Raw genomic sequence first — 125,000 nt, forward strand, 5'->3', positions numbered from 1 at the left:
CGTCTTCCAAAATTTGATCAATGATGTGCTCAGGGACTTCCTCAATGTTTTTGTTTTTGTTTATCTTGACGATATCCTCATTTTTTCTCGTTCCGCAGAGGAGCACCGGCAACACGTCCGACGGGTCCTGGCGCGGCTCCTGCAAAACCGGCTCTATGTGAAGGCAGAGAAGTGTGAGTTCCATGTCCGCTCTCTGTCCTTCCTAGGGTTCATCGTGGAGCGGGGGCAGCTCAGGGCCGACCCTACTAAAACCAAAGCGGTGGTGGAATGGCCGATCCCAAAGACGCGGAAACAGCTTCAGCGATTTTTGGGGTTTGCCAACTTCTACCGCCGTTTCATACGCGGGTATAGTCAGAAGGCACTCCCCCTCACTAACCTCACGTCCACCAAGATTCCCTTCAGGTGGACGCCCGATGCTGAGGGGGCATTCAATCGCCTCCGTCTAGCCTTCACCAATCCCCCTGTTCTGCGTCATCCCGACCCGGATCTCCCGTTCACGGTCGAGGTTGACGCATCCGAGTCCGGAGTAGGGGCCGTCCTTTCCCAGCGCTCTCCCACAGACCAGAAGCTACGCCCATGCGCCTTCTTCTCCCGCCGGCTCAGCCCCGCTGAGGCCAACTACGACGTCGGCAACCGGGAACTGCTGGCGGTCGTCCTGGCCCTGCAGGAATGGAGACACTGGCTTGAGGGAGCGAAACACCCCTTCACCGTCTTCACTGACCATAAGAACCTGGCGGCCATCCGGTCGGCCAAGAGACTGAACTCCCGTCAGGCCCGATGGTCACTCTTCCTCACCCGTTTTAACTTTTCTCTCACCTACTGCCCAGGGTCACAGAACACCAAGCCCGATGCCCTATCCCGCATCCATGAGCCGGCAGAAAAGGAGGAGACCACCACCAACATTCTGCCGGCCCAGCGCATAGTGGGTGCCCTGAGGTGGGAGGTTGAGAGAAAAGTCCAGCAAGCCCAGGGGACGACCCCCATCCCCAGGGGCTGTCCGAAGGATCGCCTGTTCGTCCCCCCCACTCTTCGCACGGAGGTGCTCGTCTGGGGGCACACCTCCAGGATTGCCTGTCACCCGGGGGTCAACAGGACGATCCAACTCATCGCCCAACGATTCTGGTGGCCGGGGTTCCGGAGGGACATCACCCTCTTCGTGAAGGCCTGCCCGACCTGTGCCTGTGGGAAAGCCTCCCATCAGCCCCCGGCAGGACTCCTCCGGCCGCTACCGGTACCGTCTAGACCCTGGTCCCACATCTCCGTCGACTTCGTGACAGGCCTCCCCCCCTCCCGTGGCAAGACGGTCGTCCTTACTGTTGTGGACCGATTCTCCAAGTCGGCCCACTTCGTCCCGTTAACCAGGTTGCCGTCCGCCATCGAGACGGCTCAACTCCTGGTTAACCACGTCGTCCGTCTCCACGGGATTCCGACGGACATCGTGTCGGATCGGGGACCGCAGTTCGTGTCCAAGGTATGGAAACGTTTCTGTCGGTCCCTAGGGGCATCGGCGAGCCTGTCGTCTGGATACCATCCCCAGACCAACGGACAGACGGAGAGGAAGAACCAGGACCTGGAGGCGGCCCTCCGGTGCGTGTGCCTCCACAACCCGGCGTCGTGGGCCCTGCACCTACCCTGGGTGGAGTACGCCCACAACTCCCTGGTCTCCGCAGCCACAGGTCGGTCCCCATTTATGTCCGCCTGTGGCTATCAGCCGCCCTTGTTTCCCACTCAGGAGGGCCAGGTGGAGGTCCCGTCTATTGAACATCACCTCAGACGGGCCCACCGAGTCTGGAAGGAGACCAGGGACGCCCTGACACGCACCGCATCCCGGAACCAGCGGGTGGCGGACCGTCACCGGAGACAGGCACCCAACTACCAGGTCGGGCAGGAGGTGTGGCTGTCGACGAGGGACCTTAGGCTGGCAGGGTCTTCAGCCAAGCTGGGCCCACGCTTCACGGGTCCCTTCCCCATCGAGGCCATCCTCAGCCCTGTCTCGGTGAGGCTCCGGCTGCCACCCACCATGAGGATCCACCCCGTTTTTCATGTTTCCCTCCTCAAGCCAGTGGAGACCAGCCCCTTAGCCCCCACGCCCGCCCCCCCACCTCCCCCCCGGATATTGGACGACGGACCAGTCTACACCGTGCGGGAGATACTGGACTCCAGGCGCAGGGGCAGAGGAGTGCAGTACCTGGTCGACTGGGAGGGCTATGGACCTGAGGAACGTCAATGGGTCCCACGTTCCTGGATCCTCGACCCATCCCTCACCCGGGCCTTCCATGCGGCTCACCCATCCAAACCTGGGGGGCCGCCGAGAGGCGTCCCTTGAGGGGGGGGCACTGTCACATCTCGCTGCCATCCGGGGCGCGCCCCGCCCCTCCTGTCACCTCCTCCGACATTCTTGGGAGACGGCCCCTCCAATCATCATTCACCTGGGTTCCCACAGCTGATTGTCATTCACTGATTGTGCCTTCTGCCTATATCTGTCTGCCGCTCACTACCGTCTTCTGTCGGAGTATTTTTGGACATTGCCTTTTCCACTTCCGTGTTGCCAGGTCTGCTGTCTTTTAGTTATCTTCCTCCACTCTTCCCTGTTTGTTATTTTTTCATGCGTGCCTCAGTAAAGACTTTTGTATCAGAGTATCTGTCTCGCCGTGTATTTTGGATCCGCACTCCCCGCTGTCCTTTCGTCACTCGAGCCCAGCCCTCGAGCCTCGAGTGACGTGACACATGGCAGGCAAATTGACCACTCCAAATTGTCCCTAGGTGTGAGTGACTGTTGTATGTCTTTGTGTGCCCTGCGATTGGCTGGCAACCAATTCAGGGTGTCCCCCGCCTCGTGCCCGAAGACAGCTGAGATAGGCTCCAGCACCCCCCGCGACCCTAATGAGGAATAAGCGGTACGGAAAATGAGATGAGATGAGATGAGATGAGATTGAGATTATTATTATTATTATTATTATTATTATTATTATTATTATTATTATTATTATTATTATTATTATTATTATTATTACTATTACTTCACTCAGTTTCCGAATCGCCACATCCTACTAGGTCGCTGGAGTTGCGCAAGCTTATACCAGTTGTGTTCTGGGAATAGCTGGGCGACACTTTGAACCAGTTGCAAGCCAATCACAGAATAATGATAATCATCATAATAATGATTTTGATTATGATGCTTACTGTGTTATCATTATTTATTTTTTTTTATCAAAAACAAAAACACGTGGTGGTCACATGGATTTGTTTAAGTATATCAGTATATGGTCTGTAAAGATTGTCATCAGTTAAATGTGTGCGTTAACTTATTTCAAGTCCAAATTCCGCCCTCCTTTTTTACGTCCGATGGCTTTACGTATTTCCACTGGGTGCTAGTTAAATCTATTGTACTTTGAAATGTCGACCAGAAGTCTTATAAATCCACTTCCGGAATGGCTTGACAGCTATCTCGGGGATTCGGTTGTTATCGGCTGTTGGCGGCTTTTGGCGTGTTCATCAAACTTTCAGCGCCGCTCGACGTATCAATGTAAGTTTTGCTCGGTTGTGTTCCGTTTTATGGGTTGCTGTGTTTCACAAATATGAAGTACAGTACGGTGCGGTTATGTTCGTGACTCGCTCATCGCTCGGTGATGCAACAAGTGGTGCACCTGCCGATTTAAACTTGGTAAAAACTTGAAATTAGCTGCGGTTGCACGTCTCGCTGAAGAGTAGTTTTAATAAGTAGACTTTGGCGTAGCATGTATGAATTAAGGCACAACCACAACACGTGTAACCTTGTGCTATTTTTTTCTTGATGTAAAATAAATTCAAATGTAAGTAGGGTTGTTAACATCGAATTTGACAATATAAATAAGCATAAGCAAAATAGTTTTACTATGTTTATTGAAAATAGCAATATAAACATTTTGACGCAACGTTGACTGTTGTGGATATCTTTTGGCTGCATCTGTACCAAATGTTGTGTCCCGTAGGTAAACGTGATACTGCTGCAAGCCAATGACATACATTATTCTATTGCCATTCAGTGATAAAATTAAGCATGGACAAAGCGGTAGCACGGAGGAAAGTGGCGACCTTGTCTGCGTCGCAGTTATGTGGCTCGGAGTTTGAATTTTAGTTGATACTCCAACTTGGTCTCCACGTTGCCAAAGCATGCATTTTCTACTCAATCGTCCAAGTGTCTCACCCTCGATTCTGATGAAGTCAAAGTGCTGTGGTTGGTTCTTCAGTTCTCTTTAACTTGTATTCCCTTCAACATACCTATTCTATTTCCAATATGTTATTAGTACACTGCCAAGACAAACCGCATCTCGATATGTCGTGTGCACTCAAATTTAGAACAGGAAATTAATTTGTTTCCATCATAAAACAGTGGTCCCGCAGTTCCTGTATTTACCTCTTTCATGATTATTTCACATTTCTCCTCAACTATTGACCCTTCTATATCATTGTTGTGAATGGTTCAAAGTATAGATTCATCTCATTATTGGATTGGTCAAATGAACTATTAACTGTAATATTAAAAAGTGTTATATGAATTATGATACATATTTACAATGCTGCCATGCTGTTTTTGGTTTGTATTGCACTAGTTGTTTCCCCTACCTTTGGAACAAATTGATATAACTGACATGTATATTGAGATTGTTGGTTGGTTTGTTAATAACCATTAATTCTTCAACCTGCAGACGTTCTATTCACCTGAGCATGTGTTGGTTATTGTTGACTAGATTCACTGGCTACTCTGTTACATACATTCTTAGCCACGAGTGGACTCATTTGAGTTTTCAGTTGCAAATCCTTGCTTGAGGAACTCAAGTGGGATCTTACATTTTCAGTGAGGTAATACAGAGTTCCAAGGAACCTTAAAAAGCACAATTGTCTTGCAAAAGAGGCACAGTACAGTACATGTATATTTTGGCATGAGTCTTACAGTATGTGTGTTTTCTGATTCTGATTCAGACTTAAGACCAGTTTTTCCCTTTGAAATTTACTAAACTATTCTCATAACGTTTCAACGCACACTCACACACAGATGAATTGTACACTCACTGTTGGAGCATTTAATAGAATGTTTGGGTGCAAATTAGACTTGATATTGTGAAGCTTCACTTTTGTGTTGTGCTTGCAATCATTTGTCGGTCCTCAACAATTATCTTTTATGTTTTGTTATTCCCTCCCCTTTTCTCCCTCTCCTTGTCTTCACATGCCACCCACAATCACCACGCTTGTCTGCCCCTCTCTTCTCAACTCTGCCATTTGGGAATGGTGTTGGAGCAATCATGTGGCTTTTTGTCTGAAAACAGTTGCTTATGTTTGCTATTGGATGATTTCTTTGAAAGAGCATCGGTCGCATAGGCAACGGGGAATGGCGGCACCACTTCACTTAGCTCTGAAACTACCCCCCCCCCCCCTTCCGCACTGCTGTAAGCATGTCTGTGTCTGTCTCTCCCCTCTCCCACAGGCAGTGGTGGATCAGGTAGCACGCAAACTGTCAGTCGCAGGCTTGTCTCACTCTTCCTTCCCTTCTCCATTTTCTCCATTCAGACATTCACAGGGACAGACTGCAAGAGGTGAGTGATGAAAATGACCACATTGTGTCCATTACTCTAAAACATTGTTACTGGGAAGAAAGTTCAGGGTTGTGTTATTTTATTTATTTATTCTCTTCATTTTCATTCAATTGTGTATGTATCCTGTACATTGAGGTTGCATTATGGAATTGATTAAGAGAAAAAAACGCATTGGTGTCGTGTTCATAAACGGATAATGCCGTTTAAAAATGTAAAACAAATATGCAAATTATGATGACAACCATTTTTATCCCGAGGGTGTGGAGGTGTTAAATTTAGAAATGTACCTAGTTTTTTTGTTTGGGACAAATTCATTTGTTATGCTAAGGCACTTGAACTTCATCTGATTGAAGTAAAAAACCATTAAGAGATGTCTGTGATAATACTTTTTTGCGGTCTCTGTCCTTCATATTGGCATCCATAAATTCTGTGTTAGTAATTGAGAATATGCAGATCGATTTTTATCTTTGCATGGTAACCAACCTCAAGCAGTACACTCTGTTGTCCCCTTCTTGGGTCCAACCAACCAGGTGGTTCCATCTGTATTGGGTTTCTATGGAAACGCTAGACGCACACTACCTTCCCCTCCCTCAATGAGCACTCTAACCGATGACCCAAAGGACCTTCTGCTATTCACATACTCAGCTGTGTTTAGGAACACTCCTCCCTTTCATCAAAGGCATATATTGATAAGAGAGTTTTTTTACTGTCAGAAGTCAAACATTTCTGTGCAAATAATGTAGCGTGTCATATAGGGCTGGACATTGTTTGATTTTAGATTCTGATTCCGCTTGAATGAATTCATCAGTTTCACAGTTCATCAAACTCGATTATTCTAAATTTAAAATTTGGTAAGATAACCAGTTTTTTCGGCATGAATTAGTTTGAACTTTTTTTTTAATGGTATTAACATTTTACATTTCGTCTGAATTTCTCAAAGGGTTGCTCTTATCCAGTATGTCAGATATATACACCTGAAATTTTCACATGAGGGTATTATTTTTGAGAACATCAAGAAAATACAGTAATGTAACAGGGACTTAATGCATGCTGCTGAGCAAAACATACAACAAATACAAAAGTACATTTATTGGATTGGGATGCGTGAAAAATGTGTCCAAACATTCGATGGAAAAAGTTTGCTTGATGTGTGTATGAATAGGTAATGTATGCAAAGATAAATATTAGCTGTCCGACAATGTTTGGCACAATTTATCCGAAATAAATGTGTGTGATTTAAAAAAAAAAACTCCCACTGTCTCAAATTGGAGAGACAAAATGTGACCATTTAAGGTGAGTCAGGAGGTCTGGCGAAGTTACCTAGCATTAGATGTTAGTTTTTCATAAAATTACATCACCTGATCATCGTGGGGGGAGTTGTGTCTCTGATGAACATAGGAGCTAGATTTTCTTGGTCTTGATGGCACTTGCTGGCACATAGATGCACATAGATGCTATACATAAGATCCTTTGTGATGACTACTATAAATGGACCCTTGCCCAAATGCATGTCACCGGGACTCCCATCTTGTGATGAGGCTCATTGGCATGTGCTTTGTGGCCAGGCATGCACCCACTGAGCCCGACTGCACTGCTTGAAAAAAACAAAAAAACAATGTAGGACCCTTTTCCCGACTTCTGGAAGGGGTCAATGGGGTTGGGTATCCGGTGAACCGTGCAGCGGCCGAAAGCGGGACCCTTGGCAGTGATTGGGAGGAATTGCCCTATCAATGAACATCTCAATGGTGTACCGTGACTGCGTTTATTTGTTCTTCCCAATTGTCCATTGCAAAGGCCATGCTCAAACATAATGTTTATATGTGCACGAGGCATTGGGACACCCAAGACTGCAGTTCAATGATAAACTTTGCCATCTCATCATCAGATTTACTACACTCGCTTCAAGAGAAACATTACCTGTGTTGGTAATCTCATTCAAATCACTTGATTAGAGTAATTGTCTGAGAAGTTGGTGCTATAAAATAATAAGGGTACCCAAATGTTTGTATAGGCCTGTTTCATAACGTTGTTTTTTTCAAAAATAATGAATAGCAATTCAAACCCAGTCTGATTTTCATTTGTTACATTTTGGTTAATTATTAAAATTTTAGTATTCATTCATACTTTCGGCACATTCAAGTTCCTGCTTTTTTTCCTTTCATCAACAATGGGGTCAAACAATTTTGTCCATGTGTGCAGGTAACATCTTTCCAAAATAATCCTTATTTAGATTTTATAATATATATAATCCACATTTCCAGGCAGTGTCATGATATAACATTCACTTCATTAACAATTACCCAATTAGCATGCGAATGTGGGTTATCGAGGCAGAGCCTGTTTTCCTTTGGCTGATGTAACTGGGGAAAACCAGTAGCAATTGCAATTCTAACATTTTATGTGTGATATATAGCCACGACATTTGACAAAGCAGCACAAACCTCACAAATGGCCATTGTCGGAGCACTGATCAGTAATCTAGCATAACTGCTGAAACTAATTGAAAAAGCTGAAAACTAATTGAAAACTGAAAAAGCTTGATGGGACTATTTGAAATTCAACTGGTCTTTTTACTTGTCGTTGTGGTGCATCTGTTTTGCATATGTTCGCTGCTTTAAAATGTAGGATCTAATCTTGTCTGATTAGAAAATCATATTTTGCACTCTTGCCATCAGGTCTGTGCATGTGGGGATACGAGAGGAAGAAGTGACTTATTTTTATCCCCTATTTGTACCTAATGGATGATTCAAGCTACAAGGTTTTTCAAACTGGAACACAACTATTTAAGCTTGGCTTTGATCCGGAAAACCACTGAGGGAAAAGCCTGACGTGTCAGTGAAAGCTTTTAAATGCTGTTGTTCCTGTAGGTGTTTGGATATTTCTTTTCCTCAGATGCCCAGTGGCAGCCATTTTATAAACATTGTTTGGAGGAAATGGACAGACCACTGATCTGTTGATGGACCACAAATTGAATGACCCTTTTGACTTGACAAATTGCAATACCTCAAAGTCAAACTGATGGACTAAAGTGTGTAGGGTGAGGTAAATGGACACCGAGTGAAAATGCCTGGTGGTCTTTGGATTGATCTGTGTGGGTCTTATGAAGTTTGTGCTCACCTCTGTCCCCTGACCTGTTACCACCTGACAGCTCCCATGCCACCAACTTACATTTCCTTTTTGGCTTTTGTTTTTGTTAAGAACTTTGTGAAACGACCCAGCCAATATTTGAGTCAGTTTGCTATTTCATTGTACTTAAGTTCAGTACAGTAATTGAACAACCCAACCTCCTGCTACTCCTACCGGTTGATGTTTATTTCTCTTTCGGTTATCTTTCTTTTGTTTGATGAAAATACAGTCCAATCTTCTTTCTTCCTGGTCAGTGTTTTCACTTCTAATAAATCAGGCACAAATTCAATTAGATTGTGAACCCCTCTTAGCTAAAAGTAATTGAAGATGATGAATTGGACTACGATACAACAATGAAGAATATGAGCAGTTATTTACCCATATATTCTTTCATCCTCCGTGATGATAATGGTGATGATGAAAATTGTGGTTATTAAACATTACTTTGAGGAAGCCTCTCAGAAACTCAACACAGCATTATTTGGAAGGCACACCTATTTTTAGCAGTTGTAAAATTGGTCTGAACACATTGAGAGAAGAAAAACTGGAAAAATGGTGATGAAGGGAATGCCAAAGTCATTAGCCTGCCCTATATATATATATATATATATATATATATATATATATATATATATATATATATATATATATATATATATATATATATATATATATATATATATATACAGTAAAGTCTCGATATATCGATATCGGATATATCGATAGTCCCGGTTATATCGATACTATTTCTATGCACGCACGGAGAAAATTACATGCAAACAGGGTCGGATATATCGATAGTCCCGGTTATATCGATATTTTTTCGGACTCCCTTGAATATCGATATAACGAGACTTTACTGTATGGATATATATATATATATATGTAACGGAGTTGTGCGCTTAGATTATTAAGTGATGAAGGAAGTGACGCAACGGCGCACAGTGTGGCACTATGTCCCGCCCATAGTTTCCAGAACAATCTCGAGGAGATTCAGGGTGAGTCGCAATTTTCTGTTGGTCTTGATTAACGCGCATTTTCATGACAATATCTTATTTTGTTTCCCCTTTTGTACTGTCTAGTGTTATCTAATTAGTTCCCTTATTCATTTCGAGTCCAGATTACTTTTTGTGTCATTATTTACTTCACGTTTTGTCGAGTGGAACTTTGGAGCACATGTGCTTTTCTATTGCGCAGTTAATCACAAGACGAAACCCATGCGACTTCACCCATCCCTTCTGCCATACTGTGTTGCAGGTAATAATTGTTTCATTTTGTTTTTATTGAACAATATTTAGTATCTTGTGTCGTGTTTCATTTGCCCGTGAGTGTCCGTGGCGGGTTGAACTGTGCGCCAGCCATTACAAGCGCACCGCGTTTTCTGCCGAGTCTCCGCCCATGATGCGTTCAGGGACATCTTGTAAATAACAGTGAACTTGTGTTGTATCCTCTTTTTCTGTAAATAACCACTATACGATCACACGTTAATTCTGTTTTGTTATCCACAATGTTTTGCATTTGAGAACAATCTCGAGGAGATTCAGGTTAATCACAAGACGAAACCCATGCGACTTCACCCATCCCTTCTGCCATACTGTGTTGCAGAAATAAAAGAAATAAAAAGACACATCCACGCGTCTCGTCTTCATTAAGACGGCAGCATCGTGGAGATGAAGACAGTCACTGTTGTGACACCCGTCACATATATATATATATATATATATATATATATATATATATATATATATATATATATATATATATATATATATGTGACGGCAAGCAGACCACGGCAAGCAGACCACGGATGTTAAGACCCGAAAACTCCTCACCATGCACGGAGGGTTCCATCCCAAGTCCAGCACCCTGAGACTGTACACAAGCCGTAAGGAAGGAGGCCGGGGACTAGTGAGTGTGAGAGCCACTGTCCAGGATGAAACATCCAAGCTCCATGAATACATCAAAGAGAAGGCTCCAACGGATGATGTACTCAGAGAATGTCTCAGTCAATGGGGAACAGAGGATGAGGTGCTGGAAGAGGGACAATCATGGGAGGAAAAGCCCCTACACGGGATGTACCACCGAACCATAGCAGAAGTGGCTGATCTCAAGAAGTCCTATCAGTGGCTAGAAAGGGCTGGCCTAAAGGACAGCACAGAGGCACTCATCCTGGCTGCCCAAGAGCAGGCCCTGAACACCAGAGCCATAGAGGCAGGGATATACCACACCAGACAAGACCCAAGGTGTAGGTTGTGCAAAGAGGCACCTGAGACAATCCAACACGTAACAGCAGGGTGTAAGATGCTGGCAGGGAAAGCCTACATGGAGCGCCATAACCAGGTGGCTGGCATAGTCTACCGAAACATCTGTGCGGAGTATGGACTGGAAACCCCAAGGTCAAAATGGGAAACACCTCCCAAGGTGGTGGAGAATGACCGAGCAAAAATCCTGTGGGACTTCCAGATACAGACTGACAAGATGGTAATGGCCAACCAACCAGATATCGTGGTCATAGATAAAGGGGAAAGGAAAGCCGTTGTCGTGGATGTAGCGGTCCCGAGTGATGGGAACATCAGAAAGAAGGAACATGAGAAAATCGAGAAATACCAAGGGCTCAGAGAGGAGCTGGAGAGAGCCTGGAAGGTAAAGGTGACAGTCGTGCCTGTGGTGGTCGGAGCACTCGGGGCAGTGACCCCCAAACTCGACGAGTGGTTGCAACAGATCCCGGGAACAACATCGGATATCTCGGTCCAGAAAAGCGCAGTGCTGGGAACAGCACGGATACTGCGCAGAACCCTCAAGCTTCCTGGCCTCTGGTAGAGGACCCGAGCTGAAATGGGGACAGACACCACCCATGGTGGGTGAGACGAGGATTTTTTTTTTTATATATATATATATATATATATAAATCGCGACACTTCAATTTAATTTCATTTCAACGAGTCACTGTCACCTCACCAGTGACATGATTACGACGGAAGTGCATCGCTATTTCTTGTGCTCCAAAAGTTTGCTTTGCACGAGTCGATTGTTAGACGCGAGTGTGCCATTTTATTCGCCCCGACCGCCTTCCTTTGTCACGTTTTATTCCGCGTCCTTGGAATCATCGGACTCGCGCCTTTTGTTGTCATAAAATCTCCAGCACCTACGGGAATCGAAGTGAATGCAGATGACATCGAGGAGCTTGTTGCTGACCATAATGAGGTCATCAACACAGGGAATTTGATTTGCCTTCAAGAGGACAAGCAGAAGCAGGCCATTCAACAGTTGATGTGCAGGCTTTTATTGAACAGTTCCATTCAGAAAAGGCTATAAGAATCATCAACATGATGAATGATAATGTGATGCCTCAGTTTCGTAAGACCTTACAAGTCAGAAAGCAACAGGTGTCAATTAAGAGCCATCAATGACCATCACAAATGTAAATAAAGTGACTTTATTATACAGTGCAGTGTATTTCTTTCATTACAATACAATAGCACATTTATTATACATAGGATAAGGTGTATATATATATATATATATATATATATATATATATATATATATATATATATATATATATATATATATATATATACAGTAAAGTCTCGTTATATCGATATTCAAGGGAGTCCGAAAAAATATCGATATAACCGGGACTATCGATATATCCGACCCTGTTTGCATGTAATTTTCTCCGTGCGTGCATAGAAATAGTATCGATATAACCGGGACTATCGATATATCCGATATCGATATAACGAGACTTTACTGTATATATATATATATATATATATATATATATATATATATATTCCATTTTCATTGTGGAATGCGCTGAATTTAAACCCGCCCCCCTATAATTGCCCTCTTCAACGCAAGTAATCATGAGACAAGGAATAACTACACAGGCAAAGCAATAGTCATGGCTCAACTATAATTAGACGGTCATACTACCGTGCTGTGGCAAAGTATTTGCCTCTTTCCTAATATCTGATTTTTTTTTTGCATATTTATCATACACACATTATTCGGTTTGTCAATTTTAATATCACACGGAGACAACCCAAGAAAATCTAAAATTTAGTGTCTAAATGGCCAATTTATTTATGGCACATAAAACCTAAAATAAAATAGAAATTTATCAGAGGTTTCACCATGGACGATTGGGAAAAAGGCACGGCCTATTTCGACCTTTATGCTATTCATTCATGGTGCATAATGGCCAACAAAGACCAAATCAGCATGCATTCCCTTCCCTTCTGCCTCCAACTACTCTGAACCTTTTTAACCCCTGGCAAATCTAACCAGTTTGTTGCCATTATAGGTTTGTTCTCAGGTCAGAATACAGTACAATAATAATAATAATAATAATGATAATAATAACATGATAATAATAATATAATAATAATAATAATAATAATAATAATTATTATTATTATTATTATTATTATTATTATTACCTATTGCATGTTTGCAGGTATTGTGTTGAAATTATTGTAATGAATAATGCAAAATCAAGAATGGAATGTTACGTAAGCTAAATGTTTTTAAGGGTTGCTCATTGTCTGTTTTGTTTTTATTTTCTGTTGAATGAAGAGGGGCAGGCAAGTGGGAGCAAGGAAAGGTGTGTTGCAAGAATCTTTGAGTCACACAGGAAATGAGGGATGGTGTGTGTGAGGAGGGTGGACTAAGGAAGGCACAGCAGTAGGAGGTGCCCAAAGGAATCCCTGTAAGGTGTCATGAAACTGTGAGGCTAAGGACCGCCAATCCTCTCCGTAACCCTCAGCAGCCCTGTTGTGTTTCTCTCGTCGGCTCTCCAAACCATTGACTCAGGATTTTAGGAGACGACCAAAAATGTCCTTGAAATAAATCTATGGAGATTTTCTGATTGACAGACAAATCACACTCTTAAGATTTAGAACCTGTCCGCAGTTAAATGTGCTTCCTTCAAAATATCACCCTTCGGTGGAACTTCAACTTTTTCTCACTTAGGACTTTAGTAAAGTAATTCCTCAGGAGACCTTTACTCTTGACTGTTCTTTAAGTGATTTTTCTGATAGTACAACTTAGACGTGAAAAAAGCGTTGCTTGACAAATATAGCCCTCAGAAGTGAAAAAAATTCCCCATGGGGCCAGCCTGACTAAAAAGTGTTGGTGTGCACGTGTGTGTGCGTGTGTGTGTGTGTCCCCGTGTGTGTCCGTCTGTGTCCGTCTATGTCTGCGTTGGGGTATTTGTATTATGTAACTTACTGCAATTTATCATATGCAAACATTTTAAATAATAGAAGAGATTCATAGAAGGTTCATATTTATCTGTTTGCAACAATGGTGCAAAATTAAACCCTGAAGCAGGGTTTGATTTGCCTTATATTTGAAAAAACTTCACTTCAACACTTTGCATCTGATTTAAAAAGGAAGTTTTGGAAAATTTTGCAATAAAAAATAAATAAAGAAATTGTCTCCAGGAAACATTTGTCCTCAGTTTACACAAAGCAGCACATTTTAATACCCTTGCAAGAGCACGCATGTACACACACAATATCCAGCCAGGTTTCTGATTCTGATTCAGACTTAAGACCAATGTTTTTTCCTATAGATACAGTAAAGTCTCGTTATATCGATATCGGATATATCGATAGTCCCGGTTATATCGATACTATTTCTATGCACGCACGGAGAAAATTACATGCAAACAGGGTCGGATATATCGATAGTCCCGGTTATATCGATATTTTTTCGGACTCCCTTGAATATCGATATAACGAGACTTTACTGTATATAGAAATATACTAAACTATTCTGATAACGTTTCAACACACGCACACATATACAATGAAACGGAATGCTGATTTTATGTAATAATCAACTCATCTCTGTTTTTTGATTAATTGTTGAATCATATTTATATTCAATTCCATCCCTGTATACCAGGGGCCACTGTCCTGCATGTTTTCCATGTTTCCCTGTTGCAAAACACCTGATTCAAACAATCAGATAATCAGCAAGCTCCACGGAACCCTGATATTGAACCTGTTCTTTTAAATCAGGTGTGTTGCAAAAGAGCTAGACACCATGCAAGAAAGTGGACCTTCAAGGCCCGAGTTTGACACCTGTGCATACAAACGTTGGCCATTATTTGAAATTGACAGTGCAGAAAATGCATAAACATATTTTGGTTCAGTGACTGTTTTGTCTGGAACCTGTCAGAGCAAGAAAAATTGTTGAATACGTTTCTTAGTTTGTTTTTTTTGAGTGGGGGGGGGGGTTGCCGCACCCATACACAGTTATAGAAATGGGGAGAGGATGTTACATCCACACAGGCTAGTCTCACATTGGCTCCAGGGTTCACTAGTTCAATAGAAGTTAGTCGTTGTTTTTTTTGTGTGTGTGATTAACATAGAAAGACTGTAATCGACATGCCAATCCCGTACCTTTTTCCCAGGAATCATCCAATCACGATCAATGACCAATCACAATCGGTGGCCAATTGTTTGGAGCGCCACTTGCAAGCAATAATATCATGAGTTAATTACAGTGAAATGCTTTTCTAAGTCATAACTGCCTTCAATAGTGTCCTTGACAGTTTTGAAAGGCGCTTATAAATTAAATTTATTATTATTATTATTATTATTATTATTATTATTATTATTATTATCAAAAGGAAACTGCAGTGATACTTCAGCTTGCAAACTTTTTAATCATATATATATATTATATATATACAGTGATACATCTGCTTATGACCTTAATTGGTTCCCAGAAAGTGTGTGTAAGGTGAAAAGTTCATCTTCTAAACATTTATTTCCCATGAGAAATCATTAAAATGAGAATAATCCGTTTCCAGGTCCCCATAAAACATAATTTTTGACAAAATAAACCTTAATACTACACAAAATATACATTATTTTGTGTATAATAAATGTGATATTGTATTGTATTCTTCTTTTCCTTTCGGCTTTTCCCTTCAAGGTGTCGCCACAGCAAATCAGTGTCCTCCATCTTTAGAGGTTTGATCCGCAAATGTGCTATTGTATTGTAATTAAATAAAAAAAACCTATTGTATCATAAAGTCATTTTATTTACTTTTGTGATGGTAGTTGTCAATGGATGACAAACTTCCAGTTTCGCCTATTCATGATATCCGAGTGAAGTTGCCGTGCTTTCTCTGTGATAATACCTTCACTCACACCGTCCCCCTGCTAGCTGCTTTTCATTAATCCAAATCAACAGAAGTTTGTCAACCTTTTCTATTGCCTGAGACCATTGCTTCGACAACACAGAAACACCCTTAGCCACACATGCACCGTTCATAGCTTCCTTGTTCTTAAGGATGGTAGCAATGGTCGACTTAGCGTAATGGTAATGGGAAGCTAAGTCACACAAACGCACACCTCATTCGTGTTTTTCGATGATCTTCTTCTGCTCGACCGTAATTTTCTTTTGTGTCCTCTTCGGCTTAACACTAGGCTGTAGTGGGGTCTTTTTCGGTCCCATAATGGCAAAAGTATCCTTGATAACAAACCACATCCGCACTCAAAGAAAGGAGGTGAGTAAAACTAGTCCTCCAGCCACCTGTTGTTGCTGCTGTTTGACCGTGTGGTTTGGTGTTCGTCCGCCGAAAGCTGGTCCGCCAGCCACCGTGGCGCTCTGTGGTTTGGTTCGTCCGCCGAAAACTAATTTGTCAGCCAAGACTATGCTCGCAAATGTAATATTTGTGAGGCGAAAAGTTCGTGAGCTGGAGTGTTCGTATGCGGAGGTATCACTGTATAAGCAACGGACATGGAGTCCATTAAGTTTTTTAAATGACTGGAGTGCATGTGTCCCTAAAATACAATAAGCCAAATGTCATAATTTCATTTACGGGGTAAATGAAATTATGACATTTGGCTCACTTTATTCTTCCTCAAAGAAAACTAACCAGACAAAAGCATCAGAACTTGAAGTAATTATGTGGAGTAGACATGATAATTTTGTGGTGTTCAAGGTGTTCATTTAAACCAAAACCGTTTTTTTCTAATTTAAATTGTTTTTTGGTCCAACTCAACAGTATTTGGATTAGAATGAGAAATACTTTTTCCACAGAAAATCTTAATGGTATCAGGTTCAATATCAATCACCAAAAGCAGTAAGAGTACACCAACATTGGTATCGCACCTACTCACCGTACAGTGACATCATTCTGGAGAAACGGAAGTATGAAACACATTTGTGCGATCCACTGCTCATTTCACACAAGGTTGGGGTTGGATATTTTAATACCTCGGGTAAAAGATTGTTCAAACAGATTAAGCTGTGCACCAGCTGTTTTTTGGTATGTTTATCAGATACAAAACTAGGAGACAATATGAGGAAATGGATACAGAGAGAACATGACGCTGTAAACACCTGAAAAAGGAGGAGGTATATGATCTGTCAGCACAGCAGGAAAGGGTGGGGAGAAAGAGTGACTGACTGAGGGTGTGCTTCTCTTTGGGTGAAAGAGGAGGAGGGGTGTAGTCAGCCAGAGAGTTGAGAGAGAGAGAGAGAGAGAGAGAGAGAGAGAGAGAGAGAGCAAGAGCGAGAGACAGCAAAACTCTTCCAGGCTCTCAGATCTTGACTGTGGTGGAGGCACCCAGGAGCAGTGCATTCCTGAGGCAGGCAGGCAGGCAGCAAGACTGAGGAAAGGGGAGTCACATTGTTGATATCGCTTTGTCACCACGTCCAATGCCTCTGATCTCATCTTAGTGACTGTCATTGTCCTCCACATCGTACACACACGCATACACACACAGACAGGCATACACTTCACATCCATGCACACAAACGCCTGGCACCCCGGACAGATTCTTTTACTATATCAATGTTAAAAGACTTTGCCACCCAAGCAGAGACAAGGAATAAAGGGACTAAAGGGAGTGAAACTATATTCTTCCTGGTAAGTGGAATTTTTGGGGGGTTTCTTTTGAATTTGTCCTTGCTTGTTTGAATATCAGTGCATGAAAGTCTCTCTAAAGTAAGCTGTTTTCTGTGTAGCTAACACTGTAGCCTTTGTACAGAATATGGAATGTTGGCACACTATAGTATTGACCATATATTTTGAAGCAGTTAAATCACAAGACTTTTGCGATAGTTCAGCTATTTATCAACGAGGACACATTTCCAGGTGTCTTGACAACAAACTTGCTGTGTGAAGGAGTCAAACCTGTTTGGCGAAACTTCTCACTTAGTACTCATGATTTTTTTTTCTCCATGTGCTTTTCGTTTTAATTTACTCCAAGTGTTCATGTTTTCTTTTCCCCTAAAGAGATCATTGAATGTTCGAACTACAAAACAAGTGCACAGTACTTGTCGGTCACACACTGGCTACTGCTTTTATCACCAGAGGATTAAAGATTAATTCATTGGAGACTCGGGCAGAGTTCAGTGCTGCATGCCCCAACCTCAATGATGTGTGATTGTGCTACACATCTCAAAGAATAAACTCGTGCAATACAAGTTAGCACCAAAAGCTATTTCAACATTGAGTCATTGTCATGAATATCAAGCTTGTTGGTTATGATTACCAGCATGGTATAGACCAGGAAAAAACTTCTGATGTCGTGCACCATCACTTTGCTGCTGTGAAATGTAAATTTCTTCACTGCGAGACTAATAAAGGAAACTCCAATCCAATCCAACCGTCCATATTATATTGGATTTCTTGTTTTCTTCAAATACTGTCCTACTTGAGATGAGCTTCAGAAATTTAAAAACAAAATGACAACCATAGCATTTTATTGCCAATATTTTAGTGTTATTAATTCATTTTGCTGAGTGGTCACCATATATTTATTGCCCCCACAAAATGTCACTGTCATCTAACAACATGACATTGAGTTGTCATTGGTTACTGGGACTATTTGTCAGAAATCAGTCAAAAAAAGTTGACTTTTGCAATATTGAAAAGATTATTGCTTTCGAAGAGAAATTTCCAAACAATTACTGTCAAAAGTGTGAACAGTTTTATATCCTGACTTGTACCTTGTACAATACCACTATGACCCAGATTTAATATGAGCGCTGTAATACCGCCCCCTCAGAAAAAAGTGGAAGCCGCCGCAAAAGGGAGAACCAACGTATGTTCTTACATTTTTCGTTCCTTAAAGGACAACGGACACCATTTTTTTATTTCCTAATTGACATCAGAAAAATATTCTATAGCATCTAAAATACCCAAAACATGCAGGGTGATATTTATAGTCAAATTCAAAACACCAATAAAAATGAGTTAGTGTCCCAAAACTACGTCTGTGTAAGCTCTCAGTCGTACAGGAGTGGTCCATCGATGAGAAGGTTTCTTCAGCCGTCATCTGTACTTTTTTTCACTTACTCGTGAGGACATTAAAAGAGAACCAACTAGCCTTCTTGGATTGTAAAGTAATTATAAAAGGACAGAGCGCTAAAAACAGAAGTCTTTAGAAAGGCTACGCACACTGACCAATACTTACTTTTTGACTCTAACCACCCTTTACAACACAAACTAGGAGTTATCAGAACCCTCCAGCATAGGGCTAAACTAATACCAACTAGCATTTAAGGTAGAGAAAAGGAGTCAAAACATATCAGGAGAGCACTCACTAACTCTGGGTACCCTCAGTGGTCATTCAACAAATGTCAGAAATAAAGAATAGGGAATGCAACCAAAAATTCTCAAGATACAAAAAGGAGAGGAGTAGCAGTACCTTACATTGCAGGAGTTTCTGAAAAATTACAAATATTCCTTTGGCAACACAAAATTCCTACTTATTTCAAACCGATAAACACGTTAAGCTAAAAATTAGTGTATCCAAAAGATAGGCTACCAAATGAAAACAAAGTAATGTAGTTTATTCAATACATTGTAAGAATGAAAATTGTAAAGAGCAGTACATTGGGGAGACTCAACAAATTCTCAAAAAAAGACTTCATCAACATCGCAGGGATAATACTAGTGGGCCTCAATTGGCAGTACATTTGCACCTAAGCGAGCAACCACTCATTACACGACAATGAGGTTAAAATCTTAGCGAAAGAACATAGATGGTTTGAAAGGGGGGTAAAAGAAGCGATTCTCATAAAACAACTGAATCCTTCATTAAACCGGTCTGGTGGGGTGAGGTTCAATTTGGATCGTTCATACAATAGCCTGCTTAAGCAACACAGGTTAGGCAACATTCGTAATGCTGATGAGGTGATACCGGTGGGAGTGGGGCAAATAGGCCAGTCGTTAGTCAGGAATGTAGGAACAATCAGTGGGGCCACAGGCAGTGATCCTCTGCTGCCCCCAACCTGAGAGTAGGGACCTATCATAGCTGTGTCCGGCGCCGCCATGTCTGGACATTAGGGATATATAAATAGGGCCGATACGACCAGTCAGTCTTTAGTTCGCTGACGAAGCCTCTTGGATAGGAGGCGAAACATCCGACACCTTCAAAAAAGTACAGATGACGGCTGAAGAAACCTTCTCATCGATGTCCCAAAACTACTTCAAAATGACCCCGGAGATGCAGAGTTTCAGAAGGTCCCGCCCCCTTGTTTGTGACGTCACGCCAGTACGTCTTGCCTTGCTCAAGAATCAAAACAATGGCTTCAGATTCGGCGAAGATCCTTTCTTGTTACTCATCCAGAATGAGTATGAATATGATTCAAATAGTTCTGAAGAGGAAAGCATACATGTTTGCAATCGATTACAAAAGTCCTCCCGTATCAATTCGAGCCGTCAGGACTCCAATGTAGCGTCCCAGGAAAATGCACAATATGGCGCCCAGGCTCCGTTGGAAATGGGCTGATTTGTCTGCTGGAAATTTGTATCAACTAGTATCAAATAGTAGTCTTGGTGCAACACACAACGATTCATCATCGTGTTATTTTTGTGTTTTCCTTCTAATTTTGCCATCAAAACAGATCAACACGAAGTTTTCAGACCAAACAAAGTACCCAAAATGGATTGTGTGTCGCTTTCTCTGTGACGTCACATTAGGCATCGTCATCAACTCGAAAACAAGACCTCCTGAATATTCAGCGCGAGTCTTAAAACGTAAAATATAGCTATAAATTGTCCTGAGGACAACCGACGCCTCCGGCCAAGTTCTGTCCATAATATGTAAAATCACTTCAAATGACTTCTACTCAGCGTATTTTACAAAAATTCCACGGCATGTAGCTATATTTTACGTTTTAAGACTCGCGCTGAATATTCAGGACGTTTTGTTTTTGAGTTGGTGACGATACCTACCGTGACGTCACGATAGGTATTGTCACTGACCGAGAAAGCGACACACAATGCATTTTTGGGTACTTTGTTTGGTCTGAAAACTTAGTGTTGATCCGTGTTGATGGCGATATTAGAAGGAAAACACATAAATAACCCGATGGTGAATTGTTGTGTGTTGCACCAAGACTTGATATTCGCTGACAAGACTTGATATTCCCAGCAGACAAATCAGCCCATTTCCAACGGAGCTTGGGCTCCATCTTGTGCATTTTCTGGGATGCTACAATTTAGTCCAGATGCCTCAAAATGACACGGAACAACTTCTTTAATCGATTGCAACCATTTATGCTTTCCTCTTCAGAACTATTTGAATCATATTCATAACTGGATGAGTAACAAGAAAGCATCTTCTCTGAATCTGAAGCCATTGTTTTCATTCTAAAGCAAGGACGTTTTGGCGTGACGTCACGAACAAGGGGGCGGGACCTTCTGAAACTGGCCATTTCCGTTTTCATTTTGAAGTAGTTTTTGGACACTGTCATTTTTATTGGTGTTTTTCATTTGACTGAAAATATCAGCCTGCGTATTTTGGGTATTTTAGATGCTATGAAACATTTTTCTGATGTCAGTTAGTAAACAAAAAAATGGTGTCGGTTATCCTTTAAAGCATAACAATGAAATTGACAAGTATCTCTGCTCTTATATTGCATGTTTGCTGCAATTTTATACACATATCTAATGTTTATATCTTCTCTCCGACTTATTGTAGAGCTGCCTCACTGCTTCGACTTTTCTTGTCCTTGAATGAGCCCATTTTAGGATGGTGAGAGCTGAGCCTCCTCTGAGAGTCTTTTTCTCAACTCCCTTATTTGACTTCTTTTTCCACCCCTTTTTCACATGGATCCATCAACTTGTGAAGGGTAGTCTGTCACTTCTGTCAAAGCACCTGTCTGTCATTTTGCTCCCGTGAAAAGGAAAACGTTCTTGGCCATGCACAGCACGATATCTTAATGGAGTCTTGATGGAAAATTTTCATGCTGTGAAGTGACTTCATTTCTCCGGTCCTTATCAGACATGTTCACTGGCTCCCGCAGATGCACTTTGGGCTGGAGGTCATTGGATGACGCTTGGACATGAAATAATACGTCTGCATAGTTTTGGCCTATGATTATTTTGGGAATGCGGTTCAAACCAACTTTTTTTGTTTCTGTCCATGTATTTTTTTTCTTAAGAGCAGCTCTGTCAAACTCTCACACTCCTTGTTTCACGTGTGCTCCCTCTGCATGTGCAATGGGACGGAAGACTGCGCTGTGGTCATGTCAGATCCATTAGGGAAGAAAGTACACTGCACTGATAAAAGATTGATCCAGTCTTCCTTGCGTCACATTCTCATCTCACACCCACCAGCTCCATCATCCTCCCTCACACCAATTTCCAATCTAAATGCCATCCAGTTTGCGATTTGTCGCGATATTCTACTCATTCCAAAACATTTCCTAGGGATTAATGAACAAGGAACACTGTTTGTGTGTATGATCCCACCTGTTTAAAATGACACAAGCTGGCAGATACAGTAGACCGTGACAGTATTTCCACCTCAATATTTTGGGAGGGCGGAAAGGGAGGCATCATGTTTCTCAGGTGTCTCTGTGGACTTTTGATGGGTAAACTAAACTTGGCTCACACAACAAATGAAAAAAAAGGGGCTTACAGTCCAGAAAGCCCCACTCCACCTGTTGTATCCAAAGAGGCAAAGGCAAGCACAGCAGATCTATGCTTTGTCAGTTCGCAGACTATAATTACTGAGAGGAAGGAGCGGATTTGGGAAAGGAATTTGCCTTTTACATTTTGTTTTTGTTTGCAAATGTACTTTTGCAAACTTATTGCTGTTGGAAACCAGCACTCCCATTTCGTTACTGATGTCTTGTTTGCATCTGCAAGATATTTTGCATGCATGTTTTATGCATTTATCTGGGGTGAACACACAAGCTATAGGGTATTCTGATCAGGTTTTTATGCAACCAATTCCGCTGCGATCAACCAAGATAAGTGAGGTCCGCCGAAACCACTTCTGTAACTGAATACATTAGATTAGATTCATATGTTTCAATTGTAGAACTGCTCACACACACACACACACACACACACACACACACACACACACACACACACACACACACACACACACACACACACACACACACACACACATATATATTTTTAATTCCGTTTTTAAATTAGATGCCTTGTCTGCCAATATGAAGAATGAGTCGAAAATCACAGAGGAAAATGTGCACCTCTGTCGGCACTAATCAAGTGTTTGAATTTCCATCCAGTACCGCTTAATCCTAACTCGGGTCATATATATATATATATATATATATATATATATATATATATATATATATATATATATATATATATATATATATATATATATATATATAGTTAGGATTAAGCGGTACTGGATGGAAATTCAAACACTTGATTAGTGCCGACAGAGGTGCACATTTTCCTCTGTGATTTTCGACTCATTCTTCATATTGGCAGACAAGGCATCTAATTTAAAAACGGAATTAAAAAAAAATTCATACCTCCAGGAGTTTAAACTTTTTTTATGCTTCCAGTCGATAACAATAAATGGACAATTCTGTTGAAAAGCATTCAGCAGATGCACTTGCTGAACAAAGTTAGTACATAAAATAAAGGCTCTTTGAGCTCACAACTCATCCCTTTTCAGTGAAATGACATACTGTATGCCGCTTTGTGGTTGAATTACATCAATGATTCTCAGGATGAACTTTCAGAGCTTTGTCCACCTCAGGTCATGTTCCCAAGTTAGTTCAGCTGACCGTAAAGTTCCACTTTAATAATGCTGCCAACGACTGTCACGGGAAACTTTTCATTCTCTAAATGGGTTCATGGTTCTTCGGTCCATCATGTCACGTCACCAACCTGTGACAGCTTTTCTACTCTTATAATTTCTCGATAGGAGACACAGGATATAGTAGTTGAAGGGCATATGGGCGTCTTAGTCTCTTTGCCTCCCTGTCCTTAGGGATTGTCGTGTACTAACCATTTCTGCCTCCCACCCCGGGATGGCCACGTAGCGAGTGCGTGTGTGCGCGTGTGTGTGTGCGCATGTGTTTGGGCGAGCAGGAGCAGGTTGCTCCCATGCTCAACCAGCCTTGCTATTTTGACTTTGTGTGCACACAATTCTCTTGGCAGTAAACAAAAGGAGGCCTCAGCCAAAATGCCCGGTCACTGTGGGGATAGAAGGCGAGGGGGTTGGGGGTTCGAGGCACCCAGAAGAAAGAGAAAGATGTGCCTTGGGACTTAAAAGTACTAAAGCAACCAAGCAGACAAGGGCAGGCAAGTGCACTTGACAGACTTGTCCCCCATTTTACAAAAACATGGTCACATTTGTAACATAGACCTACCTCAATTAGCAGTCTAACTTGTTTCTGAAAGTTTGAAACATCATGGGATTCATTGTGTGTTTGTGTATTCAGCTACATAAACACACAATGGGTGATGGGAAACTGGACCCTGAGGTGCAGTTGAGTTTTTAATTTTCTTGGACTCCAAAATTTTGTCAATGATTCATACATCCATACACTCATCATCCATACATTTTCCTCAACCTTCTCTTGACATGGTTGCTTGCACACACATGTATGTGCACCCACACAAAACTCGACTCATGCATCATTGGCTGGCTCAATGCCTCCTCTTAGAGTAATGACAGGGCACTCAGTTGAGTTGTGGATGAGTCATCCTTATCAAATTATCCAAACTACAAATTTGGGCCCAACTTAACCACTTGAGATCCTCACGCTACACGCCATGCGTTGGTTTCTGTGAATGTAGTAACTGGTTAGAGTTCAGAATCCGGCATAATCTACACTTTTGGCAAGGCAGAACACATTTCAAATTTGAACATTACATGACATATCTTGTTGGCATAAAATCTGTTTTCTAAATAAAAACTGGCATATTTTTTTCCAGAATTTCAAATGTATCAAATTTAATTAAAAAAAGTGTTTCGTCCAAACAGCTTTGAAAGTTTAAAATCACTATTTTTAATATTTAGTTGTAAGCCTCAGTTTCTTTATAATTGCATTATTATTTTCTTTTTTGTGCTGACAACTGGAATCTTCATTCATTCTTTAATTTTCCGATGCTGTTTATACTCACAAGCCTTGCGGCGGGCAGCGCGCGTGGGGACAGTCTAAACAGGTTGTTCAGCCAATCGCAGGGCACATAGAAACCCAACGTATTGGGGCAATTTGGAGTGTGCCATGCATGTTTTGGGAATGTGGGAGGAAACCGGAGGACCCGGAAAAAAACCTACGCAAGCACGGGGAGAACATGAAAACTCCACACGGGAAGGCCAGAGCTAGAATTGAATCCGGTACCTCTGCACTGTGAAGTCGACGTGCTCACCTCTCGACTACCAAGACCCTGTACTGGAATCCAACATTTTTAATTGTATTGGTAAATGCAATATCTATAGACAAAGGCCAGTGAAAATAAATACTTCTAAGGACTGTCGAAATGAGTACTTCTAAATAGAAGATTAGAGGCAGGTTTCACTCTGGTTTGTTCCTTTGAAAGCATACATATGACCAAAGGCTGCTTTAAAAAAATCCACCAACGTCCTGTGGTCCTTAAATTACAACTGAATGAATAAGCGGTACGGAAAATGGATGGATGGGTAGATGATCATAGAATGTGTTTTAATAAAGCTGAAATACAACTGCTTATACGCACACACACAGATGTAGCTCCATTTTGAATTCTATCAATGCTTACGTATAAAAAAAATGACCTCTCATTCTATGGTGTCAAATAATGCAATAAACACAAACATTTTTTTAATGTTATATATAATTAAAATATAAGTTAAAAAATAACTCAACTAACTATCTACTGTTATCAAGCAAGTTCGCCTCCAATGCAGGTTTTGTATGTTCAGTTACTTTTCATCGCTGTTTGGACAATTCCACATCGTCATTGACTGTACTATACACCGAAGCATTTAACTGATTCTCTTCCGCTACTCTACATGTCACATCAGTTTAGCGTTGGATTCTCCATCTTATGTTGTCTCTTTTTGCTTGGTTGCTTACATACTTAGCTAGTCCTCGTGCGACTTGAATGATAACAATAATTGATAAGACTTTTATTTGCTGCCACAAGGATAGTGTGGAAAAAAAATCACGATTTTGATCACATGGCCTGAAGATCCAACACAGTAATTTCATAACTCTGTTTACCTAATATTTCTCTCCAGGGGACACGTGTATTGGAACTCCCAAGGTAAATATTATATCTGTGTGAGTGAAGACATGTTATACCTAAGGCTTGCTCCCCTTGGCCATTAAGTAACATTTTAGACTTGAGCACCTGTACTTTTTGCCGAATTTGTTTGAGGTGTTCAAATACTGCCGCAGTTCAGTCTAGTCAAATCCAGCAGTGACTTAGTGTCTCTGGCCATTTTCGTTTTTAAACATCCCTTAGATGTAGTGGGAAGAAACGTGTGGAATTCTTGCTTTCATCCTGAAAACCAAAGAATCAGCATACAGGTCAGTTTTTTTATGAAATCACTTATTTTGCAGGAAAGCAGAATATGCACAATTAGCACAATATGCGCCTGCTGTGTCCTAAGGTGAAACCTGTCCCAAGACTGAACTTAAGACTGATGATCTGTAAAATGTGCTTACCTGGCAATATGAATTTTGTCAATTTTTGTTACTTTCAGTAGGCATTTTTATTTTTATGGCCCCCATTCGTACATCAAACAAATTGTTTTCAAAAATTGAAATCAATTATGATTGGTCAGTGTTGGGGTATGTCTAACACCCTCTTCTCCCCGTAAATCAGAATAATAATGCAAGAATGTATTGTGACATCTCAGCGATATTTAAAGTCTTTGAAGTCTTTGAAAAGCCACTCAACGTCTTTTGCGTTCTGTATTTGCCATTGCTCCCATGCCGCTCTCAACTTCACTGAGGCAATTTATGCGCATTACCATTGCAACCAATGAATATTAGCATATTTGACAATAAAGCTGACTTTGACTTTGACAACAGTAAAAGAAGACTTGTCGTGCCCCGTTGTGCATGTTGCTTCCATGCTGGTTCCCTTCTCTCCTGTTCGGTTCACCGGGAGGTTGAAAGTGAGTGGCACCATGTTAATGTTGTGATTGGGCTGGATGTGTTTGTCGGCAATCATTCCTTTGTGTTTCGAATGCCAAGTATTATTGTCCTTAATTGCTGGCCGCAGCCCAAGCGGGTATGTAGGAATGTGTGGATTGGTTGAGAGAACAGTGAGGAACAGAGGTCAAATGAGATTGAAACGTTCTCGCAGAAGATGGCCAGGTTTTCCTTGAATCAGCCAGATGTTGCTGTGACACTCTTGTTCTTGCCTGATAAGTAGTTTTATAAAATAAATGCACTGAGCACCAAGAATATGTTGATCTTGAATTCTGTGGCAGTCGATAAATTCCCGCGATCCACCGTGTAACTAATCACTTGCAGTGATCAATTGCACCAGTGCTTCTTAAAGGACAACCAACATCACTTTTTTGTTTCCTAACTGACATCAGAAAAACGTTGTATAGCATCTAAAATACCCAAAACACGCAGTATGATATTTTTAGTCAAATGCAAAACACCAATAAAAATAACTTAAAGTGTCCAAAATCTGCAAAAAAATGAACCTGGAAGTGGCCAGTTTCAGAAGGTCCCGCCCCCTTGTTCGTGGCATCACCCCAAGACGTCTTGCCTTGCTAGAGAATCAAAACAATGGCTTCAGATTCCGCGAATATGCTTTGTTGTTACTCATCCAGTTATGAATATGATTCAAATAGTTCTGAAGAGGAAACCACTCCTGTACGGCTGAGAGCTTACACAGACGTCTGAAGAGGAAAGCATACATGTTTGCAATCGATTAAAGAATTTATTCCGTGCCATTTTGAGGCAATAGCGGGGGTGGGATGTCGCACTAAAAAGAGGCAGAAAATGGCGACAAAGCTCCGCCTAAGGAATTAATCAGCCCGTTTCCACAGGCTGATTAATTCCTTACACAGAGCTTTGTCGCCCTCTTCTGCCTCTTTTTGGTGCTACACGAAGTTTTCAGACCAAACAAGTACAGAAAAATGCATTTACGTGATGGAAGGACTGCTACGATGTGTCCTTTTTCGGTCAGGGGCGTTCCTTCAGTGACGTAGGGTGAGGACTTGTCACCAACTCAAAAACAAGACTTCCGGAATATTCAGCGCGAGTCTTAAAATGTAAAATATAGCTATATGTGGTGGAATATTTGTAAAATACGCTCAGTAGAAGTCATTTGAAGCCATTTTACAAATTATGGACACAACTTGTCCGGAGACATCGGTTGTCCTTTAAGCTTGTCTGTAGATTTTTGGGGTGTTGTTTTGCACAATGCACGTATTATCCTATACCCTCCTACCCTTCTAGGGGTGTACCTTTCCCACTTTCATGACCACATTCTTTTCTCAGTTAGGTCTGTCTTTCCTCTATGGAAGCAGCGTGCGGGCACATCAGTCAGTCAAGCGGACCACCCATCGAAGTCACACAAAACCATTTATGGATTTTGCAAGTCTGTGTATACACACAAATCGATAGTATTCAGTGCCGTCCTGTTCGAGAACATTTTAAATTTGAGTGTGCCTTTTGGTTGTGAAAATATGTAAGTCATTGTCTTATGTCCCAATTGCAAACCAAGTGATATTTGCATCTAAAATAACTCAAAACCCAAGAAGTCTCTGTCAGAGATATGACAGTCAGACACCGTGGACAGAGACTCAGAACCAGAAAGATTGTCCCCACTGCCGGCAGGAGACGCAGTCATCAGATGACATACGTCTGAATTCTGCGCCCCTCTGCCAAGCTATTTATTGAGAGTATATGTAAATTACAGTGATATATTAGTAAACATAGTTTTCTTGATTATAATGCCACGCCTCTGGGCGTTCTGAGCACCAACAGCTGCAAGCAGTAAAACATAAGACATTTTAATTGGTTGTCTTTTCCAAGAACTGATAAGTTTGTAATCTGACGCTTGTGCAGGATGTTTAAGCCGTAAATAACTTTGGTGAAAAAGGAGTATCTAAAGCCCTAAATTCTGTGCAAGGCCGGACCTTCTAGAATCTAGATGGAGACGACAGTTCACCTTGCCGTGTCTGTTTCAATCAGATTTACTGTGGCCATCTGCGCTTTGACTGTAGGCCCATTGTTTAGTTGGTCAGCAAAGCACGGCACTTTTAAACATGATAAATTATTATTCTCCATCAGTCTCCCATAAAAAAGTGGCCTTGGAGGGTAAAAAACATGTGACTCAACATGTTTATGACATGTTATGACAGACTTGTCTGTCACTCGCTGCAAATGATCACATGGTATTGCTTGTCCAATCAGTGTTGTGGGAAATTTGTCTGTGACTGTCGTGATAGAACGTTGTACAAAAAAAAAACAAAAAAACACAACACTTCTTTCTGTTTTTAATAAATGTGTTATTTGTAATATATATATATATATAATATATATATATATATATATATACAGTAAAGTCTCGTTATATCGATATCGGATATAGCGATAGTCCCGGTTATATTGATACTATTTCTATGCACGCACGGAGAAAATTACATGCAAACAGGGTCGGATATATCGATAGTCCCGGTTATATCGATATTTTTTCGGACTCCCTTGAATATCGATATAACGAGACTTTACTGTATATATATATATATATATATATATATATATATATATATATATATATATATATATATATATATATACTGCATTTTATCATAAAGTCACTTTATTTACATTTGTGATGGTCATTGATGGCTTGATGGAATGGCGTTGGAGGTCCGAGGTCAAAGGGAATTGCTGTTTGGAAAGAGTCACATTCCATAAGGACTGTAATTAAAGAAATAAACTGTGCTATAAAATAAAGTTGTTTTATTTACCTTTGTGATGGTCATTGATGCTTGATGGATTGGTGTTGAAGGTCGAAGGTCAAAGGGAATTGCTGTTTGGAAAGAGATTGGATTGGATTGGATTTGCCTTTATTAGTCTCACAGTGGAGAAATTTACATTTCACAGCAGCAAAGTGATGAAAGGAATGAAAGTAGAAAAACAAAATACATGAGCTGCTGGAAAGGCAGCCACATGCCACATGCACATTACATGAGGACTGTAATTAAAGAAATAAACTGCTCTCAAATAAAGTTGTATTTACCTTTTTGATGGTCGTTGATGGCTTATGGAAGGAGAGTCACCTTCCATAAGGACTGTTGGTAACTTAACCTCTGGTGTGGCTTGTCTTCTTTTTTCTTTGGAGACTCCTCATCATTTTTGCTGATTAAAAACCTCTTAATTGTCACCTGTTGCTTTCTGACTTGTAAGGTGTTACGAAGCTGAGGCATCACATTATTGTTCATCATGTTGATGATTGTCATAGCCACAGTCTTTTCTGAATGGAACTGTTCAGTAAAAGTCTGCACATCATTCCACTTTGCCAACATTGCCTTTATGAGCTCACTTGATGCTGTCGCCGGATAGCTGCTTTTCGTTAATCAAAATTAACAAGTTTTTCAACTTTTTCCATTGCCCGAGACCGTCGCTTTGAGAGCACGGAAACACCTTTTGCAACAGACACACCTTTGATGGCTTTTCTGTTCCGAAAAATGGTAGCAATGGTTGTCTTAGCGTAGCCGTGCTCGGCCCCTAAATCACACAAACGCACACCTCGTTCGTGTTTTTCAATTATCTCCTTCTTCTCAGCGATGGTGATTTTATTTTGTGTCTTGGGCTGAACACGAGCCTGTGGTGTTTTTTTTCAGTCCCATCATAGTAAAATTATCAGCAAAAAGCTCCAAGTAGGCGATCGATGTGTGCATTCAATGAGAGGGGGTGTGGAAAGTAGCGCCGGCTGCAGCGCTGTTCAGTCGTGTGCCTCCGCCGAAGATCACTCCGCCAGATCAAAAGGTCGTATGCTTGATGGACCAGCCGTGGTGGTATTATGAAAATAGTGCTTATGATTTTTAATTTTATAAAGTTTTAATTTTCATAAATTTGACGTTGGTAAGATGAAAAGTTCGTAATATAAGGTGTTCGTAAGTTAAGGTCTCACTGTATATTCAATTCTTTTCCTTTCGTCTTTTCCCTTCAGAGGTCACCACAGCAAATCAGTGTCCTCCATCTATCACCCTGTCTTGTGCATCCTCTTCTCTCACACCAGCTACCTCCATGTCCTCTTTGATTACATCCATAAATCTCTTCTTTGGTCTTCCTCTCGGTCTCCTGCCTGGCAGTTCAAGATTCAGCATCCTTCTCCCGATACAGTCACTCTCTCTCCTCTGATCCCTCTCATTCACACACATATATTCCGTCTTGCTGCGGCTAATCTTCATTCCTCTCTTTTCCAGGGCATATCTCCACATCTCTAGTTTCTCCGCCACCTGTTCCCCGTTCTGGCTACAGATCACAATGTCATCTGCAAACATCATGGTCCAAGGACATTCTTATCTAACATTGTCTGTCAGCCTGTCCATCACCATAGCAAATAAGAAGGGGCTCAGAGCTGACCCCTGGTGGAGTCCCACCCCCACCTTGAATTCCTCCGTCACACCAACAGCACACCTCACAACTGTTTTACAGTCATGATACATGTCTTGCACCGCTCTGACATACTTTTCTGTCACTCCAGACTTCCTCATGCAATACCACAGCTCTTCTCCGGGCACCTTGTCATACGCTTTCTCCAGATCTATTCAATTGTCAAACTTAATACTTCATCGGATTCTGAGTCTTCATGTAGTATTTTAAAATTCGTCTCAGTGTTCACCTGAGCTGGTCATTGAAACTCGCTGCATTTTTCTCATAAAGGCATTGTTAATGAATGTATTCCTTCACTCACTTCTACTAAACGCCGTTCCAATGTATTCACCAACCAGGTGTCTGCTGATTTAGAGCTTGACTTTTTAAAGTACTTTTAGTTGCCCATGCAATATAAATCCAAATGCAAAAACGAGTATGTCTTTTCTCCCCTGCCATACATAATTTGAGCTAACCATTTTTTTAAGATAGTAAAACAAATATTTCGTTCATAATATTAAAAATGGGTTTTAAAAAAATCTAAAGAAAGTTGTTAAATGAAAAAAAACCGTGGTAAATAATTCATATAAGAAGACACGGTGGAATGTTATAAATTACCAATGAGTTGGAACTTCAAACCTGTGACACTGGACGCTGTGGTAGATGTGAATCCCTTGTGGCAGATTCAAGCATGCATATGGGAAAGGACTGGTACACGTGCTTGTACACCTACAAAAAAAGTTCATATTTTGAGAGATTTAAAGATACTAATACCTCTTCACAAGTTTGGTTGCCAATCGAACATTGATAACAATTATGTAATTTCATGTTTGGCTTTCTATTACACATTTACACTGTATGGTTGTCAGTTTGTGTATTTGCGCTTCATTGGGAAAGGAGCTTGTCCTCATTCCCTTGCAAGCATTGCTGACTCAGATCGGTGGTGTATAATTACACATGGGTGCCCATCAGCAGTCTGAGAACCTTCTTCTTTCGCTCATTCGAAATTATAAAGGAATGCTATGCCTGTGGTTGGCCAACCCACTCATCCTAAACCCAGATCTCTGTGGAGTTTGGCGCTGCCTGTGCAATCTGCCGTTATCATTCCCACTTTTTGCTGATGTGTGTGTGTGTGTGTGTGTGTGTGTGCGCGTGTGTGTGTGTGTGTGTGTGTGTGTGTGTGTGTGTGTGTGTGTGTGTGTGTGTGTGCGTGTGTGCGTGTGTGTGTGTGTGTGTGTGTGTGTGTGTGTGTGTGTGTGTGTGTGTGTGTGTGTGTGTGTGTGTGTGTGTGTGTGTGTGTGTGTGTGCTCAGTTTCCCAGCTGATGCAAAGTTAGCAGTTGTCATGATCTGGTTGGCGACCAACGGGGGGCGCTGTCGGCCCCACCTACACCTGCACAGGTGCTGGTCGTCCCGATCAGATTGGCGACCAGCGGGTAGCGACGTCAGCCTTGCCTGCAACCTCGCAGGTGCTGGTCGTTTAATCATTGACACTTAAAAGGACACCCGGCGCGACCATCAGGTGCCGGTTAGTTGTTTGTTTGCTGCTTGGTTGCTGCATGCATTGTGTACGTGTTTGTTTAACCTTGGCGGACTTTTACTTTTGGTCTTCTTTTGCTACTTTGTATTTTTTCCATTCAGATGATTTTGATGTTTTACATTTTGTTCCTGCTGACTTTATTTTAATACAATTTCTCAAATACAACCTCCTGCTCCCTCTTGCCTGCTTTTTGGGATCCGCACCCGTCATCACCACCGTGCAAACCGTGACAGAATTACCCGACCTTCAAGCACTGTCATGATCTGGTTGGTGACCAACTGGTGGCGCTGTCGGCCCCGCCTGCACCTGCACAGGTGCCGGTCGTTTCCAATCAGTCACACTCAAAAGAAAACCAAGATTAAAAGTCCGCCAAGATTAAACAAACACATGCACTGCACACAATGCATACAATTGCATCCAACAGCATACAATGTGTTCAACAGCATTCAATGACATATAACAATTACCCGACACCGAATGGTCATGCCAGGTGTCCTTTTGAGTGTGACTGATTGGAAACGACCGGCACCTGTGCAGGTGCAGGCGGGGCCGACAGCGCCACCAGTTGGTCACCAACCAGATCATGACAGCAGTAAGTCCATTGGACGGATAAATTATGCAGATGTATTGACGTGACAACTGCATTGTGTTTTTGGCCACGTGGTCTATATCGTCTAATAGTCAAAGTCAAAGTCAGCGTTATTGTCAAATATGCTAATATGCATGATAGAACAGAAAGTGTCATTTTTCAATGATAAAACTATCCATTTCACCTTATCTTTTACTTTGTTCCTGTTCAGGCCAGTTGGGAAAATGGCTGGTGACAATTTATGTTGACTGACACTGCTCAGAGGTGTTTTCCACAGTTCGTCTTGGCTCAGTAACACCTGACAGACTCTTAATGACTGGGTCAAGTTCTGCTTTAGATCATTGACATCAGCTACAAATCACGTGGTCCGTTTAATTTTTACCAGATGTTGACAGACCCTACAATTTTTGTAGCAGTGAATACGTTTAAATTTATTGGAGCAACGGTATGCAATCTATTCTATAGCTGTGTATTTGTGACTCGGGATGGCTATGTTCATCAATTATTTTTTCAGAATTTGGCTATGTTGAACTGTAATACAGTAAAGGAATCTTGTTTTTTTGCATGATTAGCCATTTAATTGTGACGTAATTTTCATTTTTTTGGAAATCCGATTGTTCTGTTGAAGAACTGGTACATATAGTATAGCCACGCTATAGTGTGGTTACTGGAGAGACCATCTGCATTGCTTTGCTTGTCTCTACCCACATTCTATGCTGTATTTTTTTTATTTTAAAGAAGAGAAGCCTTAATTTTCTTAACAACTTTTGGTCACACCACTTCTTGGACACCAGCGAGGATTTTCGGCTGCTCAGCTTTCCGACAGCCTTCACTCCCAAACCTGTAGTGAAATAAAGCCAAGTATGAACTTGTATAACACTTAGACCCTTGTTCTCTCGAGACATTGTACGTCAAATGAAGCAAAATAATTTGATAATGGCTACTACACACTGGATAAGGTAGGTTGTAGCTAACCGACTTGCCTAGTTATCATGAGACCTAATATGTATTCTAATCGCAGTAAAAGCAGATTATACCTCTTAGCTAATTCATTACACTGTGGTCTACTACACTGTAGTTATAACTCACTCAATCAGCTCCATCAGCATCACCGTCTACCCAAGTGCTGTTGCGAGCAGGATAAAAATGTATAGTGCTTGATACTTGGCATCTATGCATGACTTAAGATCATTGTGCTGTATTTGATTAATTTCCAACCCAGTAAAAAGGGAGCTTCAAGAAGACCGAACATTTTTAAAGCATGTGTAGGTCTTAAGCACATTTTTCTAACAAACATTTTCCCAATCAATGTCTGCTGTGAGAAAAATGTTTTTTTTTTCTCGTGTCTTAACAGTGAGCTGATCATAATTGGTATTTTAGGAAAACCACATCTCAGTTCTAAGGATTAAATCTTAAAATATACAACTTTTAATGTGCATGTACTATTGTTTGTGTGCATATCGCATCGCCCCATGAAGCACAAACAAAAACCCATGTGACCCAGTTTTATTTCCCAAACCGCTTTTATAGTTGTACCGCTTGTATTTTAATGTCACGTTCTTGCTCAACGTTCTGCTGTTATTTCCCCAGCAATTATTTCTATGGCTTACACTTTAAACCTCAGCGATTGAAAAAATTAGTAATATGAACCTTCAGCTCCCTGGTTTACCTTTCTGTCTGTGTTCCACTCATTGCTGTCTGACCAACACACCTGAACCCAGTTGTTGATGTGTTTGTGAAACCTTGGGCAATTTGGAAGCCAGGCGTCACTCTGCTCTCACACTTGTTCAAACCATCGCAAATCTGGAATGCACCTATATTTACACGTATATTATTGACTGAACTAATCCATTACATTTTTATTAAAATGTAAAAACCGCAATGGATAAAGGAAAAAATTAACCGGCCTCCCATCCTTTTGAAAGCAAATTCCATATTCCTATTCCTCTGTTCTGAATGTCTTGCATGTATAATTCTTAGAGAAACCAAACAAAATCGAACTGAATCGAATGGTCTTAAGGAAATGTTTGCATGATGCACCGAATTAAAAAATAAATACAACAATAAACAAAGAAAAGAATAAATAAAACAAATACATAAATAAATGCATACCACATTCATCTAGGTATTCTCTCCCAATACTGCATGACTTGTACTCTAAAATGATATGCGAAAGCAGGCGATAATCATAGAAAGTATCTCTCATCTCATCTCATTTTCCGTACCGCTTATTCCTCACTAGGGTCGCGGGGGTTGCTGGAGCCTATCTCAGCTGTCTTCGGGCACGAGGCGGGAGACACCCTGAATTGGTTGCCAGCCAATCGCAGGGCACACAAAGACATACAACAGTCACTCTCACACTCACACCTAGGGACAATTTGGAGTGGTCAATCTGCCTGCCATGCATGTTTTTGGAGTGTGGGAGGAAACCGGAGGACCCGGAGAAAACCCACGCGGGTCCGGGGAGAACATGCAAACTCCACACAGGGAGGCCGGACCGGGACGCGAACCGGCGACCTCTGCACTGTGAAGCCGGTGTGCTAACCACTCGACTACCGGGCCGCCCATAGAAAGTATATAGGAGTTAAATAAGATATGGGGAGTCTTTTCCCCAATGCTGCTACCCAACCAAAATGGTTTCGTGGATGATAATTACCACGACTGTTGACGAACGACAGGTTGCGGACTTGAACTGTTTGCTTTTGATCTCGTGAGTATTTGAATGCAACAGCTGCATTCTCCCAGCAAACTAAAACTTTGGATGTCATCGAAGGATGGCCAGAATAAAGAGTGGAAATCAGGTAGCAGGGAAACACAAGCAATAACTTTATTAGTTTTATCAGTTATAACATGTGGATGAGGCAGAATGGCCGCAGTAATTGGCACTGCACACCAACCCAGTGACACCAGAGGCAAAAGAAGCAACTGCCTGCTTAGAGTGAAATGACAACAAGAGAGTGTCTGCAGTTGTGATGAGAGCAGGCTGCTCAGTGCCAGCGTGACAAGGTCCTTGAATGTACCAAGCTCGAGCAGAGCAGCACATGGGTTCTTCCACCACTGTTCATTGTCATCAAGCAACAATGTTAAACCTATGCATGCTTTTTAACCCTCGTTTTCTGCTCTTACTCATTGTAATTTTGAACAAATGTAAGTGCTGTGCTTGTGCATCGACAATGCTCCCTTGTGTGGTCTGAATGAGTTCCTATCTGTGGTTACGCTCATATGTGCAGGTGTGATCTGCAACACAGTGCATTGCTTCTTGACCTCCTGTGGCCGCAGCAATAGCACTCTTGAAGCTGTACGTGCATGCCTACCCAACTTGTGACCAACGCACTGACATAGCACACCTCTCTGAACCCCAGGCTAGAGTTGTTGAAAAGCTGCAGAATATCCAGTCTTGCATACTTTTTCAGGCATTGTTGATTTGTTTTTTATCTTTTTATTAAATGAACATTTCTTAAAATACGGGATGAACACTCACAGCTTGCCAAAGTTGAATTCAAATATTCACGTTGTGATTGAGTCCGGTTAAGTAATGTGTAAAACGAGATGGTGATGTTAAATTTAGTTGTACAGTGTTCCTGATGTATTAATATTTGTGTAAATGAAGCATATCCACAGAACAAAAATATAAATACAAGACATTGGCCCTCATTTTTCATGAGCTGAACTCAAAGCTCTAAAACGTTTTGTACTATCACTTTTTTTACAGTGTTCATGGTTTTTTTTTGTTTGTGTTGAGTTTGCATTGTCCATAAATTTGTTGAAAACCTTGTGAGTGATCACTTCTACCATGCACCTCATAGTTGTGCCATTTCAAGATGCTGATAAGATAGCATGATTATTGCACAATTTAGGTTGTCCACAATATTGCACAGGTGTGCCTTCGGCTCCCCATAATAAAATGCCTCTTCTAAATCTATTTGCAGTTTCACTGTACTGGGGCAAAGTGGAGATGCTTAGGAGCACAGATTTTGCCTGCTCTGTGAGCAATGTTTGAGGGAAATTGTACTTTTGCGTACACTTTTGAGTTTACCTCGTGAAAAAATGGGAGCAAAAACAAACATGTTGCCTTGATATTTTTGTTGAGTTTCCTGTATATGTTCAAGTGACTGTGTGATTTAATGGAAAAACATAGAATTTGTACAACTACCACTGTTCCCCCAACTCAAGTGGCACACAACTCTCCAATGTATACGTAGGGCTGGGATGTGGAATTCACTGTGGAACCGCCAGCCTGTTTTTGAAGAGCGACAGAAAGAGACACAGACGGGGTGATAAAAGGGGCGGTGTGGTTTTGCTCAATGGCTGATGAGAGGGGGGAAGAATAGAGAGCACATGGCTCCCATCATCGCTGTTTTCTTAGTCGCTCTTCCTCGTCCTTTATATTTTCCTCATGTATCTCCCCAAACGCCTGGTTCACTTGGTCATTGTCTAAGCCCATGTAGTTGTGAATGTTTGAGGTTGCTGATAAGTCTCAGTGAGAACATTTTCTTCATTCCTTGCACTGAGTCAACATGCGGCATGCGTGTAGGACCAGGTTTTGTGTGAAACTAGGTGTTAGGATGTTTTGCTGCGTTTGTTCAATTTTGGGTGAAAGGTTGTGACCGGTCACACATGGTGGAACTGTCAAAAAGCAGATGTGTTGAGAGTTGATCCGACACTAGCTCCATGAATAATCAGCGATGTGAGCCACTTCAGTACCAATGACAGACATTCAACCCAGGAACAGCGTCATGCCATTGTCTGGTTCTCAGTCACGTTGCCTGCGATAGCGGGAATAGATCGCAACTTGAAATTCACAAGCCTGTTTGATTCTAGTTGGTGATGGTTATCATGTTTCACTAACCAGGAAGAGCTAGACCTAAATAACATAGGTGAGTGCACCTCATCTGTGGCTGTGGAAGTACTTTGAACTCTGTTCAGCTGAGGCAGTTGACTGTGACGTGTCTTGCAAAGTGTCATTCCACTGCTCAAGATTTGAAATGTAGCTTCCTGTTTATCAGATAAAAAAAGAGACAAAAGCCTCTCTGGCAAAGCAGATGATTGTCTGACTACTCACTTTGTGACTCTCCCTGTCAGGTTTAATTACGTACAGTATTGCAACACCGTTTGCCATTCTGAAGAAAAATCATGACATTAGTGTAATGCCATTTATTTTGCAGTGTTTGATCTTTTTTTTGGGGGAGGCGGTGTCAAGACTCAATTACCTAAATTATATTACAATGTATACCATGCATACGATCTACCACGGATGATTATTTGCAACACGTTCACTCTTGTAGCAGTGACATCACACTTTGTGTGTATGATGTCATATTGGGCTAAAGCGTAACATGTTGCCATATCAATGTGTTTGCCCTCTAAACAAGCAGATAAATAACGGTGGTGCAGTGTTGAGGTCACCAGGGGCGGGCTGTGCAGGGCTGTACTTGTTTCAAGAAAGTCTGAATTCTTCCGCTGGTTGATGAAGTCAATGCATTCCTTGGAGGCAGCTCCCTATTGGCAGCCAACAGAGCACGGCTAGGCACTGATAGATGACCAAGATAAGGTGTGTGTGGGGAGAGGGGGAGGGGTTGCCGCGAGTGCAAACACATGCCACTAAGATTAGAAGTCAGATGGAAAGAGAACGACATGTGTCCGGGTGTGTTTTTTACCCACAGATGACATGGTTTCCTTTTTTTTTCGTGAGGCTTTTCACTTTTCATTTTTCATGAGCCCTGCAGTATTTTATTATCTTGTTTTGAAGCTTGGCTATAAAAGTACGAGCTGACAGGCAACATAGTTATATTAATTTAGAATCAGACCTTCCGCCTCGAAAGAGTGTGTTGATTTACCCACTCAAGTCACTTTTGGTCCTGATGAATGAGATCAAATTAGTCGGACACATACAACACACGTGACTCTCTTTTTTGTCATTGCTTCCTCTCGCCACCAAATGCATACAAGCTTGACTTGCTCCACTTTTCCTGTCCATTCCCGTTGGCAGTAAGCTATTATAACGCCTTTGAAGAGGGGTAGCAGAGCGTTTAATTGGGTTACAGATTGGCATTTATGCTCCTAGCTCCACTAGATCTTACCTTAGCTCTTAACAGACCTCTGGGATTGCTACGAAACATGATGTCTTCTGGTGTGGTCATAAATGGTGGAGCAGCATTGCTGCTTCTTGATGTCAGTATGAATTTTGAATTACAGTAAAGTCTCGTTATATCGATATCGGATATATCGATAGTCCCGGTTATATCGATACTATTTCTATGCACGCACGGAGAAAATTACATGCAAACAGGGTCGGATATATCGATAGTCCCGGTTATATCGATATTTTTTCGGACTCCCTTGAATATCGATATAACGAGACTTTACTGTATATGATGCAGAATATGGAACTGTCAATAAACTGTCTTGTGTGTAAGATGGACAAAACTGCCTCCAAATGTTAATACTTGTGCTTCTTGATGGTCTGTCCCATACAGATTTGGGGCCATGCAAAGCTGGGCTGAGGAAGACTGAACAATTGTGATCGGTTTGGAAGACCATCTTACCAATCAAATTGCTTCGTTCAGTCGCAGATGGAGCTCAAAGTGTGGGTGGACGGAGTGGTGCGGGTGGTATGTGGACTCTCAGAAGAGACATCTTGCCAGGATGTGGTCATCGCTCTGGCCCAGGCAATAGGTAATTATCACCATCTCCTGATGTGAGAGTGTCACATGATACGGTGCTGGCAGCAAGCTGCGTCTTGAAGTGCATTTCATGGTTTGACTTAACCAAGCAGTACTGAACCACTCCTTATCCCTTTTATATAAAAAGTATAACATAATGAGAGGAACACAACATATCAAAGGCCAATGTCAATATATTAAGACTCCACCATAAAACCTTTATTTTCATTAAAAATAAATCAAGTAAAAATAGTTCACCACGGGAGGCCCGGTAGTCGAGTGGTTAGCACGTACATGTTTTTTTTCTGCTTACTCTGGTGTCCTCCCACATTTCCAAAATCGTGTGTGGGAGGCTGATTGAAAACTCCAGATTGTCCCTAGGTGTAAGTTTGAGGACAGATGGCTGTTAGATGTGTGCCCTGTGATTGGTTGGCAACCAATTCAGGGTGTCCACCGCCTGGTGCCGAAGACCTGGGATCAGCTCCGACACATCCCGCGACCCTAATGAAGATAAAGCAATTAAAAAATGATTAATATGATTGTTTTCCTGTTAACAATGACTCCACTCCAAATTGCCAAATTTATAATAAAAAACAATCACTTTGACAAAATCAATCAATCCCATTATTTAAGAAGTTGCAACTAACATTACTTTTTGATCTTTTCAACTTTCTTCCTAGTGTAAAAAGAACAACATCACTATTTATTTAGTGGTTCACTGTGCTAACTATTACGATGGAGAGAGAATAGTTTGTCTTTGTTTCTCATTTGTAACTACTATGGCATCCCATTAATCATGAAGCTTTGCGGACGCAACGGAAACCGTACTGCGGTGATCCCAAAGGAACACATTTGCTTTGTGAAAACATGGCTGTATTAAAATAAATAAATAAATAAATAAATAAATAAATAAATAACACCATGCTCGCAAAACAAAAAGCATAATGCTTAATCCTGAAGTTGACGCTTTGAACAACATTAAGAGCTTTTCTGTATTGTCAAGAGGTCATTTTGGATTTGAGCCTGCCCATGTATCCTATGGCTTTATTCAAGCCATACGCTGCAGCAGCATTTAGCATCATAAGACCAGATTTAGCACTCTCTTCCTTCGACAAGTGAGATGCTTGCCGAGCCATAAGGGAGGGATTGTCCTAATTTCAAGGTCCTTGAGGAAACTTTAGTTTCCATTTTATGAAAGTTGATCACTCTTTATTCTCAGAGGCAAATATTTAGAGGTATTGTCATGCATTTGATGTAATTCGTTCATTTAGTCTTCCTCACACAAGGGAGTGAGTTGAAGAGAAATCCGCTGCTTTAATGACTTTGAAGAAACAAAGGTGTTTAGACATATGTATTTTCTTAGAACCATTTTGTGTTTTACATTTGTGATGCTAGATGCTAGTAATTTTGGAAAGTGCTGATAGTTTGGTAAAAGAGTAAGTATATTCACTTTGTTTCCTTTGTTCCCAGGTCAGACAGGACGCTATGTTCTGATCCAACGTCTGCGCGACACTGAAAGACAGTTACTGGCCACAGAAAGACCACTTGAGTCTCTTGCCAAGTTAGGCCAACACGGCAGTGAGGTTCAGTTCTACCTGCGTCGCACCGGCCCGAGCAGCAGTGATGGGCCTGGCTCAAAACAAGACAAACTGGGTCCTCTACCACTGCCCAAGTTTTCTGAGCTAGACCTTTTAAAGCGCAGTCAACCCAAGAAATCACTCACATTCAACCTTGGCCCATCAACTTCTCCCAGAGCCAAGCAGTTTCAGAGGTCTCCTCGGGACTCCCCAAACCAAAGAGCCTCACCTTTAACTTCCTCTTCTCCCACCCCTGCATCTCCTCACGCGCCATCTCCCTCGCCCACAAAAGGCCCATCCAAAGAGGAGGTCTTTAAAGCAGTTCTCCAGGAACAAGAGAGACTAAGGGCTATCGAAGCGCAACTCGAAACCCTAGAAAGGGAGTCCGATTCTTGGGAGCACCATCACCCAGCTCTGTCTCCTTCACCGATCCCTGATGCTCGCTTCCAAGAGGAGCTGGACACCCTCGAGCAAACGATGCGGATGAATGAGGCTGAGCTCGCCCATGAGCAGTACTGGGAGGAGGAGTTCCAAGCTGAGACGGAGCGGGAGCGAGGAATGAGAATGAAGCTAGGGGACCTTCACGCTAAGCTAGATGACTGCGGGAGGCGGCTAGATGAGTTCTCGGTACGCTCCGCTCAGCTAGAGCAAGAGATCCAACGAGAAAGTCATGCGGAAGCCAAAAACAAAGGGCCAGACAAGTCCCTTGATGCCGTGAGAGCAGAGCTCCGGAGCCAGGTGAACCATGGGACCGAGTTAGAGGAGCACCTCTCTGAGACTGATAAAGCTCTGGGGAAGACAGAGTCCCTGCTGCAGGTAAGGAGAGAGGCTATAGTCCTGGAAAAGGGACTGTGATGCTATTGTTGATCAACCCCCTTTTTTTGTTTGTTTTACCTGACAGTGTAGAATAGAACCTTTTCAACTGAGACTGTGAAATGTACCATACCCCTCTCTTTCATCTACACTGCACTAGACCATACAAACATCCATCCATTTTCCGTACCGCTTATTCCTCATTAGGGTCGCGGGGGGGCACATTTACCAAATATGAAGTGTTAACAAATGAAATTTGAACTCTGAATTTATCTTTATATATTGAACTAACAACATGTTCACAACAAGTTTTATATACTCAAAATCTAACCCATGATGATTATATGACAGATGACCTCGGTCTCACTATTCTTGTACTGTATAAAAATGAGATTAAAGAGACTTGTTTTGTCACACAAGAGCTTCACTTTCTTGGATCAACTGAGACTTCTCTGAATGTACAATAGTTATTTATTTAGTGACGAATGTTGTCTTGGGTGTGGCTTTGTCAATATAAGCTTAGCCCAGTTTAAACTTTTTTTCCCTCATAGTCCACATGAAACCAGAGACTCTGGTGTCTGTGTAACTGAGCTCATATATTTGAGGTCACGTCATTTGAAATGTTCCGCTTGGAGGGGCCAAAGTACAGGGACAACTTCAAGTCAGGTGATTTGATGGCAAACAGTGGACTACAAGTCATAGCTCAGTGGTTCCAAAACTGATTAAAGAATAATGATGAGCTCGTTTACCTTTCCGCAAGTCATTCCTTTGGAGGACCTCTGATTAATATTCTGTGACTGGCTTTTTGCCAGAGTCATCAGTGCAACACACAGTATGTTGTATGCCAAACATACATATTTGGCTTATGTTTTTTTTGTACATGCAGGTTTATATTTTAATGTAGATTATGCACCTGCCTAGTCTCAAATACATGCACACACATTTCAATTATTTCAATACACATTTTCAATTACTAGACCACTTCTTGCATTTTCCCTGTGAATTTCGGAAGATAAATCAATGCATTAAACTGACTCCCTGGCCTCAGACCAGTTAAAATAGCCAGCAATTGCGTTTAGCCGTGCATGTTATGATGAAACCTAATGAATGATTGTAACGTTGCTGAAAAATTCACTGCAAATGGATGTACAAATGGTTATCGGTGGCTGATGATGTCCCAATGGCTAACACTACAGGCTCACTAGCCTTTCTAATTTCTATCTGATGCCCCTTATGGAAGGAAATATCACTTGCACCATTATAAGATAAGTTCGATTCTTGTACATTCATTCAATCACATGTCCGATGCTGGGAAATAACAGTAGTTTTTGCCCCTGTCCTGAATTCTGTGCTCTGTGCATGTGTATTAAATACAAAGGTTTCAGTTCATCAAACCAATTTTAAGGAAATAAAAACATTTTTCTAAATGCAAATTTAATTTCTTAAGGCATGGAGAAAAATGACATGACCTTATTTGAAAAAGGAATAACACGCCTTGTTCAATCACCCAAAAAAAGGAGAAGGAGAACATACAATCAGTTGGCGCCCTCAAACTCAACCACTCTTGGAAAATGCCGCATCAGAACAACAATCCGAAACACCCCAGAAAATTCACCTTTGAGTTGAAAAAAAACAACCACAACAAAGTGAAGGTTTTGAAGTGCGCGAGTTAAACTCCAGATATGAATCCAATTGAGATGCTGGGGTGTGACCTTAAATGGGCAGTACATGCCCTGAAAACCCTCTAACATGGCGGAGTTTAACCAATTCTGCAAAGAAGAGTGGGTCAAAATTCCCTGACAGCAACGTTAAAGACCACTCGTCAATTATTGAAAAAGCTTGATTTCAGTGATTGATACCAAGGGTGGCACAACTCCTTATTCAGGGTACAATTACTTTCTCATGCAGGAACAGGTAAGTTTAGATTTGCGTGCGTGCGTGCGTGCGTGCGTGCGTGCGTGCGTGTGTGTGTGTGTGTGTGTGCGCGTGTGTGGCGCGCGCGTGTGTGCGTGTGCACGCGCGTGTGTGTAGATAAATTAAATCTGCTTTTACGAACAGTATTTTGTATTTTCTGTTATCTGTTTAATATTCACATTGTTTTGATGAACTAAAATATTGGTGTGTATGATAAATATCCAAAGAACAGAAAAATTAGGAAATGGGTTGAAACCTCTTTGCGGCACTGTAATTTAACATTTCTTATTCAATTAATAAATCTGATACACTCTAAAACATTTTTCATTTGCCGTGTTCATGTGCTATATTTGCTTATTTTGCAGTATATATATATATATATATATATATATTTTTTCCTTTTTTTATTCATCTCAGGCCAAACAGGATGAGCTGGAGGAGTTGAACAAGGAGTTGCGGCAGTGTAACCTGCAGCAATTTATTCAACAAGCCGGCGTCCTGCCCGCACATAGCCACTCACGCACAGACCTCCAAGAGCAACTGGAGCAGTTAGAATTGACACATCTTTTCCAAGAAGAATACAGCAATGGCAGTAAGGGCAGAGGTGAGAAATATTAAAACAGACTTTCCTGTAGATTAAGCATGTATACATTTTTTTCTCCTTGTAACTAGTGGAATCACCACCTCGTCCTACTGCGAAGCAGTTCCTGGGACACCCACGCAACCTACAGAACCCGCTTGTATCCAGCCTCAACCCTGAGGGTGTGTATGTGTGAGACTCTGCCCCCTTCTACGTCCATCCCGCTCTGCCCCTCTCCTGCCCTGCCGGCACCCTCCTGGTCCCTAGGACTATTGCCCTCCCCCATACTTTTCTCCATCCCTGCCCTGTTTTTGGTTTGAGGCTGCTCTTTTCGATGTTGGGTTGTGGAAGCATCTGTAAGGTGGAGGTACTTGCAACTTCACAACTTCCTTCCTTGTCCTCTTTTTTTCATAGCCTGCACAGAACAAGCCTCTCTTTGTTTTAGTCTGGACTAACTGCTTTCCCGTCTTGTTTTACTTGTGCGTATCGGCACACTTAACACCAATATTTAGAGCCCAAAAATTGTTTTACCATGGCCAACTTTTCAATAATAGTGAATGAAAATGAGACAATAACCCCAACACTTGTGATAGGAGGTAATGATAAGAAAACCTTCCTACATATATTTTCTGTACTGCTTGACAGAATTATGGGCATGGGTGAGCAGGAAGCTATCCAAGGTGACTTTGACTGAGAAGACTTTAAAAAATATAGATCACATGCATAAATAAACAATTTGCAAGTTATCTAATTGTTTTCAGGCCAGAAAATGTTTCGACTTAAAACAAAGAAATTAAAAAACAGCAACTTGAAAATGTTGGCCAGGGTATTAATACTTTGGAGCTTTACAATATGTGTATCTTCTTTCAGGACAACATTCCTACCATTTCAACAATTCTCATTATCTCCAAACAGCTGCCTTTTCCACTGTATTGATACACCGATTATGCATAATGTTTTTTTATGATCTGGAAAGATGTGATTCAGTTTTTGTATGAATTAAATGTAAGGGTGATAACTCTCCACCCCAATGCCTTGTACTTTGGTGACCATCAACACCCAAAGAGCAAGAGTCCGCCAAAGAGGGCTCTGCATGTTTTGCACTTTCCATTACTCTCCCCGTGTAAAACATTGGCCTATTTACACATCAGAAGAAATGTATTTCTCTTGTGCATGTCAACGTCATTTCACACGTTTCAGTTTGGAAGGTCCACACTAAAACAAGTGAATACATTGTGAAGGTGTGCAAAGAGGCCAACGGTTAAAATGCTCCATTTTTTTTCCCTGTTTGTTATTAATGTGACTGGTTGTTTGCTGCCGTCATTCTTAACATTTGTCCTGACATAACTTACAGTTCCTCGATGTAATGAAACTTTAGGCTGTGTTTATATCAAGTCAACAAGACTTTGAAATTTCCCAAGCCAGTTTTGATTGTATGCTACTAATTTTGTGGTGACATGTCAAAATGAAGCATGTGTTTTGGGAGTCCTCTGATTGGGGGGGATTTTTGAAGTAGTATTCTCTGCCATGTTAATCTGTTTCTGGCTTTGTTTTCCTTCCACTTCTTTCCATATTGGAAGAATCAATATATCTCACTTTGTCTTCCTGTCGTGTATGAATTTCCTGAAGGAGGCATGGGTTTCTCCAGAAGTTTTTTTTTCCTTTTGTTTCATTTTTAAACAAAGGGATCATTATCCCGACTTCTTTTTGTGTGTCTTGCAGTCCTGACATCCCAAGAATCATCATGGCGATAAACATGGACCACATGGCCAAGGGAAATGTGTTCAAATTTTATTTCACATTCACCTATTTACCCCTTTTATTTTAAAATCTCATTATTAATAATACCATGATATACATACTGTATATACTTCAGACAAATATATTTACAGAGTTTTGCTACAAATTACCTGTGTAAAATGTAGGAACTTTTTAGCAATTATTACCTCATATTTAAATGCAATAAAATGTCTTGACGTTTGAGATAATCTTTTCTGTTTTGTTTGTATTTAAAAGAATTAACCCTCATATAATGTTGATCCTTAACATAATATGAGTGTCAATTTGACCTGTTTCCATTTTTGTGTTGACTAAAGCACTGGATATCCTTTCCTTTTCCTTTCTTCGAAATAGTTTTAAAATACAGTATCCCAATGGGATAGAAAATATATTGTCTCTTTTCAAGTATGCTTGCAACTTCTCAGAAATGTCACGATCTGGTTGGCGACCAACGGATGACGCTGACGGCCCCGCCCTCAGTTGCACAGGTGTTGGTCGTCCTCATCAGTGGCAGTTAAAAGGAGTCCCAGCACGACCATTCGGTGTCGGGTCATTGTACTGTTTATGTGTTTGCTGCACCCTGTCATGTTTGTTTCATCTTGGCAGACTTACTCTTGGTTTTCTTTGATACTTTGTACTTTTCTGTTCAGATGACTTTGATGTTTTAGATTTTGTTCCTGCTGACTTTATTTTAATACAATTTGTCCAATACATCCTGCTGCTCCCTCTTGCCTGTTTTTTTGGGATCCACAACCACCATCACCGCCTTGGAAAACGTGACAAGAAACAGCTGTTGCTGATGTCACCTATTGGATTGGATTGGATTTGCCTTTGTTAGTCTCGCAGTGGAAACATTTACATATTTATTTATTTTAATGAAAGTCAATAATAATAATAATAATAATAATACATTTCATTTATAAGCACCTTTTGAAACTCAAGGACACTTTACAGTCACAGGATAGTTTTTCTGCTGGTGAGCAGCGGCAGCCACACGCGTCAGCGTTCACTCGACCCGGAAGTAACATAGTAAAATAAATAAATAACAAAGAATATAACACATAGACAGTCATTCATTCTTCAGCACTTTCTGTACCCTCTTTGTCGTTTTCCAATCAATCGATGATCTGTTCAATGCAAAAAGCAGCGATTCAACCCCTGATCTTCATGTTAGACTCAAAACCTGTGCGCTTTGCAGCATTACTAAAGCCAACATTTAAACGGACACGTGTGATGTAAAACGGTCATTTGGTAACCACCACAAAATGACAGGCGCACACTTTATCGGCTACGTGCTTTTTCACTGCCTGAACATGGAAGTTAGAGATTCTTTCAAATACAACACGACATATTTTTAAGCAAATAAAACACAGGCACATCATCTTCATAACGAACAAAGAGACACAAGGTAACGCTATACTTTGCCCTCAGCATCAAGCGATCATTTGTAAACATGGTCCTCAAGTCAACAAAGTCAAATGAATTGTCTACCTATTACATATATCTTTCCTTTCAGCGTACAAGCTGCTGAACCAGACAGAGGAATCCGCATTGGGGAAACCTCCGGCCGATTGGAGCCATCGCCACCTGCTCCACCTGCAAAACAAACCAAACACACACACACACACATCATAATTTGTTACCAGGGTCAAAAATCACCATGAACACCTTCACAATCAGTTCTGCGGGCCCTGTTGCATTAAATGTGTTGATCAAACTGTTACTCTAACCAATCAGATTTCAAGTTGGCAACCCAAAAGGGGTACCAACACCTTCTTGAAGGCGCTTGTCAACATCAGAGTTTTTGCAAACTATGATCAGCCAATCATAGTTTACAAAAATTGCTCTGATCACAAGCCGCTAGGGTCAAAAGCATACTGGCCAGTGCTAGCACACTGTATTGGTTGCAAGCTGCATAAGCAAATATATTGTGTTGGTTTAATGGCAGTTTTGTCAACCCACAATGGCTGAAAGGGGAGAAGAAATCAATTTGGTTGCATATTTACTGTTAAAGCCATTTTCAAAACAAACTTTAAGAAAAAATGGACATTAAGAAAGGTCGGTCAGTAAGGTACCCTCTAGTGGACTTGTAGTAAATCACACCACACTTTTGCCATGCAAGTTCATGGAATGTGTGAGGAAACCAGAGAAAACCCACATAGGCCCGGGGAGGTACCTACACTGCAACAACCTTGTTTTCAACCCGAGTTAGTGTCACGATAACTTCATGATGAGAAGTGAAGTGCCATAATACATAATTGTTTGCATCGCACTTTCACAACAGCTGGAACTGGAACAAGGTGCCTTACAAAAAATTGTATTTCAATACTTGCACCATAATTCAGAATAATTTTGGATGTCACACCTAATTCTGCTCATATTATGTTCCATGTGTCTGTTCCACATCAGTTCCATATAAATCACCTTGCTCAAGGGCACTTCAGTGGAAGTTGGGCAGCCAGTTAACAATATCTTCAGGGAGACTTGGAAAAATGACCTTCGACTACAGGTTTGTGTTTCCCCAATCACAATTTAAACGAGGTACCTGTAGCTGAATCATACACTTCACATTTTACTAGAGTTTGCATTTAATTCCAGTAGACTGTAATGGATGCATTGGTTAAAAAAAACGGAAGACAGGCAGCTGCTTCAAAAGATAATGAAACATTTTATTAGTCAGTTCTATTTAAAATTTACTGACACCAATTACAAAAATAATTAACACAAAATAAATACAATCCTGAAACACATGTAATACAAAGCGCAGCTGACGTTAATCCTTTGCACGGATACCTCACTAAAAATATTCAGTTGAATTTCTTGGCCCAAAGACCATCTTGCTGATCACAACAAATTTCAACATGTCACTCTCAGTTACACATACTTCAGATAAATAACATTCCTAGTAATAATACAGAAGTACAGCTATGTGAATGGTAGTTTAGTGTTCCTTTTGAGGGTGCGCGTTGAGCGGCATGGCATTGCTCTCGGATGTAGTCACTTCCATTAGCTGTTTGGCAAACTGCGTTAGTAGTGTGACAAATTGTCCTCTTTTTGAAAAAGCTGCACACAGCTGAGCCAGCTCCGACTGATGGGCATCTCCCCGACAATCTTCCATGTGTTGGTCTCGTCGCAGTACCTCTCGATTGTGTCATGATATCTAACAGAGTGAGCTCAGGCATCAAGTTCATGCGACAATGCAAAGCTACAGACGGTCTTACTTTACTCTCATCTATCCCATCCTTCATCTCCTCCTAGGACATAAATCTTTCCATCCACCACGGCAGCACCTGGCCGATAGCGTCATTCTTTCATTGGGGCGCACATGATCCACAGGTCGGTCTTGAGGTTGTAGCACTCAACCATGTCCGTGGTTTCCTTTGAAGCATGCCACCCTCCCAGAGTTAAAAATGAAAACTGTAGAATGGCCATTTGTCTCACTGAAGCAGAGGTTCTAAAGCACAGGTGTCAAAGTTAAGGGCTGGGGGCCAAATCTGGCCTGCCGTATCATTTTATTCAGCCTGCGAGAGCAAATCAAACTTGTGAAATTCCATGATGCTTGCTAAAGTCGGAACAAAAATTTCAAATTGTCCCATATAAACCACAATAACAGTCATTGCACTTGACTTCAAATTTCAAAACGAGTTATTGATTCATTTGTTGTGCGTTCTAAATGCAATATGTGGAGGGGATGAAACATTGTATAATAATAAAACATTTCATTTATAAGCGCATTTCAAAACTCTCAAGGACACTTTACAGTCACAAGATATTTTTTCTGCAGGTCAGCAGTGGCAGCCAAACCCGTAACTACTATGTGGCCCATGGCAAAAAATGAGTGACACCCTTGTTCTAAATAAAGCCTTTCACACTAAACAAAAATATACCAAAGCTTAGCAGTTCTTCAAAAGTGAGGTAGAAGCTTTCTTATTAAACTGTATATTTCATAATATTGCAAGCTACAGTAACATTTTCAAAAGTACTGAAATAATTCAAAAAAGGATCTTCAAAAATTTCCTAAATAAATCTTAAATGCAACTCTATCATGCTTAATTACCTACATTCATTTTAATCCCTTTACTTGTAAACTAATGTATCCACAACCTCCAGCAGTAAACACTGCATTTAAAATATGAAATGAAGTGAAATATCAATATATTATAAGGTTTCAATTATTCACGCTCCTCTCCGTTCTTTGTGGCAAAATGGTCCGTTGATGCGTTGTGATGGTTCCTTGGCTTTTTGGAAAATCCATCTCCCATGCAGTAGCTGTCAATTTCGCAACGATCTTGGCACATCGGCTGCTGTTCCAAGTGGTGGAAGATGATGAAGGCACACTATATACCCTGACAAAAGACTTGTCGCTTATCCAAGTTGTCGGAACAACAAATAACTTGACTTGTAGTTGATCTATTGGAATCAGAAATGGCTTATATGAAAGGCAAAGCCCTCCAGATTATTATACCAAAATAAAGTTTTGTATCATTCCTTGAGTTTTATTATTTAATTAGGACAGAAAGGTCAGATTTTGCTTGTCGCATACAAACATAATGTAGAAATTATACATATTTCATTTTGAATACACAAATATGCTACAATAATGTCAGAACATAAAGTCATGATGCCTTAGAAAAAGAATTCATATTGTGTATGGCTCCTGTGAGCTTGGAGGACTGCATCCATACTTCTCGGCAATGACTCAACTTATTAATGAAGTCATCTGGAATGACAAAGAAAGCAGTCTTGCAGGACTCCCAGAGTTCATCAATATTCTTCTGTTTCATCTACCAAGCCTCCTTCATCTTACGCCAGACATGGTCAATAACGTTCATGTCTGGTGACTGGGCTGGCCAATCCTGGAGCACCTTGACCTTCTTTGCTTTCAGGAACTTTGATGTGGAGGCTGACGTTTGAGGAGCACCATCCTGCTGCAGAATTTGCCCTCTCTTGCGGTTTTGGATGCAATGGGCAGCAAGACTTACTTGATACTTCAGGCTGTTGATGTTGCCATCCACTCTGCAGATCTCTCGCACACCCCCATACTGGATGTAACCCAAAACCACATTTTTTTTCCTCTACCAAACTTGACTGTTTTCTGGGTTTATCTTGGGTCCATGTGGGTTCCAACAGGTCTTCTGCAGTATTTGCGGCGATTGGGATGCAGTCCAATGGACGATTCATCAGAAAAAGAAAAAAAAAAATCAACCTTCTGCCACTTTTCCACTGTCCATCCTTTATGCAAGCTGCGGGCCTTAGCAAATGCAACATGATTGTTTCGTTGTCTTCTGTTTAATGCTGGTTTCTGAGGACTAACTCGGCCATGGAGACCACTCTGTGAGAGAATTCGACAAACTGTTCTTGTAAATACGGGTTTCTGGTGACCAGTTCTCATGTAGCTCCGCTGCAGTTGAAAAGCAACAAATGGTCCTCTCATACAGTTGTCTTACGGGGTCTGCCTGACCTGGGCTTGTCATTAACATCATCGGTTTCTTCAAATCTTTGTCTCATCTAATCCTCTCCACTTGACGTTTGGACACATTAAAGATGTCTGCCATCTCACTGGCAGACTTGGTCTTCAGGCTCTTGATGATCAGCACTTTGGTCTGCGGGTTGAATCTTTGGCATGTTGTCAGAGGTCAGGTTGCACTTCACATGTAGGTCTAGTGTGCTGGGGTTCTTTTTATACACACCTGGGAATGTGTTAATTACATTATGTGTCACAGGTGTAGCTCGAATCTGTGATTGGTTGAATTATTTACAGACACGACGAGACTTTTGTCCTTGCGAAAACGATTTTCTGGGCTTTACCAAGCTGTGCCCATCAGGACACTTTTTGACGGTTTCAATTTGCGCCTAGTTATTAATGTGAAAGGCCTTGACATTGAAATGAACCATTTATTGTGACGATTGATTAGGAATAAAGTTATATACCGTTTTATGTTACTATGTCTTTATGCGACAAGACTTCTGTCAATGACTGGTAGTGTATGTAGGCTTTTGGGAATACCACAATATTTTTTTAACTTCAAACAGAAAAAAGTGATGCATCACTCTTTGATCCACCTCTGTCTAAGTCAAGCTATAATGTATACATTAGTTGAGATCAGTTTTTTTTTCAAACTGCATTGTGTAAATTGTGAATTTAAACCTCACACGATGACCAGGTTAGATATAATGAGTATTCAAATGGATTATCATGAGAAGATTTAGAGCTGTCTGGTACGGGTTATGTAATGTCCCTAATCCATGTGTTGGTGCCACTGTCTGGACAGACAAAGTGAGCCGCTGTCGCCCACTTGTGGACACAAACAGTCTACAGTGCCGTACAGGCGTTTCCAACCAGCTGCTTCAGTCACAGAGAAAACGATGCAGTTGTTTCTATGCCGGATGCCACTCCATGAAACAAAAAATACTAAATTACTTTCAAGTTCCCAATTATATGTTTTATTTGTGTTTTAAGTGTAAGTTATGGACACCTCCTGTATTTTCCAGGAGCACGCGGACACACCATTAACACGATTACTGTCGTTTCAATAGACCACATGGTGGGCGGGGGTAAACACGGTCGCTTATTAAAATGTGTGACTTTACGAACCACACCTAAAGAACAGTATGTAACTACTTAAACTGGTGTAGTTTGAAGAGAATGCTCGCAGTCATATCATAAGTGTTCAATATGAAGAAACAAAAGTATTTGAGAGTGTCGGTCACATAGTTCGGCCCTTCAAGAACACGTGCATCTAAAGAGTTTGTCAAATCTGCCACACATCCGCCGTGCGGCCCATAAATACAGTACATGTACAGTGGGTGAAAAAAGGGCGGGGTTGTTGGACCCCCAGCTTTCCAGATCGGCAAGATCGTACTGGGACGTGTTGGAGGCGTGCTTGCTGAATGATGTCTTGCCGACTCCACGAGAGGCATTCCCAAAACCAGGTTAGCCGCTGTCACACGCACAGTGGAACTGGCATTGAGCGCAATGTGCGTTAGTCAGTGGCTTACCTGCTTTTAGAGCTTTTCAGTCACTGCACTGGCAGCAAAAACATGCAAACAATATTATGGATAACACATATGTGTTATCCAACGGGGCCGCTTATCTGGTCGCATGTGTAAATGTCATAAAAAAGAAGTATAAAATAATGTAAATGACCTAATTAAAGCAGTGGATGGAAGATAGCAATTTTGGTTTTATTCCCAATTCAAATGATCAAAATATGTAATAATTACATTATAGGAACCGGTCCACAAAGAGGTGTTATGTAGTCTATTTTATTTATGTCAGACGAAGAAAGGAGGTCCATCCATCAATTTTCAATAAGATTTAATAGCGGTGTATAAATAAGGCTCTACTTACCGGCCCCAAGTTTTTCTTGTGGCATTACAAAATGTTTAAAAAAAATGTGGCATGTTGTTATGTGAGCATATGTCGCCTATTTCCAGACACGCTAGTTAATTCTGTCTCTAGTAAAATCACAGCGTTGGCAAAAACGTCAGAGCATTTAAAGATTATCGTAAAACAAGACAGCCGAAGTTGAGTTCACTTGCACTGGCTCTCCCCAGCCCACTCCCGCGCATCGACAACCTGACCTGGTTAACAAGACAACAGGCACAGCGTTCATCCAATGAGTATGTCTTTAAGCAAAATACGCCCCGCCTAAAAGCGTTATTAGCTAATGAAATGCACAGAAAGGTGGTCGTTCCACAACTAGCAGTTCTCTGACGTAGACGCTCGAGTGGGGGTGCGGTGCGTTCAAATTCGCACGTCTTACATTAGGGATAAACCATTCCATTTTAAATCAGTTTTCGGAAATGTTTTTATTCACCCATAATGTCAACCATAATTTGTGTATGTATATGTAATTAAACTAAAAAGAAGTATTGTTACCGTAGTTATTAACGCAATATACGTAGTTTGAACCACTTCGAACAAACGATGCCCCTATGCGTACGGCACAAAGTGGTTGAACTCGACTCGCTTGTGTACGGTGTTGCCATGAGCAGAAGTTCGTTGTGCACGTAGCAAGGATACTGCATGACAATCTGATCTCGCGATGACGAATAGGAAGAGGAGCACTTCATTATTTACGACGCGACATTTGCGAACATTCTCAGCACATTAAAATGCTGACGAATTATTCGTGCAATAAGAGCATTGCATGTTTTTTTTTTTGTTTTTTAATCGCAGAATGAATTTTGGACTTGACGGTGAGAGAATTTGTCAAAAGGAAACACGGTGGTTTCTCCAACTATTCTAGTGCTTCTGTGTGTGTTGCCAACCACAATTGATTTTTTTGGGCTTTGAACCCCTGGCTGGATTATTCCCATCCAGGATCCACATAACCCCATGGCACAGTGTACCAAATCAGGATTACACTGCTTTATGTAACAGTACTGTACAGTACAGATAGTTGATTTGGTGGAACGACGGGGGGTGCCTGATCCATACCTGTCAACCTCCACGGATCCATGCCCTTACAAAACGTCTATTTTCCTTACAATATACAAAATAATATTAAGCAGATTCTTTACTTACAGACAGTGAATGTCTTACTGTCTGTAAGTAAAGAATCTGCTTAATATTAGATATCAAGTAGACAGGATGAACTTAGTACAACAATATACAAAATAATCGTACGCCATATTTTTTTCAAACGTGTTTATTTATGTAGTTTAACATGTTATATCGTACATGTGTTTCATAATATAATTATGTACATATTCTTAATAAATGATTAAATTACAAGACTTGTAAAAATTAGTATTGCTTAATTACTACAGTGTTCTCTATTGTATGATCGATATGTTTTCCAGACCTCTACGTTTTTGACGTGGCTCTTTGTATGCATCTTTAATTCATAGAAACCGGAGAAAGCTACTTTCACTTCTTTTTTGCAAGCAACACAATCCGAATATTCCACACCTTCCTTCGAAGTTTGTATCAATCCCTCGTATCGTCCTGATTTTCGCTTTGTTCACGTGTGATCGGAATGAAGCTATGGGAAATCCCCAGGCGGCAGACGCATGCGCACAGTAGCATTAAAACCGCTCGCTTCGTTTGCAACAACAAAAAAAAAAAAAACGATACCGAGGTAGAGGCTACCGCGGCGAACTCGTTTGACTTGATTGATTTGCCGTTTCGTGATAACCGGTGCATGCCGGACGGTACCCAAAATGGACAAATTTGCATTTTTCCGTACATATTTTCTTGTACGCCGTAGAGGTGTTAAAACGCATAATAAACGTACCTTGTCAGGCAAAAAAAACGTACAGGTTGACAGGTGTGTACATCACTGTGACGTCATAGACGTTGACCCCGACAATATGGTTATGCAGGCTTTGTGTATTTAAAGGTGTGGTTCCCAAAGTGATTGGCTTGCACAACTGTGTCATGGTCCTTCAGTGGCCTGTATGCTTGCTAATGACGTCACGTTTGATTCAATCAGTGATATTATATGTATTTGCCTCCGAATACGGATGTGGAAGGAAACCGAAGTACCCAGAGAAAACCCATGCAGGAATGGGGAGAACATGCTAATGCCACACAAACAGGCTGAAGCTGGAATAAACTCCACTGCGCGTACCAATCAGTCGAAAGCCCTGCTGTTGCGCTCTCCACTATAGTAAGGGAGATACGGTGTTGTGGGATCCAGAAAAAAACCACAAGACAAGCAATGTGATACGTCTTGACTCAACAGTGGTTTACTTCGAATGCCCCGATCTAATGCAAACGTATGTGCACAACAATTTCCGGTCCAACGATCTAAATCGGTCCGACACGAAACACTAACCGAAGCAGGCGTTCTATGTTTAAATAAACATTTTCGATATATATCATTGGAAACCAATAGAACTACGCGAATGTAACCAAAATAGGAAATACGATAATTTACAACCTGTCACACTGCCGCCCCAATATTTAGTGCTACATGTAGGATGAGACTTCATAATGAATACGTGGTGATATTCGAAACTTGCCAAGGAGATTGACGAATGAGGAGAAAACAAGTGATTGTAGTTTCTAATTTTGGGAGGAGAGGAATTAAAATGTTTTGCACAAGGGCACACACACACGTTCTCTCGGATTTTTTTGTTTTGTTTTTTAAAGAAAAATAATATAACTAAAATTAATATCGTAAAATAACGTGTTTGCAAATGACACAGCGAGCCCCACTCCACACCAGTAGATAGCGGTAATGCACTGACGATATTTACCTGTCGCCATGAAACAGCAACCGAACAAGATGTACTCGGCAATTGCCATCGAAACTGCCGGTGGTGTCACTCAGGACATTTCCCTTCGATTATAGACGTAATTTACAATACGCGTAGACTTGACTTTGCCATCGAATATCGTAGGTTGGCTTTTTTATCATTTACATACTCAATTATGCCCCGGTGCGTATTGTGCACGCTTGCGTGCAAGGGTGAATAAAGAACAATTTTTCTTTGATTGTGTTCGGAGATCAACGCTAAATTTAGCTTATGCTACTCAAAGGGGAGCGAACAACACGGCTTCATGCTACTGCAAATCTTGCTTATTTGTCTTTTAATCAAGTTTGGTGTCTTGAAAGTGGAAAAGCACACATCTGTAATAAATATATATGTTGACGATCTATTAATGTTAATGCAATAGACGATGTAAGCATCGCTGTATGTGGAGTTTCTTCATGTTTCTTCATGCTCACTTTTACATTAATTTGATACAGGCAACATGATGGGATATAACGTTTCTGCTTGAGCAAACCAACTTGCCGCGTCTGTCTCACAGTGAGTAATCTGGCTCTCGTTTAATCAATTTAACCACCACTTTTAAATTTCAATCATGGTTCTTCATGTCATATTTGCAGCTATTTTGCAGACAAGATTTGGAGGGACCATTCTTTTTATGATCAGTAATGGATGATGATGACAGCCCAGATGAGCTGATAAGGCGTGGTGCCCACAAAAAAAGAGCTACACTATGGAACATTTCTGGTACCATATGATTTGTGTTTATCACAAGAGCACAACACATATAAATAACTTGTATAGAAAATTAATTAAGATGCTCCGGTAGTCAAGTGATTAGCACGCCACTTAACGGTGCAGAGTTTGTGAGTTCAAATCCCACTCCGGTCTCTGTGGTGAGTTTGCATGTTCTCCCCAGGCCCGCGTGGGTGTTCTCCGAGTCCTCCGGTTTCCTCTAACATTCCAAAAACATGCATGGTAGGCTGATTGAGCACTCTAAATTGGCGATAAGTGTGAGTGTGTGCGTGAATGGTTTGTCTCTATGTGCCCTGCGATTGGGTAGCAACCAATTCAGGGTCTCCCCTGGCTAGTGCCTGAAGACAGCTGGGATAAGCTCCAGCACCCCCCCCCGTAACCCTCGTGAGGATAAAGCAGTCTGGAAGATGAATGAATCCACACAATTTATTATTTGTATTTGCGTTTACATTATGTTGTTTTAGACTCTGATGATGATGATGATGCATCTGAAGAAGGAGAGTCGGACAGCAGTGAGGAAGATGATGATTATGACGAAGAGGGTGAGGAGTGAAAGGACAATGAAAAGGAGGGTACTAGTTACCATGTTCAAACAGTCATGTTAGTAACTTCAGAACATGCCATTATTTTTTCATGATTACAATTAAAGAAAGCCCCCCCAAAACAAATCCAATAATGCCTCCCAAAAGCACTGTTCATTTTTGATGATGTTCTCTTTCATTGATTTTTTTTTATTTTAAGATGCATTGTGTTCTGCATCCGGAATGTTGAGGGGGTATAGACTAATGTGAACGGTGTGTGCGCCTCGCCCGCGTTTATGTCAAATTTTATCAATGACAGCCACATTGTTGATTCAATGTTCTGTACAATATTTCTAAAAGGTATCAGTGGTTAACAAGAAAACATTTGGATGGATGGATAGATGGATAGCTAGGGATGGATAGATAGGATAGATGTAGATAGAGAGATAGATATAGGGGTATAGATAGAGATAGAGATGATGGATAGATGGATGAATAGCTGGATGGATGGATAGATGGACAGACACAGGGACAGGGGGACAAACGGACAGACTGTTTGACTGGTATACTGAGACTGTTTGACTGTTTGATAGATTGATTGTTTGATAGATAGATAGATAGATAGATAGATAGATAGATAGATAGATAGATAGATAGATAGATAGATAGATAGATAGATAGATAGATAGATAGATAGATAGAAAGGATAAAAATGACTACTTAATGGGTTTCACTTACCTCAGGTTCTTTTGGGGAATGCAATCTTTGTAATAAGCAACATGATTGTATCTAGTTATGCATGACAAACATCTCATTTTAACAGATCTAATACTTGTGCAGAATTTAGAGAAATTATGAAAATTGTGTGCTAAACCATGTGCCAATTATGGTGGATAACTACAAGTCACAGTCTTCCATTGTTGTTCCTCTCAGTTTAGAAGCATAATAAATAGATGTGTTTACACTCAAGGTGTTATCAATTTATTGAGTTGTAAACTTGAAAGCAGCAAAATGTCATCGTGAAAATGGGTAAATTTGACTAACATGCGTTCTTCTATCAAGATAAGTAAAAACATGACAGCCGTTGCTTGATGTATTTTCTTGACTATTTTATATTTGCATATTTTATGTTCTGTGTATTATCCATATAAGGTGAGGATGAAGAAGACGCTAAAGCTGGGGATGAAGTATTAGGCGAGCCCTCCACAACTATTTCAACCATGAGCTCAGATGAGGATGCAGATAAATGTCCCATCTGCCTGAATACCTTCAGCAACCAGCCTGTGGCAACACCAGAGAACTGTGAGCACTACTTTTGCCTCGACTGCATCCTTGCTTGGTCTAAGGTAAGACAAGTTTCTCAACCTTAATACTGTCAAAAATGGTTTAAATGTGGGGCGTGCATCACATTTGTACCAAATGTTTACATCATCGAGTTGCATCATTCTGAAAGGGTATTTGGTTATATTACAGAATTATAGAATAAAATTATTCTATTATAGAATTATAGAAGGTTGGTCACTGGCACTGGTCAAGGCATTGCATTGTGTTTTTGTAGCTGTGGATGAAGCGCATGACAGGGTGCCCAAAGAAGAGCTGTGGTATTGCATGAGGAAGTGTGGAGTGACAGCATGTTGTGAGGTGTGCTGTCGGTATGACGGAGGAATTCTAGGTGGAGGTGTGACTCCACCAGAGGTCAGCTCCGAGCCCCTTCTTATTCGCTACTTATTCGCTATGGTGATGGACAGGCTGACAGATGATGTTAGACAAGAATCTCCTTGGAGATGTTTGCAGATGACATTGTGATCTGTAGTGAGAGCAGGGAACAGGTGGGTTAGAAACTCGATATGTGGAGGTAAGCCCTGGAAAGGAGAGGAATGAAGATCAGTCGCAGCAAGACGGAATTAATGTGTGTGAATGAGAGGGATCCAAGTACAAGAGTGATGCTGCAGGGTCAAGAGAAAGAAGGTGGAGGATTTTAAGTACTTGGTGTCAACTGTCCTAAGCAGTGGTGAGTGTGGAAAAGAGGTGAAGAAAAGAGGAAGTGTGGAAAAGAGGTGAAGGCTGGAGCGGCTGGAGAATAATGTCAGGTGTGATAGAAAGGTTTCAGCTAGGATGAAAGAAAAGATGTATAAAACGGTGGTGAGACCAGCCATGATGTTTGGACAGGAGACAGTGCCACTGAAGAAAAGACAGGAAGCAGAGCTGGAGGTCAAAGAGATGAAGATGTTGAGGTTTTCTTTGCGAGTGACCAGGTTGGATCGAATCAGGAATACAGTAAATATATCAGAGGGGCAACTCATATTAGAGGCTTTGAAGAGAAAGCCAGAAACTGAGATGGTATGGACACAGGATCTCCAGAGGAGAGAGAATGACTATATCACGAGAAGGATGCTGAACCTTGAACCGCCAGGCAGGAGACAGAGAGGAAGGTTTATGGATGTTGTCAAAGAGGACATGAAGGTAGCTGGTGTTAGAGAAGAGGATGCACAAAACCGAGTTTGATGGAGGACACTGATTTATTGTGGCGACCCCTGAAGGGAAAAGCCCAAAGGAAAAGAAGGAGGTCACTGGCAGTACACAGGATTTACTGATAATTGACAAAGGATGACAGACTTGCAAAAAATAAGCAGTCTCAAACGTTGGTTTTTTTTATCAGTCATTGTAGTCGTCACTAAACGGGTCATGTGCTTGCAAGCCTCCCAGTGCAGTCAAATGCAGAGGTACAGACGGCTGATGGAAATACGTCCCACTCGCCCATCTAGTATTTGTTTGTTGGAACGGCAGTTTTACTTGAGTAGACTGCATTGACTATGGAATACAGGCGCTCCCCGATTTACGAACAACGGTACGAACATTTTTGCAGGTCTGTCAAAAAATGTTCGGACAAAGATGCTGTTAGATTTTGTACTGCATGCCTTCTTCCGGCCAAGCTCGCTTGCGATTGGCTGCGTACTGTGCTTTCCGCAGTCACACAGACACTTTTGAGGTTTGGATTGGATTTGATTGGATGTACCTTTATTTGTCGCGCAGTGAAGAAATTTGCATTTCACAGCAGCAAAGTTATAAAAGTAAGAGGAAAGAAAAGAAAGAAGTAGAAAAAAAAAATACAGGAGCTGCCTGTAAGGCAGCCACTCTCGCGGCGCCATCTTGAAGTAAAAAAAAATAACAAAAACAAAATAAATAACAAATAATATGACAATTGAATTTATATCATGTCCACGGTTTCTTCTTATATTCCTGGTTTTGATCACGCGACATTCACAATGCAAGCAAAGAGGTTCCATCCATTCAATAGCTGCACCATTGAATGGATGGAAACAAGTAGATTAATCTGCATTACTACACTATGTCACTTTTTACATACGACACTACCTCACTTTACATTCAGTCTTTTTTTAGCCATATTATAAGTGCCTTGCACGCTGGGTCCAAGAGGACATTAATTTCATCTGTGTTGTATGTCATACATATTGGCATATTTGACAATAAAGCTGACTTTGACTTGATAAATTATTCTTCCACCAAAGCAATATCAATCAAAATGCATTTAAATTCTTTCCAAATCGAAAGCCTTGAAAGCATTTAATTTCTGGTGATGTTATCCCTCTTTAGAATGCCAACTCATGCCCTGTGGACCGTATTATCTTCAACAGTATATACCTCAGGAAATCTTATGGTGGAAAAGTGCAGAAAATGGTAAGTGTGTTTACTCGGTATTGCATTATATTCAACAAATTAAATCCAAAATAATGAGGACATTTCACCATTGTTGGACTATTAAAGGCTTTATGATTCTGAAAGTCAAATATCTGACAGTCACAATCCATGAAATGTTCTCACTTGAATCGTTACGGCAAATAAAAGTTTTTCAATTTGGTGTGCCATGTTTACATCGACAAAATATTGTGAACATCTCAGGGTCAGTGTTTTTGTTTTTGATTTTAAAACAAAAGTGCCATAAGTGATTTGCTCCCTGTATGTCTCAATGTATCTTTTAGTTTTGTGCATTTATGATTACTTACAGATTACGGTCCAAAAAACAGTGAAGGAAGATGAGGTGGAGACAGTGGATTTGGACTTGGACCAGACCAACTGTGAGGTGTGTCATCGCAGTGATCGAGAGGATCGTCTTCTCCTCTGTGATGGGTGTGATGCCGGGTGAGACATGCTTCCAGTCTCTTGTACTGTGTGATGTAAAAAAGCTCAACGTTTCCTGCCAGTTGTTAGTTTACTGGCTTCAATTTGATTGAATTCACTTGGAAATGGCACTTTGGTTAATTCATATTGAAAATGATGCATCAAGACATTGTAGTTTTTTTTATTATTTTACTCTACAAATGTATTATGAATTTGTGAAATGTATGGTATTCTTTCCATTTTCATTTGTATATAGAATAAATAATAATAAAAAAATAAGACATGTTCTGTCATCTAGCCAACATCTAATAATACACAGATTATTTTAGTCCAAGAATTTGAAATTAAATACCATCCTCTTTTCTTCTGGCCATTTAAATTGTAATTTGTGGAGACTTCTGCTTATTGCTATGTAGTTTTTGGGGACTTCTGCCGGCTATGACCAGAGTTACATGTTGAAAAATTGAGACTCACCACCCCTGCCATAAATCTAATTATTGAAGGCCAAAAGGACACTAAAGATGTATAAATGCACAATTCATGGTGATGTTCTTCCTTGCCTTGGGGGGCTCTCTGAGAGGGACAGTTGAATAACTGCTCTCTCGACTGTTGTACTGCCATGACGAGCAGGGTGCGTGAAAGCAGCTTGCGAACAGTTTACTCATTTAAAAATAGTTAAACATTTCAATTTTCAAGTGTTTAATCTTGAGGAGTAACTCTGGCCTATTGATTTTTGTTGAGAAACACTGGCCCAACATCTGGCCAGAGTTAAGTTGTAGCTATGAACAGATGATTTTCAATTTTCTAATCCACTTATTTATCCTCACAAAGCTCGCGGGCGTGCTGTAGCCATTCCCAGCATGCACTCTGAGCTGATTGCCCATTAATCACAAAGTGCACATAGACAAATAACTATTCACGCTCACAATCACACCTAGGGAAAATTTAGTGTTCCAGTCGTATACAATGCAAGTTTTTGAAATACGTGGGGCTGAAACCGACACAGGCCATGCCTGCTCCTCTGCACTGTGAGGTGTGTGCTAAGCAGTCGACGACTGTGCTGCCCATTTACAGCCGTACATGAAGCAATTACTGGTGTCTGGATTTTTGGTCTCTCCTTTGTTTTTGTGCCATTCCAAATCAAATGAAAAAAGAAAAATAAACAAAATCATCCTTCCAATGGGTATTTTTAGGTTGAGCGGATGTGCTTGACTTCTTCCAAGACAAATATTCTTGCACAATACCAAAGCATTGGAGATATTGGATAACTTCCCTTTGTTTACAGCTACCACATGGAATGCCTCAGACCACCTATGGACACTGTTCCTGTTGAGGAATGGTTCTGTCCTGAATGTGTTGCTCATAACAACTCAGGTAAGTGAGACATCATTTGTTTTGTGGTACAATATCGTTTCAAAGGTTTTTGCTCATGATATGTTCCTCTATAAATGTATTCAGTTGATGTCTAATTATGTTGTCTTAATGTGTCTGTGGCATGCGTTCATGAAAATTATTAATTCCAGAACACTTTCCAGATTAATTCCAGAGCACCATTATTTAAAATTCTTAAAACCCAAGAGTGTTATATTGGTTGTTCTATTTCAGGAAAAGTTCGAGCTCACTCCTGCTCATGTACTACAGCCGCCGACAATGGATGAGAGCGTGTGCAAAGTAGATCCCTTTTTAGATTGGATAAAATAACCTTTATTTCTCTCACAATGGAGAAATTCACAATTCACAGCAGGAAAGTTTTAAGGAAATCAAAGCTTTGTCATTATTGATACAACGGACAACTTTCATAAATTGGCACTTGCCACGAGTGATGGGATTATGAGGCCTTATCAAAGCAATGATGCCCTCCTACCGAAATGGTTCACTTTTTGGCCGATGCATCATCGGGCCTGACTTGCTCTGCTGTGCCATCATGTGGATGATAAATGTCATGACAGACAGTGCGAAAAGGCAGGGAGTTGTGATTTGAATGACTGCGTGTGTTACTTGAAATAATAATTGCTTTACTTTAGACATTGACACATAAAAAAGGAACAAGACACGCCTTTCATTTTTGTTGAGGGAAAGGTGTTCTGTTCGTACTAAAGTTCTTTAGAACAAAGGTTACACTTCACCTTTTAAAATATCAGCAAGTAGAATACGTTAAAACCAGTGATACACCTTGTTGTCACAGTAGTTTACATTATACAGGATATACTCGGACTGGTTATTGTAATTTGTACCCTTTTAGCAGAGATCTACTCAAAATGATCACGGACAGGGGATGTTTTCTTCTTTTCCGTTGTGAACAGTGCGTCTAATGCAAAACAAATCATACCTGTCAATTTCTACGTTATTCCCTGTATTTCATACGTTTTTTTAGCATTTCAAATAATGTACAGCGTACTACAACTTTTACACGGGAAAATGTGAACCGATCTTACAAAGACCATTTTGGCTCAAATCCAGTTCATCTCAACTCCTGGTAGCCAACAGAGCATGTTTATAAAACAGAAATATTAAGCAAAATTAAGAATGGCTTTGTTTCACATTTCCAGAGATGAACGGATTGGATTGGATTTACCTTTATTAGTCTCACAGTGGAGAAATGTACATTTCACTGCAGCAAAGTTCTGAAAGGAAAGAAGTAGAAAAACAAAATACTGGAGCTGCTAGAAAGGCAGCCACTCTCGCGCCGCCATCTTGAAGTCAAAATAACCACAAAAAACCTAAATAACGAAAAATATGACAACACAAAGACATGAAGAGTCATTCGTTGTTAAGCACTTTCTGCACCCTCTTTGTTACATGAAGCAGTTCTAGATAACTACAGTCGTGGTTGTTTCATTTGACACTTGCTGCACAGGAACCCAACTATTTGTATAGTTCATTTTCTCTAACATACTATGTGTCATCGCTTACAAACATTCTATTTTTTTTTCAAGGCTCAGGAGAAGAACAGAATCAAACCCAAAGGCTCCCATCTACTGCCCAGCCGACCACCAGCCGTTCCCAGTCCCGATCTGCAGTCCCAATACGAGCCATCGCCCGTACTCGGCACAGTGAACGGGTTCGGGCAAACGTGAATCGACACCGTATCACACAGGCACGCACAACGCAGGTTTGGCATGATGCTTCCTTTCATTGTTTTCTTTTTTTTGTAGTTGCTGAACTTAGACCAGCATGTGCAAAGATGGATGTTAATCAGTGTTTTTAGTTGCTACAGTATTCAATGTAAAGCAAATGTACTTATCTGAAGGCGGTATTAACTAAGATGTGCACGTGTTTGACCCTTGCACCACAATGGACTGATAAAATAAAATTGGACACTGATTCGTCTTCTGCTATTTCTTTCTAGCTCGCTCCAACAGACCAAATCCAATCTAATTGGCTGGATGAGACCATCAATTCAGTGGTTGCTGGGCTGAACACAGCTATATATGTAAGGGACCTCACACCTCGTGCTCCAACCAGACGCCGGCGCAAGACTGGTAAGCAGGTTTACCAAAATACAACAATGGGAACAATTATACCAGAAAGAAAAGTAGCCCATTTTATTGAACAGGAACACGTCAAAAGTTGACAAAAAAGAAGCCACTCTCTGTTAAGGGGAAAAGGGGTCATTCAACAAAAGCTAGGAGGAAACGTAAAGGCAGGAGGACAAAATCCACAAAGAGACCGGTGAGTCACATCAGGAATTGTGACCCTTTCACAAAATATATGTCATGCTCAATGCAGCATGAAATTACAATTTCTGATCTGTATTTGTGCTTTATCACAGGTGGGGAAAATGGTAGCCACTCCTCAGAGCCGCATTGCCAATAGTCTCGGACTGTCAAAGAACAAGAACAATTTTTCACTTCCCACTGTGTGTCGACCCTCAGAGCACACCCTAAGCAATATGCGTGCCGACATAGGTGCTGCATCTCTTTCAATATATGGGGATCCTTTTGACCTGGATCCTTTTGTAGATCGGTATGATTACTGGTTTGTTGCCCTGTGATCTGGTACCCAGATAACGGTTGAACAATTGACCTTTGCTACTGTTTTGTTGGCAGTGGAGAGGATGAGCAAGAAGAAACGGTTTCATCATTGTTGGAGGCAAAGAGACGAGGGATCTCACATTCTGCTTTTCGCTCTCATCAGCCCGTTGCTCGACCTGTCAGTATGGGCCTGTCAAGGTAAAATTACCTCCCGATGAGTTGAAATTTGACTTCCCAGTGATATATGTACATATTTGATGGATTCATTTGCATTGAATTGAGTCTTGTCAAGGACAGTTTTTCCCAACATTCTTTTTAAAATGAAGAGACAACCAAATGTCTCTGTGTGATACCAGGCGGAGTATAGATATTCCCCAAACTGAAGGTGTTGTGGAGGCTGAACCGATGCCCGACCTGTTGGGGAGCATTCTTTCCGGGCAAAGCCTGCTCCTGATGGACAGCTCTGATGTTATCATCAGTCGTGATGGCTATCTTAAAGCCTCTCAAGCAGGTAGGTTAAGAGATTCATATCATAGTGTCAAAATCACATCTTTTAACTTTTATTAAATGTAGCCTATCGAGAGAAAGGTTTTCCAACCAGTCTAGTTGCTTTTATCTGATGATCAAAATTAGTGATATTGGCGTCTTCTCAAAAGATATGAATATTTAATTTCCAATTAATTCTTCCTGATAAAATCTTGCTACTCTTCAGTCATTCAAAAAATGTCTAATGCACAAACTCAAAGATACCCTTCGTTTGCTAATCATCAGTTGATAGTTAGCGCAACATACAAACCCTGATAGCGGGATTGACAGAAGCACCTGCTCTGGTTGCACCTACTCTGGTTGCATTCGCAATGACTATCCACCACTTTTCTTCACTGAGACAAGCATTAACGTCCCACAATCCATATGTTATTCTTTCGCAATATGCTTGAATTTCAGCAGCAAGTTCATCTACATTGAAGCCAGGATTAAGAGAGCGCAGTAGCTCTAATGAATCCCATGGTCTTGAACAGCCAGTGGTTTCAGCCAGCCAAGAAGAAAGTACTTTATCCGGATATTTACCAGTGCCCTCCCACAACAACTTGAACAGGTCCCTTTCCAGGTGTTTCTCTCCAGTACTTTCGGATGACAGCCATATCCGGCCTCCTTCCTTTCCCAAATTGTCATCGAGAGGTCAGAAGTGTTTCCAGCCTCCCCTCAAAAGCAGACCTTCATCATCATTTGGTGTCCAGGCAACCAGTGGAGCTTCCACCTGTGGTATCACCTCATCATGTCAGGGTTTACATCCAAGCTCTAATAACAAAACAGCACTTCCATTACAACATCAACCTATCAAAGCACCTGCAAAGCCTGTGTGGGTAGATGTGGACAGTCTCCCACGGATCCCAAAAATCAAACGAGATGCCACAAATGGTAGCACTAACAAAAGCAATAGCAATTCGTCCTCCAGTATTAATCCTTCTGGCATGCCTGAGACGGCATTGGTCAGCTTTGCTGGGGACCAAAACAGGCGGCAAGATGTTGCCCAACAAAGCAAAACTGAGCGCCAGCCTCAAAATCAAGGAGCTGGGTCCTCTTCGGCATTCGCCAACTCATTCTCTCCTGCCTTCTCCACTACCTCTCCTTCTGCATCGCTGTACGATCCGGCAGCGTCTTCCTCATCTTCATCTTCCATAAGCTTCCGCATTAACATCAGCAGGAACTCGTGGCATTCGCGACGAGTCATTCCCCCATCATCATCTGCTTGTGCAAGCAGCACACAGGCTGAAAGAGAGAAGATACTCGAGGCAAACAAGAAACAAGAGCACCGAGATAAACAGAAGCTGAAGGCATCACAATCAGCTGCCAGCGACATAAAAGATGAGAATGTCTATGACCCTTTTAATCCAACCGTGTCAGATGCAAGCAGTTCTGACAGTGAAAGTGAGAACTTGACCAGTAGCTTTCATGGATTTAATTCAGTTCAGAGTCCTGCGTTCAGGCACGATGTAGCCCAAAGTAGGCAGAAGCCGCTTCAAGTGAGTGAAGTCGCACAGGAAGACCCAGGGAGTGGCCATTCACAGACCTTTTCCCGGGCGGGGAGCTGCACTTCAAGAGTGGTCAAAGTTGAACAAGAATCACTCCTGGTAAAAACGGAGAAGCAAGCAACATTTAGTGGCATCGGGGTAAAGAGGCAAACAGGAAAAGACAGCAGTATGAAAAGCCGTTGCGGTTCAGAAACACCAGGCACGTTTTTGCCTCACAGCCGAGATCATTTAAAAATCAAGGAGGAAAGTGGGAAGAGAGTAATTACTTACAAAAAATACCCCCAGGACGAGATTGATTCTTCAGGTTCTGACTCATGTTTTATGAAGGTAAAACTAAAGGAAGAACTAAAATCTGATCGCAGGTTACCTGACAAGAAATCGTCTACTTCAGCACTTCTAAATCAGCAACAACAGTCTGCATCAAGCATCTTAGCATCTGACAGAGACAAGACTATGGACCAACTTGTCTCCATGCAAGGAGACCGGCTGAAGAAAATGGACAAAGACAGAGAAAGACGGTCAAGGTCACGAGAGAGAAGGACACATTCAAAGTCAGAAAGTTCTCAGTCTTGTTCTCCCAAAACCACTGGTAAAAAACGACGACAGAGATCAAGGTAAAGTGGCATACGCTTTTTTTAACCAAGCACTCAATATTCTTGCGTTTTCAATTGTTCCTCTATGATTTTTAATCTGAAGGTCTGGCTCCAGCTCGAGCACTCAACACCATTCAAGCAGAAAAAACTATCAAGAAAGCAGCAACAGTAGCGATGAGAAAAAAAGGGCGTCAACCGATCAGACACGTCGTTCACGCTCCACATCACGGTCCAGAGGTACAACCGAGGACCATCGACGTGGACACTCCCGCTCAAAATCACCATCAAAGTACAGGTCCAGATCGAAAGAAAGAAGGAAAGAGCGCACACGCTCATGTCATGAGGATGTGAAGACTCAACTGAAAGACAAAAGGAGAACCCGGTCCAGATCAAGCTCAAGAGAGAGGCGGAAAGTGGATAGTTCCTCTGAAAATGTAACAAAACGCTCAGTGTCCTGTTCATCATCAAAATATGACAATGACCCTCAGGAGAGCAGTGTCCCACTAAGTTCTGGAAAGGAGGAAATGATTCCGGAAGTCAAGAAAGATGTATCCAAATTGACCTTTTCTGCAAATGCTGAAGAGGAAGATGACAATGCAGACTTTATGGCCACATCTAAAGGAATTAAAAAAGAAATGAACATTGTTAAAGAGGCAAAAAAAGAATATATAGATATGTTTCAGTGTTCTCCCATCCCCCTACACTCAGAGAAAGAAGATGGACCATCAACAATCCACGAGATAAAAAAAGAGCCTTTCGAGATCGAAGTATGTCAAACAATGAAGATGGAAGAACCTTGTGAAATCAGTCAAATTAAACCGGAGCAAGTGTATGCCGAATTGCCTGTCACCTCACCTCACACGCCAGTCAGTCAACAGGAGTCACCGAAGCACTTTCAGCCCAATGGCAAGGGAGCCAACCAGTTGCAAGTCCCAATGAAGCCGCCGCCAGAATCTGATGAGGACACCTCTGTGGATGTGTTGGTCTACAGCCAAGACAGTGTGAAGCAAGAGCATACTGAGGGCATTGGTGCCGAAGTCAAACAGGAACCCATCAAACAAGAAGGGAAAACCGACGCACAACTGCTTCCAACTGTATCCAAAAATAAGATTCAAGGGAAGAGGGTGACGTGGAATATACAAGTGCCTGATGGAGCGCAAACAGACAAATGTGCGAGCAGTAAGTGTCCATGGCTCATTTCCACATTAGGCAGTGCATCAGTTGTACGCGCATCTGTTGCATTTCATCTCTTCCGCTTTCTTTCAGAGCTAGCTTTGTATAAAAGAAAGCTGAAGCAGGAGGCTACACACAGACCGCCATCCATTAAAACCAGCCAGGTAAGTCCTGCTGCAGTTTGGTCCATTTACCGGTAGGTCCACAAGTATTTGAACGGGACAATTTCTATTGAAATTGGCCTCTGTACATCACAAGATTAGATTTAAAACGTGGAATAAACACATGCCGTAATTTCCGCACTATAAGGTCCTTCAGAGTGTGAGGTGTACCTTTAATGGATGGCATATTTGAAAACTTTTCATATACAGTAAGACCTCAACTTACGAACTTAATTTGTTCCCAGACAGAGTGTGTAAGGCGAAAAGTGTGTATCTCAAAAATAAATTTCCCATAGGAAACAATTAAAATGTGAATAATCCGTTCCTGGGTTTCCATAAAATATACTTTTCAACTAAATAAGCCTTAAAACTACACACAACATACCTTATTCTATGTATAATAAATGTGCTATTGTATTGTAATGAAAGAAATACACTGCATTGTATCATAAAGTCACTTTATTTACATTTGTGATGGTCATTTATGGCTTGATGGAATGGTGTTGGAGGACGAAGGTCAAAGGGAATTGCTGTTTGGAAAGAGAGGCGCATTACATGAGGACTGTAATTAACGAAATAAACTGTGCTGTAAAATAAAGTTTTATTTACCTTTTTGTTGGTCGTTGATGGCTTATGGAAGGAGAGTCACCTTCCATAAGGACTGTTGGTAACTTAACCTCTGGTGCGCTTCCGCCGAAGATCACTCCGCCAGCCGTGGTGGGTGTGTATTATGAAAATAGTGCTTATTATAAGGTTTAATTTTCATAAATTTGATGTTTGTAAGACGAAAAGTTTTTAAGATAAGGTGTTTGTAAGTTGAGGTCTCACTGTACTGTATAGGAGGAACGTCATTATACGACAGAATATTTCCATCACTGTGGCTACAGTTGCACTAACTAGTTAAGGGAATACAATTCAATTAAATACAGCTTTTCGAGGAGGGGTGTCCAAACTTTTTTCAAAAGGGGCCAGATTTGGCGTGTTAACAATGCAGAGGGGGGGCAACCTTTGCCGACGTTCTTTGCATAAAACTGCAATTTAAATAAATCCATTTCAGCGAGCCAGTCAGTGCTTCACATGTGCTTTTTTTGTTTAATTTCAGCTATCTTAAACTTAAAGGACAACCGACGTCACTTTTTTCTTCTTAACTGACATCAGAAAAATGTTTTATAGCATCTAAAATACCCAAAACACGCAGTATGATATTTTTATTCAAATGCAAAACACCAATCAAAATGACTTAAAGTGTCCAAAATCTGCAAAAAATTCAGCTGCGAATTGGGCATTGTCAGAAAGTCCTGCCCCCAGTTCGTGACGTCACGCCAAGATGTCTTGCATTGCTGGAGAATCAAAACAATGGCTTCAGATTCAGAGAATATGCTTTCTTTTTCCACATCCAGATATGAATATGATTCAAATAGTTCTGAAGAGGAAAGCATACATGTTTGCAATTGATTGAAGAAGTCCTTCCGTGTCATTTTGAGGCATCTGGACTGCAATGTAGCGTCCCAGAAAAGAGGCAGAAAATGGCGACCAAGCTCTCTGTGAGGAATGAATCAGCCCGTTTCCACAGGCTGATAAATTCCTTATATGGAGATTGGTTGCCCTCTTCTGGCTCTTTTTGGTGCAACATGACGTTTTCAGACCAAACAAGTACAGCAAAATGCATTGACGTGATGGAAGGATTGCTACAATGTGTCCTTTTTTTTCGGTCAGGGGCGTTCCTTCAGTGACGTCACGTACGGACTCGTCACCAACTCAAAAACAAGACTTCTGGAATATTCACCGCGAGTCTTAAAACGTAAAATATAGCTACATGCTGTGGAATCTTTGTAAAATACGCTCAATAAAGTTCATTTGAAGCCATTTTACAAATTATGGACACAACTTTTTTTTTTTTTTTTTTTTTTTTTTTTTTTTTTTCCAAGATGGCGGCGCGTGCACACGCAGCGGCTCCTCTCTCTCCCGGCAAATTGTTTTTTTCGTGTTTATTGTGTTTGTCTTACTCGTGCAAATGTCCGTCTCCGTTGGCCTCGCTACACCCGAGGCGTACCTACTCCCGTGAGGTTCTGCTCGACATCGGCAGTTCATTTTTAAAACCTAAACCAGCTGAAGCAGAAGTGCTACGCAAGCATGGATTGCTCAGGGAGTCGGCTCATCCATTGAGCCCCACTCTTCCACCGACCCCCACTCCTGCACCCAACCCAGAGTGGAGGCGCCACAAGCGCTGTATGAGGAAACAAAAGAGGGGAAAGCGTGGAGGTATTCGCATTAGGCTCGCGGCTAGCCGCCACCGGCCTTGCATTCCTACCATCACGCTGGCTAACGTGCGCTCGCTGGACAATAAAATGGACTACATCAGACTTCTCCGCTCAACTTCCAAGACCGTGGGTGAGTGTTGTGCCTTTGTGTTTGTGGAAACATGGCTGACCGACAGCATACCGGACAGTGCCATCCAGCTAGCCCAGCTAACTAGCTTCCGGGCAGACAGAGCGCTCGTCGAGGGGGGGAAGACTCGCGGCGGGGACTCTGTGTTTACATCAGTGATGCCTGGTGCCGCAACGCTGTTGTGGTATGCAAACACTGTTCGCCACTGATGGAACTTATGGTCATAAAATGTCGGCCATTCTACCTGCCGAGGGAATTTAGTGCCATACTGCTGGTAGCAGTTTACATCCCCCCGAGCTCAATTAACAACAGGAGCGCGGCATTGAATGAACTCTACCAGCACATCAGCGAGCAACAGACAGCCCACCCAGATGCTTTCCTTATCCTGGCTGGCGATTTCAACCACGCCAACCCCAAAAGTGTTTTTCCACATCTCCATGGACACATTAACTTTCCAACGAGAGGTAACAACATTCTGGACAATGTTTTCACCACACACAAAGGAGCCTACAAAGCCTACCCCCTCCCCCACCTAGGAGCTTCGGACCACTCCACTATCATGTTAATGCCCGCATATAGGCCTCTTGTCAAAGTCATGAAACCAGTCAAGAAGCAGATAAGGGTGTGGCCTGATGGGTCGTCAGAGGCACTCAAAGACTGCTTCTCCAACACAGACTGGAACATGTTCAGACAAGCGGCCACCTACAACAACAACACCGACCTCCAAGAGTACACAGACTCTGTTACCTCCTACATGAGGAAGTGCATGGATGACGTGACTGTCACCAGATCTGTCACCATCCTGGCCAACCAGAAGCCATGGCTGACGGGTGAAGTCCACAGGCTCCTCAGGGCTCGGAACGCTGCCTACAAAGCTGGCGGTGAGCTGGGCCTGAGGACAGCCAGGGCCAACCTGTCACGTGGCATCAGGATGGCCAAGAGACAGCACTCCAGGAGGATCGCCAACCACTTCAAAGACAGCAGTGACACCAGGAACCTGTGGCGTGGGATACAGACCATCACAGACTACAAGCCCACTCCACAGACCTGCGAGAACTCCACCACTCTGCTGAACCAGCTGAACGACTTCTTCGCCCGCTTCGAGGCAGACAACAGCACTCCAGCACAGAAGACCCCACCACCTCCCGGCGAACAGGTGCTGACACTGTCCCAGGACAGCGTGAGGCGATGCCTCAGAGGGACCAACGCACGAAAAGCCCCGGGTCCCGACGGCATTCCTGGCCGTGTTCTGAGAGACTGCGCTGTGGAGCTCACAGATGTCTTCACGGACATCTTCAACACCTCCCTGAGCCAGGCTGTTGTGCCCACGTGCCTCAAAGCCACCACCATTATCCCGGTCCCGAAGAAGTCGTCCCCCACCTGCCACAATGACTACCGCCCGGTCGCACTCACTCCCATCCTCATGAAGTGCTTCGAGCGGCTAGTTATGAACCACATCAAGGCTGCCCTCCCCCCCACCCATGACCCCTTCCAATTTGCATATCGGCCCAACCGCTCGACCGATGATGCCATCTCCACTGCTCTCCACACAGCGCTCACCCACCTGGAGACCAGAGACTCCTACGTCAGAATGCTGTTCATCGACTTCAGCTCAGCATTCAACACAATCATCCCCCAACAGCTTACCAATAAACTGAGCAAACTGGGGATCAGCACCTCCCTGTGCAACTGGCTCCTGGACTTCCTGACGGGGAGACCACAGGCAGTCAGAGTTGGCGACAACACTTCCAGCACCATCACGCTGAACACAGGGGCCCCCCAGGGGTGTGTGCTGAGCCCCCTCCTCTTCACTCTGCTCACGCACGACTGCTCACCATCATCACCCAGCTCCAACCTCTTCATAAAGTTTGCGGATGACACGACTGTGGTGGGCCTCATCGACAACGACGAGGAGACAGCCTACAGGGACGAGGTCAGCCGCCTGGCCACGTGGTGCAAGGACAACAATCTCCGTCTGAATGTGGAGAAGACGAAGGAGATTGTTGTGGACTTCAGGAGAGTGCGCCCCCAGCATGCTCCACTAACCATCGACGGTGCTGCAGTGGAGAGAGTGAGCAGCACCAAGTTCCTGGGAGTGCACATATCCGATGACCTGTCCTGGAGCCACAACACGGCATCAATGGCCAAGAGAGCCCACCAGCGCCTGTACTTCCTCCGCAAGCTCAAAAGAGTTGGAGCCCCGACCCCCATCACGACCTCCTTCTACCGCGGTACCATAGAGAGCATCCTGACCAGCTGTATCACTGTGTGGTACGGCGCCTGCACCGTGTCCTGCCGTAAGACTCTGCAGCGCATCGTGAGGACAGCTGAGAAGATCATCGGTGTCTCTCTCCCCCCCCTTCAGGACATCTACAACACCCGCCTCACCCGCAGAGCCATCCGGATCGCTGGCGATCCCACCCACCCCTCCCACAGCCTCTTCAGCCTGCTGCCATCGGGTCGGAGACTGCGGAGTCTCCGAGCCAAGACCAGCAGGCTCAAGGACAGTTTCTGCCACCAGGCAGTCCGGAGACTCAACTCCCTCCCAGCCCTGCCCAGCCTGCCCCTTCCCACTGCCACACTCACCGAACTCTGAGTACACGCTACATGCTGTACGATCATCCTGAACTCTATTTTTTTTGTTATTTCTCATTAGACAAGACCTCACTTCAACCCTTTCTAGTTGTTTGTTTTGCAATTACGACATTACGTCACTTTATGTACGTCACTTCCTCACTTTACATATGTCACTACCTCACTTTACATACGTCACTACCTCACTTTCCATACGACACTACCTCACTTTACATACAGAAATTACATGTATTGTCTGTTGTCAATTGTATGTCTTTTTTAGCCACGTTATAAGTGCCTTGCATGTCTTGCACGCTGGGTCCGAGAGGACATTAATTTCATCTGTGCTGTATGTCATGCATATTAGCATATTTGACAATAAAGCTGACTTTGACTTTGACTTTGAACTTGTCCGGGGACATCGGTTGTCCTTTCAGTGTTTTGGTTAATTTGAAACAAAATTGAATTGACATTGAAAATTGGAATTGAATATTAACTTAATTTCACTTTTTTCATCATTTTAATAAACTTATTTGCAACAGTTGAACAGAAATATTTTTTCTTTTTTTTTCTTGTCGCCATTTCAGAAAAAAATAGAAAATTGCCATTTTATAAAATTGGGGTCTCATTCAGTCAATTACTGTATGCATATTTGCTGTTCTGAATTAAGCCTCGAGATGACAGCACTTAGCACACGCAGGTCACAGCGCTACTGCCCAAAGTATTAATTTTTCATGCGGACCAGATGTTATTGATTGAATGACAGAGGCTGCGGGCCGGATGAAAATTGACCGCCGGCCGAATTTGGCCCCTGGGCCAGACTTTGCACATGTCTGATAAAATGCAATTATTACAACAGACAGCAGCTGCCGGTTGGAAAGCAAATTGGATTATAAGGCTTCGAAGAAAGCCGAATGCTTTTGGGCTCACCTTATCATGTGATAACTACGGTCCAAAAATGAAGAAGTACTGGTAATTCAAATGAATATGTGACTGCCTGCGGCCAACGTAAATAATGTTTCTTACATATAGAGCGGTGTCTTTGATGATATGAGTGTCCCACTTTCCAGTTTTTTTTTTTTTTTTATAATTGATTGACTAGGTCTCAAATCCAATATCACCAGACAGAATTTTTTTTTTCGCATTCTTCCCTCTAAGTTTATTTTGATTTTTCAGCCTAATGGGGACTTCCTTCACTGATAGCAATCTCATTGGACTTTTTGTTGAGAGATGGCCTCCAAATATATATGCTCTACTTGAAATTAACTCTGGCTTTTATCTGTAACTTTTAAATGAAATAGTCAGGCAATAATAACATATACCCTGGACATTTAATATCCAAATAGCCAATTGTTCATGTAATTTCGGTTACTTAAATAGGTGTATTGCCTTTAAGAAATTAGTTTACAAATTCTTCGTGATGTTATACAGAGCTGGAAGGGTGAAATGTGACTCATTGATCCCCATCATATACTCGACTATTGACGAGTTACTAATGTTTTTAAATCGATGAAAAGGTTTCTTCAGCCGTCATCTGTACTTCTTTGAAGGTGTCGGACGTTTCGCTTCTTATCCAAGATGCTTCATCAGCAAACTAAAGTCTTACTGGTAGCATAGGCCCTATATATATATATATATATATATATATATATATATATATATATATATATATATATATATATATATATATATATATATATATATATATCCCTACTGTCCAGACATGGCGGTGCCGGACACTACTATGATAGGTCCCTGCTCTCAGGTTGGGGGGAGCAGAGGACTACTCCCTGCGGCTCCACTGATTGTTCCTATTGTCCTGACTAACGACTGGCCTGATTGCCCCACTTCCTCCGTTATCACCTCATCAGCATTACTAATCCTATGTTGCCTAAACAGGCTGTTGGACGAACAATCCAAATTGAACCTCACCACCATATCGGTTTAGTGAAGGATTTAGCTGTTTTATAAAAATCACTTCTTTTACTCCCCTTTCAAACCATCTATGTTCTTTCGCTAAGATTTTAACCACATTGTCGTCAAATGAGTGGTTGCTAGCTTTTAGGTGCATACGTACTGCCGATTGAGGCCCACTCGTATTATCCCTGCGATGTTGATAAAGTATTTTTTGAGAATTTGTTTAGTGTCCCCAATGTATTGTATTTTCATTCTTACAATGAATTGAATAAACTACATTACTTTGTTTTCATCTGGCAGTCTATCCTTTGGATGCACTAATTAGTGCATCCAAAAGATAGCATACAAGCAAGCATACAAGAGACATTTGAGTCTCTTGTATGCTTTATGCAGGTTCTGCACCCAATGATATTAATTATAACAATGTAGGATAGTTGAATCACCAGTAGGTGGAAGTGTTTAACCAAGCAAGCAGTGATGGAGCAGCCTTTTGTGTTGTTGAAATTGAAACTTTAGTGCTGACATTTCAGATTAAATAAAACTTAAACCCACATTACGATTTTGAGCACATATTGCTTTTCATTGAATAACATACAAAATGTACAGACATTTAATTTAAACGGTTAAAAAGCAGTTTGGCAAGATTAAACATCTGGATCATTGAACTATTTTACCACATCATATGACCATGACTTTCTGCTTCAAATATTTCCTATTCTCAATCTTGCCTACTCACGAAAGCCAGCATGACGAATTGAGACAAGCCCACCGCAAAAACGTTCTTATACTCTTGTGATTGGCTCTAAGTCGGGTCATTTTGCATGAAATACCGCAACAGGACACAAGCGGACCTGGTTCAGTCAGCGATTCATCCAAGAAAGACGACATCACTCTGCCAACTGGCAGTGGCTCTCAGGCGTATTTGAAGAAGCTTCACATGCAGGAGCGAGCCGTAGAAGAGGTGAAACTAGCCATCAAACCTTTCTACCAAAAGAGAGACATCAACAAGGAGGAATATAAGGCGATTCTACGCAAAGCCGTGCAGAAGGTGAGTTTGCAAATTGTTGGATGAAATGAAATGGTTGATTGATTTTAGTTTAGACCGAAGACTTGAAATGGAACTCGATGTGTGTTCCGCTAGGTTTGCCACAGCAAGAGCGGAGAAATTAACCCAGTGAAGGTGGGCAATCTGGTGAAGGCTTATGTGGACAAATACAAATATGCTCGCAAACATCAGAAAACTGAGACGAAACCCACGGAGACATCAGATGACCACTAATTGAAGTTCCATTCAACACAAATGTACTCTTTGGTTTCATTTCTTCACCTCGGTTGACAAGCGAGGATTTTGAGCTTCTGCTTCTCTGCAGTTCCAAAAGTTGTCTTTTTGTGCACAGCCCAGGTTGTACCTTTAAGAGACTTTTCTCTAAGTACTCCCTTTCTCAACATCCCTTATGTTTTGTTAATGGGATATTCATTGGTGGCCAAAGCTGCTGTTTTTGGTTCACAGGCAATTTCTACGGCGTTATTTGAAATGTTATCAGGAAAATTACTGTTAATAAAATTAAACATGTCAAGAGTTTCATTAGGAACTGTGATGAGATCGAGAATGGCCCCCCATCCCCTGCTTTTTAATGCCAGAATAAATTCGGGAATGGCAGTGAGCAAGTTACAAGCAAAATAATTTCAGTGGAAAAGTGCACTGTGTTTTTCAAAAAGAACCAGTTGGGTTGACAAAAGATTTATTGGCACATGGAACGGGTTGAAATGAGGGGTTGTCACCACAGCACTGTTAGCTACACTCGGTTGTCGGTGGGCTCAAGTGAGAAGCAATGAAATTATAGAAGCTGTTGTGGGACAACTGGAGGCTGATGTTGGCGCTGTTCAGAGAAGACGCTCACTCACTCTGGGCCTTCTCATGAAAGGATTGGAAGATCAGCGGGACCACCTGTGTCACGGAAGTACTTTTTTTGCAGTACTTGTGTGCGTGAAAGACGATTGACTGATGTATGTCAACCAAGACTCACCTGGACAACAATAAGCTTCTTCTCCAACGGTTTTTCATCTGGAAATATTTCCTCCAAACACATTGTGATGGTATAGTTTGGGGAGCTACCCCTGTTTTCTTTGAACAGCTTTAGTTCTGAAACAGAAATTTTAAAAAGCCAACATTTCACTGTGTGCCATTCTGTTCGGTCACTTCGTTTTAGGTATTGATGCGCACCATAAACAAACTTCTGAACGTTAAAAAGCTCCACTCTCGTGTTTTGGGGTAATTTTCTTGGGTGCGCTCGAGCCATGCCGGGCTTATCTGTGCTGGCAAACACAGAGCAAGTGTCCTGCCTGATGCCATAAATGCCAGACTCATTGACTTCGAGGAGGAGACCTCTCTGGATGCTGTTCAGGATGCGATTGTTGTACTCAATCTGGTGGAGGGACAGTTGGGGTTAGGAAACAACTACGGGCTAACTTTGTGCTTGGCCTACAAGTACTGTATTAGGACACAGACACTGTTGAATTTGCCTGCTTCTCCCAATACAACAGTTTCAAAATATAAAAACACACACCGGTACTTAAAGCGTACACTGACAGTTTTAATTTAAGGCCTTTACATTATACTACAGCAAGTTTTTGTACAGTACTGTCTATTGATCCTATTTATTTGCACGTGGCATAATAGAAACATAATTCCAAATGGTCAATAAAAGCACATATAAAATGTTAATTTAGTCACACCTGAGGACTTTGTTATGCTTCCTTTCCTCCTTTTTATAACTACTAATTGGACTACTGACAGATCAGTTAAACTCCTGAAACTGAATCATCAATTCAATGCTAAGTAGCAACCTGAGCCTTTTAAGTTTGACAAAAAAAAGGACTGGACCTGATCAATTCTGCTAATATGAGAGTTTTTCAAATATTACAAAGTGTTCATAAAATGGAAGATGAAAATGGCAGAGATCTCTTTTTTTTTTAACTTTGCATACATTCTTAACATCAATTGTCATCAATGCATAACATGTTTTGGAACTCAGGTATCTAACCTGTGTGTCCCCCATCCATTGTGAAATCATACGGTCAGACATGAGCCGCCAATCGACTTCCACTTGTTTTATTTCAAATTTGAATAGGGCATGGAGTATGGATAGTTCCGCATCAGCTGCAAGTAGACTCATTCGGTATATAATCAGTTCTATTTATGTCGCCCATATCGGCCTGTATGTGTTCAGTGTTTCGAGGCACCTGTTTGTGGTCCAGAAGGCCTTCAGTGATGTTCCCCAGAGGATAGGAGTTGTTCTCACACGGCTCTTGATGATGGTGCAGTTGGAGGCGGGCTGTATTCAGGATGTCGCAGAGAAGCTGCTTCTCAGCTGGCCTGAGGAGGCCTTATGCTTCCTCCTGGAGAAGCATGATGGAGTGGCTGGGGTGAGGGGAGTCTGGTATTGCCCACTTAACATGCTGCCCCTATGACCTTACCCCATATAAGCCAAAGTTGGATGGATGAACGGACATCAAGGATCATGACACACATTGAGGAGGACAATTTCATTGTCAAAAAAGGAGGTGAGTCCTTTTTAGTACTGACCATCAATGTAGTATTACTCACACATCGCTAATTAATCAACCCAAACGTAAAAAAAGGTCTTGTTTCAGCATCCACTGTGATGCAACAGTGTTTACCCGCACACCACGTATAGGAACTGCTCACCTTGTGGATGATGAATGATAACTCAACTCTTTCGGCAGGAGAACAATTTCTCTGCTTCGCTTGTTGTTGAAAAGATTCTGTTTGATGCCCATCAGAGAGGGAAGAAGTGATTTTAATAAGGAACTTTTGTAAGGAAGAAAAGTTCACTTTCCAGAAGCAAATGGATGTACCTGATGGATGACTGTCCAGCTCAAAAGCATTGTGAGCAAATTGTTGCTATTTGGTGAGAAAAATGAACAGCATAAGAAAGAATATTTTGCGGCCCGCCTTGATATGAAAGATTAATGTTAGTGCGGCCCGCATGATTGATATGAAGGAACTTGTGTGTGGAGCTGAACAAACCGCAGAACAACCATGGAACAAGCCACCATTTTGGAGCTACAGAGGGAATTTAACCACAGATTTGCAGACTTCAAGATGCACAAAGCCACATTTCAAATGTTTGCGGACCCATTCTCTTTTGGTGTGCAAGATGCCCCTCCTGTGTTCCAAATGGAGCTCTGTGACCTACAGTGCAACTCTGCACTCAAACCCAAGTTCAGGGATGTGAATGGAGAAGCAGACAAGCTTGGGCAATTTTTGAGAGAGTTAACCCCCAGCTTCCTTGAACTTTCCCGAATGTTCAAGCGGAACATGTGTCTTTTTGGGAGCACATACTTATGAACTTCAATAAGTCCAAGTACAGGTCCAGACTTACTGATGAGCATCTTCAAGCCCTACTCAGTCTCCACTGCCTCCTCTCTCAAGCCAAATGTGGCTCGACTTTGTGAAAAGAAGCGCTGCCAGGTCTCTAGAAGCAAGTAGGCAACAGAAGCCATGTTTAGGAGAGTTCATGTTCAATATTCAATTTTCAGTCGTTTGATCATTATTTATTACTGGTTAATTTATTTTTTATTCATTTTTCCATTTATTCATTTCATTAATTTTTGTGTGTGTTAAAAATAAAGATTTTGAGAACATTGGAATGTTTTATCTGTGCTTTTTTTGGGGAAATCCTGATGCGGCCCATCCTCACCCAGACATGTCCAAACCATCTCAGTCTGGCCTCTCTGACTTTGTCTCCAAAGCCTCTAATATGAGTTGTCCCTCTAATGTACTCATTCCTGATCCTATCCAACCTGGTCACTCCCAAAGAAAACCTCAATATCTTCAGCTCTGCTACCTCCAGCTCTTCCTGTCTTTTCTTCAGCCGGACTGTCTCCAGTCCAAACATCACCACTGTTTTATACACTTTTCATCCTAGCTGAAATCCTCCTATCACACATCGCACCTGGTATTTTTCTCCAGCCGCTCATGCCTGCCTGGACATGCTTCTTCACCTCTTTTCCACACTCTCCATTGCACTGGACAGTTGACCCCAAGTACTTAAAATCCTCCACCTTCTTTATCTCTTCTCCCTGTAGCATCACGCTTGCACTTGGATCCCTCTCATTCACACACATATATTCCGTCTTGCTGCGACTGATCTTCATTCCTCTCCTTTCCAGGGCATATCTCCACAGCTCTAGTTTCTCCGCCACCTGTTCCCTGTTCTCGCTACAGATCACAATGTCATCTGCAAACATCATGGTCCAAGGCGATTCTTGTCTAACATCGTCTGTCAGCCTGTCCGTCACCATAGCACCTCCACCTTGAATTCCTCAGTCACACCGACAGCACACCTCACAACTGTCTTGTACGGAGCCCCTAAGGGGACATCGAAGAAAAAAAAAAAAACTTTGCGAGATCTCGCACAACTTTGCGTTCCCTCGCAATACTTTGCATTCTCTCGCAAAACTTTGCATTCCCTCGCAATACTTTTGCAAGATCTCGCATTCTTTGCGAGATCTTGCAAAGAATGCGAGATCTCGCAATCTTTTGTTAAAAAATACGCGTACATGTACTTCCGGTTCATCGCCAGTGTAACCGAAAACAACAAACATGGAGCCTTTTCACCCTTTCGTTCCTTTAATCCAGTTTTACTTTAAAATTGGCTTGAAATACAAAGATATAAAATCCGTTCTTGAGATTAAACACAGCTTACTAATAAGTGAAAGACATTTGAAGCGAGTGGTGAACAAAAGTGGACTATTTTGCCGAAAAACGTTCGATGACTTGGGCGTCTTGGTTGACTTTATTCACAACCAGTTGCAGAATTCCGGACAACTACACGGTTACAGGTGGATGTACAGTAAGTGCAGAGAACATGGGCTTCTTGTCAGGAAAGAGGATGTTCGTCTGGTCCTGAAAGAGTTGGATCCGAGAGGAGTGTCTTTAAGGCAAGCAAGACGTCTGAGACGACGAAACTACTTCTCGAAAGGGCTGAATTTTATTTGGCATATGGATTCATATGACAAACTGAAACCGTTTGGAATTTGCATCAATGGGGCTATTGATGGCTTTTCAAGGAAAATGATGTGGCTCAATGCCTACACAACAAGTAGTGACCCGAAGTTAATTGAAGTTGTGCACCGTTTGGGAGGTTGTCCTTGAATCGCTCGAACTGATTTGGGGACTGAAAAAGGTCATGTTAAAGGCTTCCAGCGTTTCCTGGTGCCCATACCGCCAGGCAGCACACTTGACAGTTACTTGGATGGAACCAGCACCGCCAATCAAAGAATTGAATATTGGTGGGGGTTTCTTCGCAGCCAATGCATGGAATTCTGGTTATCACTCTTCAAAGACCTCAGAGACAATGGCTTCTTTGATGGTGGATTTCTGGACAAAAGCATCCTGCAATTTTGTTGCATGGGTCTTATTCAGGTGAGTTCATATATTCTGTAGCTCCATTTATGAAATATGTATTTTTGTATTTGAGAGGGTGTTGATGGGACACAAAAGAAGGTAAATAATCGGATAGTGGAAAGAAGATAGTGGTCTGTGTGTGTGGGGACATAGGGTGAAGGTGAAATGATCAAAGAAAAGATGAAGGAAAAGTGGGGATGGGCAGAGTAGTAAACATGAGTGACGAGTGTAAGGTAGAAAGGAGGGAGCAGGGAGAGAAAAGCAGTCTAATTCTATAATTTCTTGCTCATAAGAGCTGCTATGACTGTGCAACTCTTCCTAAATCTGTCTGTATATGCGCACCAAATCCAGCAGGCATTTAAACAGCTTCTTCCCTCAAGCAATTAACTCGTAGTGCCTCCATTTTTTGATGAGACTAGTGCAGCGTGTTCTACAGGAGACAATTTCCTTGTGTGTACTACATACTTGGCAAAAAAAGATGATTCTGATTCTGATATTATTCTCAACAGGATGAGTTGGATGATACTGCCCGTGTTTGGAACAGCCATCTCATCAGGCCCTCAAAGAACATAAATGTCCCCAGTGGTCGGCCCAACGTGATGTATTCTTTACCTGAACTTTATGGCACAAGGGACTTCCTCTCCACAGTTGACAATGAACAAGTTCAACTATGCAAAAGCCAGTGTGTCTTCCGTTTAACTATGCCTTGTGATCCAGATGTAGTTGTATTGTGTGCTTCCTTAATGGCCCAGTCTGGTCTGATGCCACCAAAAGAGCCGTATCAGGCTGTGAACTTGTACTTGCACCTCAGAGAGGCCCTTACTGCAAATCTAAATTAGAAGCATGATGTTTTCAGGGGTCAGAGACATTAACCTTTGGTGAAAGCATTTTTGTTTCCGTATACTAGTCATACTGGAATTATATTACATTAAAATTTAAACATGAATTACTCAAAGCAATAACCATATATTTTTTGGTGTGTGTTTGGGTGAAACCATTTTATGGCTCCTCAACTTTTTCCATTTCTTCAACCCTTTGTTCATCATTTCTTTTATCACTTCACTTTAAATGGATTATTGGGATACATTTGAGGACGAATAATATATAGCAATCACAATTTAAATCACTTTTTGTCTGCTGTTTTTGTTACTGTATAAGGAAAGCATATTTGATCAATATGAAATGTTCATTTGTCAAATCATTCTGGGTGTCAATAAATATACTGTCTTCGTTGCTGATTTTAACCACAAATACTTAACCAATGTGGATCTGAATAGTATTCCTGCACCCCATTACACAATCACTTGCCTGTAAATGATAACATAATTGTCACTCTTCAATTTCGTCAGCATGTGGTGTCTTGTGTTTAAAAAAACATGAATTATTTGGAACAAATTTTATTAACATTGACACATTCGTATGAACAGCAATCACTAACATATAAATAGAATACACTATCAAGTACAAAAATAATTGCTTTTGTTTGAACAGTGCAAATATTTGCAACATTACATGACATATCAACTTCAAACCTTTAGGTCAAACTGAAAGTGGCACCATATCCGAAACCATTAGGAGAATAAGTGATATGGAAAATAGAATGAATGAATAATAACCATGAAATCAATTGTAGACACAAATGGAAAATACAACTGTAGACTGCCCTACGCAAGGTTGACCATGACAGATGTTTTACATCTCAAAGTACAAATAATGAAATGTTTCTCGTATCGATATCAATTATATCGATAGTACTGCTTATTACGATACTATTTCTATGAACGCAAGGAGAAAATTTACATGCCGCATGATAGTCCGGTTATATCGATATTTTTTCCGACTCCCGAGAATATCGATATAACGAGACTTTACTATATACAGTAAAGTCTCATTATATCGATATCGGATATATCGATAGTCCCGGTTATATCGATACTATTTCTATGCACGCACGGAGAAAATTACATGCAAACAGGGTCGGATATATCGATAGTCCCGGTTATATCGATATTTTTTCGGACTCCCTTGAATATCGATATAACGAGACTTTACTGTATATATATATATATATATATATATATATATATATATATATATATATATATATATATATATATATATATATATATATACACCAGAGGCCAGGAAGCTTGAGGGTTCTGCGCAGTATCCGTGCTGTTCCCAGCACTGCGCTTTTCTGGACCAAGATATCCGATATTGTTCCCGGGATCTGTTGCAACCACTCGTCGAGTTTGGGGGTCACTGCCCCGAGTGCTCCGAGCACCACAGGCACGACTGTCACCTTTACCTTCCAGGCTCTCTCCAGCTCCTCTCTGAGCCCTTGGTTTTTCTCGATTTTCTCATGTTCCTTCTTTCTGATGTTTCCATCACTCGGGACCGCTACATCCACGACAACAAATTTCCTTTCCCCTTTATCTATGACCACGATATCTGGTTGGTTGGCCATCACCATCTTGTCAGTCTGTATCTGGAAGTCCCACGAGGACGATATATATATATATATATATATATATATATACACAGTAAAGTCTCGTTATATCGATATCGGTTATATCGATAGTACCGCTTATTACGATACTATTTTCATTTCCCTTGCACATTTCTAGTCTTTTTATGTATAATTAGTATTGTTTAGTACGATACCCGGTTATTACGATAATCCGGTTATTACGGTGCTCCTTTTCATCCCCCGCCGGCCATTTTTGTTGTTTATATCGATATATCCGTCGCGCCATTGGTCGACTTGGTCACGTGTCTTGTTACGTGAGCCGCCATCGGTCGCGCCATTGGTCAACTTGGTCACGTGTCTTGGTTACGTGTCACGCCATCAGTCGCGCCATTGGTCAACTTGGTCACGTGTCTTGGTTACGTGTCACGCCATCAGTCGCGCCATTGGTCGACTTGGTCAGGTGACTTGGTTACGTGCCCAGCACGCGTGTAGCAGAGCCATTTTCATTTTCAGACGCTAGCTCGTGTGTAGCAGACGAGATTGAAGTGTTTGTGTTAAAAGGTAAAAATGGGAAGCAGAAGAAGATTGATGACTTTTTTAAATTGTATACATAATACAGTAAGATGTAAGCGTTGCAGTTTCCCTGTTGTGTTATGTACATGCCCACTGTACTGTATATGAATGCAATCGTTTTTTGCAACAATGTTTCTTGTTTTGTCTGCTGAAGCGCGATGATTTTGAAAATTATTAACATTCCATACTGTGTATTAAAGGACAGCCGATGTCACTTTTTATTCAAATGCAAATAAAAATGACTTCACGCCAAGACGTCTTGCATTGCTTGTGAATCCAAACAATGGCATCAGATTCGGATAATATGCTTTCTTGTTACACATCCAGTTATGAATATGTTTCAAATACACTGTAGTTCTGAAGATTAAAGTATACATGTTTACAATCATTAAAGAATTATATGTGCCATTTTGAGGCAACATTGGGGGAACATCTCTCACCCCAAAAAAAGGGGAGCTAATGGCCAGCTCCGTTTCTTATATGGCGCTTGGCTGCCCTCTTTTGGCGGCTTTTGTTTAATGCAGTTCAGCGCAGGATCGGATATATCGATAGTCCCGGTTATATCGATATTTTTTTTTGGAGTCCCTTGAATATCGATATAACGAGACTTTACTATATATATATATATATATATATATATATATATATATATATATATATATATATATATATATATATATATATATATATATATATACATTCACTTGAAATCTTGCACCACACTTATATTTGGACAAACGTGATCCGTTGATTGAAAAGCGGCAACCTCCGAATAAATAAAGTGGAATTATGGAATCCATTGTTTTTGAAACTCACACATCAGTCAACCCCCCCAAGTACCAGGAGAGAAAAAGCATCATGGCTGGAGGACGAATTGGTCGCAATTAGTATTATATACCACAAGGGGGCGGAATGTTCACATTTATTTCTGAACGTGATTGCATCGCTCAGTCTTCAAAAAAGAGAAACTTTGCGCATATCTATCCGAGCTAGATTCCGAACAAACCCAAGTGTTTTTACTCGCCCCCTACTCTTCCACTTTTTAAAGCATGGCGCACATTTAAAACTGCAAGTTAATGAACTGTCCACTCTGGCGTGGTGCTGAAATGCTCGGTGAACCTAAAGTTCCATTTGTGATCTGAAGTCAGTTGCTCTGTGTGCCGTTTTCACACCACGCGGCAATGTATTTCCATTCAACGGGGGCGAGCGCAATGGAGTGCCTGCGTGTCATAAACACAATGTTTACTTTGGAATGAATCGCGTCCTCGCGCCACTTGTCTAATTGCCAATTACTGTGCACAGAGACACGCTTAGCATCTATTTGGCCGCATAAAGCTGTAGCCTGGAGACGGCACCGAGCGTCTTGGTATTTGCGATCGTAAAGAGCCAAAGAAGAACGATGGTGGGTGGGGGCGAGGACTTATAATTTGAAGACTTGCCAGGGGTACATTGTCAAATTCAAAAGGCATTTCAAAGAGTCCAACCATTCCCCTTTTTTGCATTCTCCCCCTTTTTTCTAGTCTTTTCTGTGCCCCGACCCTCCACCTCTCGCCCCTCGAGCTCCCTGCTTTCTTTTCGCACGGTTGCAGGGCGTTTGAATGGACCAATGGGCCTTCAAGTTGGAGACATTGGAATGCAAATGAGGTCAGCGCGTGCTCGGGGCCCAGTGAAAGCTCAGATTGTTTATTGAGCTCCCGGAGCCACGCGCCTGGCCCGAGGGAGCCGGCCCGCGGAAGAATCACACAGCGGGGGCGGGGCCTCGCCACGGAGCGTGCGGGGAGGGGGTGGGTGCTTGGGTGGAGTGTGCGTCTGGGCGCGTGTTGAAAAAGAGGAGTGCTGCCAAAGTTTAGGTCACATAGGCTCGCGAAGAACAGCAGTCAAGAGAGATTTGAACCAGCACACGGTCCCCCCACGCGAAGGACCAGAGAGCAAAGCGTCGCTGCATCCATCACGGGAGCTGTCTTCAGACATGGCAACCATCACCGCCACGCAGACCGCCTTCGCCTTCTCGCTCACCGAGAGACGCGCCGGCTTGAGCGCGCACCTTCCGGCGCAGGATTGCTCGCTCCCGAGCGCGCACGAGCAGAACCGAAGCAACAAGGTGCTGAAGAGACAGCGCTCCAACTCGCCCGAACTGCTGCGCTGCAAGCGGCGGCTCAGCTTCAACGGCCTCGGCTATTCCATCCCGCAGCAGCAGCCCGTGGCCGTGGCCCGGCGGAACGAACGCGAGCGGAACCGGGTCAAGCAGGTCAACATGGGTTTCCAGACCCTTCGCCAGCACGTGCCCAACGGGGCCGCCAATAAGAAGATGAGCAAAGTGGAGACTCTGCGCTCAGCGGTGGAGTACATCCGAGCTTTGCAGCAGCTTTTAGACGAGCACGACGCGGTGTCGGCAGCGTTTCAGTGCGGACTACCCTCGCCCACGCTTTCCAACACCTACTCGGCGGACCCGGAGTCACCTCACTCCACGTACTCGTCCGACGAGCCTCTGAGCTCTGAGGAGCAGGAGTTGTTGGACTTCACCACCTGGTTCGACCGGTATTGACGCAGCTCCGCACGGCGGCGCCCGTGCGTAATAGCGAGCCGGTGCGTGGCCCGAACCGGAGACGTGGCCATTGCGAACAATGTCGTGCGTGACCTGCCCTCCCTCGCCGGACTCTGCGAGCAAAGCAGCCAAGCAATAATGACAGCGTTTGGGGGAGTGAAGGAGTGAAGGGGGTGGACTGTTGACGCGCTGAAGTATATACTGTTGAATAAGTGCAATTAGGCGACGCTCAGACACACGCGCACAGACACACACACGCGCAAACCCACAAACTCACATACAGCCATAGCCGTCCTCAAATGACTGAAGATGGACAAGCATGTACATTTCTTTCTTGTCATTCATTGTCACATGAAGTTCTATTTTTGTACACTGGAAATTGTGACCGAGTGATGCATGCATGTGCTAAGTTTTATCAGCAATATCAAGGCGACTACCTGGGACGAATTGTAGTTCATTTCCCTTTTTTTATCTCAGTTCTATATCTAAAAATAGGGCACGATAAGGAGATCTCTTTTGATGTATGCACTTGTTCTCCACTTCAAGTAGCCTGCAAATGTACATATTTGATTTTAACAGAAATATTTGTGTAAAACGAGCTTTATAAATAAAATAATCTATTTATATGATAAGTGTGTGTGTGTGTGTGTGTGTGTGTGTGTGTGTGTGCGTGTGTGTGTCTCTGTGTGTGTGGTGTGTGCGTGTGCGTGTACGCTTGTAGCTTTGCGTCGCTTCCATCTTTATGACCTTATGTTCACGCGTGGAAGTGAGTGTGTGGCGGTAATTGAGCAAACTATGGAGCACTTCTATTGAAGTCCAGCCCCCGGCACCCCCTCTCAGTGACCTTTACCCGACTTGATTTGGCACATGGGGCTAAAATTGCGCAGCTGCATGGGTGAGTGCTCAATAAGTAGGAGAAACGCGCACCTTCCACGACTCTTTGTCTGCTTTCAGGGAGGGGAGATTAATATTACTTTTCTTGCATTGCATTGTTTCATGCCTGCACTATTTTGCCTGCAGGGAAAGTGCTTTTTGGGGGAGGAGGAGGAGGAGGAGGAGGAGGAGGAGGGGGCAATTCACTCCTCTCAAAGCCCATCTGAAATACGGCCCGGGAAAGTCAGCAAGACAATACTCAGGTCAAAATTCGTATTGGCCTGACTAAGATCAATCTAAATAAAAACCTGGCCTTGTAGGCTAGTTGTATCCCCGACTGTGTTTTTCAAGCAGGCCTCAATCACAAGCACACCCTGCGCAAAATAGAGAGCACAACGCCCCACTGTGGGCACCATTGTGCTTCCTTTGCGCCTCATTATTTACATTTGGGGCCTTTAGTGTTGCTCATTAAACTCATTACTATTACGATCATAGATATCCAAGTCGGATGGCAAAAGCAGCTGCATGGACTTTGACTTAAAATGTAACTATTTTCCAGTTAATGTGTTACATCTTCCAATCACAATTATATACAATTCTAAGTATGCCGTAGCTTTCATAAAAACAATCTCTCTCTCTCTACCCCTCTCCCTGCCCGTCCTGCACTCCGTCTATCTACCTATGTACCTATCTACTTGTCTGCCCGCCCGTCCGTTCGTCCGTTCATCTACCATATATATATATATATATATATATATATATATATATATATATATATATATATATATATATATATATATATATATACAGTAAAGTCTCGTTATATCGATATTCAAGGGAGTCCGAAAAAATATCGATATAACCGGGACTATCGATATATCCGACCCTGTTTGCATGTAATTTTCTTCGTGCGTGCATAGAAATAGTATCGATATAACCGGGACTATCGATATATCCGATATCAATATAACGAGACTTTACTGTATATATATATATATATATATATCACCCATAGTGCTGAGACGGGCAGGGGGGCACACAGAGGCGGAGGGAAGAAGAGGATCTGAGGGAACGAGAGGGAATAAAAATTTGAAGGTCAGATAGGTAGCATATATTGCGGACATCAATAGACATATGTGTTAAATCAGGCAATACATGCATTGCATGTCTTGAAGAACTCTGAGTCATCTTGTCGGTATGAAGGGAGAGCATGAAGGGCCAGACTGCATCTCATGTGTATATTATGCTGTTCCTTTATCAAAAGTAAGGGGAGATAAAAGCCAACTTTTAATTTGGGGAAAGCGATAGGAGCTTAACATTGCAGTACTTGTCTTCAGCAAAACTAAGACCGTACATGCCCTATAGAGAATTAAGTTTAGGTAAAATTCTGTTCAATATGAACAATACCTACATGTATTAATTTTAATATGCATCGGATACTTAATAATGTAGCATTAATAAAAATGTAAACATCGCTTAGATAACGGGGGTGTTCCTCAATTTTCACCCTGGGGCTAAAAGGTTGAATAGAAAAAACAGACAGCAAATGTAATCAATTAATTTAATAAAACACTTCGATCCATGTTTACTTTTTAAATTGAATAAATAATCTAATTTACCAGATTAAATGATGCCATCAAGCCAGTCAGGTGTTTGCAGTTTGATGACTTGGCCTCCAACAGCTCTCTCCGTGTCCTTCATGTGGCAAAAATACATTTAAAAAGTTTTATGTATAACACATGAATGACCACTTAAAACTACACCAATTGTACATAGTGATATTTTATTTGGCTAGCATTATATTTACGTAGTGCCTTCTTAAAACGGCAGCACAACTGTTGCACGGTGAATGAGCATGACTTTGTGTGCTGCCGTTTGCAAATAAAGTTAACTCAAAGCACCAACCAACCTGCTGGCGTTGCAGCCTCTGTGTGGCGAATTTCGAGTGACCCTTATAACTTTTGAAGTTCATATAAAACTTAATTTAACATCCATTTGACGATTATTCTCGGACCTTCGCCGAGACAAACATAACTTGCAACACCCCGTGATAGATATTACTCCACCACCGCCCAAACAAACCTGCGCGGTACAATTCTCTTAATAACACTGCTGTGTCTTTCAACAAACAAGAGACGTTTAAGAAACATTCATACTTACCACAGAAAAGCTCGTAACATAAGGAGAAGTCCCAGGCTCAGAGGAATGCAGATGTGGATGATGGCCACAGTAGCAAGCCCCAAATGGACTTCCAAAATGTTCATTTTCTGTGCACCGACTGCTGCATTGACACACTGGGTCCTTGTAATATACTGTTTGTCTTTCCATCCTATTTTAAGATAAATAATGCGTCGGTCTTTGCCAGATTCAGTCGTTGAGAATTCAAATGGCGTCCGATGAGACCACCCAGTGAAGTCATCACGCAGCGTCCTGCCATTTACTTAATAGATATTAGTAAACGACAGCCATTAACTCATAAGTATTTATGTAATGCAAATTAAAAATGCATTACTCATTCAGAAAACTCAAAACTTTTTTAAACCAAAAAAATAGGCTTTTGAGTTTACGTACCTTAATGACTTTGAGTCAGTAGTACTGTTCGGGTTTACAGTGTGACTTCCAGACCTTTTTTTATATATATTTTTTATTCTACACCTGGAAGCCCGCCAACACCCGTTAAACTCTGCGTGTTTGCATTGCATTTGGTCGAATAAAGATTTGAAATGGTTCTTGTTTAGATCTGTCATGTACCGAACGAGGCAGAGAGCAGGCGACTTGTCAGAATGAAATTCAATGTCTGGATCCCCAAGCAAGTGACAGAGACAGAGGTCCGTGCAGGATTATTTATTAAGAGACAACACAAAGCGCTGGTCCCAAGAAGAGGACATGGGAAACAAAAAAAAATCCTAAATAAAACTGCAAAAATACGATGATCATGGTTTTTGCCATTAAATTTGATGACAAGTTTGGACTCGTGGCATTGTGAGATGTTCGTGGGGGGAGAGTCCTGTTGGCCTGAGGGCTTTTTTTCACGTAAAAAATAAACGTAGATAACATCACGGCGGACTTTCTCTTCTTATAGTCATGTCATTTACTCAATTTCTCCCTTTAGTGTGCCCCATTTCTGGCAGTACTGTAAATTCAGTTTTGTGTTCTGTCATAATCAGCACAGACTCTCCACGAGCATAATTCTATGGTGGCATGACAAAAGTAACTTTTTTCACAACTTTGACATTATTAAGATTGTTTTTATTCCTTTAATGATTCAGTGTAATTGAGAGGGTGTGAATTCACGTTAGGCTCTGTAAAAACACTATCCGCGCACGCGTGCACCCACGCACGTGCCCACACACACACACACACACACACACACACACACACACACACACACACACACACACACACACACACACACACACACACACACACACACACACACACACACACACACACACGCTCACACACACACACACACACACACACACACACACACACACACACACACACACACACACACACACACACACACACACACACAGGGCCTGCAGGTGTTAGCCACGTGCCCTCACTTGTGAGGGGGTGACAAAAGTCTGGTTCATCCAATGGTCGGTGGGACAGTCAGGATCAAACAAGTGATGAATGACTTCAAGAACATAATGTGTCGTATAACCCTCCTACGTCACCAGGACTCCCAAAGACAAATCAAATTGAGGGCGTGCAACACCCCGCTGCCCCATTATGACACGCTTGATGGTGTCTCTGATGTCCTTGAGTGTCAACCAGGGGCCAGCTTACTCAATGAAAGAAAGCGTTTGTGCACTGACGGATTGATTGATACGCAATTTTCCCCTCTGCTATAGCAGGACAAGATGAATTTATTCATGCTACTTTGTCCTCTAGGGTCATTTTGATGTTTCAAATATAAGGGCCATGTTCACGTTAATCCATCATTAAATAATCTATCATGTGCAACCCATTTATGCATTCAGTCCAATGTGACAAGAGTGTGTGTGTGCTGACGCCTAAATCAGGTCTTGCTGAATAAGTGGCCGTGAAGTGTGTATTATACATGAAATATGTTCCTCGCTTTGTGTGTTTGTGTGTCTCACAACAATCAACACCACGCTGCATTCAGAGAGAACTGATTTATATGACAGCACTTTAAGTGGTCCTGTTTTGATAACTGATTTGTGAAAAACAATTGAGGGACTCAGTGGTCTTCCGTCAGCCATATCGAGTCAGATCAGTGATTCAGATGAATTCATACCATGTATTTTTCTTCAGAATCAGTTTAATTTTACAGAACTTATGGAGCAAATCCCATCATTATATTCAATAATATAGATGTAGAACTTGCACACACACTCAAAGTTCCGGTTTCAGCAAGAAGCTGCAGTTAAATTTGCATCTATTGGTGTGAAATGTAGTTGAACATGATTTGGAACGACGCTCACTTGCCAATTGAAGGCCCCACAGATGACAGTGCATGGCACAGCTCAAACATGAAGTCAAAGGAATTGTCAAAGTTAAAGACAGCTTCATTGTCAAATATGCTAATATGCTTGACATACAGCCCCGATGAAATTACTGTCCTCTCTTGTCTTGTCTCCTGTCGGGACACCTCCGAGACGGGATCGTTGCAAAGTACAAAGGTGGGAATGGACACAGAAAAATGTCGATTGTTGTTACTTTCTCAATGAGCACAACCTCCATCATCCAAAAAGGGGAAAACTTTGGAACCACCAAAACTCTTCCTGGATCTGTCTATCTGTCTGTGACAGAAGGAAAATAACCTCTTTCAGAACTCCAATCTTCTTTTGGTCGCAATCTTTTAATCAAAGCTGTACAAAAGAGTGGATGGACTGAAGTCACCCCTTTGTAAAAAAGTACCTGGCCAACGCCATCTCCACAGGAAAGTGTGATGGTGGAAGCATGTGTATGAGTTTCAATGGCAAAAAGTGGGAGAGTAGTCAGGATTGAGGAGTAGATGAAAGCAGTAAGGTAAAGAGACATCCTGGATGCAAGCCTGCTCCATCGCGATCTTGACCTCAGACAGGGGTGATGGTTCACCCGTCATTTAACATGACAATGACCCTGAACATAGAGTCAAGAAAATGAAGGAATGCCTTCAGGACAAATATGTGAATGTGCTCGAGTGGCCTGGCCGAAGTCAAGATTTGAATCCATCTGAACATTTCTGGATAAGACTGAAAATGGCTGTGCACTGACCCTGCCCATTTAAACTGATGGAGCTTGTGAAACTGCCCAAAATTCGGGCCAAACTTGTGCCATCGTATTCTAAATGTCTTGAAACAGGTATTACCATCAAAGGTGCATCAATAAAACGGCAAGCAAAGATGATGAACACTCTTTATTTTTGTTACATTTGCACTGTCCCCCCTGTTTTTTTTTCAGTTTCAGTAAAGCTTTGTGCTAATTCTTTTTCCCCAAAAAAGCAAACACCAACAACAACACAACAACCATCAATGAGAAAGAGAAAAAAACATGTTTTCTTGGCTCCAAGAGGTTGTTGAGATTATTTAAAGATAGTGCATGAAAGTAACCGTGTGATCACATGTGCTTTTTTTAACTCCAATTCAAACAAGCCTATTTTTGTCCAAAGTGTGACCTGCCGTTTTCATTGTGAAATCGCTGTAATATGAATTCCAGGCCAGTAGTTGGCAATGCAACTTTGTAAAAGAAAGCTACTTATTCTTGATGCAAAGAATGAAAATTGTAAAGAGCAATACATTGGAGAGACTAAACGAATTTTCAAAAAATACTTTATCAACATCGCAGAGATAATACTAGTGGGCCTCAATCGGCAGTACATATGCACCTAAAAGCTAGCAACCACTCATTTGACGACAATGAGGTTAAAATATTAGCGAAAGAACATAGATGGTTTGAAAGGGGAGTAAAAGATGCTATTTTCATAAAACAGCTAAATCCTTCACTAAACCGATATGGTGGTGTGAGGTTCAATTTGGATCATTCGTACAACAGACTGCTTACGCAACATAGGATTAGTTATGGGGATGAGGTGATACCAGGGCAAATAAGGCAATCGGGCCAATAGAAGCAATCAGTGGAGCCGCAGAGAGTAGTCCTCTGCTCCCCCCAACCTGAGAGCAGGGACCTATCTTCGCAGAGTCCGGCACCGCCACGTCTGGACAGTAGGGATATATATATATATATATATATATATATATATATATATATATATATATATATATATATATATATATATATATATATATATATATATATATATATATATATATATATATATATATATATATATATAGGGCCTATGCTACCAGTAAGACTTTAGTTTGCTGATGAAGCATCTTGGATAAGAAGCGAAACGTCCGGCGCCTTCAAAGAAGTACAGATGATGGCTGAAGAAACCTTTTCATTGATGGACCACTTCTGTACAACTGAGAGCTTACACAGACAACTTGATACAAAGGTTTATTTGCATTTTTTGAGAGTTTAGCATTGGTGTAATGCATATCAGTCAAAAACCAGTTGAGGTTCTCGCTGGTTATCCCATACTAATTTATCTTGTCATTTAGGGAGGCGGATTTCAGGTCAACTGGCAATGGTGACAATTCACATTGAGTACTTTGACAAACTCGAATTTGTCCTTCATCCCGTTGGGGCTATACGTGGTGGAAAGTCTTGTCTTTTGTTGACAGCCGCAAAGTCACTTCTGCTTTGTGAAGAAAAAAGTCAATCTTCAGTCCTGGGAATGAAAGGAGCACGGAACTTGAATCCTTGACACCTCTGCATGTGTGAAGAACTACGCTTAGGCTGGAAGGGGCGCCCGGGGTGCCTGGTGCAAGGATGGGGTAGGAGGTGTGGCAGTGTAGTCAAGCGTTGTGCGGAGGCGGCGGGGACTGTGATTTGCATGGGCTATTGTGCTGCACAAGTTTGGGTGTTTTTTTTCCCTGTCCCGAGCCCTTTTGGCCATTTACTTCCACTCTGGCTGGCTGTGGTGGGCTGTGAATAGTCTCAGCTTGGAGGAGACACAAAGGTGCTTTTGTGCTCCGCCTGCACCATATTCATCATGTAATGCCTGTAAGACAAATCTGATTGGACGTCTGTGTCACTTTGATGTTGGTCCAGAATGCGAGTGGCCCTGAGATTGCTAACTTCACTCTCTCGCCTATTCTGTGGCATTGATACGGGGGCGGAGGCAAGGCAGAGAAGAGGTGGCTTGGGGGAGAAGGAAAGCGCAGGCAGGGGGTACGACTCATTATTTGCGGGAGAAAATTCATAATAAATTTGCCCATTGCACAAAACCGGGTCGAGATGATTGACACTACTTTACACCGGGCTCAACAAAAGCCCTGATTTGAGCAGAATCCCAAATGAATGGATCGAGCGTAGACCTAATTCAAACAATTTTAATCCTCCCTGTCCTCCTTATTTCTCCTTCCCCATTTACCTCATACTTACCCTCTTTCTTAGCTCCAACTTTCGTGTCTCTTTTGTCTCATTGTACAGGTTAATTCTACTCTAACGGATGTGCTAATTACTGACGGGTTAAACTGGAGGCTGGTGGACTCCTGTGATGCACAGCTTTTAATGGCCCAAATGACTGTAATGATGCTTTTATGCAAGCTTGAGGCAGCATAGAGTGAGACAAGTGCTTTCTTTTTGAGCTCTATGGGGAAGTGAGAATCCAAACTATGGAGCATAAAACTTGGAAATGTTGATTTAAAAAAAAGACCAATGGAAAGAGCAGGAAATTACAAATAGAGCCTTAATCATATTAGTATTGTTATTGTCATTCGGGTTGCAGGATCATTAACTTTGGGTGAGATGTGAGGTACACTCCGGAGTGGTTGCCAGGCACCCATAAGGCACATATAAACCAGCAACCACTCACACTCCCTTTTACACCTTGCATGCCTGATTTCCGGAGTTGGGAGGAAATCAAAGTTCCTGGAGTAAGCCCATCCAAACACAGGGAAAACATGCAAACTCACAGTCAGGATTTGAACCCAGAATATCTCAACTTTGAGCCAAATATGCCAACCTTGGGTCCATATTGAATCATTATGTATCTTTACATGCCTCTAAGGGTGACAGGTGAGTCATACAAAAATGCTAATTAAGGCCCGTTTATTGTAAGTGTTGTGTTGACTTATGAAAATGGACCATAAAAGACTCTCAAATGCATATTATAACCTCACATGGACACTTGTCAATCACTCTGCACATGAATCAACCACTGTTGTTTACAATGTTTAGTAGTGTGATTGGCTGGCAACCAGCTCAAGGTATACTGCGCTTTTTGCCCGAAGACAGTTATAAAAGGCTCCGGCGTGCCCGCAGCCCTTGTGAGGATAAGTGTGTTAAAAATGAATGGGGTAAAATATTAATGAATTATTTTGTTTCTTGGGTAGAACTAAATGATCTGTTTAACTAAGGATGCAGCAGTTTTTATACGAGGTGGCCACCGTCCTGACGAGATGTTTAAGGCAAAGCAATATTTGATGTCTAAACACAGGGATGACGTGGGGCTTTATTTGAAGTGGGTAATGATGTACAATAAAGATGGTAGTGCTAATAATCAGATCACTTTCAATTCATTGGTTGTGAAAATGAGGGTTTGATGTGTGCTATTGTCAATTCACCAAAATCACACTCCACCATCTTTGCCAAGATCTGATGGCAGCAGGACGTACAAGATGCCTTACACTGAAATCAATTCATCGACAGGGGAGAAGAGGAGGCGGCTGATGGATTTTTGAAGAACAGGTGAAGTGCATGTCGAATCGTTCACTCATGACGTGTGCTCGCAATGTGACCCCCTCATACCACTGACGATGATGCCCGACACAGTGCGCGGTTTCTAGCGCCCCTGCCAAGCAGGTATGAAATGTATTCTGCTTGAACAAACCCCCCACCATGGCGCTGAACCATCTGGCAAATTCAGAAACACACCAGCATAAAACTTACAAAAAACCTGAACCGTTTTTTATACGTGAACACACTTGCACTAATTACAAATATAGACACCAAGGTGTGAAGTCATCATAAAAAGAAGTTATTCCTCAAACGGTCCGAATACATATCATGTGCAGACTTGTTCTTTCTGAGCTCAGTTGAAAAAAGCTGGCCCCCTTTCTCCTGCTACCATCAGGTGTTTTCCTTCACTCAGCAATATATAACGTCTTAAAGACGGTTGACTGTGCAAATTTGTTGTCTGTCAGTCGATCTTAGTTTTTAAGCACACATACACACACGCACGCACGTACACACACATACACACACACACGCACACACACGCACACGCACACACACACACACGCACACACACAAACACACACACTTAGTTTTTAAACACACACACACATACACACACACACTTAGTTTTTAAACACGCACACACACAAACGCGCGCGCGCACACACACACACACACACACACACACACACACACACACACACACACACACACGCACGCACGCACACACACACACACACACACACACACACACACACACACATTCATCGACTTCGAAAAACACGTACACGTACCATACTCCCCCCCCCCCCCAGTCGCAGTTCTTAACAGGTTGCAGCATGCCTCTATACAGTGATGCACAGAGTGTCCTCAAAAAGGCATGTGTTCCTATTGTTCACTTAAGCCCTTTTTCTCGACCGGGGTAGGTGTGCTGTAAATCCAGACTCAAGCAAAAAGTCTCAAACAGATGTCTTCCATTGACAGCCACAAAGTTGTTTCTGCTTAATGAGGAAAAAAAATGGTTGTGTTGAATGTTTGTAGAGTGTGTCTACCAAGTCATTCATCACCAAAAAGATTACAATAAGATCTGTTTTCAATATCGTACACTAACACACACATAGATCAAATGTCTCTTAACTAGACTTGCTGGATCGTACGTTAACGGAGCAGTACAGTACATGCAACGTAACAGTTAATCCTCTGCTTTTGGTCAAAGACATGCCAGGGGAGTGAAGATCGAGGTTGTCAAATAATTTTCTTCTTTGAATTTATCAGAAGAGGAGATGGCAGTCTGCGTCTCTCAGGCGGGCTTGCGCCAATTTGGCAGACTGCAATATTTTCTCTGAGGTCCCGTCTGTCGGTGATGAAACATACATAAACTAAAACATTGAATATCAATACTACACATCTGTAATTCATAGGATAACATGTCAGCCACATAGAGAGGAGCCCGATGAGGTGGCTCGGGCATCTGATTAGGATGCCTCCTGGACGCCACCCTGTTGAGGTGTTCTGGGCATGCCCCACTGGCAGAAGGCCCCGGGGACGACCCATGACAGAATGGAGAGACTATGTTACCCAGCTGGCCTGTGAACACCTCAGGACCCCCCAGGACGAGCTGGAACAAGTGGCTGGGGAGATGGAAGATTGGGCTTCCCTTCTAAAGCTGCTGCATCCACGACCCAAACTCGGATACGCAGCAGATAATGGACAAGTAAAAAAAAACTGAAATACAACAGGAATACACTTGCCCAAAAATCCTGTCAACAAACAAAAAGGCCAATTAGTATACACTTGCCTGTGCTCTTAACAGGTAATATCACACACACGACTTCCGCTTCCGGGACGAGCGCACACTGGCGCGCTTTGGCTGCCGCTGCTCTCCCGCGAAATGTTTTTACCTTCTTTTAGCCTTTTTAACCTCTTTTTAGCTTTTTTATGGTTCACGAGCCTCTGGAAATACCAGACAATCACCTACGAACGTTGGCTATCGATTCATCTCTTGATCCCGGTCGCTTATCCGGATCACAGACGAAGCCGCGTTATCATCTCCACCCACCTGTTCTCGCTGTCGAGGGCTAACCTGGCCGCTGCCTCTCTCTCGGTGTTGCTGACGAATATCATGTCGCTTCTCCATCGACCTGTTGGACGGCTACAGTAGTCGGCGGCGGAGCTGCTGAAGTTCCGCTCCCGATGGACGAGTATGCCACCGGCGATTCTCCGGTTCCCGAAAATCGCTCGTCGCCCTTCCCGGGGGTATATCCACCGCGGATCACGTCGAGGCTTTCACCTCGATGGCTCCAAGGATATCACCTCCCTCTGGTCATCCGTCCGCCAGCCGCGCAGAAGGAGCAGCCGCTCGGTCGATCACCGTATGTTAGCCGGCCTGGCTAGGTCGGCTAATGCTCCTCGTAGTGGGGACGCCACCAGCGTCAACTTCGGCCTCCTCAACGTCCGCTCGCTTACGGGAAAGGGGTGTCTTATCCAAGACATTCTAATTGACCGTAAGCTTGACTTTTTTTGTATAAATGAGACTTGGCAAATGGCGGGAGACTTCTCCGAGCTCAATGGCGCGACTCCGCCAGGCTTTGTTTACATTTCTAAGCCCCGCCTCTCAGGTCGTGGAGGTGGTCTGGCGATAATTTACCGCAAGAAAAATCCTTCAAGTTTCACTCCAGGAAACCCTATCGTTTGAATGCCTTGCTTGTAAAATTTCTGGACCCTCACCCACCATCATAGCCACTGTATACCGTGCACCAAAACCACATTGTGACTTTCTAAAATAATTCTCTGATGTCCTCACACACCTCTCCACCCTGTCACCAAATGTAATTATTCTCGGGAACTTCAACATCCACATGGACAATTCCACTCTTCCCCTCACTAAAGACTTCACCTCCTCACTCGACAGCTTTGGTCTCCATCAATTCTCGGACTTTCCCACCCACATAAAAGGCCACACCCTGGACCTCATTTGCATGTCTGGCCTTATCCCTAAGAATTACACAGCGAATGAACTCCCCATAACAGACCATTTCCTGGTTTCTTTCACTGTTTCCATCACCCTCTCTCTCCCCAAACCCCCCCGTGTCATCTCATATCGCAACATCAAGGACATCAATGTTGCCACCCTCGCTGAGATGATCACCACCCTGACTCCGGACTGCAACTCATCTCCTGATGAACTTGTTTCCCGGTACAACGCGGACCTCACGGACACCCTCAACGCCCTGGCTCCTGTAAAGTCCCGGTCGGTCCAATTCACCCGGTCTGCACCCTGGTTCACTGCCCATCTCCGCTCCATCAAGGCAAAATCTCGCCAACTTGAAAGACTTTACAGGAAGTCTGGGCTCACTACTCACAAGGACATGTACGCAACTCACCTTACCCATTACAAGGACTCTATCACTCATGCAAAATCGCAATATTACTCTGGACTCATTGACTCTAATTCTGGAAACTCACGGGCCCTCTTTTCCCTCTATCACAAAATCACACAACCTCCTATCTCTCTCCCCTCACACTTCAATTCCTCTGAGACATGCAACACTCTGCTTATGTTTTTTAGTGAACAGATCAACAAAATCCATCAGCACCTCGGGTCCTCTGTCCCCCCCACCTCTCCCAGCCTTTCTACTCCTTCCCAACGACTTTCTGCCTTTGAACTCCCCCATTCCTCTATAATCTCAGACATTATCACCAAATCCAAGAACTCCTCCTGTCAACTCGACCCCCCCCTACTATCCTTATAAAGTCCTGCTTACCCTCTCTTCTCCCATTTATTTCTACCATTATTCACTCCTCATTATCAACTGGAATTGTTCCTATCCCACTCAAAACCGCAGCTGTCACTCCAATCCTGAAAAAACCTGGCTCAGACCCAAACGATTTCAATAACTTACGTCCAATTTCCCACCTCCCATTCATCGCCAAAATTCTTGAAAAGACAGTTGTGTCCCAGCTTCACTCACACCTCACTCACAATAACCTGTACGAACAATTCCAGTCTGGTTTCCGCCCCCGCCACAGTACTGAATCGGCTCTCATAAAAATCATGAATGATCTTTTTATGGCAGCCGATGCCGGTTCACTCTCCATCCTCATCCTTCTAGACCTGACCTCAGCCTTTGACACCATTTCCCACCCTATCCTGCTCGACAGACTTTCCACCCTAGGCATCACACATACTCCACTCCGCTGGTTTCATTCCTATCTCTCTGATCGCTCACAATTCATCCAAATCAACTCGTTCACCTCACGGTCCTCTCCTGTGTCCTCTGGTGTGCCTCAAGGGTCTGTCCTGGGGCCACTTCTCTTTATTATCTACCTACTTCCACTTGGCAATATTTTCCGTAAGTTTGGCATTCACTTTCACTGCTTCGCGGATGACACCCAACTCTACCTCTCCAGCAAACCCGACGCCTCTCTTCCACCTTCATCCCTCTCACTTTGCCTCTCAGAAATTAAATCCTGGCTTTCCCATAACTTTCTCAAGCTTAACAGTGACAAAACCGAACTTCTCCTTGTCGGTACCAAATCCACCCTCCAGAAAACTAACAGTTTATCTCTCACCATTGACAGTTCAACCGTGTCCCCCTCCACTTAGGTCAAGAGCCTGGGTGTCATCCTCGATAGCTCACTATCTTTTCAGTGCCATATAAATAACATAACTCGATCTGCTTATTTCCACCTCCGTAATATTAACCGTCTCCGTCCCTCGCTCACCCCTCACACCACTGCTATCCTTATCCACAGTATCGTCACCTCTCGCATCGATTATTGCAACGCACTTCTCTTCGGTATCAACCAGAAATTTCTCCATAAACTCCAACTCGTCCAAAATTCTTCAGCCCGGATCATCACTAGAACCCCCTCCTTTCACCACATCACCCCTGTCCTCCAGCAACTCCACTGGCTACCTGTTAAACATCGTATCGAATTCAAAATACTTCTGTTTACATTCAAAGCCATCCATAACCTTGCCCGTCCCTATCTTTCTGACCTGCTTCAAATCTCTGTTCCCTCTCGGTCCCTCAGATCTTCATCCTCCCTTCACCTCTATGTGCCCTCTGCCCGTCTCACCACGATGGGTTGCAGAGCTTTCAGCCGCTCTGCTCCCAAACTCTGGAATTCTCTTCCACCCAACATCCGCAATATTGACTCCCTCTCTGTCACGCTTTTGCGAGGTGGTGATGGCGGGTTCGGATCCCAAAAAGCAGGCAGGAGGGAGCAGGAGGTTGTTTGACAAATTGTATTAAAATAAAGTCAGCAGGAACAAAATGTAAAACATCAAAATGATCTGAATGGAAAAAAATACAAAGTAGCAAAAGAAGACCAAAAGTAAAAGCCCGCCAAGGTTAAACAAACACGTACACGATGCATGCTGCAACCAAGCAGCAAACAAACAATGAATCGGCACCGGATGATCGTGCCAGGTGTCCTTTTAAGTGTCATTGATTACAACGACCAGCACCTGCGAGGCTGCCGGCAGGGCCGACGTCGCCACCCGCTGGTCGCCAATCTGATCGGGACGACCAGCACCTGTGAGGCGCAGGCGGGGGCGACAGCGCCCCCCGTTGGTCGCCAACCAGATCATGACAGTACCCCCCCTTCAAGGGGCTGCTTCCAGAAGTCCCAACAGTCTCCCAAAAGGTCCACTCGCCAGGGAACGGTCGGTGGAGAGGGCAACCGCTGCCTCTCCAGCATACGACGGGCGGCGGCCTGATGGGAACGGGACTCGGCCTGGGGTGGACGAAGACGCGGCACGGATCGTCGTGGGCGTGAGAGCGATCCCTCTCGCACGTTCACGCGACGGCGCATGGCTCTGCGTGGACGTCGACTGCCAGGCGCAGAATGGCACCCCGTACGGCCGTATGGGACCAGGTCTCGGCCGGACGCCGACGTGGGCGTGAACTGCCCGGCTCCGGGGGAACGAGACGGGTCCAGAGCCGCTCCGGGATCCAGCGGTGAGTGGGGTCTCGGACTGACGTTGACGCGGACGTTGCATGGCTCGTCGTGGATGAGACTCAATTCGTCATGCACGACGACAGCGTGGCTGGACGTGGGCGTGCAATGCCAGTCACCCAGTGTCACCCTGGACGGCCACCTGGAAGGAGGTCTCGGCCGGACGTTTACGTGGACGTTGCGGCTCGTCGAGTGACGCAATTCAAACTCGACGAGGCTTGCGCTAACGTGGACGTAGCATTGCCAGGCACAGGGTGCAAATGAGACGGGTCCGATGTACCTGCGGGATCCGATGGTTGGCCGATTCATTGTTTGTTTGCTGCTTGGTTGCAGCATGCATCGTGTACGTGTTTGTTTAACCTTGGCGGGCTTTTACTTTTGGTCTTCTTTTGCTACTTTGTAATTTTTCCATTCAGATCATTTTGATGTTTTACATTTTGTTCCTGCTGACTTTTATTTTAATACAATTTGTCAAACAACCTCCTGCTCCCTCCTGCCTGCTTTTTGGGATCCGAACCCGCCATCACCACCTCGCAAAACTTGACAGAATGGACCGGCCAACTATCGGATCCTGCAGGTACATCGGACCCGTCTCATTTCTACCCTGTGCCTGGCAATGCTACGTCCACGTTAGCGCAAGCCTCGTCGCGTTTGAATCGCGTCACTCGACGAGCCGCAACGTCCACGTAAACGTCCGGCCGAGACCTCCTTCCAGGTGGCCGTCCAGGGTGACACTGGGTGACTGGCATTGCATGCCCACGTCCAGCCACGCTGTCGTCGTGCATGACGAATTGAGTCTCATCCACGACGAGCCGTGCAACGTCCGCGTCAATGTCAGTCCGAGATTCCACTCACCACTGGATCCCGGAGCGGTTCTAGACTGGTCTCGTTCCCCCGGAGCCGGGCAGTTCACGCCCACGTCGGCGTCCGGCCGAGACCTGGTCCCATACGGCCGTACGGGGTGCCATTCTGCGCCTGGCAGTTCGACGTCCACGCAGAGCCATGCGCCGTCGCGTGAACGTGCGAGAGGGATCTAAGGTGAGAGTGTTTAGGAATGAGAGAGGAATGCGAGTAAGAAAAGATAGGCGGGGAGCGTAGAGTAAATCAGTAAAGGAGTAGGCTCATAAGTTATATAGGCAGTGAAGTGGAGGAAAGAAGAGTTACAAGAGGAAGAAGAAGCTTATAGAGTGAGGAAGGAGAGAAGGAGACATCCTGCCTGCTTTTTGGGATCCGAACCCGCCATCACCACCTCGCAAAACCGTGACACTCCCTATTTTCAAGGCTCACCTCAAAACCCACTTGTTTAAAATTGCTTTCAATGTATAGTTCTAGCTGCTATTTTATTATGTATCATTCTACTTATGGTTTTATTGTTATGTGCTTTGTTTTATTGTTTATATTGTAAAGTGTCCTTGGGTGTTTTGAAAGGCGCTTGAAATAAAATGTATTATTATTATTATTATTATTATTACTATTATTATTATTATTATTATTATTATTATTATTATTATTATTATTATTATTATTATTATTATTATTATATATTTTTGACATGTTTACTCAGCCTCTCTTTGGTCACTGTCAGAAATTAGTCAAAAGATGGCAGCGGTGGGGAGTAAACTGGAAGAAGAGGGGATGCGTTATTGTGCGTAAGGACACATTGGGAGTTTTTTTCTTTGTAATTATTTGAGCATTCCTTTGCATTTCAATTGATTGTGCTACTACATTTTCCATCCTAAGACTTAATTGAAAGTAATATCATTATATTCGAGGCGACCCACCCAACACACGCCCATTTTGATGTCCCTCAATTCCATGCTGACTTTGGCATCTGCCCACATAATTTAGTATGCACACCGGCCCACCTGGGAGGTCAGACTCTTGGACAGATATCTTGTTTGAGGGAGGGGTATGAATTGGCGGGTGAAATCACACTGTGTGAGTGTGTGTGTGTGTCTGTCTGCGTGTGCGTGTGTGTGTGTGTGTGTGTGTGTGTGTGTGTGTGTGTGTGTGTGTGTGTGTGTGTGTGTGTGTGTGTGTGTGTTGTGCTTTATTGTGATCCACACATTAAAGGGCAGCTAGCATTTTTTTTCTTGTCATGTGTGGGTTACACAAGAAAATTATTTAAAAATATGTAAGTGTGTTAGAATTACGCTCTAGAACAGGGGTCGGGAACCTTTTTGACTCAGAGAGACATAAAAGTAAAATATTTAGAATTTTTTTTCAGTGAGAGCCACACACACGCGAGGCGCACACACTCGCAAACACGCATGCAAACACACACGCACGCGCGGTCACTTTTCAACAAAATGTCAGAATGTCAGAATGTATTATTATTTAAAACAACTTTGTGATAGTACTCACCGTTAACATGCATGGTTTTCTGTTCCTCGTCGGCGAAGTTACTGCTCGCTAGCCTGCACACGGCTCATAAGCTTCCACACTTGCTATCTGCAATATACTTCTAGCAGTATATTGATGCTAACGTTAACATGGGGCTTGTTAAAATGTCACTGACATTCGACTGTTTCATCGATGGTATTGTTTCATTGCAAATTAGAATCAGAACCTTTTCTCTCCTCAAAGGCGAATGCTCCGGTGCATTCAAGCTGAAGTGCACTCGTTGGGCTCATTTGAAGGCCGTTTACCTGTTTCAACTTGACGGCCAGTATCATCCAATCAAAATTGCGCTTTCCGCCAACCTAGGTCAGTGTCATCCAATCAAAATTGCGCTTTCCGCCAACTGCAGCCCCAACAGGAAATGAACGGCGGAAAAAACGAGAATATGTACAGTATTTAATTTTATCAGCGAGCCATATGCAATCATCAAAATAGCCATATATGGCTCGCGAGCCATAGGTTCCCGTCCCCTGGTCGAGAAGATGCACATGGATCAATCACTGTAGCATGTGAATGCCATTTCTTGAAATTGAAATGAGTGGCCAAAAATGGTCGAGCGCACGCATACACCCACGCATTTGCACCACAAGTCCCCATCTAACAGCAGATATGCCGGGTTTATGAAGTCCTGCCCCCTCCCTAAAACAAGGTAAAGGGGGGATTAGTGAGCACCATTTAGGGGCTCCTTTCAGCCACCAGTTTCATTTCATTAGCTTGTGACCTCTCCAGTTAATTATTGTGATCTGGCCACAGGCCTGGCCTGCGTTTAATGATGCTGACTTACTCACCGCCCCCATCACAGTGCACAATACTTAACACACCCATTGAGGCAGAGGAATAGGAGGAGTAAAAAGGGATGAGGAGAGAAAAGAGAACGATTGAGAGTGGCATTTACCAGTCACCAGCAGCGGCTGTATGGAAAGGAGCAGACCGATGGCAGGGTGGCGTAAAGCCTTCAGACTTTTTGTCCGTTTATGCTATTGTCCCCAATTGATGGAGTGGCTCTCGTTTTTAAAAGAGTGAAATTGTTGCAAAGCTTAAAGCTGATTTCTGTACAAGGCAGCAAGGAATGAGAGGACGACAATCCAGTGCACATTCTTACAATCTTTGGAGGGCTGGAGTAAAAAACATACAGCTCAGGAATTGTTTGCTTGATTGCATAAGGCCACCCATGAAATAACGTTCCCCATGCCTTTCATCTGTGTCCTGTGTTTTATGTGTAGACAATATTTATTGATGACTGATGTCAGAAAAGCAATAATGTGACTACTCATGGCCACATAACTGCATACAAACCCGTATTCTCAACTCAATTTTGCTAAATTCACACTTCAGTACAATCACTGCTGTATGCAAAGTGCTGTACATGGTGCAAAAATAATCCACACGACAACAAACAATAAATTAATCGATGAAGTAGCTATACATCTAAAAGCACAGAAACAGTCAAACTAAAAATCAAGTATCACCTGTTGAAGGACAGAAGAAGAATAAACATGAGTTTTGAGACTTGTTTTAAAGGTGGGCAGCGAGGGTGAATGCCCCTGTAAAACTTGAGCCACTCACAAACACACACATGCGCGGATGCACACACACGCACACACATATATATACACACACACACACACGCACACACACACACATATGCGCTCACACACACACAACCACCTGCGCGCGCACACACAAACACATGCGCATACACACGCAGACCCACACACACACCTCTCTCCATGTGCTGCCCTCAAATTGCAAATGACAAAGCAGGATAGAAGCGTAGAGACAAGCATCACTTTAAAAAGCAGGTGTCCAGAACTTTTCAGCGCCTGTCGATTTCAAATGGAGATCCTTTGACCTCTGCGCTTTTTTAGCTGGTGGTTGAGGTAGCCAGTCAGAGGCCTAATCAGTCTCGTCTAACAATACTGGGGGGTTGAGGGCTGTCACTCCCTCTTTTAGACTGGGCCTTCAATGAAGCAATGGCAGGGGAACCTCTGATTGATTAGGGCTTTTTTTATTGAAGTGCATGGCAGTGTGCATATAGGGCCCCCAACCAGGAAGATTTATTTAAATCCAGCCAGAGAGTGCACTATAATTATGACTTTTTCTTTCTGCTGGCCGGTTCAAGCTGACAGAGAGGGTTCTTATGGCTCACTCCACTCTCTCAGGCTTCAGAGAGGCTAAAGAGAGATTATTGCTGGCCCCAAGAGTTCAGACCAAATTGGACCCATCAGCGTGGCTTTCTAGACCTGAGAGACAGGACAGCCATGTCCACAGCGAGACTCCAAAAGGAAAAAAAGAAAAGAACAGGGTGCAAGACAGAGATGAAGACAAATCACTGTGTAATCCTGTTTCATATGCATTCAGCGACACTAAAAGCATGAGCAGCCAATCTATTTCAAATGGATCAGAGTGGACAAATGTGCAGTAGACTGACTCAGTGAGTGATTCCCACAAGCCAAGAAAAAAGGGCCCTGAACAGGTTCAGACCTGAGTATTTAAAATCTGTGATCTTGTGTGGTCTCATTGGTAAAAACTTTACTTTTTTTATTACCACGTTGTCCTCTATCAGTGTGTGTTCACTCGATGGAATCCTGCCAAAGGTGTCTGGCCTTCGATTGTTCAGTGACACCTACTGTTTGCTCACAGTGTGTTTCCACCTGCTCCCTAGGTGGTACTTCTAATAATTTGTGGACTTTCTCCTCGCTTTCTTTGTAGTTCCTGGAGGGTCTGTGTCCTTACATCGACTCCAGATAGCAAAAAAACTCATCCCGGTGTGGTCCGTAAAGCAATGGGTAAATGAGGTGAACTGGCTTGAATCAACGAATAAACGCTCTGCAAAGAAACATAGTCAAACATAGTAGAGCCGTAATTTGTGCTACTGACTGAGAGGGAAAGTAATTTATGTTCAAGTTGAGCATAGTGGTTAAAATTTGAAAGATGAACGTCAGACTCCGATCTGGACTGTTTCGCCTCAATGACTGGGTATTTATCGACGCAAACAACAATTCACGCTAAATTCACACCATCACTGATTGAGAACTCAACCAACATTGTGTGCAAAAAAATAAGACACATTCACTTAAAATAGACTGTGGTGTCGCTGTCTGGTGTAAAGGTTTTACACATCAGATTTTGCTACAAAGTTGGAAGATTGCGTTTTAAGGTATGTGTGAATGTGAATGGTCAGTCTCTATATGTATGTGCCCTGGAATTGAACGGGGACCGGGCCACAGAGTTATCTGCCTTTGGTTCTGAGGCTGCTCAGTAAGCCTGCAGCTTCTGACACCTTAAACATGTCATGATATGTGTTTTGTTCTTCAGATTATATTGTACCTGTATTTGGTTTTAAAACCCACATACCTCACCTGCGCTGAATTTAAAGGTGAATGATATCAGCCGCAGCAGAAATAAATTTGGATGTGTTTACCTGTAAAAATATAAGCACACATTTCATGTCAGAATCAATCAAAACAAAGTTAGACTGCACTTTGGGCTGGGTCTGAAAATAGGGCCCTTAGTGTGTTGTAAATTCCATTTTGTTTGAAACTATACAAGTTACCATTATCATGTGCATGCATATACTTGTTTGTGTTTTATTCTGTTCACATTTGGTCATTTCGAATGTCTACCTCTGGGTATGGTGGGACTTGAGTTCTCCTGACTGTGTGTCTTTTCCACTCGCCAGACAGACAGGTGAATGCCCATCCAAATATCCAGTGGAAGTCCTTGAAGCAAATAATCTTCACCTGTGTGTTCCCTGAACATGTCAAATTCGGTGGCAAATCAAGGTCCCAAATTCTTTGGCATTGGATTAGTAATAAAAAATAAAGTTGCTGAAAAAATGAATTCAAACGAATCCAAATTAAAACAACAAAATATCCAAACAACCTGAATCAAAAATCAATTTATTTAATAATCCTGGTACAGACATTGTGTGTAAAGGCTTTCCTTAAGCGCTGCGCTTTCATCTTGGCTCACACAGTTGTGTGTGTATGGCAGCAAAAGTTGATGCAGCAATAAAGTCAATAATAAAGCCAACTCTCGTCAGGTCCCACTATGTTTTTCTGTGACTACTCAAACCTTCGGGGAAAGCATCAGCATGTGGCAGCTCCCGTCATTTGACTCCTGGGATTAACCGGAGTAAATGAGTATAATCCCGACACTTTGAAGTGTGTCAGTATCGCCCCTCGCACCATGCACCGAAGAGAACTATCATTGTTGGTGATCTAAGGAGGCCGCTAATCTGCTTTCAACTTTAAACATCACTTCATTTTCTTTACTGCTGTTCAGTCACTGCGCTGAATGTCAGAGCTCCTCTTTCCATGCAAAAGGAGAAAAGAAACCCCAATGAGTCACCATTAGCATTCATTCATTTGTAAGAACCACGTCATAATAGTAAAGAAGGTCTGTCTACAAATGTTGTGAATAGGTGTTCGGTTTCAGGTCATTTTAATGGCGTGTGGCTGCAAGTCGACTCTGTTCACCATTACTGGCAGTGTTAGATAACAGATTTCTTGAATGGCCTGCTTGGCTTCATGGCCCTCGTATGTATGCACCATCCAGTGGTCAATACGCACACACACACACACACACACACACACACACACACACACACACACACACACACACACACACACACACACACACACACACACACACACACACACACACACACACACACACACACACACACACACACACACACACACACACACACACACACACACATACACACACACACCTAACACTGCTTAAGCATTAACTATGGTCACCACATAAGTGGCCAAATGCTCGCATTTCCTCTATCTGTCCTCCATAGGCTCACACCTGTGTTTTGCATGTCTTCTAGTTCGAAGGAGAGAATTCCCACATGAGACCATTTATCAGCGAATGGTGCTGGTGTAGGTCTAAGCGATTAGATATTGGTGATAGATTTTATGTCAACCTTCAGGCAGGTGTTAAGCTTCTTTCTTTCGTAACTCACAGGGGAAACCCACTCTTAGCTCTTTGCTTGTCTTCTGCACAAGGGTTTTGTCAGACTTTGCAAGTAGTCCAACAACCTGCTATCAATTGATCACCACCCAGTGGTGTATTGGTGCCAATGGTAAGATGCTGGTCTGCCCTGAGAGACACAAGCAAATTGCGAGGGTCTACTGTCAGAAGGAGTTTCAACTGCCACCTCCATCAGAAATTCACCCATGTATCAGGGAGGCGGGGGACGCTGAGTCAGAGTGGACCATTATCTATATATCCATGGTGGTTCGTTTCTGTGTTAACTGTGATTGACTGGCTGGCAAACAATTCACGGGTACCCCTGCCCAGTGCCCGAAGTTGGCTGGCATAGGCTTTAGCACCTTCCGCCACCCGAGTGAGGAGAAAGCGGTTCAGAAAATGAATTTGAAAAAAATGGCAGAGTGTCCACAACACAATACTTTATTTAATGCATTTGGAATGAAGAATAATTCATGCGTCATATCTTTAATTTATTGTCAGTGTATTGAAAGACAAAAAACTACAACACAATACATCCAAATGGATTTGATGATGGAAGTACATACAGGTCACATGCAAAAACAACAAACTAAAGTCTTACTAGTAGTTTAGTGTGTGTGTGTGCGTGTGCGTGTGTGTGTGTGTGCGTGTGTGTTTGCGTGCGTGTGTGTGTGTGTGTGTGTGTGTGTGTGTGTGTGTGTGTGTGTGTGTGTGTGTGTGTGTGTGTGTGCGCGCGTGTGTGTGTGTGTGTGTGTGTGTGTGTGTGTGTGTGTGTGTGTGTGTGTGTGTGTGTGTGTGTGTGTGTGTACTACTTTGTCCCCCCACCCCTCATCTCCCGCCGAACTATTACATGAATCACCTCCTGGAAGCATCCTATCTGTCAGCTTTTGACAAGGATGAGGCCACAGGCCACATAAATAAATTAGCCATTCACTTGCTCTCGTCTGGACACAAAAAGGCTGGTGGCAAGAATTCAGTTGTTTACTGATCAATCAAAGTCGATTTTCGATTTGGAATAACAGAAATGGCTTGTGTTGTCCTCGTAATGATTCATTCCAGGGACAGTTTCATCACAATGGGCAAAAGAGGAAGGGGACCGGTTGGTTTTCGGGCAGGCATTCTTTACTGTCTTGGACAAATGCAGATAGACGCACAGCGCTGTATGGTAGCTATTGTTGCATGGTGGGGAGGTTGTCCTACATTTGCTGTCCACTGGGACCAGTCACTGCACTAATCGTCCAAAAACTCATTACACTGACGACATGCTAGTCATATCATTCCTTCGCTAACCAATTTCACCAAGGATTCTACCCACTGAATTACTTATGGTCTAAAATTGGATTGGATTAGCCTTTATTAGTCTCACAGTTGAGAAATTTATATTTCACAGCGGCAAAGTGATGACAGGAAGAGCAAAGAAAAGAAAGAAGTAGAAAAACAAAATGCAGGAGCTGCTAGAAAGGCAGCAAATCTCATGGTGCCACCTTGAAATGAAAACAAAAAAAATTAAATGCTGTGAAACAACACAAATGACACATTCAATCTTAAAATCTTTTCTCCACCCTCTTTGTTGTATGAAGAAGTTCTAAATGAAAGTGGCGAAGATCAAAGCGTCCTTTTCACCAGTGGATCAGGGAAGTCATGGTGAAATGTGCACGGCTTCTTCTTTTCCTTTCGCCTTTTCCCCTCAGGGGTCGCCACAGCGAATCAATGTCCTCCATGTATCTCACATGAAAATGTGCACGTCTACTACAAGCTAAATGTTGAAAGCAATCACAAAGCTGTAGCATCCATTGACAAAAAACGATTGCCTCACATCTCCTTTCCCACATGAATCCGCTTCAATTCCAAGAGGTGACAGTTCCACAGACTCATCAGCGCTCTGCACTGACGCTATGTTCTTCTCATCGTGGCTTCTCAAGCCACGCTTCCATCCAACCGCAGACTGTCCAACAGCACCGACCTTTCCGATGAACAAACCGTGGCTGTAAAAATGCTGAAAATTGGATTGCATTAGCCTTTATTAGACTCGCAGTGGATACATTTACATTTATTATGAATTAAAATTCTTTAACAATTCTTTTTCGAGTTAATTCAAGCGACATTTGATTGACCCTTTAACCCAATTCGTCTGATTCGACCAGAACATAGACAGTGGAGACAGACACACACACACACACACACACACACACACACACACACACACACACACACACACACACACACACACACACACACACACACACACACACACACACACACACACACACACACTCGTTTGTTTGCAAAGAGATGCATCTTTAATAGATCCTTCAAGATAGCGGCTGTAAAGGAGTGCAAACAGAAATATGATAAAGGAAACAAGTCAGCGACTGGTGGTCTGGTGTGCTGCCACAGTTTGCTCAATGTTAAGCCAACAAGATAATGTAGACACTACGTAGTCCAGACTCATTCCTACTCCAGATATAGTTTAATTTTGGTCTGTGTGGCCTACAGTCAAAGCCTTTGTATCAGTCACTGATTTTCAGTTAGATAACGGGGTCAAAGTGTGCCGGTGTATTTGTGTGTAAAGCTAAAGGTAGTGTTTACTAGCTTGCTAATTGGCGAGCATGCTGCCTTCTGAACTTTGCTCGTCACCATTCGTGGGGCACAGATGCAGTTTGGATCAGGAAGACAAAGTGGATCAAAAGGAGTGTACTGTATATAGCAGGGGTGGGCAAACTTTTTGACTCGTTCAAAAATTTGACAGAGGGGCCGGGCCAGGGGCTTTTGGAGGGAGTGTTTGGGCCGGATATACTAAAGCAGGGGTCGGGAACCTTTTTGACTAAGAGAGCCATAAAAATAAAATATTTAGAAATGTTTTTCAGCGAGAGCCACACGCACGCGCGCGCACATACAAACGCTCGCGTGCGCGCGCGCACACACACATGCGCACGCGCGGCCACTTTTCAACAAAATATCAGAATGTATTATTTAAAATAGCTTTGTGATAGTACTCACCGTTAACATGGATGGTTTTCCGTTCCTCGTGTTTGGTAAAAATCCAGGAAAACGATCGGAATGAAATTCAATTTGCCGGTCCAGAGGCGAAGTTACTGCTAGCGAGCCTGCACACGGCTCATAAGCTTCCACACTTGCCATCTGCAATCTACTTCTCGCAGAAGTATGTTGATGCTAACGTTAACATTGGGCTTGTTAAAATGTCACTGACATTCGACTGTTTAATTGATGGTATTGTTTCATTGCAAATTAGAATCAGAACATTTTCTCTCCTCTAATGCTCCGGTGCATTCACGCTGAAGTGCACAAGTTGGGCTCATTTAAAGGGGCGTTTACCTGTTTCAACATGACGGACACTATCATCCAATCAACATGGCGCTTTTGGCCATTCTTGGTCAGTGTCATTCAATCAAAATTGCGCTTTCCGCCAACTGCAGCCCCAACGGGAAATGAACGGCGAAAAAAACGACAATATGTATTATAATATGTAATATTTATCGGCGAGCCATATGCAATCATCAAAAGAGCCATATATGGCTCGCGAGCCATAGGTTCCCGACCCCTGTACTAAAGCATTAAATGTAGTGTGTGCAAACCTCATAGCACAGTAAGAACACTACAACCCAATTTGTTAACTGTCTTTCAAATGTGAAAAATAGCCCTTATCAGTGAATAAATTTGTCTCAAGGAATATGCAAGATATGGCCTTTGCATACTATTTCGAAGATACTGGGAGAATGAAATGTAAATAGATTAAAATAACATACGGACTGTGATTTATCGAGATTGTGTCTGTTTTTAATAAGTTTCAATCGAAGGTGCAAAGTTAAAGAAATTAACATTTATTGAAAAATGGAATCACTTTTAACATTCAAAACATATTATTACACAACAAAATACTCAAGCTTAATATCTACTTGTGTTTAAACTCCGCAAAATCATGGATGGATTGTTCTGACCGCGTACGCCGTTGCCTTCACGCGCAAAGAGTACACGTGTATCGTTGCCAAGCACACAGACACATAGGCTGTAGTAAATATCTGCAGCTGAAATTTGCATACTCGGCACGACAGCCAATCAGAAGCCTGTTTCTTTCTACCAGACGTTCCCGAGCATTATAAGGTCGTGCATTTGCATGTCATTTTCCAAAGTAGATGCACAGAACCTCAGCCTCAGAAGAAAGATTCAAAAGAAGCTAACAAAATTTATGACGCTACAAAAAGTAAAGTACCATTACATTATACTGTGACTGTAAAGTGTCCTTGAGAGTTTTAAAAGGCGCTTAGTAGCTTGTAGCAGACAATTGCATTGTATTGCATTGCGTTTATACTTTACAACAATGTTTTGTTTGCGATTAGTCGTCTTATTGTGTGACAAGTTGTGAAAAATGTGGTAGGCAACATTTTGGCAGGCAACTTTTCAGAGTTGTCTGCCCTGGTGTCCGCTAACTTTGTGTCATGAGTTTTTACTATAATTTTGACAAGTTCGGTGGGGCGGATTAAAAAACCTAACTATGTATGTATGTATGTATGTATGTATGTATGTATGTATGTATGTATGTATGTATGTATGTATGTATGTATGTATGTATGTATGTATGTATGTATGTATGTGGCCCGCGGACCGTAATTTGCCCATGTATGGTATATAGAGTTGGTAGAGTTATTTGTTCCACACATTAACAAAGGACCTGGATGTTCACTAACAAAATCATTTCATCTGAATATGTTTTATACAAACCCAATTCCAATTAAATTCAGATTGTGTGTACATGAAAGTAAAAAGAGTGCGTGTGCATGAGATGTCATGCTGCAATTGCTCCTCACCGTGTCATTTCTGTACAATGGTGCAACAAGCCTCTTGTACTGTAAATGTGTTGACTTGAATGAAGGGCAAAAGGTGACAGTTTAGAGGAGAATTCGTGTTGGCAGCCGTAGGGAGATTTGCAAAAGCGGCCGCCCTTCACAAAGGTGAAATACACTCACGCGCACTCAGAATAGGCAAGTGGACAACAATTATTCTTTGCATCAATATTTATTGTGCTTTGATTGCTTTAACAAGATGCATGTGATCACATTTTGCAATGTGCTTGTTTGCAGAGCAGTTAAAATATTCAGTGAAGAGAGGAATGATTAGCCTGCTGTCTTCTTGAGTAACAAGTGCACACACACAAACAAACCTTCCTGAGGATGTGTTGCCGTTTAGTTTCCCCAGAACAAAAATCATTTTTCTTTTGGAACATAAATCGGGGCTCTTTGTTTATTCCTTTCTTCATTGAATTAGCCTCTCACGTGTTTGTTAAACATTTGAAATTCATGCTCTCATTTTTGTTTGGTTGCTCCACAGATCTGTAAATTAATGCCTGTGCTGAGCATGCTGCACGCACTGTAGAATTCATTAAGCCGGCTTGTCCTTCGCATGTGTTTGCATGACAAAGAGTGACAACATCACCGAAATGAAAGTGTGCGCGTGTGCGCGCGTGCGTCTGAGTTTGTGTACAAGTGATGCCATGGTGAAAGGCACCATCTGTTCAGTGTGACAGTAATGAAGTGAGGGCCATTGTGTAATAAAGGCTTCGACCCATTCATCACAGCTGTAGGCGGGCCTAAGCATATTCCCCAAGCCTTATAAGAATACCTACACATACACATACACACACACACGCACACACACACACACACACACACACACACACACACACACACACACACACACACGCACGCACGCACGCACACACACACACACACACACACACACACACACACACACACAAACACACACACACATGCACACACACGCAATCATGCACAATCATACACATACACACACACGCACTCCCACACACACAAGCACACACCTGTCAATGCCGCTGCGAAACCCCTTAAAAATGGGTATGATGTTTCAGCAAAAGTATCCATTGTGAGACAAATAAACATTATCTCAAACCATCTCATCATTAAAAAAAATCATGTTGATGACTTGCTGTGGCGACCCCTGATGGTACAAATGTAATGTGTAATATTAATATGAAAACATTGAGTTGGAATGTTGTTTGACTGGTTAGTACATCTGCCTCATATAGGGTTCACTGGCTCCAATCCGGCCCTTGGTCTCCCTTTGTGGAGTTTGCATATACTCTCTCGGCCTGCGTTGGTTTTCTCTGGGTATCCCGGTTTCCTCCCACATTCCCAAAGCTTGGCTGGCAGGTTAACTGAATGATCCACTGCTCCACTGGCTCCCTGTTAAACTCCGTATTGAATTTAAGATACTTCTGTTTACATTTAAAGCCATCCATAACCTTGCCCCCCCCTATCTGTCTGACCTAATTCAAATCTCTGTTCCTTCTCGGGCCCTCAGATCCTCTTCCTCCCTCCACCTCTACACGCCCTCTGCCCGTCTCACAACGATGGGGTGCAGAGCTTTCAGCCGCTCCGCTCCTAAACTCTGGAACTCACTTCCACCCAACATCCGTAACATTGACTCCCTTCCTACTTTCAAATTTCACCTGAAAAACCACATGTTTAAACTTGCTTACATGGTCTAATTTATTATGCTGTTTTATCATTTATTGTTTTATGCATGATTTTACTGTTTGTGTGCTGTCTTTGTTGTAAAGTGTCCTTGAGTGTTCAGAAAGGCGCTTGTAAATTAAATGTATTATTATTATTATTTATTATGATATGCCCAATGATCGACGCGTTACCGCACATGCATGCGCACCCACACACACACACACACACACACACACACACACACACACACACACACACACACACACACACACACGCACACACACGCACACACACACACGCACACGCACGCACACACACACACACACACACACACACGCAAACACACACACACGCACACACACACACAAACACACACAAGCATACATATGCACGCACACTTGTCATGATGTGCAACGGCCATAACTGACCTTTTTTTTTAATTATACTAGAGCAGCATGTTCTACCAGAGTTAATTCCCATGTGTGTTCTACAAACTTGGTCAATAAAAATGATTTTGATTCTAAGAAAAACGAAAGGGAAAAAATAATGAAGACCAGACTGAGTTTGTAAAAAGAGAATCATTGCCTCACTTCGCGGGGGACCTGACACAGGGATGCTGGGACACACTTTTGGAGCATGTTAAGAGCAGAAACATCACTATCAGAGCTCTCATGTACTGTTTTAAAATGCTGCTCCTTGTGTTCTATAGTCCAATTCTTCGACAATGCCATCATGAATTGAAGATCAAGCAAATGAGAATTAACAACAACAAAAATAGATACGTCTCAACAGCTCTGATCGCAAGCTGCAATTGCAGACTGCTGACAGCTAAGCACTTCCTGTAATGGTGGTCAGGTGACATACTTTTTTGGCCATTCATCTATCCATTATTGAATTAATTTATTCACACAAAGGTCACACGCACAGACCGTTTTTAGTATTTATTTATTCATTAATTTATTTATTCAGTTATTTGTTTATTTATTTGTTTGTTTATTTTTGTCAAAACTAAACTAACACAAAATACCAATAACATTAATTCATACTTGCATGATGCTACAAGGAGAAGAGATAAAGAAGGTGGAGGATTTTAAGTACTTGGGGTCAACTGTCCAGAGCAATGGAGAGTGTGGAAAACAGGCGAAGAAGCGTGTCCGGGCAGGCTGGAACGGCTGGAGAAAAATGTCAGGTGTAATGTGTGATAGAAGGGCTTCAGTTAGGATGAAAGGAAAGGTGTATAAAATGGTGGTGGAACCAGCCATGTTGTTTGGACTGGAGACAGTGCCACTGAAGAAAAGACAGGAAGCAGAGCTGGAGGTAGCAGAGCTGAAGATGTTGAGGTTTTCTTTGGGAGCGACAAGGTTGGATAGGATCAGGAATGAATATATCAGAGGGACAACTCGAATTAGAGGCTTCAGAGAGAAAGTCAGAGAGGCCAGACTGAGATGCTTTGGACATGTCCAGAGGAGAGAGAGTGACTATATCGGAAGAAGGATGCTGAGCCTTGAAGTGCCAGGCAGGAGACTGAAAGGAAGACCTAAGAAGAGGTTTGTAGATATTTCAAAGAGGATATGAAGATAGCTGATGTGAGAGAAGAGGGTGCACAAAACCTGGTTAGATGGGAAAAGCCAAAAGGAAAAGAAGTAGATTAATTCATACTCATTTAGTGATTTGTACTTTAAAGTTCTTTTCCATTTAACTTCACCATTTTTGGATTTTTTTTTCAAAATTGCTGAATTTTCAGATTTACCGTTCAAATACTATGGAGAGACGAGCGGTGAGACAGGGGCCGGTTGAGGCTCACATTGTGGTACACCTGCGCAATGACTATGCTAACTGTGCTGGTTTGCTCTGCAGTGAGACCGCATTGTTGTCCCTCTGCATATCGCTCATCTCATCTCATCTCATCTCATTTTCCGTACCGCTTATTCCTCATTAGGGTCGCGGGGGTTGCTGGAGCCTATCTCAGCTGTCTTCGGGCACGAGGCGGGGGACACCTTGAATTGGTTGCCAGCCAATCGCAAGGCACACAAAGACATACAACAGTCACTCTCACACTCACACCTAGGGACAATTTGGAGTGGTCAATCTGCCTGCCATGCATGTTTTTGGAGTGTGAGAGGAAACCGGAGGACCCGGAGAAAACCCACGCGGGTCCGGGGAGAACATGCAAACTCCACACATGGAGGCCGAACCGGGACGCGACCGGGACGCGAACCGGCGACCTCTGCACTGTGAAGCCGCTGTGCTAACCACTCGACTACCGGGCCGGCCCTCTGCATATCGCTGTTAGTGTTCAAACACTTTTAGTATATGAACAACATTTTTACAGTTTAGCTGGTGTATATAATGTACAATCTCTGTACATAATAAACACTGTACTATAGTGTTTATTTTATTTTATTTTTATCAAAACTGTGTGCATAGGTGAGGCACACAGTTCTCCTGCCTCATGACAGGGGGCGCTGGTGATTACAGAGATTCTTCTTGTGCCTCCTCGACTGCAGAATAATAGAATTAGTGACCACAAGCTACAGTAAACAGTTAGCAAGTTAAGTGCAACCATCCAGTCATTTTTTCGTGTTGCTTGGCCTTATTTTCAGAATGGAGGATTACATATTTAAATTGAAAGAAATAGAGAGACTTTTAAAACTGAAGAAAGATAAGGAAGGCTTCTACAAAGAAGTTATCAACGGCTTTTTCAGAATGAGCGGCGCATGGACTTCATTTACAAGTAAAGGTAACACGATAATAACATAAAAAAAATATATATACAGTAAAGTCTCGTTATATCGATATCGGTTATATCGATAGTACCGCTTATTACGATACTATTTTCATTTCCCTTGCACATTTCTAGTCTTTTTATGTATAATTAGTACCGTTTAGTACGATACCCGGTTATTACGATAATCCGGTTATTACGGTGCTCCTTTTCATCCCCCGCCGGCCATTTTTGTTGTTTATATCGATATATCCGTCGCGCCATTGGTCAACTTGGTCACGTGTCTTGTTACGTGAGCCGCCAACGGTCGCGCCATTGGTCGACTTGGTCACATGAGCCGCCATCGGTCGCGCCATTGGTCAACTTGGTCACGTTTCTTGGTTACGTGTCACGCCATCAGTCGCGCCATTGGTCGACTTGGTCAGGTGACTTGGTTACGTGCCCAGCACTCGTGTAGCAGAGCCATTTTCATTTTCAGACGCTAGCTCGTGTTTAGCAGACGAGATTGAAGTGTTTGTGTTAAAAGGGAAAAATGGGAAGCAGAAGAAGATTGATGACTTTTTTAAATTGTATACATAATACAGTAAGATGTAAGCGTTGCAGTTTCCCTGTTGTGTTATGTACATGCCCACTGTACTGTATATGAATGCAATCGTTTTTTGCAACAATGTTTCTTGTTTTGTCTGCTGAAGCGCGATGATTTTGAAAATTATTAACATTCCATACTGTGTATTAAAGGACAGCCGATGTCACTTTTTATTCAAATGCAAATAAAAATGACTTCACGCCAAGACGTCTTGCATTGCTTGTGAATCCAAACAATGGCTTCAGATTCGGATAATATGCTTTCTTGTTACACATCCAGTTATGAATATATTTCAAATACACTGTAGTTCTGAAGATTAAAGCATACATGTTTACAATCATTAAAGAATTATATGTGCCATTTTGAGGCAACATTGGGGGAACATCTCTCACCCAAAAAAAAGGGAGCTAATTGCCAGCTCCGTTTCTTATATGGCGCTTGGCTGCCCTCTTTTGGCGGCTTTTGTTTAATGCAGTTCGGCGCAGGATCGGATATATCGATAGTCCCGGTTATATCGATATTTTTTCGGACTCCCTTGAATATCGATATAACGAGACTTTACTGTATATATATATGCTACAGTTTGTATACATAAAAATGCTGACAAGACATTTTAAACAAAACACATTAACTGTTGCCAATGAAATGGTGAATAAGATACTCTGTAGAGTTCATATGTTTGTAAATTTGACTGTGATGACGTCAGTGCCTCACCAGCCATGAACCTCACCGCACGTCACTGAGCGGTTGTGATTTTCTTCAGGTACTATGACCCTTTTCCACATTCCACATTAATTAATTGAAGACTGCACAATGTCCATGACTGTGACTGTGAGTTTGACTGATTGTTTGTTAATATGTGCACTGCGATTAACTGCTGACAAGTGCAACATCATTTTGGATGGGCTCCTGTTCATCCACAATGGTAACAAGCAATAGTATACAATTATCATTCAGTGAATTGCATGCAGAAAGAGAAATAAAGTGATGCATTTCTCCCTTTGGCACATGACAGTGGTCAAGTAAATGACTAGCAAAAAAAAGCACATAACTCGACTTAATGTACGCACCTGAAGTATCCCCTCTTTCTTGAGGTTTTTAGGTAATCTGTCAATTTTGATAGCTGATGAATGACAAAACCTGAAAGGTGGAAGAGATGCTACACATCACCTTCATATCATGTGGAAGATAAAATGAATGGCATATCTGAAGCGAAAGGAGTTAACATTGGTAATTGTTTTCCCTGTCCTGCTGTATTCCTGTTCGGCTTTTTCACACAGGACACCCCCCTTCCCGTACATTAAGGTGAAACATCAACAGTGGAGATCTCTTGAACTTTTCACTCTCTTGCAGTTATGTATTCCTTCAAACAGACACATGCATCGGTTAACTGACGCGGGTCGGCTCTGCATACATGTGTATATGGGTTTAAAATAAACAGACATGGATCTGCCCAAACAAATCACCTCTTGTGACGAAGTAGCTGAAGAAAAAAAGTAGAATAACTGTTGGATTCTAATTCCTGTTTCTCTTCTGGTTCGGAGTTCAACGGAGTTTTATGATGAAATACCAGCGGGGACGATAGATGGTGAACAGAAAAAAACTACTTTATTCTCGTAAAACAAAAGAAGAACATCTCTCGTCGGAAGCGGGAAGCCAAGAGAACCAAGCCCGCCTCCTCAACTAGTTTAAAACACACAGCAGTTGATGACATCGTCTCGACTGAGCCTATCAGCTACGGACAAGTATTGGGAGAACATTAGACTGAAAGTTGATACTTGTTACACTCTGCAGACACGCAACTAGTGAACTAATAAGGTACATACATCCATATTGGCTAAACTAATCATGAAATAACATAAAATGTACTAACTAAGCATGAAATAACATGTGTTTACGAATGTGCATAAAACACTCTATCAATAACTACTACCTAATAACGTCTGTACCTTTTCATGCTGTCAGTCAGATCGAAATGACATACGACGATAAATGTCTGTCAGGATAAACCCACAACCGATTCGCCACATCTCTTAGGGAACAGGACAGAGATGTACCTCCTCTACTTGCTATGCTTTACAAAGGATACTTTTATGGTAAAATATTGCAGGAATAAACATCAAGTGTAAAAGGTAGTCCTGTGCCGTTTCCTGTCACGAGCAATCAGGTGTTCACACGTTTGGACGAGACGTGAAGACCTGGCCCTCAACCCTGCAGGTTACCTGTCAATCCCAACATGCTACAGCTCACAGGCGTGGACTTCCGTAAACATTAAACGCAAAAACAGACAGGTAGAGAGATATAATATATTACTACTTTGGACGAAATAGAAAATACCAACTGTACATGTCTGTCCTTTATAATAGATATCATAATTTGCTTTCCTTAAATTGGGTTTAATGTAAAATGTAATGTAAACTACTGTATGTGATTTCATCTCCATTTGTTTTTATTTACACTTAGAATATTGCTCTAAAAATGACGAATAATCTCTTATAACGTCATGTAATTTCATGAATAATCATATTACTATGAAAATGTTGTTATACAATTCTAGTAGTTAACTAGCCTTTCACTAATAGTAGATGCGTGCATGTCAACTAGTGCACATTTATGCCTCGTAACATTTAGTGTTTTTCACTTGTGTACTCGTTGTTCCATCCATGCTAAGAAATGTCATACAGTAAGGGGAAACACTGTTCAGGGTTCATGCATGTCCAAAAGCAAAACCGCTA

General features: G+C 42.3%; 4 protein-coding genes and 2 long non-coding RNA genes across 12 annotated transcripts; 4 read left to right on the plus strand and 2 right to left on the minus strand.

Annotated features, from left to right (window-relative positions):
- The first annotated feature begins 3,419 nt into the window (after nt 1-3,419).
- On the plus strand, nt 3,420-9,302 carry LOC148898227 (uncharacterized). The gene is made up of 3 exons (XR_016115064.1): nt 3,420-3,526; nt 5,465-5,573; nt 8,249-9,302. It is a non-coding gene; the product is annotated as an uncharacterized LOC148898227 (long non-coding RNA).
- Nucleotides 9,303-17,237: 7,935 nt separating this feature from the next.
- rassf7a (Ras association domain family member 7a) lies at nt 17,238-47,694 on the plus strand. Of its 2 annotated transcripts, none has more exons than XM_088997319.1 (6): nt 17,238-17,598; nt 40,133-40,331; nt 41,789-42,711; nt 45,040-45,214; nt 45,295-45,384; nt 46,925-47,694. In XM_088997319.1, exons 2-6 carry the CDS (start codon nt 40,229-40,231, stop codon nt 46,954-46,956), a joined length of 1,323 nt encoding a protein of 440 aa, XP_088853445.1. In that variant the 5' UTR covers nt 17,238-17,598; nt 40,133-40,228; the 3' UTR covers nt 46,957-47,694. The 2 variants fall into 2 exon arrangements, with proteins under 2 accessions (XP_088853445.1, XP_088853444.1); XM_088997318.1 differs by having other exon boundaries at nt 17,239-17,598; nt 45,040-45,226.
- LOC148898229 (uncharacterized) lies at nt 40,516-54,543 on the minus strand. 2 transcript variants are annotated; one of them, XR_016115063.1, is made up of 3 exons: nt 54,333-54,543; nt 48,473-48,577; nt 40,516-40,819 (listed from the first exon to the last, which is right to left on the minus strand). It is a non-coding gene; the product is annotated as an uncharacterized LOC148898229 (long non-coding RNA). The 2 variants fall into 2 exon arrangements; XR_016115062.1 differs by lacking the exon at nt 40,516-40,819 and adding an exon at nt 47,652-47,787 and having other exon boundaries at nt 47,909-48,577.
- Nucleotides 54,544-57,204: 2,661 nt separating this feature from the next.
- On the plus strand, nt 57,205-79,014 carry phrf1 (PHD and ring finger domains 1). 5 transcript variants are annotated; one of them, XM_088997321.1, is made up of 19 exons: nt 57,205-57,334; nt 57,685-57,745; nt 57,826-57,952; nt 58,426-58,503; nt 59,635-59,828; nt 62,098-62,181; nt 62,510-62,643; nt 63,908-63,996; nt 65,559-65,734; nt 65,972-66,104; nt 66,179-66,294; nt 66,395-66,588; nt 66,672-66,794; nt 66,953-67,107; nt 67,542-69,243; nt 69,326-70,401; nt 70,489-70,559; nt 78,274-78,483; nt 78,577-79,014. In XM_088997321.1, the coding sequence occupies exons 3-19, from the start codon at nt 57,874-57,876 to the stop codon at nt 78,712-78,714; spliced, it is 4,752 nt and encodes a 1,583-aa protein (XP_088853447.1). In that variant the 5' UTR covers nt 57,205-57,334; nt 57,685-57,745; nt 57,826-57,873; the 3' UTR covers nt 78,715-79,014. The 5 variants fall into 5 exon arrangements, with proteins under 5 accessions (XP_088853447.1, XP_088853446.1, XP_088853448.1 ...); XM_088997320.1 differs by having other exon boundaries at nt 57,239-57,330; XM_088997322.1 differs by having other exon boundaries at nt 57,239-57,330; nt 67,545-69,243.
- A 132-nt stretch (nt 79,015-79,146) lies between these two features.
- Nucleotides 79,147-80,917, minus strand: irf7 (interferon regulatory factor 7). The gene is given in 4 exon segments (XM_088995949.1): nt 79,147-79,383; nt 79,463-79,861; nt 80,679-80,811; nt 80,913-80,917. Coding segments are annotated over 4 exon segments (774 nt in total).
- A 7,833-nt stretch (nt 80,918-88,750) lies between these two features.
- Nucleotides 88,751-90,050, plus strand: ascl1b (achaete-scute family bHLH transcription factor 1b). Its single transcript, XM_088996530.1, has one exon. It carries the CDS (start codon nt 88,881-88,883, stop codon nt 89,454-89,456), a length of 576 nt encoding a protein of 191 aa, XP_088852656.1. The 5' UTR covers nt 88,751-88,880; the 3' UTR covers nt 89,457-90,050.
- The last annotated feature ends 34,950 nt before the right edge of the window (nt 90,051-125,000 follow it).

The sequence above is a fragment of the Hippocampus bargibanti genome, linkage group LG05 (genome assembly GCF_051943395.1).
Source record: "Hippocampus bargibanti isolate YZ-2025 linkage group LG05, ASM5194339v1, whole genome shotgun sequence".
NCBI lineage: Eukaryota > Metazoa > Chordata > Actinopteri > Syngnathiformes > Syngnathidae > Hippocampus > Hippocampus bargibanti.

Excerpts from the sequence above, each read along its gene's own strand:
- rassf7a (XM_088997318.1), top strand. The coding sequence starts at position 40,229 with ATGGAGCTCAAAGTGTGGGTGGACGGAGTGGTGCGGGTGGTATGTGGA. Across the intron at positions 45,227-45,294 it reads CAATGGCAGTAAGGGCAGAG|TGGAATCACCACCTCGTCCT; the intron begins GTGAGAAATATT and ends CCTTGTAACTAG. Across the intron at positions 45,385-46,924 it reads ATCCAGCCTCAACCCTGAGG|TCCTGACATCCCAAGAATCA; the intron begins GTGTGTATGTGT and ends TGTGTCTTGCAG.
- phrf1 (XM_088997321.1), top strand. The coding sequence starts at position 57,874 with ATGGATGATGATGACAGCCCAGATGAGCTGATAAGGCGTGGTGCCCAC. Across the intron at positions 66,295-66,394 it reads CAAAATCCACAAAGAGACCG|GTGGGGAAAATGGTAGCCAC; the intron begins GTGAGTCACATC and ends GCTTTATCACAG. Across the intron at positions 66,589-66,671 it reads CTGGATCCTTTTGTAGATCG|TGGAGAGGATGAGCAAGAAG; the intron begins GTATGATTACTG and ends TTTTGTTGGCAG.
- ascl1b (XM_088996530.1), top strand. The coding sequence starts at position 88,881 with ATGGCAACCATCACCGCCACGCAGACCGCCTTCGCCTTCTCGCTCACC.